The following is a 144,179-nucleotide window of genomic DNA, read 5'->3' on the forward strand; positions in this document are numbered from 1 at the left end:
CTAGGTGGAGAAAAAAGAAAAAGAGAAATTTTTTTGCATGAAGTAGTGGGAGAAAAAACTTAACTAGGGAATCAGATAAAAATATTTATTTTGGTTTTGGACCCTTTACTGAAACTATTAAATGAATTATTCTGGTTCTGCTTCTCAGTCCTAAATCCCACATGTTAGCAGCTTATTATTATGCTGATTGTGCATATGAGCTTTATGATCATCAAAGAAGACACATCCAATCTTAACCTAAAGAAAGAAGTTCCCACTTGAGTTGCGGCAGACACGGCCAATTGTTCTACAACGTCCATTCTTCCCATCATGGCAGAATGTTTAGCTGAACACATAGCTGCCCAACTTGACTGTACTTCTTAGTCTCCCTTGTAGGCTGCGTGAGCCATGTGACTAAATCATGGCTAATGAGATATGAATAGTGATACATGAAACATCTGGGTTATGCCCTTAAAATGAAGGATACTTCCCTTCTTTCACTTTTCTGCTGGCTGCCACATGGATGTGGTGAACCAACACTGACTACAATAACAAATGTGATCCAGAACTGAAGAGCAACAAGAAAAAAAAAAAAAATCAATTTGGAAATGTGCAATGAACTTGAATAGACATTTCCCTAAAAAGATACACAGATGGCCAATATGCACATTAAAAAATGCCAAACATCACAATCAGGGAAATGCAAATCAAAACTACAATGAAACTGGGCATAAAGAAGACCAGCATGGTGGGGCACGCCTGTAATCAGAAGCCCAGGAGGCTGGGGCAGGAGGATTGCAAGTTCAAAGCCAGCCTCAGCAACTTAGCAAGGCCCTCAGCAACTCAGGGAGATTCCCTTCTCTAAATAAAGTACAAAAAAGGACTAGGATGTGGTTCAGTGGTAAAGTACCCCTGGGTTCAATCCCTGGTACCAAAAACAAAAGTCTTTTAAACTATAATGAGATACTACTTTGTACCCATTAGGTTGACTACTATCAAAAAATAAGTGTTGTAAGGATATGGAGAAATTAGAACCCTTGTACACTGTGAGTAGGAATGTAAAATAGTATAGCCACTATGGATAAATAGTATGGCTGTTGTGGGGCACAACTTCAAAGAACAGACTGATCACCACTGAGAAGTCTAAATTTGGGAGTCTTTATTAGCAAGCCAGCTGACTGTCTCACACAACACCCAAAATGGCTAGTGGGAGGACCACCCCAAGTGTAGGGTTGCAGGGGTTTTTATACCATAAGTAAAGCATATCGGTACATTAATCTTAAGTGGTTGTTGCTATGATTCAAAACTACAAACTAACGAGATCTAAAATCATGAACAGAAGGGAATTGGGTCAAAACAACTTAGTCGGGTACAAGTTAAAGAATGGTTACTAACATCTAGACAATCATTCTCTGATGGTACATTGTCCAAGAAAAATAGGAACTAAAAATAAAACAAGTTTACATTATATAAGTATTGCCAGTTTGTGTTGCCAAACATGCTATGCTAAGCAACTGTTAGTGGGTAGAGAGGTGGGGTGTTCCATTGGGAGAAGCATTTCCTACATGACTTGAAGTCTCAGGGTAAAATGGAGTCTGTTTGGCCATTGCCCATATAGGCTGGCCCATAATATGGTAGTTCCTCGAAAAGTTAAGAAATACCATGTGATCCAGCAGTTCCATTTCTGGGCATATACCCAAAAGAATTGAAAGTTAGTTCTCAGAGATAATAGTATGTCCAGGTTCATAGCAGCATTATTCACGATAGCTAAAAAATGGAAGCAACCCAGGTGTCCATCAATGGATGAATGATAAACAAAATATGGTATATGCATACAATGGAATATTATGCAACACAAAAAGGAAGGAAATTCTGCAATATGCTACAACATACCTTAAAGGACATCATGCTGAGTGAAATAAGTCCCCAAAACACAGTGTATGATTCCACTTACAGGAGGTACTTTAGAGGAGTTGAATTCATAGAGGCAGTAGAATGGTGGTTTCCAGGCACTGGGTGAAGGTGAAATGGGGCGTATTGTGAATTAGCCTAAAGTTTCAGTCTTAAAAGGTAAAAAGTTACAGAGCTGTATGGTGGTGATAATTGGACAACATTATGAATGATTTAGTACCACTGAACTCTATACTTAAAAATGGTTAAGATGGAGTCAAGTGCAATGGCGTATGCCTGCAATCTCAGTTACTTGGCAGGGGCCAAGGGGCTGAGGCAGGAGGATTGCAGGGTTGAGGCCAGCCTCAACAACTTAGACCCTGTCTCAAAATTAAAAAGGGTTGATGATTTGCTCGGTGGCAAAGCACCCCTGGGTTCCATCCCTGGTGCGGGGGGTGGGGGGGAGGTAAATAGGTAAATTTTGTGTATTTTGTAACAATTTAAAAGAAACATTTTAATGTGATTATCTGGTTACAAGGATTCAGGGTCCCTAACACTGCAGCACTGTACTTTGTGCATGACAGACAAATAATTGCCTTGTTTAAGCTACTGGTTTTTGAATTATTATAACAGAAATGGTATGCCAAACCTTCAGTATTATTTCTAGACGGTCTCTCCTCCGATCTATGCATAGCGGGATCTATTAAAGAGAAAAGCATTCTGCTAGGATTCCATAAGGGCCTAATCACAAAACCTAGACTACATCAGTATTTCAACTGTTTCTTGTTTTCATTATCACTCTCCTAAGGAGACCTTTTTTCCATAATCAAGCCCCTCTCCATGATATTTATATCTACCATAGATGTGGAGTGTGTGACATTTAAAAAGTTAAGTTTTTTTTCAATTCCCAAGAAATAATTTCATCCCCACTGGGGTGGGTATCACCATTGAGAATGCATGCTCTTATATAAATGAGTTGATCAAGGTAGTCACAGTGAGAGAACTTTATTTTCTGATATTTTGACTGGAAATTCAAAGAGATCACCATCAAAAGATTGGATTAAAAAATTAATAGGAAGCCAAATTTGTGACTTCCATCTATGGAGTTCAGTAATTTGAAAATAGTATAGTCTTTACAAGTTGTTGGTCTAGTTTAAGTCCTAGCATCTTTCAGACCTGCCTGGAGAGGAGCAATCCAATTTGGGAATTCTTCTAATGCATAGGGAGTTCACCACAATCCATGGGTAGACTCAGGAAGGGAGAGCACTTGGTAGGTGTTAGTGAAATTCATCCCAGCACTAGATTAGCCATGACTTAAGGCGGGATAAAATGTCTGAATTTGAGAGTGTTAGAAGCACATGCATTTCTGGCTGAAAAGTTCTACTTTCCTACAGAAAATCCAAAAATCCCAAGCTTCACAATACGCCGTAGCATCTGTTACTAGGAAAATCTACTTCTGGGACTTGTAGACACCTGTATATACACCTGTTAAGGGAATAATATTAGAGCAGTCCAAAGAAAGAAACTGGAAGGACCTGCTGAGGCCACGATTCTTGGACTTGAACAGCTAACATTTAGGAATCATCAAATTTGGCTAAAACCTTATGTGATAAAGCATCTTCATCTGCTTTAGTTGAATAGCTTAACTATTCATGTCCTCGTTCAAAAATATAAGTTATTCTAGCCACGAAAATGAAAAAAAGTGTAGGTGGTAACCATGGAAATGAAAAAAGTACAGGAAAGTAGAGGTAAGAAGAATAGCAGGTGTTAAGGAAGAAAATGAAACAAAACTGTTGGTGTTTTAAATACTTTGCTAACTTGAACTTTGCTTAATAGAATTTGTAAGTAATTGTGCACCTATGCCAGTCCACCTATGAATTTCACTATTTTAAACCACTTTAAATTTAATGAATGCAAAGTTGATCAAAGGAAGAGAAAAATATTATTCCAAAATGCCCTTTCTGAAGATTCTCACAAAGGAAGGAGCTATATGTGGACAAATATTATAAAGGAGAGAAGGAATCCAGCATAACATCAGTTCCTGTGTGACTGGAATGATCTGTTAGCACTGAGAAAGCTGATCCCTAGGACTTGGCCTGGGTTCCTTGAGAACCAAGTGTCCAAACAAGGCTCAAAAAAAATGCCATCAATACAACCTACCTCCGTGGTCTCTGCCATGAGTCATATACAAGGAGTGTACGAAACAATCCAATGGGAAGCAGGCCGAAAACATTGGGATTTCCATGTGTAGTGACTTCAATTAAATGTGTATGAGTACAGAGAGAGAGAAAGGAGACAAAAACTATTGGATACAAGTTCGGAGACAACTATTTTTTCATCAAGATACTTGAAAAGTCAAACTGTGGACAAGAGGAGAAGTCTGAATTATATTAAAGTACTACTGGAAAAAAACATACTTAATGGACAAAATGGTCTTTAACTAAATACCTATTCCTATAACAGAACACTCAGTATTGTAAAACACTTCTATATTTTACACAATTCTAGTAAAAATTTCCATGAATTCTTTTTTGGAACCTGGAAAATTATGAAGTTTATCTGAGTAAATAAGTATGCAAAATTGCTGAGCTATTTGCTCTGCTAAAAAGAGGTATGATAACCTCTTTTATAAAAAGAGGTATAAAGGATATCCATTGCTTTCCCAAATATCAAAAAGCATTCTGTCAAGAAACAGTAATTAAAAACATGTGAGACTATTGTAAGACTAGTTACTTGTTTTAGTCACTTAAGCATAATAGTTTATAAGTAGGTCATTCACATATAGGAACTTAGCATATGGTACAAATAATTCAAATCAGTAGACTAAGGATGCAGAAATAATTAACTGTCCAATTAGAAAAAATATTATGTCAAATCTATCTCACTACTAATTCTATCTTTTTAAAATACTAGAATAAATTTTAAAATACTGGAAGTTTAAAATTTAGTTTTGAGATGAGGAAGGTTTTTGTAAGCATGATGGGAAAACCTGGAACTATATATTTGGTAAATTAAACAATAATAAAATGGAAGATCCATGCATTGTCAAATACACCATAAGAGATACACAATAATAAGAAAAAAAAACCTGCAATGAATATGACAAAATGTTAACATATATCCATAATCCATAAATAATCCTTTGCATCAAGACTAAATAGATGAATTAGACAACAAACACAAAAAGACAAATCATAGAAAAAGAAACATAAACAGCCAATAAAATGCCTGATATCGTTGCCTTCAGCTCACCAATGAATATGTACAGATTAATGATATACCATCATCTAAGACTGGCAAAGATTAAAGATATCCATTGTTGGCAAAGGCATACAAAAATGAGCACTGTAATACACATTATTGGCAATAAAAAGAAGTATAGAATTTTTAACCTTTTTGGAGTGTAGTTTGCCAATTTTTAACACAATTTAGAATATGAGCTCTAGCAATTCTATTTCTAGAAACATTTCCTAAAGAATTACATATGCATAAGAATGTTCTTACAGCATTGCTTATAAAAGCATAAAATCAGAAACAATGCAAATGTCCCATTAAGAAATTAAATTATAACACATCCATACATGTGATTATTATTGTATTGGCTAACTACTATTATATAACAAAATTACCCTCAAAATTCAGAGGTGTAAAACAACAGTAAACATTTATTATCCTGTTTCTGTTGTAGATATTTGAGAGTAACATAGGCAGTTCTGATGGGATCTCCTATGTCAGCCAAAGGCTAACCTGGAGTTGGCTGATTTACTCCCAAAATGGCTCACTCACTCCATGGCTGGCCAAGTTGTTGGCTAACAGCCAGTTGCTGCCCACATGGCTTTCTTCACAGGATACTGGAGTGTGCTCAAAAGACAGTGATTGGCATCCTCTCTAAGTGAGTAATCCAAGAGAGACTAAGGCTTAAACTGGAATGTCTTTTATGACCTAGCTTCAGAAGTCCCAAACTATCATTTCCACAACTATCATTTCCTGGTCACAAAGAACCACCATGATTCAGTGAGACAGGACCACCCAAGGGTATGAATATCAGGCAGCAAGGATCAATTATGTTAACATCTAAAGTTGCCAGGTAAAGTGAGTGCAAGAATCACTTATATAAAGTCATGGGCAAAAAGATTTATTTATAAGAAAGATGAAGACAGATGAATGGAGCCCAATTGTGACAGTCCTTGTAAGTTGTTACAGAGCTTAATAATTAAGCTAATGAGCCAACAAGGGATATATATTTTTGTATGACCTTTCATTAGATGGAGGGTGGACTGAAGAACAAGGACAAGGAACAGGAATGAAGGTTAAGGAAATCAGAATTGTACTGAAATGATCCAGGTAACAAATGGTAGACTTAGGGGGCAGCAACAGAAATGAAGTAAAGTGGGTAAGTTCTCAGATATTTAGGAGATAGACAACACAGGATTCAGTGTTTGATTGGACATACAGATTACACAACAGGGAGGAATCAAGACTGGTTTCTAGGTTTTGTACATAAGCAGTTAGGGAAATAAGGCATATCGAAGAAAAAACAGGCTTTGGGGGAATTTAAAAAGTTTACTGTTTGAACATGTTTGAGGTGTTCACACATACAGAAATGTCCAATAGGCAGTGGACATATGGGACCTGAATATCAGAAGATATATCCAGACATAAAATCTTGTTTTTTTTTTATCAGAATATCAGTAGATATTGGAGCCACGATCCACCCCAAAATCAATGATTTTTAAGAGGATAAGAATCAACAGAGACTGAAAAGGAATACCAGAAAGGTGGATGAAGGAACACCTGACAGTATGTTGTTAGAGATGGCAAGAATGATTAGGAGTGTTCATTCTTCTAAGTCAAGTAACTTAAAACTGATCGTCATACACCAGAAAAGAAGCCAACAGTAGAGCTCTTACCTGTGGTCCCAAGGCAAGATTCTTCTATGGGAGGGATGTGATGAACAGTGTTAATGTCTTCTCACAGTGTGATGTACAATCACCTGGTGATCATATTAAAATACAGCTTCTGATTTAGCACCTCTTGGGTAGGGCCTGAGACCTTGAATTCCTAAGGTCCCAGGAGATGGTCATGGTGCTAATCCAGACCATATTTTGAGTAGCAAGGTTCTGGTGTCGTTCTCAAATTTTAGTGAAGTAAAAATCATCTGGAGAACCTAAAATCAGACTAGTGGGTGACAATTCTTACTGAGGTATGGAGGACCTGATAATGTGCATTTCTTACAAGTTCCCAGGTGATGGTGCTAGTGATGCAGCAGGTCCCCATACCACACTTTGAAATTACAAAACTCAACTATTTCTCACCCCAGTAGAAAAAAATCCAGGGGTTCCGTCTGGATTTCCAAACAGTGCAAACAAGCAGTATATTTGTGTACCACTGCAGTGGGTCATATTCATTACCAGAACTTAAGCCTTTCATGATTCCTCCCTAAATCCTTGCTCTTAGGGCCAGAAGTGGGAAAAGACCTATATTCATTATGCATTAGCCCAGAGTCACTGTATCAGAATTAAGACATTCTTTATTAATTATTCATTCTCAAGGCTAACTCTCAGCAAGGGGAGGGGGTCCTACTTCTTAAGTCTTAAAGCTTTATCTTGCTTAGTAAAGTCATTTCATAATATTAAAATAAGCAATACATCCTTGCTGTTTCACAAGTCAATTTTCCCCCAGAGTGAAACAATTTAAGATTAAAAAAAAAAATTCCGATTAAAGAGGAGTCAATACACACATGCATTTAACACAAAAATGTGTTTTATATAAGGCATCTTAATATTAAAGATTATAAATATACAACACCAACAACCATTAGGAAATATGACAAATACCATCTGAAAAAAAGTTGGCATCGTTTTTATTAAAGCAACGCAGCAGATATCTCAACCATTCGCGGGGTGTGCTTGTTATTAACAGCAATGGACACGAAAAAGGAGAAAAATATCCAGCAGGCAGGGGTTACTAGAAAAGGATTCCTGAATGAAGTAATTTCGTATAGGAATTAGACGGATGAGCCGTCTTTTCACAGGTGATGATCCCAGATGGCTATTCGTCATCAAAATTCAATAAACGTGCATTTGAGTATTTGCTAAAGAAAAGGTTTTTAGCTACGGGTTTTTGCAATGTAATTACGAAAGACACCTAGGTATAAGCACAGTAGGTCCCCTCAGAAAAAGGTTTACAACCCAGTTTGGAGAAGGAATAACATACCAGATTCGACACTGGACCATATTCTGGAGATTAAAAAAAACTGACAAAACAGTGCCCAGGGCACCAACACTAAGGGAGAATCTTCGGAGATGCAAAAGCATTTTGCGGGTACTCTCGCTGGCGGTCAGTAAATGACATACAAGCACAGATCAGCAGAGACAGTAGGGATGGGGAGTGTCATGACCCGGGAAGGGGCGCGGCAGTCCTTGCAACCTGGGAAGCCAGGACTTCTCCAAGTGACCGGACTGCTCAATTCGTCGTACCTTCCCCTACGCACCCTTCGCATGCAGCAGCACATGGGCACAGGAGGGAACAGGTAGGAAGAAAAAGGGGTTTTTTGGTTGTTTTATTTTGTTTTAAATAGCCCACCGAGGGCAGACCCGGCCCTCGGTGGCTCCCAGGCCCGTCGGACCTGGAGGCGACCCTTCCTCAGAGCAGCCGAGTCCCTCTTCCCCCGAACCGCACCTCTCTCTCCACCCCGGGGTGACCGACGTCTGCATTGGTGAAACTAATTTCTACCAATCGCTGACCGCGGCGCCAGTCCAGCAGCTCTGCTGGCTGACTGTCCCCCGAGCTGCCAACAGGCTGGGCAGGACCAGCGAGCGGAAGTGCGCCGCTTCCTTCCGGCCGGCGCCGCACGAGACGGGGAGTGGCGGCGCGGGAGGGGGTGGGGCCTCCCGTTAACAGGCAGCTTCTGGGACCTATGGGTGCAGCCGTAGCAGACCGGCCTCCCCGGCGCGCCCCTTTCCCGGGTCTGCCGACGCCCCCCGGCCCCCCATTCCACCGTGTTGCACAAAGCTCCGCTGCTGCCCAGTCCTCCCTGACCCTGCCGCGCGCTGCGGTCTGTCGTGAGGCCCCGCCCCCGCGGCCCTCGGCGCCGCCTAGCCTGGCCCGCTTCCTTGCCCACCGGAGCCGCGCGTGAGGACCGCTGAGACCGCAGGTCTGTGGCTGCGTGTCGGGCCGCGAGGGGACGCGCGGGCGCCAGGCTTTCGCGGCGGGCCCCAGAGGTCCCGCGGGGTGGGCGGGCGCGGGCCCGCTGCTCCTGCCTGGTGGCGTCTCCCGGATCCCGCGGCGACGGCCGAAAGGCTCTCGGGCAGCCCCGCCCCGTCGCGACGCGCAGTCCGGGAGGCGCGGCCGTGGCACTCTGGGCGTCCGGAGGGGACAGAGCACGCGAATGTCCGGCGGAAATGCAGGGTCGGGGCTGAAAGTCCGGAGTGAGCAACTTTGCGGAGCTACCTCTCTGCAGTTGGCCACGAGGGCGGAGGGAGGGTGTGGGTTTTGGGCTCGAACCTCCGCGACCACTCGCCGTCCTGGGTGAGCTGGAGCAAAGCGCCTGAACTTTAGCTGCCGGGCTCTGCCCGGTTATCTATCAGATGGGGATGCCAGGTGCTGTTCGGGTGTGATGCGCAGGTAAGCGGAGCACAGTGCCCTGCCGCGCCCAGAGGATGCGCACTGCTGTACTAGTCATTCTCACTAATAAAGAATTGCTTGCAGGTTCTTTTGCATACGTTTAAGATGGCATTCCTTTTCGTTTGCTGGAGGAACTTTTGTTTCATAGTTCGTGAAACTACAGCAGTCTAGACACATAACTAACACTTTTAGTATTTGTAGAATTTCTGACTGAACATATTAGAATATATACACTGATGTCTTTAAAACTCCTCTCCTCCTTAGAGAGGGCATGGCCCTAGGATTGGGCCATTTGGGGGAATATGCCCATCTCCGGCTGTACCACTTTGCTACACTCCTCTCTCGCTGCTCCAGCTTCTTCTTTCCGGTGCTTGAAGGCATAGAACTTAAGTCTGTTTTCCTTCTCAGGGTTTTTTTTAATGAATGAATGAATGAATGAATGAATGAATGAATGAATGAATTGTATCCTATTGGTTGGTTTTGTTCCACAGAGTAAGCTGTTTGCCTTTAGGAATTAATAAACTGTTGAAACAATCATGTCAGGCTACTGATCATATTAATAAGTAATTAGCAAACGCTACTCATTGTTCAGAGAAGTGAAGCAAGATGTTCTGGGGGACTAGAACCAGCTTACTCACTGCCACCACACCCCCGCCTCCTACTTGCAGCTTCCAAACTAGGCTGCTGCTCCCTGCCTTTACTCCCACTGTTGCTCCCCGGGATAGCAGTTGCCCTGATTGGCACACCCCCGCCGTCATCACCACTGAGGCATAAAGCTTCCAGCATGAATTGTTGTAAAGAACACAGGTGTTAAAATTCAGAAACAGAAAAAAAAAATGTTTCAGTTCTTTAAAATCTGGCTGACAACAAGTTTACTATTAAATCTCTCCCACGTGGTCAGTTCTGTGGGAGATACAAAAGATCTATTGCCTATGGAACTGAAGAATGTAACTGAAACTGTGTGTGATTATGCAACAAATTGTATGCCAAGTGCTGTGGCTCTGGGAAGGAAAAGATCAGCACAGGCTGAAGTATCCAAGAGGGCTTCCTGGAAGGTAATGGGCAACCATGTAGCTCACCTGTATTCCTAAATTCTGGCAGTACCTGGAGAACAAGCACTTCATAGAGTTGAGTTAAATCTTTCATATTATATCTTGAATGTAGATTTGAAGACTGATTGAGATTTGGATGAGAAAATGGCAGGGCCTGCTAAACAAGGGACAGCAGCCCAGGTTGTCACTTAAGCACACATGAGCAAGGGGTATGTCGGGAAGAGGGGACTGGCATATGGATGGGCAATTTATTTCTGTTATTTGTAGAAGTGGTTGGAAGAACAATGCACGTAAGTCTTTGACACCATGATGTACATCCGGCAAAGAAAAGAGGTAAAAACCACAGAAGTTTCTGAAGATTTTCCAGCCCAAAAAGAAAATGTGAAGTTGGAAAATAAATTGTCTTCTGGTAGGTGATTTACATTAAAGCAGTGTTTTGAATTGTTTTTATTTCTGCATATTAAAATATCACTCTAATAGGGTAAAATTTTTGTGAGACGTAACCACTGAGTAACCTTGTTCCAGCCTCCGAATATTCTGATTGCTATTAGATTATATTGGTTTTACAGTTATAATTAGATGAAAGAGCTTTAATTAGAACCCTTCATCTATTGTGTATTCATTAATTTGTTGGTTATGTGGATCTGATCCTTTGATACTCTAGAGTAAAACTTTACCCATCCAGATTTTAGTGTATTCCTATTTTTCTTGTTTGTGAATGTTGTTTACCATAAGCAGCCTACCTTGAATGAGTTTCTCGTTTAATTAAAGCATTGAAAGATGAATGAAAAAATTTGTATTTCTTTATTCACAGTTGAATTCCTGAAATTTGCCATTTTTGGAGAGGGGAACAGGAAAGTGATCAGAACTTGATAAATTGTTCACATAATACTGAAGACTCACTAAGCAACACATCAGACGGCATTAATTGCCGATTTTTTATCTTCTGAGTTGCTTTCCTAAGTACAGTCAGAATTTTAAAAGTAAGCATGAAAAATTCCAAGCCTATCAGCCATTTTGAATATCTGACAATTTATATTCTTTGCAGCCGTGTCAGTTCTTACCAGACAGCCAGTACGTATTTGAGGAAGCAGTTTGAAAAAAGAAAAGAAATGTGTGTTGGGAGGTCTTGTGACTCAGCTCAGCTGTTTCTATCTACTGCATTTTAGACAATACAGAGTAGTTTCTGAAGACCTTATGCAATGCAAATTCAAATTTGTTTGTTTTACATTTAAACACAACTTTGGGGATTGTTTTTTTACCAAAGCAATATTTATTCATGTCAGGAGAAAAAAACCTGAAAACTAAAGAAAAGTGTGAAAAAAGGAAAAAACACTCCCCCCCAAACTCACCCATCCCATGATTACCCTGGATGACACTATCTTGCTGTCTAAATGTTGTTCTTGCACATGTATACCCATAAGCAATCATATATATGTACTTTTACAGAATTCAGGTCTACCTACTCTTTCGAAAGTGGCTGTTTTTCTCTTACTATGTTATGAACATGTAAGTCAAGCAATATATTTTTTAAACAAATTAATTTGTTTATTTATTTATTTATGGTACTGGGGATTTAACCCAGAAGTGTTTTACCACTGAGCCCTTTTTATTTTTATATTTTGAGACAGGGTCTCACTTAAGTTACTGAGGCTGGCCTCAAACTTGCGATCCCCCGTCTCAGCCACCCAAGTCACTAGTATTATAAGCATATTTTTAAAATGTCATTGGTGTATAATATTCCGTTGTGAAGCTATAGTATAATCTATTTAACTACTTCCTTGTTGGTGAGTACTTGGATGATTTTTCTAACCTTATTCTAATACAAATAGAATTTTGGTAAATATCCTTGTGGTCAAATGTTTGTTTTACACTTTAGTTATTTTCTTGGGGTAATTGCCTAGACTTGGAATTCCTGGTCAAATGGTATGCTTACTTGGTGGCTTTTATTCCTGTTGCCATGTTGCATTCCAGAAAGGTACTAGTTTTTCTACCAGCAGTGTTTGGAGATGTCAATTGTTTAACATATATCCTTTCCAAACTAATATTAATATTTGTAAGCTACCACACTGACCAAGACTTTTTTTTTTTTTTTTTTTTTTTTTTTTAATTTGGTAGCAGGAATTGAACCCAGGGGCATAAGTTGCTGAGAATGGATGAGGGCCTCCATTCAGTCACTGAACCACATTCCCAATACTCTTTAGTTTTTTGGTTTTTTGTTTTTAAATTTTTTATTTTGAGACAGGGTCTCACTGAGTGGCTTTGAATGTGCACTTCTTCTGCCTCAGCCTCCCAAGCCACTGGGATCAGAGGCATGCACTGCTGTGTCTGGCTTGGCCAAGAGTTTTAAAAAGTATAGTTCATTGTTTTGATTTGCATTTCTCTAACACTAATAAATTTGAATGAATTTGAACATCTTTTCTTCAGTCTGTTACATTTATTGGCCATTTTTTTTCTTTTGTGCATCATCTGTTTCCCACTGAAATAGTCATCATTTTTTATTATCCTGAGAACATCTAGTATTAAGGACATTTAAACTATCTCCTTTAAGTTAGAAGGTTATTTTTCCTGTGAGGTTTTTTTTTTTTTTAATTGTAAGTAATCAAGTTTTTTGGAAGGTTTTACTGAATAATCTACAAATTATAAGTAGATCATCTAGATTATTTACATCCTAGGCTTGTAACCCATTTATTCCTCCCTTTAGCCGACTTCATATATGAACTCTAACTATTCACCTATGCCAGGCATAGTTCCTAGGCGTTAAAGATGAATAAGACAATGTACTTGGCTATGAGGAACTCTTTTTCTAGTTGGCAAAATGAACAACTGTTACATATACAGTGGGATAAAAATTAGAATGGAAATAAGCCAGGCACAGTGGTGCATGCCTGTGGCCCCAGCTACTTGGGAGGCTGAGGCAAGAGGATCATTCAGGCCAGGAATTTGAGACCAGCCTGGGCAACACAGTGAGACTCCATATTAAAAAAAAAAGAAAAGAAAAAAGAGAGATAATGAAAATAAGTCTGTGGCATCACAGAAAGGAACCCTTAACTGTCTTCTGGGGCAGGGGAGGCTTCACATCAATAACAGGCAGCTGGAATTTAACTTACTTTATAGTCTAAAATACAACTTTGAAATGCTGAATTCCTTATACTCATTCATCTATTTGATTTTTCTGAAAGGTTGTGCCAACAGAAGATTTTGGAAGATTCTGTCATTTACAATTGGTGGAACTATTGCCCTTTGCATAGGACTTCTTACATCTGTCTACCTTGCCACCTTACATGAGAATGATTTATGGTTTTCTAATATTAAGGTATGAGTTTTTTTTGTTGTTGTTTTTTTTTTTTTTTTTTTTTTTTGTTATATGTCTTAACCATCAGAGTCTACAGTAATTAGCCATGTGGATGAATGACCTAAGACAGTATAGTTAATGTGTGTGTGTGTGTGTGTGTGTGTGTGTGTGTATTATTTATTTATTTACTTATTTTAGTTTTGGATGAATCTTTATTTATTTATTTTTATGCAGTACCAAGGATTGAACCCAGTGTCTCACATGCTAGGTGAGCGCTCTATCACTGAGCCACAACCCTAGCCCCAAGACAGTATAGTTTTGACATAAAAGATCTAATCTCTTAGACGGTTTAACTCTAGAGTAAAAAGGCTTGTGTTTGTTATTTTGAAATAACATATCAGAATTTTTATAATCAAATGAATTTTCTCTTTCATTAACTTACTCTAGTTATGCTGCAATTACTATAAACTACTAGTATTTTCAAACAATGGATTGTGAAACTGGTATAGTCGATCGTAAGTAACATTGTTCTTGAATACTAGAGAATACTATCATATATGGTATGGTTGAAAATTGTTTTGTGAACTTTTTATTTTGATCTTATGTATGTATGCATGTATGTATGTTCAAACTGAGTCACAGTAGAAAATGAATCTTATTTTTCCTGTTGGTTGCAAAAGGAAAAAACAAAGTGTACCCTTTTTTCTTTCTTTCTTGTCACTGAGGATTGAATTCAGGGGCACTCTACCACTGAACTACATCCCGAGCCCTTTATTTATTTTTTTTATTTTGAGACAGTGTTCTGATAAATTACTTAGGGCCTAAGTTGCTGAGGGGCTGGCCTCAAACTTAGGATCTTCTGCCTCAGCATATCGAGTTGCTGGGATTATAGGCATACACCACCATGCCTGGCTAAAAGCTACTGTTCTAAACCGTAGAGTTTTAATCTGGCCACATAGATGGACCTCAGTATGTTTAAACTTCTCTGTTATTATATGTAAATTTGAGAGGGCAGGCGAACCATACTTTTAATCAGATTTTTATAAGGGCCTGTGACTCCATAAACATTGTTTCTTTTAAACAGTGCTTTACTCTGTCTCTCTCGCTTTTCCAGAACCTCTCTTGGCATTGTTTTCAGAACAAGCATATAACTTTATGCAAGGAAGCTTATACATTGCCAGTGTTTTTGACCCAGCTATACCTAGTTTTTGGTTCAGTATATCATGATACTAGTGAGTACTGTTTCTACTCACTAGTTGCTTGCAGAGGTAAATATTCACCTTCAAAGTTGAAGATTTGTCATTCACGAGGATGTTCAGAAGCATGAATGCAGGTATAATGTCATTTCCCGAAGAGTTCCTAAAATGCTTTGAGCTTTGATCCTATTATGGGAATGAGTCCCCAAAGGAGACTACTTGGAATGACACGTATAATATGAATAACTTCCAGCACATTTGTTTTAAAAACTGGTGGATTACTTTATGGATAGGACATATATCTATGTACATATTTTTATGCAAATTATCATGATAGCAAAGACTAATAATTCATATCCTTCAGTAACATGTGGTTGGGTTTTCTTGCCAAGAGAAATTTTACTCATTCATATTTTTATAGTGGAGCACTTTTAAACATATTTCCTACAATTAAGGAACGCAGTGCTTATTTATTAACATAGGTATTTTGAATAAAGGCTGAAATATCCCTCTGTGAGCATATAGCCACAATTAAATGTTAGCAGCAGTATAGAAAGGAGACATGTTGAAAGAGATCATACAACTTAATTATAAACTGTAAGTCTAACTCTTTAACTTGAAGCTTATTAGTGGCCTTGTTAGCATCCTTAAAAAAGCTTATTGTATTATTAAGAAACCTGAGCATCCTTGATTTTTCTCTTTACTTTCACTGCGTTAAGGAAATCATTTTATTTTTACACAGTATTTACTGAGTGCCTGTTCTGAGAACATTGAATTAAACTCTATGGGGAGCATGGAAGGAATGAAGAAATCTGAATTTGCCAGCAAATTTTCCAATATAATGAATGAATTCAGTAAATATATATTATGCACTTACAGTGTGCCCACAGACTCTTTGCTTATGGTAACAGTACCACTGAATAAGATAAGACCTTGCCCCCAAGGGACTTGCACTTTTGAGGATACAGGCAAGTATCCAAACAGTTATAAGATATCCCAAATCAATCATAAGATGGATGGGACAGAGAGCACTATGGGAACACAGAGGAGTGAGCAGCCTGATTGGACCATGGGAGGTCAGGGAAGGTTTTCTAGATGAAGTGATGATTGAGGAGACCTGAAGCATGAATTAGCAAGGCAAACTAAGGAGGAGAGGTGATTGTCATAGAAGAGAGCCATTTACAGGAAATCCAAGGGGCAAGAAAGCCTGGCGTCAAGTTTGGCCATAGTGCAGCACGACTGTGTCGATGGGGACAGACCAGGAGTGGTAACAGGCCAGATCCTGAAGACCTATGCTTTGTGTCCCAAAAAGCTCTGTGAATACAGTAGTGAGCCCTGTTTTTAGTGATGTTGTCATTTTGGTGTTTTAAAACGATGGCTCAGGCTACAGTATGCAGAGTAGATTTGGAGGGCAAAACAAAAGTCAGAGGAAGCTGCTGAGATATTCAAGTTCTGCAGATTCAGTAAGATCTGAATATCCAATTAAGGTATTCAGTAAACGATCATCTTCTGTGTGCCAGATATTCTTTTAGGCCCTGGAATATATGGAACTTAATTCTGATGAGGAAGAAAAAAAATCAAAAATAAGCTGTAGTGGAAATCAAACAGGATGATGAGATAGTCACTAGAAAGCTACTTGGAAGTGGGGAGTGAAGCAGGCTACTTTGAGGACACGTCACGTAAAACAAGGCCTAAGTGATGAGGAGCAGCTAGGTGGAGACCCGTGAGAATAGTCAGAGCAGAGGAAACAGCATGCAGGAAGGCTTACAGTAGGAATAAATTCGACAAATCTAGAATCAGACAGAAGGCACCTGTGGCCAGAATTTCATGAGCAATGAGAAGAACGGCACAGGAAGGGGAAGATCTGTCACGTTGGGCGTCACAGGCTGGAGGGAACTGGAGAGAAGTGAACAGAGCCAAGATTTATGAGTAAGACTCGGAAGGATGTGTGATTCGTTGCTTGCGGGGGAAGGGATCAAGAGGGAAGAATGGCCAGTGACGGCCTGCTTTGTACCATGAGTACATGGTAAATGGATGCACATGCCATTCTCTGTGACCGTGAACACTGGGAGGAGCTGTTCTGGAGAGCGCAGTGACTTCTGACTCCAGCCACCCAGAGTTAGGACAGGCTTCACAGAGTCCACAGAACTGCCCCCACTTCAGATGCAGTTGGAGGTTTGGAGGTTCCTGGGGACCCTCCGTTCTGAATAGCTGACATCCTGTAATCCACAAGAACAACTCTGGAGAACTTGGGAAAGTGTCATACTTGAGATTAGTGTCATTATAGCAAAAGGATGCAAACTGGAACAACCCAAAGGAAGAGATGCAAATCAAAGCTTCCATTGTCCTTTTCCTGTGGAGTCAGGCTGCATTACCCTCTTGGCACATCACCGCGTGACATTATTGTAGGCTATTGCCAAATAGGGAAGCCCACCTGAGCATTAAGTGTCCAGCTTCCAGTGGGGTTTCATTATGTAAGCCAGATTGATTGAATCATTGACAAAAGGTTGATCTCAATCTCCATTCCCCACCTCCACAGGTTGGGCTGACACCGTGTGACTCAGAGTCCTCCTGACCCTCTATTCACTGGCCAGGCCATCCTCTGCCCTGGGTCACCTATTAGCACAACTGTCAGATGTGGTCTACAGAATGCATCTCAAATAACAGAGACACTCTTATACCTCAGATTCCACGTATTTAAAGGCCGCTTCCTAGGAACTGAGGACAAAGAATAGTCCAATGCTTTATTCCTAGAGTTTAGAGGCTACCTCCCGGGACCCAGGGACAAAGACCAGCCAAATTCTTTACTATACGGAGGCCAAGGCAGAGGTTGATGAGTTCGGGTTTGCTTATGCAGGGAGGCACTTTCACAGCAATCCAAGTAAAGACAGGGAGTAAGGGAAGCCGGGTTTATGGCTATGAAGGCAGGAGGCCCATCTGTGTTGGGAATGGACATTTTCATATTACCAGCTTGTAGATGTGTGGGCGAGATTGTTGCAGAAATGTGTAGCATGAGAAAAGAAAGAGAACCAAGGCCAGCTTCTGTCTGTGCCTCAGATGCCATCTGGGAATCCATGAAACTGGCATATCCTCTAACAGGTTTCTCCCCACCCACCACCCTGTCCCCTGAAAGCTGAGCTACAATTGAGCTCAGAGTCTTAGTGAGTCTTTTCCCTTTATTCAAGTGGTACCTCATACCACGAACCCCCGCCGACCCCCGCATCATAAGAGGCGTCCTCTGATGTGGTTACCATTTCTCAAGCTTGATACCTCTACATAAACATCCAGGTTATTTTTCTGTGTCCACAATCTATTCAGCATTGTTCAGTTGAACTCCCTGGAATAAAGGCAATGTTTTATTTCTGCACTGTCTCTTATAGTAGGCATAAGCCACATATGGCTGCTGAACATTCAAAATGTAACTAGTGCAACTTGGGAACTTTTTATTTAACTTTTATTTCAACTTTAATTTTAAAATGTAATCTTATTTTAACATTAATTTTCTGTCTGTAAGTAATAAAAATCATAACCATTACTGATCAGCGACCTTACGTACTTAGTCAAAGGAAAAGCTCATGTTCCAAGCATATGGATCTTCATAAATTAACTCAAAATTTGCACCATGTTCATACTGGGGAATTAGAAAGTCTTTGAAAAGGGTGAATCTGTTATCCCTTCGTATTTGTGGTTTGTAACTTACTCTTATCAAAATTACTAGTCTCTTGTTAATGAAAATGTGGTTTTATTTTGAATACCTTGAATCAGTAATTATTGTAATTATTCAGAGGGTAAAAAAAATGGCTTATAAAATAGACAAGTCATACATTGAGTTTTTGATGCTTTCAATGTTCCTTGCAATTTTAATGTTTAAAAAAATGGAAACCCTGAAGCAGACACTTAAGAAAATATACAGGTTTAAATGGTTATAGAAAATGTGTATGTGGTATCCTTTCTCAGCTTATTTTTTAAATTAAAAAACTATTTTCCTCCTATCTTAACCATTGTGTTTTATTTCCCTTGCTGGGAAATTGAAGGTATTAGAGTTTTTTTAAAATATCCTTTATTGAATGTCTGCTGTGTGCTTGGCACTGCTTCAGGTACAATTGTACATGTTTTACTTAATCTGGCTATCTCCAGAGCCCAAACACTTTAGTTCTAAATTGTCCTTTAAATGCATCCTGCTTTTTCACTACCCTTTATAATAAACAAAACAAACTAAAAGGGCAAGGCGCATGTTCTTCCTCGCCATTGCTGCCCTTAATGCCTGGCACATTATCAGTGCTAAGTAAATAACGGTCTGTTTGGAGTAGAGTTGACCTCTGGGGTTGTGAGGAGGAGGGAAGGCAGAGAGAGGGAGTCTGCTGGCTGCTGTGAAAGATCCGGCTTGGCGCTGGAGCAGGAGGGTGCAGCTTGTGAAGCGTGCCTCCAGGGAGAGGATGTCCTCCGTGCTGCAAGTAGGAAGCCAGGCTGCGCATTCCAGTGATTCCTGTGTAGTAGATGCTATAGTACAAGATCGATATGGTCTTCTTTTTTATTAATAACATGTATTCTATTTTGTTGTTGTTGGTGGTGGTGGTAGTGTACAAACTGTGCTGTGGCAGTGACACAGATTTTAAAACAGAAAACACTGCTTAATACTCAGTGCTCTTATCAAGAATGTTTTCAGGGCTGGGGATAGAGCACAGTGTGGAGCACTTGACTAGCAACACAGGGTCCTGGGTTTGATTCCTAGCACTGCAAAAAAATAAAAAGTTTTCATTTTTTCCTTCCATTCTTCATCCTATTTGTGTGTGTGTGTGTGTGTGTGTGTGTGTGTGTGTGTGTGTATTTTTTACTTATTTATGACCCTAATATTGTTTTATAATTTGATTTTTCTAATGTTATATATTTTCCCATGAATCATTCCATAACTTTATAAAGCTTTCACAGTTATTTTGTAAATTATTATGGTTATATAATTTCATATTTTTGAAGTTTTTATACCTTTGTTATTTCACTTTGTCCATGCTCCCCAATTTGGGGGAGTTCGAGTGTTTCTAACTGTGGTGTTAAAGTCCTGAAATTGCCTATTTAACATCTCACTTTAAAGTGGCAGTGTAAATATGCTCCTTTATTGGAGTTACCTCAGAGCAATTAAAGAAAATGAAGGTGGTCAGATTCCATCTTTTTCTATTTTTTTTTAATGTTAGAGATTGAACCTAGGGCCTCGCACATGCAAAGCAATGCAGTCTCTACCATTGAGAGGTACTCCCAGTCCAGAGCCCATCTTTGATGAAACTAAGAAAGGCCTGTAATCTGGAAGGCAGCCAAATCCAGTAAAACTCAAAGACGTGTAAAAGATCCTAAAAGAGGACTCTCCAGGCTGCAGACTTCAGCTGAAGCTGGCAAAACAGTCTTCCTAAGTTCCTGTTGTATCCCAAAGGGTAAAAACCAACCATCCCTTGATTAGGACATGGGAATGGGTGGGAGGAGCAATGGCAGAAGCTTCTTCTTGTGTACAGAAGAAGCAAGCCAGGCAGACTGAAGAGTCATCATGGAGACAGGCCATAGTGATGGGAAGTGGATCTTAAAAGAATCGGAATAGAGAGATACAACTTGGAATCGGAACAACCCTAAAGCTGTTAATCTCTGTTGACTAAATTAAGAAAAAGACCAAATACTGTCTTGTAAACTATCTGATATCCTAAGGAAATTTCTCACTGACCTGAGTTACATCTCTCACTCTCCTCTACATGAACTTGCCCATACAGGTAGTTGGGGTGGTAAGAACTTGCCGTGCTCAGAAAAGACAAATAATTGGGAAGGAATTAGCACAAGGTCTGTAGAGTGATGCTGTAAGTAAAGAGGGAAGGAAAAACCAAGAACAAGTGGTCGATGAAGAAGAGTCATCAGAAAAATCTTACAGCAGAGACATGAAAATTATGACCTAATATGTCACCGTAGAGAATAAAGTGTTCGCCACTGCGGAAGATGAATTCTAAGCAGAGCACAGGAAGGTATCTACTTTCTAGATGGAGTTATAGAAAGATAACAAAAGGAAATGGAGCATGCTGGCAGAACTTAGACAAGAAATGAAATTAAAAAGTCTATGGTGTCACGTGCCTGTAATCCCAGCAACTCCAGAGGCTGAGGCACGAGGATCCCAAGTTCAAAGCCAGCCTCAGCAATTTAGTGAGGCCCCAAGCAACTTAGCAAGACCTTGTCTCAAAAAAGGGCTAGGGATGTGGCTTAGTGGTTAAGTACCCCTGGGTTCAATCACCAGTACAAAAAAAGTCTAACCTCAATAGATATCATGGATATCATGGATATTGAGTGCAGCTCACCCAAGACCAGAATCTGCAGAAAGCACAGAAAGAGAAGTGTTGTGCAGAACTGATGAGAGTAAATAAAAAGAAGTGAAATTAATAAAGTTAAAAGTATTAGAGACAAAGTGACAGCCAAGGAAGACAAAGAACAGCAAACATATATAATTTGTGTCCCAAAATCAGAGAAACAAAACAATGAAACAGGAAAAAAAAAAAAACAAAAAAAACCACACACACATATACTACAAAGAAATTATTCAAGGAAACTTCCCCAAAATAAAAGAAAATTTGAAACTACAAAGTAAAAGAGTAAAGTAGGTCCTAGAAAAATATTGACTTAGAAAAATCATTAGCATAATTTAGCTATGAAATTGCAAGACTTAAAGAAACTTCTGGACATTACCAACATAAAGGTCTAGTTACCTTTAAGGGGAGAAACGGGCTTCCAAATTTTCCATGGTAACATTTAATGCTCAAAGGTCATTGAGTGCTGCCTACAAAATACTTAAAATGATTGCTACATTTTAACTTAGTCATTCCATCATGTGTAAAGGCAGTGTACAAACTCTTTTGATCCTTTATATATTTATATATATACACATATATACATACATACATACATACACACACACACACATACATATAAATGTATTTAAGAATACTTGAAGAAATTGGAAGAAGAAAATCCAGCTGAGAGATACTGTAAAACTAGAGCAGAAAAACTATCAGTGGGGCTTAATTTTTATTTGGTTATTTAATTAATTAATTTATTTATTCATTCATTTATTTTTGTGGTACTGGGGATTGAACCCAGGGGTGCTTGGCCACTGAGCTAAGTCCCCAGCCTTTTTCTTTTTTTTTTTTTTTTTTTTTTTTTTGAGATTAGATCTTGCTAAGTTGCCCAGACTTACGTAAAACTCATGATCCTCCTGCCTCAGCTGTAATTATAGGTGTGCCAAGCTCAAATTTATTTACTGTGGGACTGAGATTAGGTAAAAATGATAAAATGAAACTGGGATAATCTTTAATCTTTAACACTGTTTATATTTGATATAAACAGTTTTTATAATATGTTAATGTGTAATAATATTGTAACTGTGTAATGTAATAATGATAGAGCAATACAAATTAAAAAAGGGATGGAAAAAGAAAGTAAAGGATTATGGAGAAATCCTGATGTCTCTCTCATAATTAGAGGTCAAAAAATTCTATTTAAAACTGAAATAGAGATATAGTATATATGAAAGAAAACTCCAAGAAAAAAATTATCAAGGTCTGGGGTTGTAGCTTAGTGGTACAGCTCTTGCCTAGCGTGTGTGAGGCACTGGGTTCTATTCTCAGCGCTGCATATAAGTAAAATAAAGGTCCATAGACAACAACAAATTTTTTTAATTCTTAAAAAAATAATGTATAACTGGGCAGGGGATGAGTATAGACATCGTAAGATTGTCATGACTCATTATGGAAAGTCAGTTGTACTAGGCATGGAGATAATTAAGTTACAGTTATGAAGTAACCCCTAGAGCAAAAAGGTAAGCTTCCCAAATTAAAAGAAACACACATGCAGAGAATACCAAGCAGACACAGATCATATAGTGAAAGATTAGTTCCAAAAAGCATGACACAAAATATGCTGACACAAATGTACCCAAACATTTTTAGACAACTGAATACAAATGGCCTTTACCTACCTAATAAAATAAAAAGGCTGGTTTCTGTCTTGGAATAATGTCACAGACTTGGTGTTCTTTTTTGTTAATTTATTCATTCATTTAAATAAAAGTTGCCTCTAAAACAAAATAAAATCCTCACTAGAAATTTAAAAGTAGTTCTTAAATAACTCTTGGATCAAGAAGAAATTAAAAATGAATTTTTCAAAATTATAAATGAAATCTAGAAAAGGACGAAAACTACATTTTAGGATTATGGAACAGATAGAGCAATACTCAGTAAATATGTAGCTTTAAATATATTATAGAGTAAGAATGAATAAGCATAAATGAATTAACTATTCCTCTGAAATTGGAAAGTGAAGAAAATCTAGTAACAGAAGGAGGGATAAAGGTATGAGACAAAATTACTAAGTTGGAAAATAGGAAAACATGTCAAAAACGGTTGTTGGGTGAAAACTAAAACATTATTTACCCTCAGACACAGACAAAGGTGGGAGGGCAGTAAGGAAGTTGAAATACCAAAATAAAAAATAATTACAGAGATTATGAGATAACAGTAACTAAGAATAACTACAGACACCGTGAAGTGGGAAAGAGCCACAAGAGACTATTTTGTTTGATTCTCTGCAAATTAGAGGTCTTGAATGAAGTGGATGATTTTCTCTAGTAATATAAATTACCTAGAGTGACCCCAGAGAATATAATTTCTGTAGATGTAATAGGGAAAACTTGATAAAGATCTCCCATCCCCTACCCCTAAAAATACCAGATTCCACTGATTTTGTGCAGGAATTTTATCAAACTCATAAAGAATTAAAATGCTCTAGTACTGTTTGAACCATTCTAGGACACAGAAGAGGAAGAAAATTTCAGAAACATTTTTATAAAGTAGGCAGAACGCTGACACCTAAACTCTAGTCAGTTCTCCTTATAGCAGTTATCTTCTGTAGAGTGGCTGAGGACATGGAATTAGTGAATACTGAACCTTTTCTAGAGGAGATCATGTGCTTGCCTGTGCTTATACACATATATACATATATGCATATATACACACACATCACATGTAGATGGTAGTCTTAAGTGCTGGAAACCCATCCTGATAGATTCTTCTTGTTTTACAAAAGGGAAGTTGAGGCTCAGAACCATTAAGTGACTGGTCTGAGTCTGCCCTGCTAATTTTGCTAGGGTTGGAATTCAGATCCCCTCTAGCTGGCCCCAAAGCTGGAGCTTCTCATACCAGGCTGCCCTGACCTCTTCTGTCTTCATGGTCTTGTCATCCCGTATGAGAGCTGAAGAAAAGAAGCTAACCACAACCGGGAACCCTGAACACTGGACAACTTGAATTTTTCACAATTTCTCCGGCACTACAAATGAGTGATTGAAGACTAGTTTTTCATGTCTGTCCACAAGATGACTGCTAAAAACACTACAAGTATTGCAGAAAACACTACAAGTATTGATTTTTCGGGAGTGTGGGGTACTGGGGATTGAATTCAGGGACACTCGACCACTGAGCCATATCCCCAGCCCTATTTCGTATTTTATTTAGAGAGAGAATCTCACTGAGTTGCTTAGTGCCTTGCCTTTGCCAAGGCTGGCTTTGAACTCAGGATCCTCCTGCCTCAGCCTCCAAGCCACTGGGACTACAGGCATGTGCCACCATGCCCAGTCCAAATATTGATTTTGTTGACTTTATCATTACAAATAAATTTTAGTGAGTAGGCACAATTGCAAATAAGGAGTCAATGAATAATGAAAGTAGGTAGTATACAATCCAAATAATATTTAAAGAATGAAACTCAGAGGCAAGTCCTGCATATATATATATTAAAGAAAAAAATCCTACTGCTAAAAAAGTGAATTCAGTAGCTCATTAGATGTATGATACCCCATGAACAAGTCATTTTGATGCCAAGATTGCAAAAGACGTCGTTGGGAAACCTGTGCACATATTCATTTGCCATATCAGTACTGCAAAAGACACAAAGTATTTGGAAAAAAAAGTAGTATTTCCTTAGAGCATGTGTAACTTGAAAAAGGAAGAGATCAGTTGAGCCCACCACTTCAGTAAAATAAAAGAGAAAAGCCATGCAGTCATCTCGGATGACAGTGGAAAAGCTTTTGGCAAAATTCAATATCCCTCCTGTGGATGAAAACACTCAGCCTGCTAGGAATACAAGGGAACTTCAACCTCGTAAAGGGTATCTGTCCCTCAAGCCAACAAAGTCAGTCGTGAAAGACGGAGAGCTTTCCCTCTAAGATGGGGCACAAAAAAAGGATGTCCACTCTCTCCATCTGTATCATTCCTAGGGGTTCCAAAGGCACTTAGCAAGAAAGAAGTAAAGCTGTAGATGTTGAGGTCTTGTATATAAAACCCACTAAAAACTTACTAAAACTAATAAATTAATTCAGAAAGACTGCAGGACACAAGATCAATAATACAGAAATTGTGTTTCTATATAGTAATCATGAGCAAACCAAAAATGAAATTAAGAGAACGATTCTGTCTGCAATAGCAATGAGAAGGATAAAAGGAATAAATTTAACATGAGCACGGAACTTATACTACGTTTGTGAATCAGAAGACAGTTAAAAGGGTAGCATTCCTTGAGTTGATCTATAAGTTGATCTACAAGATCTACAAGTCATAGACCTAAATGTCTAAAACTATAAAACATTTAAGAAGAAAATATAAATAAATCTTCATGACCTTGAAGTAGGACAAGATTTCTTAGAAACAATACCAAAAGACTGAAAGAAATTGTTTCATCAAAATTATGTTTCTCTACACCACCAAGAAAATAAAAAGGCAACAGACTTAGAATGAGAGGAAGTTTTTTACAATTTTTGTATCTGCTAAGAGACTTTTACCGAGAATATGTAAAGAGCTGTTACAACTCAATAATAAGCAGCCCAGTTTTTAGAATGGGTACAGGATTTGAATAGACATTTCTCCAAAACACTGTATGGATGACCAGTAAGCACAGAAAAAGATGCTCCACATCATCAGCTCTCCAGGAAATGCCCATCAAAATTCCAATGTGGGAATACTGCTGGACAATCAGGCAGCTCCCATGGAGGCAGCTAGTGGGAGGCGTGGCCGTGCCCTGCACTGCCCTGACTAGCAAACAATACAGGGTGGGTGGCTAAAGGTGACCCCAGGAAACCAAGGGGCAAGATGTCTGCTTACACCTTCTTTGTGCAGACTTGCAGAGAAGAACATAAGAGAAATCCAGAAGTCCCTGTCACTTTTGCAGAATTTTCCAAGAAGTGTTCTGAGAGGTGGAAGACAATGTCTGGGAAAGAGAAATCTAAATTTGATGAAATGGCAAAGGCGGATAAAGTACATTGTGATCAGGAAATGAAGGATTATGGACCAGCTAAGGGAGGCAAGAAGAAAAAGGACCCTAATGCCCCCCAAAGATCACCACCTGTATTTTTCCTGTTCTGTTCAGAATTCTGCCCCAAGGGTTGGGGCTGCAGCTCAGTGGTAGAGTGCTTGCCTAGCACGAGTGAGGTACTGGGTTTGATCTTCAGCACCACATAAAAATAAAATGAAATAATGGTATTGTGAAAAGAAAATTCTTAAAAAAAAAAAAAAGAATTCCACCCCAAGATCAAGTCCATACATCCTGGTATCTCCATTGGAGGTACCAGTGTGGCAAAAAAGCTGGATGTGATGTGGAATAACTTAAGTGACAGCAAAAGCAGCCATACATCACCAGGCCACAAAGCTGAAGGAGAAATACGAGAAGGATGTTGCTGACTGTAAGTCTAAAGGAAAGGTTGAAGGTACAAAGGGTCCTGCTAAAGTTGCCCAGAAAAAGGTAGAGGAGGAAGACAAGAGGAAGAGGAGGACGGCAAATAAAAAACCTTTCCATGTCTCCTTGTGGATACCTTAGAGTAGGGGAGCACCCTGATTGAGATGTGTCTGTCTCATTAGGGTCCATTATAGAATTTGATCACGACAGAGTTGCTCTAGAAACAGGAAGTGGTTCGCATGAAGTGGGCCTGGGTGTCCAGAGCACCTCGGAACTGTATCAGAGTTGTACATATTTTGTACATATTTCCAAACATTTTTAAAATGAAAAATCACTCTCATGTCCTCCTCCCTCTGTGCACCTTGCTATTGGTGCATTTGAAGATGTTCCTGGCATTTCTTTTTTAATTTCTAAGGTGGTGTTAACTATATGGTTATTGGCTAGAATCCTTAATTATCAACCATACTTATCTATACTCTGTAAAAAGAGCAAAACAATGGAGACACGCTCTTTTTAAAATTTGTTCTAATTAGTTATACATGACAGTAGAATGCATTTTGATACATCATACCTAAATGGAGTATAACTTCTCATTCTTCTGGTTGTACATGAGGTAGAGTTACACAGGTCATGCACATGGGGTAATATTGTCCGATCCACTCTAGAATCGTTCCTACACCCATACCCGCTCCCCTCCCTTCACTCCCCTCTGTCTAATCCAAAGTACCTCTGTTCTTCCCTAGCCCACCCACCTTATTGTGAATTACCATCCACATATCAAAGAAAACATTCAGGGATTGGCTTATTTCACTTAGCCTGATATTCTCCAGTTCCATCCATTTACCAGCAAATGTCATAATTTCATTCTTTTTTAAGGCTGAGTAATATTCTATTGTGTATATGTGCCACCTTTATCAATTCATCAGTTGAAGGGCACTCACTCTTTAATTTTTTAATTTGTCATAATTAGTTCTACATGACAGAATGCATTTATACATTTTAATAAATCATACATAAATGGAGTGTAATTTCTCATTTTTCTGTTTGTACATATTGTAGGATCACAACGGTCATGCAGTCATATATTTACATGTGGTAATAATGTCTTTTTCACTCTACTATCCTTCTTACCCCCATACTGCTTCCCCTCCCTTTACTCCCTTCTTCCTAATCTAAAATAACTCTATTCTTTCCTAGCACACCGCCCCCGCCATTGTGAATTAGCATCTACATATCAGAGAAGACATTCAGCCTTTGGTTTTTTGAGTTTGGCTTATTTCGCTTAGCATGATATTCTCCTAACTCCATCTATTTACCCACAATTTCAATAATTTCATTCTTTAAGGCTGAGTAATATTCCATCACACACACACACACACACACACACATATTTATACCACATTTTCTTTATTCATTCATCTGTTGATGGACACCTAGGTTGGTTCTATTGTTTAACTATGATGTGGCTGCCTCCCAGTAGTATGCCGATTTTAAGTTCTTTGGGTATAAACCAAGGAGTGGGATTACTGAGTCAAATGGCTGTCCCATTCCAGGGTTTCTGAGGAATCTCCATACTGCTTTCCAGAGTGTTGCACCAACTGGCAGTCCCACTAGCAATATGATGTGCCTTTTTCCCCACATCCTCACCAACATTTGTTGTTGCTTGTATTCTTTATAATTGCCATTCTACTGAAGTGAGATGGAATCTCAGTGTAGTTTTGATTTACAGTACTCTAATTGCTAGGGAATGTTGAACCTTTTTTCATATATTTGTTGATTGATTGTATTTCTTCTGTGAAGTGTCTGTTCAGTTCCTTAGTCCCTTTATTCCCTTTATTGATTGGATTATTTGTATTTTGGGTGTTTGTTTTTTTTCATTGTTGTTTGTTCGTTTGTTTGTTTTGGCCAGTGCTGGGAATTGAACCCAGGACCTTGTGCTCGTGAGGTGAGCACTCTACCAACTGAGCTATATCCCCAGCCCTGGTGATAAGTTTTCTGAGTTCTTAATATATCCTAGAGATTAATGCTTTTATCTGAGGTGCATGTTTTAAAGATTTTCTCCCAGTCTCTAGACTCTCTCTTCACATTATTGATTGTTTCTTTTGCTAAGAAGTTTTTTTTAGGTTGAATCCATCCCACTTATTGATTCTTGATTTAACTTCTTGCACTTTAGGGTTCTTGTTAAGGAAGTCAGATCCTAGACTGACATGGTGGAGATCTGGGCCTGCTTTTTCTTCTAGTGTGCAGGGTCTCTGTTCTAGTGCCTAAGTCTTTGATCCACTTTGAGTTCCAGAAGGGCACTCACTCTTAATGTTCCTTGCTTGGCATTAAGGCTGTGGAGGAAGATGCCTTTTGTAGGGATCATAGCTCAGGGCGTGCACTGTGAGGCTGGACCTGTTGACACTGAGGCGAGCATCCATTTAGCTTCAGGTTGTCTCGTTTTTGTATGTAGTGATATAGCATTCTGCTGCCTTTCTTGTGGGAAAAGGGGGTCAGCTGGCGTGGGAAGTGTCCGATTTTTTTTTTTTTTAAGTACAGTAGATTTTAAACTTTGTTTTCAAACAAACTGTAGAACTGTCTTCATTGTCAGCAAAGAGCCACTGCATCAATGAACGTTCTAGATCCTTCTGTACTTAAATGCAATGTGCTGCCGTATGGGTTTTTTTTTTGTGTGTGTTTATAATGCTGAAATGTTTTTGAAGTTAAATAAACAGTATTATGTTTTTAAAACTGTTCCTCCCTGTAAGTCTAGTAACTTCTGTTTTACTCACATGGCCAGCTTAGGACTGAGATGAAGGAGGGGGCTCCTTGATTTTGTTGCATCTGAAGATCATTAAGATGAAGTGTGAACCAGTGAAGGTGTCGATGTAGGCAAGGCTCAGCAGCCTCCAGTCGTTCAGGAAGGCAGGCAGGCCAGCTAACTGTCCAGAGTTTACTCTTACCTTCACATGCACATAGGGTAATATGTCCAATTCATTCTACAGTCCTTCCTCCCCTCTGGCCCCCTCCCCTCCCTTCACTCCCCTCTATATAATCTAAAGCACCTCTATTCTTTTCTAGCCCCCACCTTATTGTGAGTTAGCATCCATATATCAGAGAAAACATTCGGCCTTTGGTTCTTTGGGATTGGCTTATTTCACTTACCATGAAGTCCATTTACCAGCAAATGTCATAATTTCATTCTTCTTTAAGACCAAGTAATATGCCATTGTGTATATATACCACATTTTCTTAATCCATTCATCTGTGGAAGGGCATCTAGGTTGGTTCCATAGTTTAGCTGTTGTGAATTGAGCTGCTATAAAAGTTGATGTGGCTGCCTCCCTGTTGATTTTAAGTCCTTTGGGTATAAACAAAGGAGTGGGATTACTGAGTCAAAGGGTGGTTCTATTCCAAGTGTTCTGAGGAATCTCTATACTGCTCTCCATAATGGTTGCACCAGTTGGCAGTCCCACCAGCAATGTAAGAGTGAGCCTTTTTCTCCACATCCTGGCCAACATTTATTTTTGCTTGTATTGTTTATAATTGCCATTCCGACTGGAGTGAGATGGAATCTCAGTGTAGTTTTGATTTGCATTTCTCTAATTGCTAGGGATGTTGAACCTTTTTTCATGTATTTGTTGATTGATTGTGTTTCTTCTGTGGAGTGTCTTTTCAGTTCCTTAGCCCATTTATTGATTAGGTTATTTGGTTTTTGTTGTTGTTGTTGTTGTTGTTATATTTTTTGAGTTCTTTATATATCCTAGAGATTAGTCCTCTATCTGAGATGCATGTGGTAAAGATTTTCTCCTATTCTGTAGGTTCTCTCTTCACGTTATTGGAATCAACCATTTCTAAGTACTAAATGTATCATGAAAAGTAGAGTGTCTTACCCATGATATGAGCTTATTCACCAGAAATGTAGATTCTTATTCAGTGTTTTTAAACTGGAAGCTTGTTTTGTGTTTCAGTGGTTATATTAGTAAATGGTGTTAACATTTTTCTCAGGTCAGGAAGGGGGTGGTTGCTACAATGGCAAATGGTGATAACTAAATATCCCTGGATGGCTGATGTGTACTTGGTTGAGTAACAAAAGGTACCATGTTGGGCGTGAGTGTCAGTTCTGCCTGGCGTTAACATTGGATATAGAAATTTGAGGTTATGGGGCGTGTGGGTGTGTGTGTATGTGTGATATTTCGGGAGAAAGCAGCATTTTCTTAAAAGTTCACTGTTTGGAACTTGCATATCTAAGGAGCTGTCCTCTCTACCCCGTCAGGTCCGAGATGGGTGCCAGTCATGGTCACAGTCTGATCTCCATTCATAGCCATTCCCTCTCCATTGAAACCGCTTGTCCTACATACGTTTCTTGAATTCTTCCACTGATTTAAGAACCCATGGTCATTAGGTTGGCCCTGAGGCACCTGCTCCAGGATTGTCCTTCCTGCTTTAGCCAGGCCCTTGTCACTCGGCAATCATTCTAAACTAAAACTGCTGCCGCTGCCAGGGCACAGCGTACGGGCCGACCTCATCAGATATGGAAGGGAAGCTCAGCCTGTAGTCCCAAGGGAGCCGTTTCTAACTGTGGAAAGGGGTAACTGTTTAGGTAAATGATGTTTGATGAAGCAGTTTTGGTTGTAGAGACTTCAGTTGAGGCCACTTGTCCCATTAGCTGCTTATTACAAGACCCCTGTTCTTACGGTTTACACTCCACCACAGGATACGCAGTGGACTGATGCTCTGCAGCTTCTCTGAGATGCTTTAAGTGGCATGATGTTACCACCAAAGGCTTAGGCTTAGCTCTATCTGGACCAGTGCTCTTGCAATGCCAACCTGTTACCTTTTTTTAAGTTAAAAGGACAGTACCTGTTTCCTCTAAGCACCTCTTTTCCAACCTCCTTACTGTTCTTGAGTGACAGTTGATCTTTTGGAAAGAACAGGCTTGTAATGTAGCAGCTATTGTCTGTCTCTCCCTTGTGTCTGTTCTTGTTACAAACATACTTGGGAATGTTGGATGCATTCATTTTCTTAATCAGTGTTCCCAAAAAGTTAAAAAAAAAAAATCACAATGTGACACTATTTCACATCCGCTAATAGGGCTCTAAGTTAAGGTAATAACAAGTGTTGACAAAGATGTGGAAAAATCTGAGCCGTTCTACATTACTGGTAGGAATTTTAAACAATGCAACCACTTTGAAAAATAGTCTAGTTGTTCCTCAAATACTTAACATAGAGTTACCATATTATCATTCTTGTTGCTGTCATTGAGGTGGGCTCTCATTATGTTCGTCTGTCTGGCCTCAGACTCTTGGGCTTAAGAGATCCTCCTGGTTCAGCCAACCCAGTAGGAGCCAGGACCAGAAGTGTGCACCACCATGCTTGGTTTACCATATAAACTTAGATAGTGTACTCATAAATATATGCCCGGGAGAAATAAAAGCACATCCACACAGAAACTTGAACACGGTGTTCATAGCAGCATTTTTTTTTTTTTTGTAATAGCCAAAATGTAGGAATATCCATCAGCTGATCAATGAATAAATTGTGTTTTGTCAATACGATGGCATATTATTTGACAGTTTTGAAAGTCATTACCAATACAGGCTACAACATAGCAGAACCTGGAGATTATTATGCCTAATGAAAGAAGCCAGGCAGAAAGAACCACATATTGTATGATTCCATTGCATGAAATGTCCGAAAGAGGCCAATCTAAAGTGACAGAAAGGAGTTTAGAGGTTGCCTCGGGCTGGAGGGTGTGAGGATTTGCAGACTGACAAATCAGTGATGTGTGGTTTCTTTGGGGGGTAATGAAAATGGTCTAAAATTGACTATAGGGATATAAGCCCAACTCTTGCGAATATAGTAAAAGCCACTGAATCATATACTTCAAATTGGTGAATTATGTGGTATATGAATTTAAGCTATTTAAAAAGAATAGAGGCATTAAAAAAAAAATACACATACATCTATCTTAGCCCAAATGCTAAGACCTCACTCAGTAAGAAAACTGATGTTTGGTAGAACTTTCTGTAATGATGGGAAGTTCTTTACCCATGGCATGCTGTTTAGTATGCTAACCATTAGCTAATGTGTTCAGGCACTGAGGAACTGGCTTTTAAATTTCTGTTAGATTTAAGTAAGGACATGAGGCTAAGGCTAATGAATTGGACTTTACAAGACTAGAAGGAAATCCCCAAGCCAGAGCTCTCCATTGTTACTAGTGTTTCTAACATTGCTTAGGAGATACCAGCTGCACAACATCAGAAGAAGCAGAAAGTATAAAAATTGGAAAGCAAAAACGTAAAAGATATGATTTGCAGATGATGTGATCAAATAACTGGAAAACCCAAGAGAATAATCGGGAAAAAATACTATTATAAGCAAAAAGTAAAATCAGCCATTTGCAGGATACAAAATTAAGTATGTGGAAACCAAAATATTTTAATTTAAAATTTGTTGACTCAAAAAATTAATAGAGAAGGAAGAACTGGAATGGGCTTGTTTGGTGCTGCCTGGCCACCCTCTTCCACTTCCTCTAGCCCCTGACCCCCAGCTCTCCTGGACTGCTGTTGTAACCTCTTCTTCCCTCAGATGATGACGCTCTCTCCTGTTTCACTGAGAAGCAGAAGCATAACAAAGTCATGCTTCCACACCACAGCTGCCTGATTCCTGCCCATATGTGCTGACTTTTCTTCTTGTCACTTTTCTCCTGCCTCTTGCTGAAGCACGTTGCTCTTGGAATCGAGTTTCTCTTTCTCTCTTTTCTCCCATCCTGGAAGAAAACGCGTATTGTGACCCCACTTTCCCTTTCTGATACTGACCCATTTTTTTCATTCAACTCAGCACCAAAATTTTCCAAAAAGTTGGTCAACCAATAGTTGGTTCCTGTTTCTTTCTTCTGAATGTCTCTTTCTTGAAACTGCTGCATTCAGATTTTAAGCTTAAGTGTTCTTGTGGAATCACCAGTGACCTTCAGGATGCTAAATTTTGTGGTCATTTCTCAGGCCTCATTTTACTTGGCCTGTTAGCATTTTTCCTGGGCTTCCAGGATACATTCTCCTGGGTTTACTCCTGTCTCTCCATCTGGTTCTTCAGCTCTTTTTGAGCCTCCTGACCTCTTTTCACCATGGCAGAGAACCCCAGGACTTTCCTGCCCTTCCTCATTTCTGAAAACAGCTTCCCGTTAGCCTTAAGTACCATCTTCATACTGGGGACTCCCCATGTAGACCCTGCTCAGACTTCCTCTGCACTCCAGGCCTTTGTATCAGCCACCTCTTTGGCCACCTTCATTTAGATGTCCGGTAGGCATCTTAGGACCAAAGAGTTCCAAAATCAGGCACCTAGCCTTCTCTGCCCTCAGCTGTTTCTCTATAGGTCTCCATATCTATAAAATGCGCCTTCACCCTTCAGCAGCTCAGGCCAGAAATGTTGAAGAACCAGAACTCTCTACAGATCCTCCCACTCTACTTTTACAGATTTTAGATTCCAGTCATCTTTCAGGACTTCAGCCTATTTCTTCACCTGGATTATAACAGCAGTTTCCTTACTGGTTTGTTTTGTGGTGTTGGTTTGTTTGTTTGTTTGTTGCTGTGAGTCTAAATAGTCCATTCCGCACAGCAGTCAGTGTGAACCTGTTAAAATCATTTTGTGTCTCAGTTCAAACCTCTTCACATTCAAATTTGTCCTGTCTTAAACTGAACTACTGATTACTCACACATGCCCTACACCCTTTCTAGCTCTCAGGTACAAGCCCAAAGTCCTGACACCTACCAAGACCAGGTGATCTGGCCCCACATGACCTCTCTCCTGCCCCTGCCACCCTAGATCTCATTAACTGCCTTTTCTGTCCCCTCTTCAGGCCACCTGCCCTCCTTGCTATCCGGGGTCTTTGGGCTGATCTGCCTGACTGGCAGGCTCTTCCCTCGGGTATCCACATGGCCCCCCGCCCAGCCTCTTCACCTCTTGGGGTTTCCATTGTGTCCCACCTATGAAGTCATAGCACCTCCCTGTCTGGCCCTCTCACCTCCATTCTCTGCTTGACTCTGCTTTCCCCGTAGCACTCGACTCCTGGTATAATTTGGATTTTGCTTGATTATTTGCTCTCTTCTCCTTCTACTCTAGAGTATAAATTTGATGAAGGCAGAGATTTTTTACTTTTTTATTCCCTGCTGACTCTCTCAGCAAAAAAAAAAAAAGTTCATCACTTGGTGATCAGAGGTACTTATTGAGGGCTGGGACTTTGGCTGAGTGGTAGAGCACTTGCCTATCTTGTGCAAGGCCCTGGCTTCGATCCCCAGCACCACAAAAAATAAAAATTTAAAAATAAGGTATTTATCAGATGAATGAATGAGGAAGATAGATTGGGGAAAGATGCATAAAATCCAGTGAAGAAGCTGGTTTAATAGTTGAGGCAAAAGGAAGTTAGTTCTTTAATTTTGATACCTATTTCCTTGATCGGTCATTTTCCTTTGTTTACAATGCATTGTTCTTTCTTCTTGAGACATAAACTCCTTGGGGTCGGGGACTCAATTCTTCGGCCTTTTTGTTTCCCTAGCCAGTGAATGTTCAAGTAAGTGCTGAGGAGGGGCAGTTCTCATTGGCTGCAAGCACTTGGGTCACCTGTGCTTTCTCTCCTTGTGCTAACATTTTGCAGTTACTCTGTTCCACACTGCAGATGGCATGTCTTCCCATTGAGTACTCCAGCACAGCCAGAAGTCTCTGGAGCAGACAGGGTTAATCCACACAGTAGGAACTACGGTAGCACCAGGACTCCGATTGCTTCAGCGCAGGCCCAGTGCAAGGACCCTCACATCCGCCGCAGCCTAACCTACGCGCACACGCCGCATGGCAGCCCTCATGTGTCAGGGCTCTGATCGACTCTGGGGCAAGAATCATTCCATTCTAACAGATGGACATGAATTTAACCAGACAGTAAACCATGTATGTGCCATAAATATGTTTGCTGAGGGCATGATTCCCAGTGCAGAACTTTAAGAACAGCTGTCTTATCATGCACCACTGTTTCTTGGTGAGATGATTTGTTAACCTAATTCTGAAACGAATCACATTCAGGAAGTTAATCGTTCATTGCCCCCCTGCCCAACTACCAGCAGCCTAATTATTTGGGAGGGGGTGCAGTTTTTATAAACAAAAGTTATGAAATTAGTTTTAGAACTCTTTTTTAAATTAATTTGATGTGTTTCCAAATTTAATGTTGTCTAAAAGGTCTTGTTAACCTTTCCTGCATTGCCAGCAACTTGACTTAATGCCTGAGAGGGATGCAAATCATTCATTGTGAACAGCCATTTTTTTTCCCCCTCGATGCTGTTTCCTTTTAGTACTGATACTAAATTATTATATAAACCACTAGAGTGGTTTTTGCTGTACTGTCCTTTAAAAACGCAGTTCTTTTGTCTTTCTACTTCTTTTTCTCATTATCTTCAGAGATGTTTTCATTCTCTCCCCAAACATCCCTTTCCCTGTGGAACCTATGCAAATTAAAATGTGGAATATTTGTTCATTTTGCATTCTGTAGAGGGTAACTTCTATTGACGTACATTTTCATTGGCATGATCCACCAGGCAAAGTATAAATTGCTGTAAAACTGGAAAAGTGTTTGAGTAAAGCAGATGTTCTCTTAGCATGAAGCAGATGTAAAACTTGCAAGTGTCTGTCTAATAAAGTATAGCATTTGGTTCTATACAGCTGGTGCCAAGATTACCAATTAATCATGTTTGAATGCATTTTTACTAATTAGATCCCCCTCTGTTTTTCACTGTTCTGGGTATATTAAAGAGCAGGGTGGGGCACACAAGCTTTCTACTTTTAGAACTGCGAGCAGTGCCCTCCCTCCATTTTTATAAAGCTGGTTTTTTAATTTCAGAACTTATATTGGAAATGAAGCCCATAGATGTGGATGACTAATTTTCCCTCCAGTTGTCATTGTAGGTTTGATGTTAGGATATTCCATCAAAAGGAGCATTTAGTACTTCCCTTTAAGGCAGCTGGAGAAAGGAAGAGGCCTGTAATTAACATTGTTGGGGTATTTTTCCCCCTTTATTTGCGTGGACAAAAGCAATTATGTGGTCAGTTGACATCAATTCACGGCCTGTATGGTTATTTGACCCAATTAGAGTTCAAACAATCCTGAAATGAGCCTTACCAATTTGGGGTTTTTTGTTATCAAAAGCAATGGAACGATTTTTCTCGAAGATTGAAGATGACTGGGTTAACATCACTCCTGGGTTACCTTTGCTGCTGTGAACAACAGCCCAAATCAGTAGCAACTATGAAAACTAAAAAAGCTGTATTGTCCTATATGGACCTTTCTATAAAGAAGTATGCTAATAAAATTAAATTTCAGAACCCCGTGGATCCTTTTTTCAATGTTTAATTTCCCCAAGCTAAATTGGTACAGATCCTAGGGCATGGTTTTTAGAACACTGGGGTAAATAAATGAATCTGGTGTGACATAGATTGTAACTTTCTGTTTATGTACATTTTTATGTGTATATTAGATGCACTATCTAAGAGTATTAATAGGATTATTCCAGAAAGTCTTCCTCATACTCACTGCCCTGTCTCCCCATATTTTAGTAAAATTTAATTTTGTGTAAAATAAATTGAAACATAAACTTAAATAGAACGAATTACAAGTATCTCCACTTTTAGAAATGGTTTAGTGTGGAAAACTTTAAATATCCACAGAAGATAAAATAGTGTAACAAGTCCCAAGGTATCCATCCCCCCAATTTCAACAATCATCAGCCTTCTATGGTTCAGGTTTGTCAAGATTCTTAGGACGATATTCTTGAGTCTGCATTTGCCGAGTTGTTCTTCTCTTTAAAGTTGTAGTTGTGTAACCTGTTTCTTCAGTGACAATACACATTTAAACAAAACTAGGTCACATAAACCCAGTACATCTAACTTTATTTCAGGAAGTGGAGCGAGAAATCTCATTCAGAACAGAATGTGGACTGTATTACTCCTACTACAAGCAAATGCTGCAGGCGCCAACCCTCATGCAAGGTAATTACAATTAACAGTTTCATTCGGAGTCTACTGCATCTTCACAGAATTTTAGTCAAAGCATATTTTGCACTAAAGCATCTTCAATGCTTTAGAGAACTTGTATAGTTTCATACTCTGTACTTGTGTATTTTTTCCTTGTTAACTTCTAATTGTTTCATGAGAATGTTTTACTCCGGAAGAGCTTATATAATATCTTATGTAACTCTCCTGGCCTTGCCTTCTATCTCTGTTCCATCCCCAAAGTCATCTCTCTGTCGTTTTTAAGTTTTGTTGATTTTTTTTTGGTGATGATTTTGGAAGACGTCTTTGTAGGAGAAAGGAGTGTGATCTAGAAATGGAAACAGTGGGTATTTTGGTCCTGAAAACTAAGTTGTCCCTTTTGTTCCCAATGTGCCCATTCATTTCTTTATTTTGCAGTTGCCATCTTCCTACATTCTCACTTTACCTAATTGGTTTAAAGTTCACTCTCTGCTCTTCTTCCATCTAGTGGAAACCCCCCAAAGAACCTCTTCTACTTACTATATCCTTAATATCCATAGCCTGGATACACATAGAGAATTGCCCTTTTCTGGGCTTTGGATTCAGCTGTAATATTTTTGGTGAGGATTCTTCATGGGTGATGTTTTCTACTTCTAATGTATCACAATAGGAAGCATGAAGTTTTGTTTTGTTTTGTTTTGTTTTTGTGCCATAAACACAATTTTTAAATCATTTGGTTTCTATGTTGGTAACCAGATTCACTCATAATAAAGCTAATTACCCACAACCTTTCTCTTAGTGCTTTGAGCAACCATTGATGATTACTACCTATCTATTGTGCAAAATACAATGACTAAAGAATAATGACATCCTAATTCTCTCCTCATGTATTTATTAGTTGGAACTCTCTTCTGTAGAAAACCTTTTTTTCTCATCACTTGTTCGGTTACCCTGAGGTTCAGTTCATATGAGAAAGACAGGTGAGGTATTGATTTGACCCCATATGGTCAATCCTCGTTATCACAAATTCCATATTTCCAAAATCATCTCACTAAAATTTATTTGTGATCCCAAAATCAGTATTTATGGCACTTTCACAGTCCTTCATGGTCATGTCCAGAGCATCAAAAAAATCTTAGTTACCCACATGGATGTTCTCAACAGAGACGAAAACAGGGCCAATGTTCTGCCTCTGGTTTCAGCTCTCAGACTATGGTGTCCTTCTCACAGTCTGTGTAGGGTCATGGTTTTTTACATTTTTATGCTGTTTGTTGATGATTTTGCAGTTTCATGTAGCCCCCAAGCAGAGTACGAAAGCGCTATCAAGTGTTCCTAAGTGCAAGAAGGCTGAGACGTGCCCAAAGAGAAAGCACGTGGGTTTGATAAGAAAATGTGTGTGAGATAAGCGTTGTGCAGGCATGAGTCACAGTGCTCTTGACTGTGAGTTAAAACTAAATATATTTAAGAAAGGGTCTTCAAACAGAAACACACATAAAACAAGGTTATACATACCAGTTGGTAGAAATATATAATCATAAACTTGCAAAAACCCAACCCTTTATGTCCCGTTAGTTCAGTATACAGTATTTCACTTCTTATTGTAACTTTATAGAACATAACTACCATGAATAATGATAATAAACTGTATTTACCAGTTTTCAGAATTATGAGTTGCTTCTCTAGCATCCTCTAAAGCAATGGTTTTGATTTAGGAGGGGTCAGTTTTACCCCTAGGAAGACATCTGGAATATCTGAAAACATTTTTAGTTGTCAAACTGGAGGGAATGTGCTACTAAAATCTAGTGAGCAAGAAGGTGGGGTGCAGCCAAACTTCCTACAGTGCACCCAGCAGCCCCCACAACAAAGAACCATCTGGTCCAAAATGTCACTGGTGCTGAAATTGAGAAAGTGTTCTCTTAAGTATCAACTATTTGGTTGACTTGTTTCAATTAATTTGTCATTCATTAAGTTTATTTTTTTAGAAAATTTCAAACATAGAGAAAGGTAGAGATAATGCTGTAATGAATTTCTGTATATCCTTCATTCAACTAAAATAGTAGTTACCAACTCAGGTCCAATCTTGTTTTCTCTATATCCAGGCCTTCAACCTAGGTCGTTTTGGAATAAATATCCAAAACATCCCTTCATCTATAAATATATCAGTCTGTTTCAATAGTCAGTATTCCTTTTGTCTTAACAGACTTTTAATATATTTGGAAATGCAAATAATGTCTCTGTTGCAATCATTTAGCTGTTTCCTTAAATCTATTAGTACCTTTTCATCTTTTTTCCTGTAATTTTTTGTTAAAAATGCATATTAATTTGTTGGATAGTTCCCTGCTTTCTGAATTTTTCTGGAGCCCCATGGTGTCATTTAATATTTCTTCACTGAATTTCCTGTTAATTGTTAGATTGAGGCTTGCTCAGATGTTGTTCTACTATTTGGTAAGAGTACTTCCTGGATGGTGTTCTGTACTTCACATTGGAGGGTACCCAGTGTCTGTCTGTGGGCGAAAAATAATCCATCCATTACTAAATTCTTAGTTAGGTTTCCCTTTAATTGTTTCAGTGTGATTGATGATTATTACCTACATCCATTAATTATATATTCATTTCACATAAAACGGTGATATTGTGGGCTGGGGCTATAGTTCAGTGGCAGAGCGATTATCTTGAACATGCGAGGCATTGGGTTCAATCCTCTGTATCATATAAAAATAAACAGTCATGCTGTCCATCTACAACTTAAATTTACAATTTAAATATATTTTTTTAAAAATGGTGATATGCCAATTCCATCATTCTTTCTATCATTGCTGGACAGAATTCATCTCTAAAGAAAAACATTTTCTCAGTAACTATTTGGTGAGTCAGTTTAGTTCTTAAAGATGGAATAAATATTAGTCCTTTCCCTTTGTCATTTTTTAGAATGAGTCACCTTTCTTCTCTCTCCTTTTTTTTATTTTTTTTTTGGTACTGGGGATTAAACCCAAAGGCTCTTTACCACTGAGCCACATCCCCAGTCCTATTTATTTATATATGTATGTATGTGTGTTTTGAGTCAGGGTCTCACTAAGTTGCTGAGGCTGTCCTTGAACTTGTGATCCTCCTACCTCAGCCTCCTGAGTTGTGGGGATTGCAGGCATGTGCCACTGCACCCAGTTTAGAATAAATTACCTTTCTAGCATCCAGTTAAGATTTTGCTTTTTTGGGAGGGGGCAGGCACTGGGGTTGTGACTCAGTGGCAGAGTACTTGCCGAGTAAGGCACTGGATTTGATCCTCAGTACCACATTAAAATAAATGAAGTAAAGGCATTGTGTCCATATTCAACTAAAAAAATATTTTTTAAAAAAGATTTTGCTTTTTAAGTGTCATCAGAAACTTATGGATTTTTAATATATTTGATGTGTTTTGATGCTCAACTACCTTCTTATATTCAGATTTCTCAGTCTGGATGCAGTTTGGAGTGCCCTTCAGGTTGCCTGCTGTCTTTTTGTTATGACCACCATGGTCTCTGACAACTCCCTTGCTTTTTGTGGGGGCATGACAAAATATCCGAGGCCCATTTTGTATATTTTCTACCCCTGACCTAGAATCAGCTCTTTTGCCAAGGAGCTCTAGTTCCTTTTAAAGACTATAATTTTTGTGTTGGAAGCATTTATTGCTACTAGGTTGGTCTTTGTGTCCAGGCCTTTGTAGTGAGCAGAGCTAGGAAGTATGTTTTTTTTTTCTAAGAGAAAATATGAATATAACTATTTTCAGAGCCAAGTTGTGATAACAAATTTGTATTTTTTAATTTCATATTTGTATCTCTTCTTAAATTGAAATTTTTGATTCCTTATATTAATGTTATCCCTTCTATGCTATATGCAGATATACAAGCACACACACACACACACACACACACACACACACACACACATACACATATATATATATATGTTGATTTTTCAAAGTAATAATAATATTGCTACTAACAGTATGATTACCTGGAAACAGTTCAAGCTGTCTTTGTAGTTTCTTTTCACCTTAGGATATAAACTACCTAGGGATGTGTGATGATATTCCTTTGTTTTTCAAATCACTTGAAAGACTTCTCTCTGCAGGACCAAGCCACTAGCTCAGATTTTTTGTTTTATCTTGCTTTTGATTTTTCAAGAATTGTGTGGCAAAATTTTTTATTTAATATTTTTAACTTATAAAATGTTTACATGGGTTCAAAATGCTAAGTGAAGCCTTCAGGGGAGTCTCCTTCATCCCTGGACCCCCTCCCACCCTGTTTCCTTCCTTTTTCGTTGTGGTGGTGCTGGGACGGCTTTGTGCACGCAAGGGCACTTTACCACTGAGCTCACCGTTGCTGAGACTCTCTTTGAACTTGTGATCCTCCTGCCTCAGCCTCCCTAAACCTCTGGGATTACAGGTGTGTGCCACCCCACCTGGCTGGGGTTGGTTTCTAGTGAGGCCTCTCTTCCTGGGTTTTAGAGGCCCCTTCCACTCTTTGTCCTCACATAGCCCTTCCTCTTGGCTAGCAGAGGAAAAGGGTGTGTGAGTTTGAAAACAAGGGAGCATAAGCTCTTGTGTCTTCCTGTAAGGACACCAGCCTTTCAGACTAAGTCCCCCCCTTCTGACCTCACTTAACTTTGATTACTTCTTATTGGCCCTGTCTTCAAATACGGCTACACTGGGGTTAGGGGCTCAACATATAAATTTAGTGGGAGCATGGTTCCATCCCAACACCTCCTACCGATGGGCATGTGGGTCATTTCTGATCTTTTACCATTATAGATAGTTCTGCATGAATGACCTTGTGCCCATGTCACTTTGTATTTTTGCCAGTCAGTCTTTGGAACTGATTGCTAGCTATGGGCTTCCTGGATCAAAGGACAAATGCGCATCACTTTGTTGCATGTTGCAAAATTCTTCATAGAGGTGATACCATTTTGCATTGCACTGCAGTGTGGGAGAGTCGACTTCTTTGAAATCTCACCAACACAGTAGATTGTCGAAGGTCTTGATTTTTGCCAGGCTGATAGGTGAGAAATGGTATCTCAGTGCAGTTTTAATTTGCACCTCTTTTAAGAGCAGCAAGGCTGAGCATCTTTTCCTGAGCTAAAAGGACAGTATGCATCTTTTCTTCTGGAGTCATCCACTCATACCTTGTGTTAATTAGTCAGCTTGGTTTCAGTATCAAATGACCTCAGTGTAACAATGGATTTCTATAACAACTGATTTGTTTCTTGCTCCCATTGTGTTTGCTGAGAGGCAGCAGCAGCTCTGCTTTCCCCTACATACCCTCTCATTCCAGCCTCTCTTTGGAACATGCCAGGGTCTTGGTAGAAAGAAAGAGTAAGAGTTGGTGGAAACCCGTCCCCTCTTAAACCTCTGCTCAGACACGACATGTGTCACATGCACTGACGTGACGTTGTACTGAGCAAGTCAAAGGGCCCAGCCATCCTGGGCGGTGCTGCACGTCACACGCAAGACAGTGTGGGGCATATGAAATCCTCTTGCCTGAACTCCTACAGAAAAACATGTGTCTGCTTTTTTCATTGCGGTCCCAAAAGTTTGTTTTTGTCACAAAAGTTTTAATGTACTGTGTTTGCATAAATGTTTAAACTTTGTCTGTCTGACATATGTGAAGCTCCTGAAAGGTAGCACTGTTTTCTTGCTTACTGTTACAGCCCCAATGCCTACCACATTCTCTGGTACATGCTAAAGAATATATAATAACTTCAAATGAAGCAATAATTATAACTTTTTTCTCTGAATTTTCCAATATCATTCTTAGGTTTTCGTGGCTTAATTTATGATAATAAAACTGAATCTATGAGGACAATTAACCTCCTTCAACGAATGAATATTTACCAAGAGGTTTTTCTCAGTATTTTATATAGAGTTCTACCCATACAGGTATGTCATATCCTGTGACATGGAATTGTTAATATCAGATGAAAGTCGAAATCTGCCATTTTGAATTGAAAATTTCACCCTGTGTTCTCTGATCTTCAACTGGTTTGGTAGAAAATCAAATACCCTAATTTTTTTTTCCATGTATACTGTGAATTTTACTTTTTGTTTATATGTTATAAGATATTGCTGTTTGTTTACATTATATAAGATTGTTACATATAGGTATTTCCTGGTTTATGGTGTATATATAAGATTCTTACATATAGGTATTTCCTGATTTATAGTGTAGTACATGTGTGCAGTCTAGAAGCTGGTAATTATTTTCATTTGGAAACGCGTAATCACTCCTATTTTATCTTTGAAATTAAATAAAATTGTAAGATTAGCACATCATAATGACTACTTCTCATGTGAACTAGGCAAAACTGGACAAAGTTAGGTGTAAAACTGTCTAAAGTATGGAGGCAGAACTCTCAGGGCCAGCCAGCCTTCCTCTCCTGCTTGTGGGAGGAAAGACCAGTGTTCGCACCCACTGGGAAGGTGGTGTGGACCGGCTGCTGGAAATTAATGGCAAGCTTCTGAATACTGAATTTCTACTGTCACATTTTTTAAAGGTCAGTAAGATGGGTTGTGGCTTCTCTAACAAATTTTTTTTTATTTTCTTTTATAGAAATACTTAGAGCCAGTTTATTTTTATATTTACACCTTATTTGGGCTCCAAGCAGTCTATGTCACAGCCCTTTACGTAACCAGCTGGCTCCTTAGTGGTACCTGGCTATCAGGACTGCTGGCAGCTTTCTGGTATGTCACAAATAGGTGAGTTGGAATCGTATGTCTCTCTTCCTTTCCAGAGTGAAACTAGAAAATGAAGTTACTTTATTTCCAGTACAAAGAAATTTCTTCTGCCATATTTGGTTGTGATCATTTTCTCCTTGGTTCACCTAGTGGTTTACTAGTTTTTTCTTAGTTGGTAAGGTAGGAAGTCTTATTTATCTGTATTTCCAGCTGAGAAACAGAACACTGAATTGTAGATCAAGAAAAATATCTAATAATCCCAGTTCCATTACCTGTTTGCTATGTGATCAGTATTTCTCCAGCCACATATCTCATCTCTTAAAGAGTTGTAATAGTATCTTTACCATCAGTCCTAATAGATTGTGTGCCGTTCTGAACTTAGAAAGCATGAAGCACTGTACAAAAGTATTAGAGCCATATGAGATAGAACTTTTTAAAAAATCAAGATATATTGAAGACATATTAAATCGAGATATATTGAAAAGATACATTGCCTGACCTACATGAATATTCAGTAGGGGAATTAAAATTCAAGCATGAGTTCTTACACAGATTTGTTTTGTAATCCTGAGTAAATTATTTTTTTATAGCCCTATTAAGTGCTTACTATGCCAGCTGCTTTAAAAAACACTTTACATGTATTCTTTTACAACCCTATAGGGTAGGTACTATTATTATGTCCATTTTAGTTTTTAATTCATTCATTCATTTATTTATTTTTGTGCCCGGGCTTGAACTCAGAGGCACTTAACCACTGAGCCACATCCTCAGCCTTTTTCTTTTTTCTTTTTTTTTTTTTTAAGACAGGGTCTCAATAAAGTTGCTGAGGCTAGCTTTGAACTCACAGTCCTCTTGCCTCAAGCCTCCCAAGTTGCTGAGATTACAAACATGTATCACCACGCCCAGTTATTATGACCATTTTGGAGATGAGGAAATTGAGACTGAGAAGGTTGTTTTATACATGCGCACACACACACTGAATGCCTAGTATGTGCAGACGTGATTCCTGGTATTGAGTGTACAAAATGAACACTTACCTGTACTTGCCCTCTGGAAGTTCCCATTCTAGAGAGGCAAGAAGTTTTTAAAAACTATTGCCACTGATAAACCAGATGCAGATGTGGCCTTAACACCTGTAATCCCAGTGTCTCGGGAGCTTGAGGCAAGAAGGTCACATATTCCAAACCAGCCTTGACAACTTAGTGCAAGTCTGTCTCAATAAACCAAGAAGGACTAGGGATGTAGCTCACTGGCAGAATGCACCTGATACTCCAAATGAAACAAAACAAAAATCATTGCCAGCCACAAATTGAAGACTCACATGTGAAGCACTAAAGAAATACAGAGAGGCAGAATACAATGTCATCTGTTGACAATAATGAAGGTAGAGAATAAAGTAAGGAGTGGCTAGGCATGCTGCAAGTGAGGCATGATACTTTCATGGGCTCAGTAGACTAGCATGGACTTGAATCCCAGTCTCACCACTTAACTGCATACCTGTGGATGATTGCTTAAATTTTCTCAGCCTAGTTTTATGTTATGGGGATGCTGATGATAAGTACAGATTTTACTATCGAGAGTCAATTACCAGAGTCTAAGTATGGTTGTACTTACATCTTTCACTTTTGATCTTTGGGGAACTTACCATAAAAACTTACCATTTTGGCACTTGTGTTCTCTTTGTGCAGAATAGATACCACCAGAGTTGAGTTTACCATCCCACTGAGGGAGAACTGGGCCTTGCCCTTCTTTGCAATTCAGATAGCAGCGATTACATATTTCCTGAGACCAAACTTGCAGTCTCTTTCTGAAGTAAGTTCCTATGAAACTTTATATATTTTTAATTTCCCAATTTTATATAAGAAGCTTTGAAGATTGTGAGGTGCATAGTGTCCCAATCCATGTGAATAGTTCTCATTCCATGACCAAGTTTTTAGCTCAAGTTAAATTTTCTTTTTCTGAGCTTTTTCCTACTTTGCAAAGAAAATGTTTTCATTTTCTATGTTAAAAATGTACTCTACATAATCTACCCTTAAATAGTTGCAGCAAGCCCACACACACTTTCTGTGAAACTGTCAGAATTTTTAAGCCATTTGCTCTTGAGATGTGATTTGGTGCATTATCGCCTCCATAATAGTGTGGAATACACATACCGTATGTGAATATTTATATGCAGAGTGTCACTTTAGGATATTTAGAGCTTAAATAACAAATGCAAGGGTTTTCAGAGCAACAGTTTATGGTTTTTCTATTTGGTTTATAGAAGATATTGGCTGCTCTTGAGAAAACTTGTCTGCAGGGTTTTTTATTACTAGAGACATGTAAATTATACAAAGGTTTTCTTTTTACAGAGGCTGACACTTCTTGCCATTTTCATATCAACTTTTCTCTTTAGTCTGACATGGCAATTTAATCAATTTATGATGCTGATGCAAGCAGTAGTGCTGTTCATACTGGACTCCTTAGACATGCTGCCAGCTGTGAAGGTAATCTTTGCTTTCGTACCCTGTGTGTGATTTTCATTGTTTAGTGCTTTATACCACAGGACCAGATGAAAATATGCAAGTACTTAATGACAAAGTTGAAGCTCCTTTTTACATCTAATGCAAATATGCCAGGGTCAATTGAAGCTAAGTAATTTATGCAGCCCAGTTTGACAATCTTAACTTTTATTCTGCTTATTTTGTGTTAAAAACTAGATCTATTTGGTACTTAAATGCCTAGGTCAATTTTCATCTAGAGATATGGCTTTAATTTTAGAATAGAAGATAGCTCTCTTAAAATTTCTTAGTATGTATCACCTTTTTTTTATAGGATCCTAATGGGCATATAAGGATTTTTATGTAGTACTAAAATTTTCATAGTAGGATTTGATCAACAGGGGATGCGAATCCTCACTGACTAGCCAAATGACACATGTGGAATAAGGAAAACCATATCTGTCTTCCAATGTGTGCTTCTTGAACATTTAATTGTGGGGTTTGTTTGTTTGTTTAACCCAGAGGTGTTTAACCACTGAGCCACACCCCCAGCCATTTTTTTTTTTTTTTTTTTTTTTTGAGACAGGGTCTCACTGAGTTGCTTAGGGCTTCTCTAAATCGTGAAGGCTAGCTCTGAACTTGCAATCCTCCTGCCTCAGCCTCCCAAATCACTGGGATTTAGGTACGCAGCACAGCACCCAGCATGTGTAGAAATGTTTTAATGTGCTTTGTACATTTTTAAAATTGCTCATAGCTAGTCACTTAAGTATTTTCCAAGTATAATAAAATATTATCTGCAGATCTAAGGAAGCAGTGTGCCCCATTGTGATGTGTTCCCTGTCAAAAGAGATGCAGTAATCTTTGGAAAGTGCCAGGGTCTAAATTAAGAAGCATTAAAGTCAGCCCACAAACATGTTTTGTTGATAACGTAGGCATTACTGAAAATGCCAGCAAACCCAGAACATTATTGGCCCATTCCATGATGCGTGCATCATCCCACTTGGGAATAAAGATATGGACAGCTAGATCAACTAGAAACATGAAAGACGTCCGTCGGTAGCCATGGCGAATGCTGCAAGTCTGGAGGGAAAGTCCTTTTGAGGCAGGAAAGGTTTCACAGAAGTGAGAGGCAAGAACTGGGCCACAAATGAGAGACTTTGGGTGGAGAGCAAGTAGGGGATAGGAAGGAAACATGCAGTGGGGAGAGCAAGACGATTGGGCAGGAGTGTGCGTGTCCTCTGCAGGTCGGGAGCAGTGAGCACCCACTCACGCCAGCATAAACAAACTGCCGCCATTTTCCTGTAGTGTAGTTCTGCAGTCAGTGTCAGACGCCTGAAGCTCTCTTCATCCTCTCACCGACCCTTCTGCCCAGGAAGTTTGTCCACGTTATGTAATCAACCGTGTTCATTTTAATTGTAATCATAGAAAGCTGAAAATGACTTCCGTCCATATCAACGGGCATAATTAAATGAATTTTTGGCATATTTATGTACTAGAGTACTTATATATATATATATGTATATAATCATTAGGTTTCCTTCTTTTTTTTTTAAGTAAAACATGTATAGCGGGGCTGGAGTTGTGACTCAGTGGTAGAGCGCTTGCCTAGCATGTGTGAGGCCCTGGGTTCGATTCTCAGCACCACATATATGAATAAATTAAATAAAGATCTATCAACATCTAAAAAAAAATTTTAAAAACCATATATAGGGAAAGTTATAAAGGTTTTAGAAAAAACAAACACTGAAATGTTAACAGTCATTTCAGTGGTATATCTTCTATATATTCTTTTTACTCTTTAGACCTAGTGGAAATTTTTTCCATAGGGGAATGTATTTCTTTTAAAATTAGGAAATAGAACAAAAGGTACAGTTTTAGCTACACACACAAAATTTAAAAATAATACAGCTAACTTATTTTATATTCACTTCTGAACTTTGTTTAACTTTTATATTTGAAACTGTGTTGGTAATAGAAGTAGTTCTAAGTATCCAATTTTAAGAAGGAACAGTTATTATCATGAAAAGATTCTGATTATAGAACCAAGTTGCTCCTATCTGAGAATAAACTTTAAAACTTTGCAAGTGTTTTAACTTCTCAGAACCATAATTTCTTCCTAAATTACAATCACTTATCTCTAATCATGTCAAATGGGAAGAAGTCAGAGTAATTGGAATAGAAAAAGCCAAGACAAATCCAGAGCTCAGTGTGGGGGTGGGGGGAAGGCAGTAACTTAGCATGTCAGCTTCTCTTCACAAATGATGGGAAATCTCTTACCACCAGGAGCTCAAGTCCTCAGCCAGGAATGCAGACAAAGCTTTTAAAATTAAAAACAGAACAGCAAATGGTATTAGTAAGTACGTATTTTTGCTTCATTAAAGCCTAAAAAATGGGAATTAATAAAGTGTAATTAACCCGTTGTGAAGACAAGACATATTAATGATAAAGCCTAACGGGCAGTTTTAAGTTTTGCATACGATTCCAGACAAGATGAAGTAGAGAGTTTTCTTCCTATTCCTCCCTCAAGTATAGTTAAAAACCCTGGACAGTATACTTGAAACAAAGGTAAGAAGTGGAGAGAAGTGGAGAGAAGAAAGCAGAATGCCTAGACACCTCAAGACCAGAGGGAAGCCATAGCACTGAGCTCCCTGGGTTTCTTCTTGCCTCATGTATATCCCAGACCGGGTGCTGGCGAAGTCGGCAACCTGAAGATCCAGCAGGCTCAAACAGAAAAGCCTTCTCTCTCTGGAAAAAGCCTTCCCCAGAAAGGGAAGCTTGGCAAGATAGGCACCTTTCCGACATTACCCGGCCTGTTCTAGTCAGATATCACGCACAAAGCTCAGCCCCATTCCCGTCTCAGAGGTTCATACAAGAACCCAGACTTCTGCCCTCCCCAGCGGCAACAAAGGATGCCTCGCTGCCCTTCAGGGTTACGTCAGCATTGTAGTGGGGAGCCAGAAGGGTCCCCATCTCCCAGAGACATCTGTGAAGGCCACGTGGAGAACCTCAACTTCAGCCCCTTCCCAGCAGTACTGCAGTATCCCTTCCCTTCCTTGCCAGGCTGGCGTCAGAGGAGAGCACCAGGGAAGCTGGAACTTCTGCCATTATTCTGAGGTAATGAGCCCCCACCACCACCACCACCCATCCCGCATCCTCTGTGCAGGCCCAGCGAGGAGCAGTAATGAAGCACCTTCTCCCTACCAGACAGGATGGTGTCAGCAGAAGCCTCACCTTCTCCAAGCTGCAGTGAGGCTCCCTCGCCCCTGCAGATGTGATACAAAGGCTGGTGGAGGTCAGGGGGGTGCCCTGACTTCATCCCATCGTCACCCCACACGTCTTCCCCCCGCACAGCGCTGGCTTAGTGCTATGGATTGAGGTTTATATTGAAATCCTAACACCCGAAGTGACGGTTTTTAGATGTAGAGATTTCGGGGGAGAATTAGTTTCACTATGAAATCAGCCCAAGGGACTTATTTGCCCCTCCCACCCTATGAAGACCGAGCAAGAAGATGCCATCAGTGAACCAGGAAATGGATCCTCACTGGGCACAGATGCTGCCAAGGCCTTGATCTTAGACTTTCCAGCCTCTAGAACTGTTAGAAACAAAATTTTTTTGTTTATGTACTGCCTGAACCGGTTTATGACATTGTGTTGTAGCAGCGCAAGTGGACTCAGACACATGGAGTCAGAGGAGGCTTGCCAAAGATTTAAATAAAATCCACAGTCTCATGGTGTAACAGGATGCAGTTGAAAATCATCCATTTTACTAAAAAAATAGAGAAAAACACTGTTCAAAGAGACAATTAACAGATGTCAGTACCAAGACACAGAAGTTGAAATTATCTGACAAGGAATTTAAAGCAGCCATCATAACAGACCTTCATTGAGCAATTACAAACACACTTAAAAAAATAGAGGATATAAAAATGAAACAAATGGATTTTAGAAAAGAAAAATTCCAGTAACCAAAATTAAAAACTCGACGTATGGGCTCAACAGTCAAAGGAAAGATTCAGTGAACTTGAGCATAGAACAATTTGGAAATTGCATACTCTGAACTAGAGAAGACAGAATAGAAAAAAAAAAATCAAATGTATCAGAATCTGTGAAGGAAAGGAGAAAAAGTATTAGGTTGAAAAATGTATTTTTTAAAAAATACTCTTTGAATAAATGGCTGGAAATTCCTCAAATTTGGCAAAAGATGCAGTGAACCTATAGAATCAAGAAGCTGAGTTAATGTCAAATGGATAAATTCAAAAAAATCCACATTAAGACAAATGAATAAACTCAAAAAAATCCACATTAAGACATATTATAATCAACCTTCTGAAGACTTAAGACAAAGAAGAAATCTTGAAAACTGAGGTTGCGGGGGTGGGGGGAAGGAACTGTCAATACAGAATCCTGTAGACAGGAAAAAAAAATCCTTCGGAAATGAAGAAATCAAAACATTCTCAAAAACAGAAAACTCATATAATTTATTGCCATTAGACTTACCCAAAGGAATGACTAAAGGAATTCTTGAAACAGAAATCATAAAAGAAGGAATTTTAGAACATTAGGAAGAAAGAAAAGGCAATGCAGAGAAAAGATATGCGAAAATAATAAACTCTTGAGTTTCTAAAAGTACATTTCATCACTAAGGCAAAAATTATAACATTGTTTTATGTCATTCTCAATGTATGTAGAGGAAATGTTTTAAGCAATATATTATAAATGGGAAGATTAAAGGATTTAAATGGAGATGTCTGTTTTACTCAAACTGCTAAAATGTTCATATATGTAGACTGCAATAAGTTGTGAATGTAATAAAACAACCCCTAAATTGTTTATACAAATAAATATGCTTTTAAAATACCATGAGTATAACGAGCATGGTGGGGCACACCTGTAAACAGCCACTTGGGAGGCTGAGAGAGGAGGATCACAAGTTTGAGGCCAGCCTGAGTAATTCAGTGAGACCCTTCTCAAAATATAATAAAAAGGTCTGGGATGCAGCTCAGTGGTAGATCACTTGCTTGGCATGCATGAGGTCCTGGGTTCAATCCCTAGTTCTACCAGGGGTGGGTGGAGAGCTGTGAATAAATAAGATAAAATTCTAAGTATGTTCAAGTAATACCCAAGAAGGTAAGAGAAAGGAAAGAAAAACAGCAAACAAAAAACAGTGAATAAAATGGCAGATTTAAGACCTAAAAGAGCAATGATTACCTTCAAGGTAAGTGATTTAATTATCTTCTGTATTTCAGTAGTGTTCATCGTGATATTTCCTTTTCATCATGAATTTTAGTAGTTTGAGTTTTCTCTCTTTCTCTTCATTAACGTAGCTAAGGGTTTATCAATTTATTTTTTCAAAGACCCAACTTTTTGTTTTGTTTCAATTTCATTAATTTCAGCACTGATTTTAATTATTTCCTGTCTTCTGCTTTTGGCATTCATTTGTTCTTCTTTTTCTAGGGCTTTGAGATGTAATGTTAGGTCATTTATTGGTTGACTTTTTATTGCTTTAATATATGAACTCAGTGCAATGAGATTTTTTTTTCTCCTCTCAGCACTGCCTTCATATTATCCCAGAGTCTTTGATATGTTGTATCAGTGATCTTATTTACCTCTAAGTATTTTTTATTTCCTCCCTGATTTCTTCTGCTATACATTTGTCATTAAATAGCATGTTATTTAGTTTCCAGGTGTTGGGTAGCTTCTATTTTTTATCATTGATTTCTAGTTTTATTCTGTTATGATCTAATAGAATGCAGAGTAGTATTTCTTTTTTTTTTCTTTTTGTATTTGCTGAGTTGCCTTGTGGCATAACATATGGTCTATTTTAGAGAAGGATCCGTGGACTGCTGAGAAGAAAGTGTATTCACTTGTTGATGGATGAAATACTCTATATGTGTCTGTTAAGTCTAAATCATTGATTACATTATTTAATTCCGTGGTTTCTTTGTTTAGTTATTGTTTGAAAGATCTATCCAATGGTGAGAGAGGTGTGTTAAAGTCACCCAATAATATTGTGTTGTGGTCTATTTGATTCTTGAAATTGAGAAGGATATGTTTGATGTACATAAATACTCCATTGTTTAGGGCATAAATATTTATGATTGTTATGTCTTGTTGGTGTATGATTCCCTTAAGCAGTATGAAATGTCCTTCTTTATCTCTTCTGACTTTGGCTTGAAGTCCACTTTATCTAATATGAGGATGGAAACCGATGCTTTTTTACACAGTCCATGTGAGTGAAAGGTTTTTTCCCAACCTTTCACCTTCTGTCTGTGATTTTCTTTTCCTATGAGGTAAGTTTTTTGAAGACAGCATATTGTTGGGTCTTTTTTTAAATCCAATCTTCCAGTCTATGTCTTTTGATTGATGAGTTTAGGCCATTAATATTCAGGGTTATTGTTGAAATATAATTTGTATTCCTTGTCATTTTGATTTATTTTTGATTTTTAACTTAGTTTCTCCTTTGATTGACTTTTCCTTTAATGTGGTTCCTCCTTTTGCTGGTTTTTATTGTTTTTTTGGTGTTTTTTGTTGTCTTGTTTTTTTCATTTCCTCTTCATGGAACTTTTTTAAAATATTTTTTTTAGTTGTCAATGGACTTTTATTTTTTATTTATTTTTATGTGGTGCTGAGAATTGAACCCAGTGTCTCACACGTGCCAGGCAAGCACTCTACCACTGAACTACAACCGCAGCCCCTTCATGGAGAATTTTGCTGAGAATGTTCTGTAGTGCAGGTTTTCTAGTTGTGAATTCTTTTAACTTTGGTTTATTTCATCTTCAACTCTGAAGCTTAGTTTTACTGGATATAAAATTCTTGGTTGGCATCCATTTTCTTTAAGAGCTTGATATATATTATTCCAGGACCTCCTGGCACTGAGGGTTTGAGTTGAGAAATCAGCTGAGATCTGAATTGGTTTCCCCCTGTACATAATTTGATATTTTTCTCTCACAGTCTTTAAAATTCTATCATTATTCTGTATGTTAGTCATTCTCATTATAATGTACCTTGGTGTGGGTCTGCTGTAATTTTGTACATTTGTAAGCCTCTCGTATTTGATTTTTCCATCTAACTCTTTATATTTGGGAAATTTTCTGATATTATGTCATTGAAAAGACTGTGCATTCCTTTGATTTGTATCTCTGAGTCTTAAGTACACTAATTGAAGGAGGTAACGGAGGAGATTAGAAAAGTGTGACCTACCTGTTGTCTACAAGAAGACTCCCTTCAAACATAACAAGATAGGTAGGTTCAGAGTGAAAAGATAGAAAAAGATATGTTATGCAAACATTAATCAAAAGAAATAAGTGTTGCTATATTAGAGTAGATATCAGAGCAAAGAAGGTTACTGGGGACAGAGCAAAGTATTATATAATTACAAGAGTCCCAGAAGGTATAGCATTTTTAAATGTATATGCACCAAAGAATAGAACTGACGAAAAAAGCAAAAGCGATGGAACTAAAAGCAGAAATAGACAAATCCACAATTGGAGTTGAGAACTTCAATACCTCTCTCTCAACAATTAATAGATCTAAGAACTCAACAGCACCATCAAACAAATAATAAAAATTTATAGAATTCTCCACCCAAGAACAATAGAACACCTGTTCTTTTCAAGCATCCACAGAATACTTACCAGCATTGGATGTATATCCTGGGCCATAAAACAACAAAAATTAAAGAATTGGAGTCATAGAGAATATATTATCTGACCATAATGAATACAAATTAGAAATCAGTATAGAAAAACAACAGGAACATGTTTCAATACTTGGAAACTAAACAGCACCTTTCTAAATAATCTGTGGATCAAAGCATAATCCTTCAGTATATCAGAACTTGTGAGACATGTGTCAAGCAATGCTAACAGGGAAATGTATAGCACTAGATGCTTACCTTGGAAGGGAGTTTCCTTCAGATATCAGTAATCTGAGTCTGGCCTTAAAGATTAAAATAGAAGAGCAAAATAAGCCCATGCAAGCAGAAGTTAGAAAATAATAAAGAGCAGAAAACAATAAGGTTGAAAACATAAGAATGTAGAATCAATGGAATAAAAAGAGCTAGTTCTTGAAAAGATGAGTAAAATAACAAACCCCCAGCAGTACTCCATAACTGCCATGGAACATTAAAAAAAAATCTTTTAATCTTAACAGATTTCGATACCAGAGTTGTGAGTCTCCTTGGTGCTACTTGTGTTCTAGCCAGTACACCATAGCAGTTCAGACCATAAACTCTAGAGCCAAGCTGCCTAGGCTTAAATAAGTCATTTGCAAGACATGTGTGAGTCATTTAGAACAGGGTCTGCCATTTTTATGAATTTTAAACAAATGTTAACTGTCATTATTATGAATAATGATGCATGATCCATTGAAGAAAATCCCAGTTATTCTACACAGAAAGAATATATTATGGCTGCCTGTCTCTATATTGTCACTATACTAATAGAACCTGGAAAGGAACATCAGATATATCACAGATAATCTAGCAGTAATATTACTGCTCAGTTTTACATTTCCAGCTAATCAGCAATGTTTCTCTTGAACCTATACTATCATTATATTTGCAAAATTATGAGATCTTGTAATTAGAGAAACTGAATTTTTTTCTTGGTATAAAGAGATCTTCCAGCATCAGAAAACATTCTCCAAATAAAAACAGTCCAAAAACATTTTTAAGTATTTAAAAATGAGTTGGAATTCATAAACAATTCCTACAAACCAATAAACAAATGAAAAAAAATTAATAATGAGAAAAGCGAACAAAGGACACAAACACTTCCTAGAAGACACAGCATTAAAGAGAATAAAATACTTAGAAATAAATTTAACAAAGAAATACAGACTTGTACTCTGAAAACTACATTATTGAAAATTTCAAAGACCTAAATAAATTGAAAAGATGTCCCATGTTCATGGATTGAAAGGCTTACTATTAGGATACTAGTACTCCCATCAGCATGATCCTTCTCAGAATCCAAGTGGCCTTCCCAAATCTCAGATGGACTTTTAACAGAAATTGACAAACTGATCCTAAAATTCATATGGAAATTCAAGGGACCCAGAATAGCCAAAGCAATCATGTAAAAGTAAAACAAAAGATTCATACTTGCTGATTTCAGACTTACTGCAAAACTACAGTAATCGAGACAGTATAATGCTGGCAGAGTAGGCCTAAAATTAGTGAGAGACCAGAAATAAACCCTCACCAGATATAATCAATTGGTTTTCATCAGGATGCCAAGATAATCAAATGGAGAAAGAATAGTTACTTCAACAAATGTTGCTGGGATAACTGAATATCCTCATGCATTAGAATAAAGTTGGACCCCTTCCTCTCGTTATACATATTTACTCAAACTGGATCATAGACCTAAGCAGAGGAGCTACAACTATAAAAGTTTTAAAAGAAAACACAGGAACAACTCTTCGTAACATTGAAACAGTACAAGTCTTATATCCAACACCAAATGCACAAGTGAATTTTAAAAATAGATTAGACTGTGGGCTGGGGAGATAGCTCAGCTGGTAGAGTGCTTGTCTCGCAAGCACAAGGCCCTGAGTTCGATCCCCAGTACCGAAAAAAAAAATAGATTAGATTTTATCAAAATTAAAGATTTGTGCTTCAAAGTGTGCCTAGAAAGTGAAGATAGCCCATAGATTGGTAGGGAATATTTTTAAATGTTTTTATTAGTGCATAATAGTTAACACATAATAGTGGGGTTCATTCTGACAATCATGCATGCATGGAATATAATTTGCTCCAATCCAGTCCTCAGTGCTTCCTCTTTTCCACCCCACCTCCCTCCCTCTGTTCTCCTTCCTCTACTCTACTGGTCTTCCTTCTCTCTTTCTCTTTATTTATTTATTTATTTTTTAAATTGATGCTTTATAGACACATAAAGGCAGACTTCACTGTAGTACATTCATATGTGTGTTGTGTTTATATAGCATAATTTTGTCAGTTTCGTTCTGCAGTTCCTCCCTTTTCTTATCCCTGGGAGATAATATTTATGAATTATTTATCTGATAAAAGATTTCTAAAATATATAAAGAACTCTTACATCTCTTTCAACAATAAAATATGGGCAAAGGATATGAGCAGATATTTCTTCAAATAAGATATATGTGTCCAGTAAACACATGAAAAGATGTTTCACATTATTAGCTTACCAGGGAAATGCAAATCAGAGCCACAGGATACCACTTTATACCACTTTTAGACAACTAAAAATAAAAATTAAAAAAAAAAAAAACAGATAATGACAAGTGTCAATGAGGATATGGAGAAATTGGAATTCTCATACATTGTTGGGAAGAATGTGAAAGGATATAGTCACTTTAGAAAACGGCATTTCCTCAGAATTTAAACACAGAGCTACCTACCATGTATATCCAATCCCAGGTACAGACCCAAGGAAATTAAAAGGTAGATTCATTCGATAATCTGTGTGTGAACGGTGGTGCTGGCAATTGAACCCAGGACCTTGTGCATGCAAGGCAAGCACCCTATCAACTGAGCTATATCCCCAGCCCCTGTGAATATTCATAGCAGTGTGGTTCTTAGCCAAACAATAGGAATTTAGCCTATTAACCAGAGAGTGGATAAACAAAATTAGTATATCTATACAACACTAATGTTCAACCATAAAAAATTGAAGTAGTGATACAATGCTGCAACATGAATAAAACTTGAAAGCATTTTGCTGAGTGAAAAAGCCAGTTACAAATGACTACATATTGCATTATTTCATTTATATTAAATGTCCAGGATATGCAAATCTGTGGAGGCAATACATTTTGGCTGCCAGGGCTGGGAGGTTAATGGAGGTGATAGCTAACAGGTGTGGGGTTTCTTAAAATTAGACTGTGGTAGTAGTTGCACAACTACTGCGAATATACCAGAAATCATGAACGTGATAAATGGGTGAGTTCGATGGTGTACAAATCATATCTTAATAAAGCTTTTCCTTCTTTAACTAGTATCCCGATAAAAGGTATCTATTCATTCATCTCTTTAATATTTTTAAGTGAGCCAGGCTCAGTGGTGCATGCCTGTATTCCTTGTGGCTTGGAAGCCTGAGGCAGGGGATCATGAGTTCCAAGCCAGCCCCTCAGCAATTTAGTGAGGCCCTAAGCAAGTCAGTGAAACCCTGCCTTTAAATAAAATATGGGGGATAAAAGGGCCAGGAATGTGGATCAATGGTTAAGTGCCCCTGGGCTCAATCCCTGGTACCAAAAAAAAAAAAAATTATACACACACACACACACACATATATATAGAGAGAGTAACCTCATTCTAGAGGATACTTTTTTGGGGCACTGGGAAGTAGCAGCAAATTAAATAAGCAGTCAAATATAATGATCTGAGGAATTTTTGAAAAGGATGTTGTGGAAATGCCCAAATGATCCAGAGGCAGACAGATTATGGCATGTGACAGAATACTGTCCAACCATTTGCAGTTTAAGTTTTCACAGAATGGTCACTAACATGAGAAAATTACAGTGTATAATGTGAAGTCTATAAAATGCTATATATGATATATATGCCCACTGTGAAATCAGTATTTCCATAGATAACAGTGTGAGGTTTTTAGTCTTGAGCCCACCTTTCTAGTGATTATTGTTTTTTTAAATGTATTTCTGAGTTTTCTAGTCTATGTAGGAGATTTATTTTTTATTTTTGAAATATTTTCTTAATAATTTATTCTAGTACTAGGGATTGACCCCTGGGGCACTTCATCACTGAGCTATATCCTCCAGCCTCAACCTCCCAAACCTCTGAGATTCTACCCAGCAGATACATTACCTTTATAATCCTAAAAGCTGTCAGCATCCATTGCCCTGAGTTACCATTAACACCAAGCAAGAGCCCCGGCCTCACTTTCTCATGCTTGCTGTAGGTTTGTTTCCTTTGAGATCCAAAGAGCCTGACCATTGGGCTGGGGTTGTGTCTCAGTGGTAGAATGCTCGTCTCACAGGTGTGAGGCACTGGGTTTGATCCTCAGCACCACATAAAAATGAATAAATAAAATAAAGGTATTTCCTGCAGTGTTGGCCTGTCCACCGGGTTTTACTCCATCAGTTACCTTCAGTGCTTGCTACAGTCCAGGCATTGTGATTCAGTACCTCCCTTTGTGCTACTCAGACCCTAAACGTTTCCATCTTGTTACACAGCTGGTCCGTGCTAGTCTGACTACACAGTACAGGCGCTGTGGACTCCAGGGCTCACACTTTTTACAAACCAATGAGGTTAAAGAGCAGAAAGCTTTGCTGCCAGGGACATGTACAGGCCATCAGGAGATTAGGCACACACACACAGGTAGGGAAAAATGAACCCCTGTATGATCCGGACCTAAAGTACGTAGGGAAGAGAACTAGGGAATAATGGAATGTGATACAGTGCTGATTGTTGACTGTAGACAGTAACTGTAAAAGAACTTAAAACTGAAGATTACAGGGGGGGCATAGTGGCACACACCTGCAATCACATCAGTTTGGGAGGCTGAGGCAGGAGGGTCTCAGTTCAAAGCCAGCCTCAACAACTCAGTGAGGCCCTGAACAACTCAGCGAGACCCTGTCCCAGAGTAAAATATCAAAAAGGGCTGGGGATGTGGCTCAGTGGTTAAGCACCCTGGGTTCAATCCTCAGTTTAAACAAACAAAAAACAAGATGACCAGCTGTCCTTGCTGAGTCCCAGAATACCATTATCTGCTTCTGCTTCATGTTGTCCCTGCATATTTCCCTTTTCACTAATGATACAGAATTTAAAACATTCTGCTATTAAAAGGTAAATAAGCAGTTGGTATGTATACAATTTAGTTCCCTTGTTTAGATTGTGTTCTCGAAGCAAGGTGTGTTTTCTGGTTTTTTGGTAACCTGAGAGGTATCCAGCGAGCGAAATGTTGCAGGGTGGTGGTCTCTTGATAAAATCTTTGCACCATCTCATCTTTGTGGCAGGCGACATGGCTGTATGGCATACAAATAACGGGCTTACTCCTGGTCTGCGTTCTTCAGTTTTTTAATTCCATGATTCTTGGATCATTGCTTATCAGTTTTAACCTTTCAGTATTAATTGCAAGAAAACTTCAGGTAAGATTTTTTTTTTAACTTAAACTTTTAAAAAATTGTGTTGTTCCCTGGACCTTATTTTCCTACAGTATTCAAAGGAAAATGTATGACCCAATTCCAAGAAAAAAAGCAAAAGTGATATTATTTGTTTTATTTTTTTTTTAAGTGTATGTTACAGCATGTCTGTTTCAGTCTTTCTGAGGTCACCTGCCATCCCTTCCTTTTTGGCAATTAGTATTGCTTAGAGAATTGAAACCTTAATTCAGTGATAGCCACAGATGCTTATTGAACACCATTGGCTTAATACTGAAATTTTTAAAAAGTTTTGAATTGTGTGTGTGTGTACGTACACACCAACTTAAGAGTAAGAAGGATCTGCTGCTTGTGTGAGTGGTGATTCATCACACTAGTTGAAGTTGATGGACACTTTATAACACTACTCTTCTCCATCCTTCCAAACCCTAATATTGATTTTTTTTTCTTTTTTTTCCTAGTATTGATTTTTAAGTGAATTAAAATTAAATCTGTTTTGAGAATTTTAAGAATTCAAATAAATACCTTTAGACGTATGGACATTTTCTAAATTACTGTAAAATCATATTTGAAAACATTGGCCTGGGACTGGCAGTGTAGCTCACTGGTAGAGAGCTTGCTTAGCATATGTGATGCTCTCAGTTTGATCCCTAGCACCCCAAATAATGAAAGAAAGAAAACGTTGACCTGATATTTGACTTTATATAATTAAATTTCTTAAATTTACATGAGATTTAAATATTTAAATTGACTTGTTTTTTTCCTTAAAAGTTTAACAAAGCCCGATTTCTTCCTCATTCTATATTAAGAAACCATTTTACTTTCTGCTTTGGGAAGAAAAATCTCTTTTGAATGAGAATTGCTATGACTGAATCATAAGATTTTTTTAAACAGTGGTTCTCAGACAGTGGGTATAACTCAGTGGTAGAGTGCTTGCTTACTATGCGCAGGTCCCTGAATTCAGTCCCCAGTTCGGGTGGCGGGGAGGGAGTGGTTCTTGCTGGATGTGTTTGTACATACCTGTAATGCCAGCAGCTCAGGAGGCTGAGGCAAGAGGATCAAAAGTTCAAGGCCCGTCTAGGAATCTTAGCAAAACCCTGTCTCAAAATAAAGAAAGGAAAAGGGGTTGGGCATGTAGCTCAGTCATAGAGTGCCCTTGGGCTCGATCCCCAGTACCACAAACAAACAGTAGTTCTCCTTCATCCTTTTAACCTTTCTTATAAATAAACATCACTCATATTTGAACTCCATATTCTTATGTTTGATAATATAGATTTATTAAGGTTATATGAAAATTACTACACATCAGTGAATACAATTTACTTTTTATTTAATCGAGTTATTACTGTGTGATATATTAACTAATAAATAAAAGATATAAAGGTTTGTTCGGTCAGTATATCCCAAGTATTTTCCAGTGGCATACCTCAATACTCTGGTTGCAAAGATTTTTTAAAAGAAAGAAAAAAAGAGTAAGACACATTTCCTCATCTTTTGAAGCTCACTCACTCTTGCTTTCTCTCCTGCCCTTCCTCCCTCCCTCCCTTTCTTCTCTCTCTCTCTCTCTCTCTCTCTCTCCCCTTCTCTACCCCTCTCTCCTCTTTTCCTCTTCTCTCTTCTCTCTTCTCTCTCTCTCTCTCTCTCTCTCTCTCTCTCTCTCTCTCTCTCTCTCTCTCTCTCTCTCTCTCTCTCTCTCGTGGTATTGTGTGAACCCAAGAGTGCTCTATACTGAGCTACATCCCCAGCCCCTTTAAAATTATCTGTTTGTTTGTTTTTCGCATTGAACCCAAGGGTGCTTTGCCACTGAGCTACATCCCGAGCCCTTTTTATTTTTTTATTTCGAGACAGGGTCTCACTAAGTTGCTGAGGCTGGCCTTGAACTTGGATCTTCCTGCCTCAGTCTCTCACGCCATTGGGATTACAAGCATGTACCATGTTGCCTGGCTTTGAAGTTCATTATTAAGGGACTATTATATTACTGAAAAATTAGAAATATTAAGAAAATTGTAACCTCATGAAATAGGTTATATTTCCCACATATGTTTTCCCTATATGTTGCATGAACCAATGTTTTAAATCCTTAAGTAATCTCATGTTGTGTTTGTGACATTGTATTAAAACGTATAAATTAAAACACAACTCTTTTAATTTCTAGAAAAACCTGAAAACTGGAAGCTTCTTTAATAGGATTGGGAAACTGTTGTTACATTTATTTGTAGTTTTCTGTTTGACACTTCTTCTCAACAGCATTATTAAGGTAGGTTAAGAAATGAAATATATAATGTATTTTAAATTTACTTATGGCATTGGAAATAATTTTTAAGTTTTTAATTTCAAAGAAATAAATTTGTCAGTTCTTGCATTTATAAAAGCATTAACTCCCTGAAGAGTTACCAGTTTTATTTTAAACAGGCTGTTTTAACTTTTCCTACTAACAAGGATGATTTTGTTGGTTCTAATCATTCATTTCTGTTCAGTTTTTCTTTGACATGTTCTACCTTGAACTCCCAATTATTAAATTTTTAAGATCCAACCTTTAAAAAAATTAAATATTTCTCTAAATTTAGATTTCTACAGTTACTAAAAAAAATCAACATTATTTTTATTCGATTCAGTTAATTAATACACTTGCTTTATTATCTAATTTCTGCTGGAAAGAAGAGCTCATTTTTGATAGGTTTTCCAACACTTAACTAGCTTAAAATTAATGACCCTCTATAGCAGAATAAGTCATTTTAGTAATTTAGGCATCTATTTGTTATATGCCCAGAAGCTTGGCTATAGTTTCTTTAAGTGCCTTAGGGGGCTACTTCATTCAACATGCTTTTTAATGTTTTTACTGGCTTTTTGTTTTTCCTTTTCTTTTTGAGAGCAGGCTTTGCTTCAGGGTGTAGCACTTGGACTTTGATGCTTCCTTTGTATGCTCAAGCAAAGCTGATATGATTTTATTAGATGATTTTGCCTCTTCTAGAAGGCTGGTCTCAGGATAGGAGACATCTGCAAAACAGGCTTCTTTTCCTCCAGGAAAGAATAGCTCTTGTTGTTTCTGCCCACTTTCAAAGAAAAAAGTCCCTTCACTCAGGCAGCCTCAATAAATGTCTCATTGCAGGTCCTCACTGTGTTCTTCAGTTCCATACAGCTCAGTACAGTCAGCCCTCTGCGTCTGTGGGCTCCACAGCTGCAGGTTCTACATCCATAGGTTCTGCATTCCAACTGCAGATGAAAAATATTTAGGGAAAACATTGGGTCTGTATTGTACACGTGTAGATGTTTTTCTTGTCAATATTTCCTAAACAGTATAGTTTAACAACTATTGACGTAGCCTTTACATTATATTAGTTGTTAGAGAGAATTCAGAGATGATCTAAAGTGCACAAGACAATGTACATGGAACATAGGCAAATGCTACACCATTCTCGAAAGACTTTAGCATCCGAGGACTTTGCTGTCCGAGGGGTTCCAGCATTTCTGTAAGATTGGATGACAGATACCGAGTTCATTCACTTACCCACTTTAGACATTCATTGATGTGCTCTTGAATTAAACCAATAGAGAGCTGCATGCCTCTATCTCTGTTTTATGATACTCCCCCCAAATAGTATCTCTTGCATAGCGTTTGATGTTTTGCCAGCTACCTCCAGGGAGAGGAATTAGAAAGTCATCTGTGAAACTCCTTGCTGTTTTTACTGTACCTTGGGAAAAAAATTCCCTTGAGTCAGTTCTAGCACTGTTAGCATCTCTCCTCAGCAGCTGGTTAATTTTAATCTTACAACCCCATGAGTATCATACATGCTTTTATCTTCCCCTTTGCATTTACTGCTAAAATCCATAAGACCAGATTTGTGGCTCATGTCTAGTTAAGGCTAGTATATTTTATGTACTAACCTTAATTTTGGCTTCAACTTTTTTTCTGTCCTCATCTTTCTTTTGTGTTTATTTCTTCGTCATGTGTATCTATTTTTGAAAGCTGTGAATTAAAAATAAAATGTGAATTGAAATTATAATCACTAGGTAATGGGGCTGGAGAGAACTCAACTGGTAGAGTGCTTGCCTCGCAAGTACAGGCCCTGAGTTCGATCCCCAGTACCCAAAAAAAATAAATAAGTAAAAATAATCACTAGGTGATGAACACGACATCTGTCTCTTCACTTTTTTTTTTTTGGTACCAGGAATTGAAACCAGGGTGCTTAACCACTGAGCTACGTCACCACTTGTTTTTTGTATTTTATTTAGAGACAGGGTCTCACTGAGTTGCTAAGTGCTTCGCTAAGTTACAGAGGCTGCCTTTGAACTTGCAATCCTCCTGCCTCATCCTCCCGAGCTGCTGGGATTACAGGAGTGTACCATCACGCCTGGCTTTTCACGTCTTGAGAGTTACTGTTCTTTTAAATCGTCTTTGAGTGAATCAATCTTAGGTCAGTGGTATCTGCTGACCAAAACCTTAAAGCCAAATGAACTGTAGATCTATTTGAGGTTTTAGGCTATCACATTGTTGGTATCTGATGTAAAAATTAAAATTACTGTGCTTCAGCCTTCTCCCTCTCCCTAGAACTGAAAAGTCATCTTTCATCTATTTTGCAAATTGAACTTATAGATAAGATGTTTGAATAAAGGATTAACCTTAAAGAGGAAGTATAGGCAGAGAAGGAAGTTTGAAAATCCTTGCTTTAGAATCAGTGTGGAGAAATACTGTGCATGTTTACAAATTCCATACACACTCCTATGAAACTGGACACTGGATATACACATTTATTGGGAAATTTATCAGGAAACCTTGCCTGCCTAAGACACTAATAGCAATTTTTGTTTTCTCTTTCCTCAATAGAAAATTCTTAACCTGAAGTCAGATGAACACATATTTAAATTTCTAAAGGCAAAATTTGGGTTTGGAGCAACAAGGTATGATTGAATTGAAATCTGTTTGCTATTTTATCTTAAAGCAGCAGGGAATTTACAACTTAAGTCACCATTATGCCTTCAAATATTAATCATAGACTCATTTCAAGGAGAAGTATAATGCAGTTCCCTCACTTTGTATTGAATTTAACACTTTTCCTTCCCTTTGTTCCCCAGGGATTTTGATGCAAATCTGTATCTGTGTGAAGAAGCTTTTGGCCTCCTGCCCTTTAATACATTTGAAAGGCTTTCAGATACTCTGCTGCTTTATGCTTACATATTTGTTCTGTCCATCACAGTGATTGCAGCCTTAGTCGTTGCCTTTCAGAATCTCAGGTACGGAGTGTTTCAGAGACCTACCTATGATTTAGTGAACTTGTTCTGGGTGTTACAGAAAAACTGCGTAAGTTGGAAAATCAAAATATCAGACACAGAACAAAATAGTATAGTTATCTTAAATGGGGAACATATTTAGAGTGGACTCCACTCTCAGAGGTGAAGAGACACCAGACTAGTGGACATTGCAAGCGGGTGCGAGTGTAAGGCTCAGCTCCCACACTTGAGCGCGTTGTGACCTTGAGGCAGTTATATGATCTCTTAGGATTGCCATTTTCTTATCTGTAGAATGAGAATACGAAGAGTACTTACTCTACACAACTTTTTGAGGAATGAACAAGTTAAAACAACATAAAGTACTTAAAAATAGTGTCTCACACTAGAGTATGTTGTAGGTGTGAGCTGTCATTAGCTAGTATTATTATTGGTGATTCATGAGTCTCTTTTTCCATTATTGGTTTTCTGTGTTTTCACTTTTTTTTCCTACCTCCTTCTCATGAAATGTCAAAAGTTAATTATTATTCATTTGTTTTCTTGCCTCTTATTTCAGGGCTCATAAAGTCATCTATTTTAGGACTTTAAATTTTAGAGGATAAGGCTTTATTTAAACATCTTAAGCTTAAGTTCGATATGCAAAATAGATAAAAGATGACTTTTTTGGTTTCATGGAGAGGGAGAAGGCTGAAATACAGTGATTATAATTTTTTTATGTCAGAAACCAACAATATGATGACCTGGAAGCTAGTTGGTATATGGTTATAAAGTATATGATTATAGATAAGTTTTAAGAAATATTTGCTAGTTTTTAAAATCTTAGCATGTCCACCATTCTATTGAAAGAGAAAGGGAGTCATAAAGGCATCTTAAAAACTTGTAGAATTCCTATCTATCAGGTCTATGAGGTTTTTGCATTTATTATCCATGTTGAAATTGAAAGAAAATTAAGCGTAAGAAGTTGAAGCTACTGTCATTTGTGAAAACTTAATGAAGCTCCTGAGAAATTCCTTTTTCTGTGTAGTTACCTGGCCAATTAAGGTGCTGGTGAGCTGTGATTCACAGCCACAAGAGAGCTGTCGCTGAAGTGAGTCCAGATCAGTTGAGGTATTTTATGATTATTAAGAATGAAGCAACATTGAACCATGAAAATATTTCATTGACTATAAACTATTTTAGTATCTTTCAGAAGTGTTCTTTTTTTATGCCTAGACCAAGATAAAATTTAGCCCTGTGAAAATAGATGGAAATTATTTTAGACAGTATAATTTAATACTATTCCAGACACACCAAGTGTTGACAGGACTCTAGACCATATCCAAAGCAGAAAGTTCAGTTGGGCCACGGTAGCTTTGTGAGCATGTCTGCCCTGCCCAGTGTGTACCCAGCAGCCATCTCTGAGGCTGAGTTAGTATATGATTATAGATAAAGAGTTTAAAGCACCCTTTACTTATCAGGTAGGGATTTTAGGACTTTATTAGAGGGAAATTGCTACACTAAGAAATGGTAGTATCTTAATATGAATTAACTTTTAAGTATTTGAAGGATATTTTTACAATCAAGTAGTTTTGCTTTTTTATTACTAAGACAATACTGTGATGTTCATATAACACATCTGCAGTGGTGGGAAGAACTGAAAGGGACACCATGTTCTATGTTCATGGGATTCATGAGAATGTTACAAATCCTCTCATGTCAAAAGAAGTTACCAACATATATTCTCCTGAAGTAACCTTTAAGTATTGCTTTGTTTGGGTTATCATTTTAAGTAAAGACTATTACCAATGGTAAAAGTTGCCATGGAGTATCATTTTAATATTCCTATGACTCTATGGTGGTAACAAGAGGATTTTTAAGAAATAGGAGTCTCCAGTTACCTAGAGAAGCAATATACATATCCACTTTCGTTGAATTTATATGAAGGATCAGTAGGGCCTTTATAAAAGCATTGATTTTATTTGAAATGGGAAGCTCTTACTGTTGTGTTATTTTCCCCTCTGAAACAAATTGTGCAGCATCTGAATGCACTCCCCAGTCTTAACCTGGCTAGAGTGGAGACAGCCAGATAACATGTGCTTCCCAGTGTGGTCCTCAAGTAGATCTTACCCTGGCAAGTGTTCTCGGGGAGGAAAAATGGTGAATTTAACTCTGATAAACCTCTAGATCTAATTCCAAGTTTACAAGAAACATGGGAATAGAGGAATGTAGTGAATACCACCATAAGGAGATCCAGAAGATGGGCAGATGTACAGTACAGAGGCTACATTTTCTTCAACAAATAAGTGTCTGAGAGTCCTTTTATAGATCAAAAAATATTTGAAGAAATACATCAAGAAATGCACCATACAAGTTTTAGATTCTGATCCAAAGAAAATTTCATGAAAAAAATTGCTGCAACCAGAGAAAATAGAACACACACTGTGTGTCAGATGATGTTATAGAACTAGTGTTCATTCTATTGGGGTTATAATCTAAATATAACTATTTGATAAAACTCATCTGTTGAACATATATAATGAAGTGTTGATAGGTGAAAAATCGGATCACTGAATCACAAAGAATTGAATTCCAAGTTATAGATACATTTTGACTTTTTCTTCCTTATAAAAATGTGCAAAATGTCAGGGATAACATAAAACATCTTTAAAGATCTCCTCCAGTCTCAGTGATTCCAAAAGAACTTATTTTTTGCTGTTCTCTAATTTGAAGAATTGAAACCCTTTAAGTTTTTACCTAAATTAAAATATGTGAAACTTTAGTTATTCTAACTACTTGTGCATTTATATTGTGACACTTTGGGCCTCAAAGTAAAATTTGATCAACACTAATTCACTTCGTCTTAGGGGAAATCATAGATATAACTAAATTAAAAGTATGGATCTAGCTTTAAATTTGCCTGTTTGCTGTTTTATTCAGTGATGCTACAAATCAGCAATCCCTGGGTAAAATGGGAAAGTGCACAGTTGACCTGAAACCGGAAACTGCTTACAACTTAATACACACCATTCTGTTTGGATTCTTGGCATTGAGTACAATGAGGTATTTTTTTCTTATCCTATCTATTTGATTTGTTTTTTATTTCATCTGTTCTTTTGCAGAGGATGGGGGTGTTATTGGGAATTTAACCCAGGAGTTTACCCCACTGAGTCACATCCCTAGCCTTTTTTATTTTGTATTTTGAGATGGGAGTCTCACTGTGTCGCTTAGGGCCTCATTAAGTTATTGAGGCTGGCCTCAAACTTGCGATCCTCCCGCCTCAGCCTCCCAACATGCTGGAATTATAGGCATGCACCACTGTGCCTGGCTCCATCCATTCTTTACTTAATGGTACTTAGCAATATAATTTGGAAATTAATAGTCACCTTCACTAATGATTATGATTCTCATAATGTACACCTCACTACAAAAATATTATTTGTAATCAGGTTTTTTTTTTTTTTAACTCGGAAACATTCCTGTATGTTTTTTCTTATGTGATAATTCCCAGAGGCAGTGGAACTAATAGCTAACCCTGTGGCAAATGATTTCTGAACAGCTTTAAGTGAGATTTTACTATCATCGTCTATGCACCCTTGTGGCTGTCTCAGACCCCAGGTGCATACCTACTAGGAACTGCCGACCTTCACTGTTTCTGTCCTTACAGGATGAAGTATCTCTGGACATCACACATGTGTGTGTTTGCATCATTTGGCTTATGCAGTCCTGAGATTTGGGAGTTGCTTCTGAAGTTGGTCCATCTTTATAACCCAAAGAGGGTCAGTGTTTGCCATTTAATTTTTAATGATTTTAGTATTTCTTTCATACCTATTCTCGTTTTCTTTCAGTTGTTGCCCCTATGTCACTCAGATAAAATGGATACTAAAATTTGAAGCTAAAAATAATGGATAGTGTAAGATGTTATAAGGAATTATTTTTTAAATAACTTGTTAATTTTATTTTTTTTAAATCATTAACTTTCCCCCAAAACTATAAGGAAAATATATTCACCATACAGAATTTGAAAATTTTAAAAAATGTACACAAAAGGGAGAATTAAAATTCACCAGTAGTCCTCTTATCTAGAATTATAACTTATTATTATAAGGTCTTTTCCTCAAAATAATTATTAATAAATGTATTATAATATTTATTAATAGCCCGGAAATGCAGTTTTGAATTGTTCTGCCCTCTCAATTCACTAGGTGGCAATATGGTTGAAGTTACAAATATCTTTAAGAATGATTAGAACCTTTACATTAATTCAGTTTTGCATACTGAAGACTCATGCTCCATTAAATTATGTTTTTGTTATTTCAAAAAAAAATCATATACTTACAAAGCAAAACCATAAGGCAAAAGTGTTCAAAATACTTGTAATCTAAATAGTGTCTTTCTTATATAGATATGTATAATGCGATATTCAGTACCAATATTAATACTGCTGTATCTGTGCTACAAGGTAAGACTGATTTTCCTCATTCTTGCCATTAATTTATTTAGAAGAAAAATTGCTTTGACTCCCTGTGTTTTGTGTTATTTTCAAATAAAGTGGTCTTTGGAGTTTATAAATAACCTCCTTAGCTTCTTATTGCAGTTGGCGTTGATAAGAAAACTGATGTGTTTCCCAGATAGTTCTTAATAAGTGAAAACATCATAGCAGAAGCTATTCGCATTGGCATCCCCATCTTGATTTTTGACTGTGACTGATGCAAATTCTGAAAATAAGATGTTTTCAGACCTATTTTGAAATGAATGAAATAAAAAATTATTTTCTCCTCTTAGCTGATTTATAAAGCATAGACAATTTTAAAATATTCATTTATTTTAAAATATTTTATTGAGTTCTAATCTTCATAAGAGAACTGAAGACTTATAAATAAGTACAGTGTGAGATTAGGCTTTTTTAAAAATGCATTTTCTGTTTTCAGTATGCATTTTCTGTTTTCAGTAGGAAGTTCTGTTTTCAGTAGGAATGCATTTTCTGTTTTCAGCTGTTTATGCTCAGCTAACTAATTTCTGAAACATGAACAGTTCTGAGAATCCAGTCAGAGGCGATGATCCTTGATCAGGTTGACTACTATGGATTCTTTTGTCACATCCTTCAGCTTTTACAGGCCTTGAATTATCACTTGGGCAAGTAGCACGGGTTATTTTATCCAGCTGAACTCTTGCCTTCTCTTTAAAGAAAAAAAATACGTATTTTTGAAGATTAGATTGTTTTTGAATTTTTGTTTTAAATTAGAACAATGGCTTTCACACTCTGCTGCCATGAAGGCCCTGATTTGGGAGGGTGGTTAAATGTAGAGACGGGGTCCTCCCCAGAGAGGATCAGCTGTAGCAGCAGCTCAGCTTTTGATTGCTTGATTGCTTCTATTTTCATGTCAGATATTGTGAACCAAAGGTTTTAGGCAAAAAAGAAAAAAAAAAAAAATATATATATATATATATACACACACACATATATATATATATTTGATAATCACTGTATTATGAGTATTTTTTTAATTATGTTCTGTCATTTTCCTGTCTATCAGAACATTTACTGTTATAGACAGCCCTGTGCCACCTGCTAGATGTTGCAAAACATAGAAATAGATTTCTGCCTTCTTCCCTCGGGGAATTTTATTGCTCTGATGTAAATAAGTGAAAGTTCTTTAAAATATCTGGAAAGCAACAGCTATGTGTTAACCAGTGTATGTTTAGTGAGGAGTCAGGTAATGTAATGTAACACATTGACCTTGAAAGTAAATCTCCCTTCTCCCAGAAAAGCTAGAGCTCCTCGTCATTCTCATCTCACCTCTGGAGACGTACGTGAATTGTGACGTCTTGTTCATCTGCTGGAGGCACAAAGGCTGAGTTCTTCTGTGACTCACCTACATACTGATATTTCATAGATTTTTTTTTTTTTTAAAAAGCAATTTGAGGACTTTGGTCTCTTGTTCTGATAAAATTGGGGAAGGACATGGTAGAAGAAAGAGATCGTGCTGTAGAGCCTTGCTTTTAAAGCACAGTTCTCAGACAAGCAGCATCAACAGCATCTGGGAACTCTGGAAATATGATGCTTGGGTCACATTCCCAGACCTACTGAGTCAGAAGCTCTGGGAGGAGAGTCCAGAAATTGATGTTCTGGCCCTGCTGTGGTACCTTCAGGGTTCTCAGCAGGGCACTGCTGACTTTCTGGCAGGGTAATTCTGTCCTAGGGGCTGTACTGAGCCTGATAAGGTTATGTAGCAGCTTCCACGTCTGCTGCCCAGTGGATGCCAGTAGCACACCCTCTCCACTCCCTCACCCCCCAATAATGTCTCCATACCTTGCCAAGCTTCCCTGGGAGGTGGGAATGAGTGGAATCTCTCTCCGCCCTCCTCTTGAGAACCCTTGCTAATGAAGAATCAGGGAGGGCACTAGGAAAGCCACCCTTCCCAGGAAATCCATGTACTTCTCCCTGAGTTAAGTGGTTTGGTATTGTGCAGCACCTTCCAGAAGCCTGTTGGCCAAGTCTCTGGGTATAGGCCCTCAGGAGAAACCCTACCACATCCAGTTTTTACTTCATAAAATAGTTGAGATATTTCATCTTCTCAAAATTTACTATATACAGAATCACAGAGAAAAATGTGTTATGCATATTAGGAGTTACCCCGAAGCAATCTATTTTCATCTATTCCAACTACTACAGTTCATGTCTGCCAAAGCCTGAGTTGAGTGTTACCTAACAATTATGATGAGGATTTCACTTTTTGTTCATGTTTGTTAATATTTCTTGCTCCCTCTTTAGGATGATCTTAGTAAAAGAGAAAATCATGTGCTAGTCTCTACTCTCAAGGCTGGAGTTGATAGAAGTTACTATGATTTTGATTGCTACTTCAATTGGTGAAATCCCAGATAAACTATTGCCATTTATCTATAGACAGACTTTAAATGTTTAAAACAGCATTCAATTTCAGATTTAAGTTTTCCATAAGACTCTTACAAGTTTTAACATTTTTAGCATTGATAACAGCAACTTTAAAACTAGAAAAATATCTAATGGCCATTGAATTCTCCTAGAGCATTTCATTTAAAAGTTTAGTGTTCTGTTGATTTTCAGATTAATAGGGAAAATAGTTATATATTATAAAGGGATTGTTTGATCAGTAATTTTTACTACTTGCCTTCAAAAAACTAGCATCAGAAGTACCTGGTTTTCCATCCCTAGCAGTTTTCATGATTGACTCACCCAGGAGACAAAATGTGAATGAACAGTAAAAACAAATGGCCAAAGATGAGATGACAGGATAACAAAGTGACAGGGCTAAAACCCGACCCAAGACCAGTCAGGTGCTGCTCTGTTTCTACTCGGTGGATCTTAAAATTATTACATTTTCAGTATCAGCGAAGCATAAATAATTGTCATTGGTCTTCTCTGCCAATACGTGAATTGAATTCTGCAGTTAACTGTAGGATGTGCATAGATGATCAAGTCTTTTTAGTCAACCATCATTTGATAAAGCAATTCAGATTTAATTAATTGATTAAATAAAGACTGGCGTTCTGTTAGATAAGTAATGGATTTAGAGTGTAATTTTTATATCATGTTTACATGACTTGAAGTAACTCAGGTTGACCAACGGGCACTAGTGGCATAAATAAGGGTAGTCAAATGTTTCAGATTTTCCTTTAAATATTCTTATCCATTGTTCCAGTGATTCTGTTTATGTATGTCAAACCATTTGGCCAGATTTCTAGCACTAAAAGCACAATCACAGTATTATGCAATGATAAGAGGTTCTAGATTGGGGGCAGCTTCAAAACTGTGGCTCTGCCACTTGTGACCTGGTCAAGTCAGATACCTCTCTGAGCCCGTTGCCAGACTTGTAGCGATAAAGAACTCCAGTGGTGATGCTTCCTGCCACACCATCTGTCCCAGGGGTTATTGTGAGGACACATGAGATTCTGTACTAAAATACATGTTTACAGCTGCAGCGTGGCGCTATCGCCTGTGGACATGTTCTCTTAAGCAGAGATTGCATGATATTAGTTAATTGCATTTTCTAGTACACTGTGAACTTTTCCGTGGTTGGTATTCTTGTCATATCAAAGTACTATTTCACTAGATATTAGCACCACCTACAATCACATTTCTCCTAGGGTAAAATGAAAGCTCATTTTTTAAATTTGACAGCACCTCTGGTCCTAATTGACCTCATTTCAGGGTAATTTTGGAAACTTTTCTCAGACCTCAGCACACTGGTGCTTGGGGGTCGACCGCAGAGATGACTGTGTTCCGGCCTCCAGGCCTACTTAGTTCACAAGCCATATGCAGTTTCTCTTTTTTTCCATTCAATCTTAGTGAGAGTTGTGGGTATGGGGGTGGATTTTTGTTTTTGTTTTGTTTTGTTTTTAATTTCAGTTCTGGCCAGGAATGATGGATGAGCTCTCCGAGTTGAGAGAATTCTATGACCCAGATACAGTGGAGCTGATGAACTGGATTAAGTAAGAGGAGTTTTTTAACCTTTAAAATTTCAACTTTTTTAGAGTCACTGTTCATCTCATTTACTTTGGGGGAAGGGGTGGAGGTTTGTTTGTTTTTTTAAATCTAATTGTTAGGAAACATTCATTTTTATTAATTTTTTTCTTTAAACTCTCTTTCTGGAAATAACTCTTTCCATTCGAGAAATAGTCTCTCCAACAGGATCAGAAAACAAATTTCTTTCAAACAGTGACAGAAATGGGAATACAGTTTTCACTTACATTAAAACTTAAGAGTTTTCTGCTCTGCCAATTTTGCCTTTCTTATTTTCTCTTTAATACCATTCAAATTTTCTGTTAATGGTGATACTTGAAAGTATTATTTCCTTGTTAATTATTTTAAAATTATAGTATAAACTACCATTACTTCGAGTCATAATAGCTCATTGCAGATTTCATTTTAACTGATCCACTTCCTAGGGAGAATTTAAAATGCAAAACTGGAGCTCTTTTTCTCTCTTGAAGATCAAAATACTTTAACATTATATTGCTTCTTATTTTCACTGTGCTTGGTTGCTTTTGCCTCAGCCTTGAGCCTCACAGTGAAATCCATGTGTTCCAAAGCTCTGTTCATGAAACCTGACTCCCACACCACAAGCCAAAATAAACTTTTCTACCCAGACCTGCCTTTCTGTGCACTGTAATACTGTATCTCTCTACTTTATAACCAAAAAGCAGCAGTATGATTACTCACGGGTAAATAGACATTACAAATCTTGTGTGACATATTCTGAAGGCATTGGCCTGTTGTCTCCATCACTTTGAATTTTAGTAGCCGTATTGGCACTTGCTCATGACTAATGTTTACTAACCAGTACAGTTTAGTGCTGCTTGTATATTAAGAGATGGTAAATGTTTGATAGCTTAGGTCTCTTGAGTGCAATACATGGATTTTATAGAGATTTATGTCTAAAATATATATGTGGCTTTGGTCCCAGTGTAGGACTGGTTTTGTCTAGATGCAATGAGTGCAATTTTTCATGTATTTCTAGTACTGAGAGTGGTAAGCAGTGCTTGGTCTTTATTTATTTATTTAATTTTAAATCATGGCAGACAATTATAGAGTAAATAATTCCTTCAGTATTTATTGTACGGGAAAGAAAGGTTATTCCATATAAAGGAAAGCTAATTACTTTTGTATTAACTGTAGTCAACTGGAAATTTACGACACATGCATCTGAAGGTGAGACTGATATTTTATATTTTTTAAGATCATACCTTCGGAATTAATGCCAAGGCACCTACTTTCTGTTATCATCCTGAAGATGATGGAGCTTCCAGATCTGCCTGGGTTAGCATTATAAGCATCCCTACTTGTATTTCCCAATTCAGAAATTATAAAATTATGGAATCATTAAAAATGTATTCTAGCGGAGACAGTTTGTCTTTGGCAGTCTCAAACTGTACGTACTTATTTGTTGTACCTTTATTTTTATGCTTTTTCTCAAAGAAAATTACTTAAACTAACATTTCTGGCTCTGAAAACTTGTGGGTGTGAAGTTATTCAGGTGTGAGGACAATGTATTATTCCTCCCTCTTGGGAACATGGTCTTGGCACCTGAGATTCCCCCTGGGTAGGGAGTGCCCTTGTAGACAGACTCTTTTGACTGTTTTTTGGTTGGTTGGCGTTTTCTTTCTCAGCGACTAAAAGATTTAGATTGTTCTAAAAAATTGGCTCCATTGTGATCTAATCTTGCCTGTTTTCCCCTAAAATCCTTCAAATCTAAATTATCATTTTTATAAAAATAGCTGCTAGGCATGTTTGTAAAATAAGCTTAAGTGATGATGAATGTATGCCAAAATAGGGTCTATTTAGACACAAAATATGTTTGTTTAACTCAACATTCAAATCAGCTCTGCTCCGTAAACGTAGGCTTCCTTTCCAAACACAAGGGAATGTATTTAATATTCTTTTAACCTCCCCTGATTTCTTCTATCTTTGAAACATAAAATATGGCCTTCAACTTTCCCTTTACTCTGATTAGTCACACTGTGTCCATGATGTTACTAAATATGAGCTGTGGGGGGCATAATGGCACACACCTGTAATCCCAGTGGCTCGGAAGGCTGAGGCAGGAGGATCACTAGTCAAAGCCAGCCTCAGCAACTTAGCAAGACCCTAAGCAACTTAACAAGACCCTGTCTCAAAATAAAATATTAAAAAGGGCTGGGGATGTGGTTCAGTAGTTAAACGCCCCTAGATTCAATCTGTGGTACCAAAAAAAAAAAAAAAAAAATGTCTGACCTGCACTGGTGGAAGGGCAGAGACCTGGATACACAGAGCGGGTCTGAAAGCAGTGCTAGACCCCCGGGGGGACCCAGACCTGTCAGCAAGGGGTGCCTCGGTTCTCACCGTCCTATCTTCTCTGCCCCGAGCCAAAGTGGGCACACTCAGATGTCTGTCCTCGTCAGTGAAGTCGTGACAGCATCACTTGGGGCAGGAGAATGGCCAGCATTACTGGAGGGCTCAGGATCACCCTGCCTCAAGTGACCTTTGCATTTTGGCACAGGGGTACTCTTTTTTTTTTTTTTTTTAATTAAAATATTTTTTATTTTTACAGACACATTTTGATTCATTGTACACAAATGGGTACAACTTTCATTCCTCTGATTGTGCACGATGTAGATTCTCTTGGGAAGTGTCTCCCAGGCTCTGCACCTGCCAGCCACACACCATGTCAGGCTTCTCTGTCGTGCTCCAAGGCCGCTGAGCTTTGGTGCAAGGCGTGGACTCCCCAAGTGTCTCCCGGGGGCCTCTCTGCTGCAAAAATAAATTGAAAGATGCTTTCGCCTCAGCTGCCACCAGTTTTCTTTTCCTTTTGAGGTTATAACCTTTTAGAGGTAAAGAGAGAAACTCAAGGGAAAACAAATGGTGTTACTTCAGGACCACACTTATGAGAGGGGCCACACAGAGGGGACTGGATTCCTGTGAAAGGATTGAAGGCCTGTAGTGTTTCTCATATGAAGTTGTACAGTTATTCAGTTATTAACACAATCCAGCAGATATTTATTGAGTACCAACAGTGTACATACAGGACATTGTGTTGAAAGTATACATGCTGGACAGCCATCCATTCGAACTGCCTCTTCGCTGCAGGAAGCAGTAAACTTCCTATATCTCTGTCCTTTTCTTCCACTCTCCACTCCGTTTTATGATTTCCAGAGGCTTAACAGGTTTAGTGGGAAAATGTTTTTAGAGTCCCAGCTTTTGTCAGAGAAAATGTTGTTTTATGCTTTCCTGTCTTTAGTTCTCTAAAGGAGTGGAGATTTAAGTTTAAGACCAAAAATATTTGTGAATTAAATTTCTCTGTTCTACAAGAACACTGAAAATTTTTAAATTTTTTCATTGATGCCTAGTAATTATACAAAATAGTGGGTTTCACTATGGTGTTTTAATTAGTTATTTCAATCCATGAGGATGTTTGGAGGAAGTGGGCCTCCAGGTGTAGTAATTCACCTTCCCTGGGGTCACCTGACTGGCTTACACTAGGATGCTTCATACTGTGTTTCCAAGCAAATGGAAATGCAGATGTTCATATTTGCCCCCCTTCCTGATAATGTTTCTGGGAACATAAGTCAAAAACCTGGGTCTCTTTGCCTTCTCCAGTATCTCTCAGCAAAAACCAGGTACTCTGCAGGCTTCAGCAGGGCCAAATGCATTAACAGCCTGGTCTGCCATATTCCTCTTGTCCTGAAAGTCTCAGTTTTGGTTCCTGAAAGCTCTCTTTGATGTACTGAATTAATATAGAGATATCTGAATATTTTGCAGCATGTCATTCTGACTACTTGACTTTAGGAGATTTTCACTAGAAATGCTCTGTTTCCACAGTGAACCTGTGTGTGCAGTGTTTTCTCAATGGGACTGAAAAAAAATGTACAGATTTAATCAAAGTATTTAATCAAAGTAGAAAGAATTACTGTGTATTTTGAAGATGACGTAGGCACAGTCCAGACTTTAAGTGCCTATAAACCTCCTTGATGTTCAACAAATTATTTTTGGTATTTGCATAATTCTATAAATTTTTGAAGTGTAGATAAAGCAGACATTCACATGTGATATTATAATGCTCAGTTTACCCATTAGTTCAACAGTAATTAACTTGCTGAAGCTTAGAGTTTCAAAAATAAATGAGATTATTTGTTCAAAATGCCATCAGGTCTTCCTAGAATGACATTTAAATTATATAATGTAAATCCATTTGACCTGTGAGTCCTTGTCGTTATTTAGTGACATTTCTTACAGAATAAATTGTTTGCAGGTTGGGCAGCCTGCTATGGAGCTTGGCAGAGAGCTATAAAAACAAATTATCCTTTCATTTTATACATCATTTGTTCAAACATTTGTAAAAATTGCTTTGTTTTTCTATAATAGAGAAATGTCATTCAATGGTTAAAAGCACATTAGCTATTTTAGAAACAGACCACAGACTGTATCAGGTGCAAGTGTCTGTAAAGGAAGAATGCCTGACTTCAGATCTGTCATTGTGCATATTTTAAGCTAAGGACAAAGAATCCCTTTTCCCTTTGCCTGTGGATTTCATCACAAAGACATAAAGTGCCGTGAATATAGGCTATTTTAAAGTTTAGGAAACGTGATTATTTTTTATCTTTTTCACTGTGCTTGTTGCTTTGACTTTTGCAGTTGCTTTGCCAGTAAAGTTAAATATTTAAAGTAGCAGTGAAATAACCCAGTTTTACCATGGGCCCCACACATAAAACAGATCAAACAGTACCATGAATTAGCGTCATCTCTGCTATCCTCGGACGCCGATAGTTTTCAAACAAGCACTATTTCTAATTCATTTTCTAGGCACTAGAGTATTTCATTTTTACTATTTTAAAGTAAAACCAAGGGCTGCAGTAAGAGAGTATGTTAACAATCCAGAGATTGTTGCACTAACCGCTGAAACAGATTGCATTTCTTTTAGACTTTTATACTTTTTGCTATTAAGACCAGACGTTAAGACATGCTACAGTCTAATGTGCTGTTTTCCGTTGTTTTCTCAGTTGCTCTAAGCAGTCACGGCAGCTCCTTTTTCTGCCCGCTGATGGTCTGCTGCTGTGTTGGGGGCTGCGCCTGCTGGGGACTTAGAGGAGGGGACTGCTCAGGTGCAGGGTGGGCATACTGAGATCATGTAAAGTCTGATGTGTTCAGTCCCCAGCAGAGCCATAAGCCCACAATAAGCATTAGTAAATATGCGGTAGACTAATTTTTGATGTACTTGGAAACATTTGCCTGTTGTGAGAGCTGCTTCTGGCTCTCTTAACCAGTAAAGCTTTTCAAAGACAAGTTGCAAGCCAAGCACATAGTGGGTCCTCAGTAATATTTTTTGAATGAATAGAGAACAAGCAAGCAGTTCAGGACTTCTGACATTTAAACCTTTGTGAACTCTGTTCTTCATCAGGAGTTAGGATTCTAGTTCAGGAAGCGGGCTGAAACCTTGGTCGTTAACTGTGAATACATAAGAGGGTCTGTCATCTCTCTGTGTAATTAGGAAGAGCACACTATGAACAGCTCTGTGCATCTTCTTGGTACTGATTCCTGTTACATGTTCAAAATGGTGTTGCCAAGACAGGCTTGATATTTGAATAGATGTTGGAAGTTCAGCTGCTGGATGTGTCTTCTGTATAGAAAGACCAGCTTGGCATCTTGAGGCAGTGAGACTGTAGAAGCCAGGACTGTTTGCCCATTAGCTCTTACCTCTACCTTCTGCTCTGCCAGACATAGAAACCAGGCTCATTTTCTTCTTGCATTCTTAATCTGTCCAGTTCAAGGACAGCCACTTTGGGGCATTAATATGTGATGTTGACTGAATGATTTATTGCAGCAGAATGGCTTATGCCAGTTGAGTTTACAAAAGGAAAGAAGATTGGCTTGGAAAAATGAAGGCATTTTTTAAAATTCATATTTGTGCATATTTATCCTCTTTAGCAATTATGATATACTACAAACGAGAGTGACATTGTATGTAAGGCCCAGAATAAGTATTTAGTGAGTATTGAGTTAAATGGAATTTCTCTGAGACCTTTCACAAGGAGCACGGTGTGCCTTCTTGTGTTTTCATTTAGACCATCTGATTACTCTGACCATGTGGGACAAATGTCAGAGATTCCCTGTAAATGATAGTGACGGGGGACAGAGCAGAGATATGTTCATTCTTGTATTCCTGGGTCTCGTTGTCAGAATGATGACAACCTATCGAGTACAGCCAAGCTCACACACCACTTTTTTCTGTTGGAATCCACATTCTAGACTCTGGCATGGGTGAGGGAAGATGCAGATTATGTGTCGTGCCTGTGTGCTCATTGTAATTCCATCCACTTCTTTTCCTCACTTAAGAAGGCTTATTGGAATGCGAGTGCAAGAGAGAGTGTCGTGGTTAGAGAGAAAATCTTGAATTTTTCAAAAAGTAAATTATTTGTAAATGTCATCATTTGACTCATAGGATTTCTTGCTCATAGACGTCCAAAGGCTTTTGTTGGATGGCATTCATGCAGTAGTCTTAGCATTAATTTGGAATAAATAGAACATCCTGGAGGGATATGTGAATATGATGAGGCGTCTCTTAGAAACCTCAGCAACAGAGCAAGATACATGCCTTGCTCTTCAAAACCTTGAGAGCAGTCTCCTATCGCTTTTTCTGCAGAGGTTGCTGAGTTTGAATGGCTTCAGATAGACTCCTCAAAACAATCTCTTATCACGTTGGCTCAGTTCAGCAGACATAGACTCCTCTTTGTTAACACAAGAAAGATAAATGTATCTCACATCATTCCTCGTGGGCCTCTTTGGGGAATTCTGCACTGGAGAGAATCCCTAGGAGAGCTGTTGTTTCTCACAGTGAAATAACCACACCATCTCATTTGCTTGTAGGTTTCCAGAAAGTGGAAAGAAATTAAATTGTCTGTACTAAGGTTCTTTTTTCCTGGGTTGCAGGAAAAGAAAAATGCTTTCACTGTGTTCTGGAAGTCTTTCCTTATCCTCCATCATTGACCCTCAACCCCACTACCCTATGGGAGGCAAAGAATTATAACTTGGTGGTAACTGGGGAGCAAGATTGTGATATAATATTAGGGTCTCCTAAATGCACATAGTTTTTTGTAATCAGAACTAAAGAAAAGGAACATTTCCACTTCAGGAATAGGGTACATCCCCATATTGAGTGGTAAAATATTTGCTATTTCAGAATCTTCTTTCCATGTTGTCTTTTTATTATTTTTTTTTCTTAAAAGTAATTCATAATAATATCTGAGATCTTCTGACTTTATAGTTTGTTTATTTTAGGCAGCCCATTAGTTACATTTAATATAAAAAGAAGTGGCAGTTTTCTGAGTTCTTTTTGTTAGAATCTGCCCCTCTGGAACAGGAGCTGTAGAGAATTATGGATTTTAGCCCAGAAACCTTAGACTCAGGAGCTAGCTGCCTGCCTCCTGAGACAATTCACATAAAGGTAAACCCATCAAATCAGAAAGTCAGAAGCTTCTGACCATTGTTCTAGTGAACAGTTAAGAACGAATATGAAAGTTAATGTAAGATCCATGGTGTGCAAATCAGAACCCAGACCATGCCCAATCTTAACACTTCCTAGCAGAACTAGGTAATTCTGAGGGAGTGGTACTGTCTTCTTCGGTGTCTTCAAGGAAATTTTAGTAGTGGAGTTAATTCAGACTCTTAATATTTTAGTTCTAACACTCCAAGGAAGGCTGTGTTTGCTGGAAGCATGCAGTTGCTGGCCGGAGTCAAGCTGTGCACGGGCAGGACCTTAACCAACCATCCGCACTACGAGGACAACAGCCTGAGAGAGCGAACCAAAGTGGTAAGGCCCGTCTCGGCCTTTGCCCACCACTTGTGGACAGTCAAGGCCCAGGCTTCCCGTGTTGGTAAAGGAGGACGTAATGCAGCACACCTCCAGTTTGCAGCCAGGACATAAGGACCTAGAGCTTGCTCTCCTGTTCTGGACTTTGGCCTGCCCCCATCTGCTAAAGGCTGTTCAGGGTGCTGGGCATGGGGTTGCACACCTGTAATCCCAGCAACTTGAAAGGCTGAGGCTGGAGGATGGCAAGCTTAAGACCAACAGCAGTAATTTAGCAAAACCGTGTCCCAAAATAAAACACAAAAAGGGCTGGGGATGTGGCTTAGTGGTTAAGTGCCCCTGGGTCAGTCTCCAGGATGGATGGATGGATAGATAAGATAGGTAGATGGATAGATAGATAGATAGATAGATAGATAGATAGATAGATAGAGAGATAGATAGATAGATAGATAGATAGATAGATGATAGATAGATAGATGATAGATAGATGATAGATAGATAGATAGATGATAGATAGATAGATAGATAGATGATAGGTAGATGATAGATAGATGATAGATAGATAGATAGATGATAGATAGATGATAGATAGATAGATAGATGATAGGTAGATGATAGATGATAGATAGATAGATGATAGATAGATAGATAGATAGATGATAGATAGATAGATGATAGATAGATGGATAGATGATAGATAGATAGATGATAGATAGATGGATGATAGATGATAGATAGATAGAAGATAGATAGATAGATAGATAGATAGATAGATAGATAGATAGATAGATAGATGATAGATAGATCGATAGATAGAGACAGTCCGTTCAGGCTACATGCTCCTTTTAGAGGAATAACTTTGAAGATAAGTGGCCTGGGATGTGCAGAAGAGTGTCAAGGACAGAGCACTCAGAACTTTTAACTGGGGAGGGAAGGAAAGGAGTGGAGACCTACTGGTCACGGTTTCATGGACCATTTTAAGGGCTGTTTTCTAATGTGTGGTATTTTTGTTGTTGCTGTTTTTTAAATAAATAATGTTAACTACATAGTTCAAAGTTCAGAACATATGAAGGGGATTATAGTGAAGAGTTTCCCCATCCCTGTATTCTGGCTACCAGTTCCTTTCCCCAGAGGGAAGCAAATAACGTGGCCAGTTTCTTGTGTATCCTCCCTAAGGTATTTCACCCCTTACAAACAATCATATATATATTCTATATGCATAATATATATCATGTGTGTGTATATGTATATGTGAATATATATGGATATATTTAAAACAAGGGAGCTGTTAATTTGCTGATATAGAATGATCTCCAAAATATATTGTCAGGAAAGCAAGATGCTTTTTGTTCCTTCTTTGTTTAAAAAGGAGAAAAGAATACATTCAAATGCATGTGTGCATGTGTACATGAATGCATATTTGAAGAATATGAATATATGCAATATATATATAATTCCCCTTTTTTTTTCCTAATAAAAGAGCTATAGCACACTTGCTTTTTTCTTTGTTTGTTTGTTTGTTTGTTTGTTTGTGGCACTGGGGGTTGAACCCAGAGGCACTTGACTACTGAGCTACTTTTCCAGCCTGCCCACTTTTTTCCCCCTTACTTTGTGACAGGTCCCACTAATTTGCTGAGGCTGACCTCAACTTGGAATCTTCCTACCTCAGCCTCCAAAGTTGCTAGGAAGACAGGCATGCACCACTGCACCCAGCTCGCCTTACATTTTCAACACTATATTTTGGAGCTCCTTCTACATCAGCATATTAACAGATTCCTTGTTTTTGTTAAAGCTGCCTAATACTTTATGTGGATATAGCAAATTTTATTTAACTATTTTGGCCATTTTCCTTTCTTTTTGCAGTCTAATTCAATGCTCCAAATAATCAGCTTGGATATGCATATTTGCATCTGTACTTCAGATTCTTAGATGTGCAGTCACTAAGCCAAAGGGTATAGGCATTTGTAATTTAAATATATAGGTATTATCAAGTCACCCCCTGGACAGGTTATATCAACTCACATTCCAGTTAACAATGTAGCAATGCAAAGTGTACCTCTTACACTTTGTCCTCACTAGCAAGCTTTTAAACTTTTTAATGTTTCATATTTGTCACTTCTCAATGTTACTAGTTGAAAAAGTCTTATTTTTAGGTGAAATGTGAGATGTGACCAGCTTAAAAGCAAATTATTTTTTACTAAATCCCCTGTTTTTAGGGGAATTATCTGAACTTAAGACTCCTGCTAAAATGGTAATTTTTCAGTTGGCCCTAGTGTTCCAGATAGCTCCCTGTTCAGAAGAAGAGTGGAATTTTCATTCAGGAGGTGACCTGGGCTGTGTAGGCTGGAGAGCTGTAGAAAGACCTGTCCTTTTGTGTACTGCCCCTGCAAAGAGATGCCACATGTTGTGCCCTAATAACTGGTGGCATCCTGAAGGTCTTGGGGCTTGTCCTCAGTCTTGACCTTCACATGCATAGAACATCTTCATCTGGACTGGACTGAGGGGTGGCCAACCTCACAATTTTCCCAGGAGCAGCAGCTCACCTCCCTGCCATTCCACCCGCCCATGTGAACTTACTAATCAGGCCCTCGCACCCAGTCTTAGAAGTCAGAACTCCTAACTGGAAATTGGGAGGTAACAAAGGAAGCAGTGCCGCTCCCAAGACCCCACACACTTACACTCTACCCCACACACCTCTTCCCAGTGCCAGGTACCAGAACGTAGGACCCTCAGAATGTGTGCATTCACTTGGGGCCCATGGCACTGGGAGTGAAGGATGAGGGGTGGAGACGGGTGTCAGCGTCTCCTAGTCAAGGAGAAGCAGCACAGCAGCAATAGCAACAGTGGCTTCCATAGCCCAGGACCAGGAACCCCTTCAGGGGTCCTTTTCCCCACCTGCTGTGGTCAGAGCTGGCTCTCCTCCTTAACCGCACATGTGCCCCTGGTTGTACCGTCACCTCTAATGGCTGTTCTCAACTGCAGGCCCCCTTTGTTGTCTTATTTCCTCAGCTATCTTCTTTACCTTGATGAACTATTCTTAGACTTGGCATCTACAATGAATGTATTCATAATTTGAAATAATACATTCCAAATTCAAGTGTATTTGGTGTCTGAATCTCCGTGTATTCAGCATGACTCACTCTCCCTCTTCCCAAGGGTAGATAATTACAGTATTCTTTTAGACATTCCCACACACACACATTCCAGCCCTGCAGATAAGTGATAGTAACTTGGGCAGCAGGTGGGGTCCTGTGTGTTTAGCAGCTCACCCCCTTACAGGGGTTACATCATATTCCTCAATTAACTCTCCAGCAGTTGAGATGTATTTTGCCATATTCCGTGTTTATCTCATTTTGAAGGTTTATCAGATATACGCGAAGAGGTCCCCAGAGGAAGTGCACACCCTTCTAAGGTCCTTCGGCACCGACTACATAATCCTGGAAGACAGCATCTGCTATGAGCGCAGGCACCACCGGGGCTGCCGGCTGCGGGACCTGCTCGACGTCGCCAATGGACACGTGAGCATGTCACCTCCTCACATGCAGGGAATCTCTCCGGGGGCGGGATTCCAATTTTAATCCTAAGTAATGTAATTCTTTTCACACCTTATATTTATATGAACTAGAATCCACTTATATATCCACAAGAATGATATTACGAATCGGGTATTCACTTTCCCTTGCCTTCTACAGAATTCTCTGCCCTGACGTTTTTGTGACTGCCACAAGGTCTGGGCGAGGAGAGAGGGAAGCTCTGGGGTCCCCAATTCTGCATTTAACAGTAACCCTGCCTTTGGCTGGTTTGCATGATGAAGCTCTGTATAAAAAAATTTTAACAATTTTTCTGCTGAAAACAAAACTTCAAACTTTAAAACACTGCTCCAAAGCATCCTGCCAGTTCCTCCATGAGTGAGTAGCAGTGGGCCATCCCATCTTCCAGTGTGGTGGTCCATTCTTACTGTTCTTTCTGCTCGCTCTGGGGAATGTCCTCTTTTTTCAGACATAAATTGCAAAAAGACAAATTGTGTTCTTTTAGTGTTAGCATCTCTGGGCTCCGTGTGCCAGCAGCCCTTGGTTCTTAGTGTTAGCAGCTATCCCAGCCACTCTCAGTGGCTGGAGCTAACAGCTTCTCACAGCTCTCTGCAGTCAGAGCTAACAGCTCCCAGCAGCTCTTCTCAACTCTCTGGCTGCCAGGTGTTCTCAGGGCTGGCAGCCCCTGGTATTACCAGCTCTCAATGCAACCAGTTCAACCTGCTGTACTGAAGATAGAAATCATGGATAAGCAAAATAAAACTAAGCAAAACTTTATTGTGGCTTATGCTGTAGCATAAGAGGGGCAGTGAGGGACAGGAATTTTAGACTGGCCCAGTGAGGCTGAATGGAGTAACCGCTTATATAGATAAAAGAGACATGCCCAGGCACACAGTCTCTTACCCACTAACTGCAGGCTTTCTGTGCCATCATGCCAGTCTGCAAAAGCTGATCTGTCCTGGCTGTCATGAATGTTATCACTCAGAGACCAGAGTGATGACATCTGAAGTGGCTGCATGGTAGACAGAGACAGTCAGCAGCAACAGGGCACGAGTCTTTTGGGAACCAAAGCAACATCTTCTGGAGCCATCAGTGGCATCTGGAGTGACTATAACTCTAATGATAACAAGTCAGCTTGACTGTTAAAGGTGAGGCCACTTGATTCACAGTTCTCACAGTTTCCACAGAAGCAATGAGGCTGAAGTCATAGCTGCTATTATCTCCAGTGGCACTTAAGGACCCGTGGTAGTGTTGATCATAGCCCAGCTCTGAGCCGTGTGGATGACAGCAGGAGCCCTCAGTCTCTACCCAGTCTAGCTCACCTTCTAGGTTTCTCCAGAGTGGGCAGTCAGGGGAGTTTTCAGCAAAATGTTAGGAACGTTGGAGGATATAGGAGTGGTTAGGAGCATGGCAGCAGGGTGTGGCCTCAGCAACCACAGACACCCCCTGCTTTCTTCTCTGAACCTTCCTGGCAGGCAGGTGACTGGCACTGGCACTGGCACTTGGTGCTGCAGTTGATGCAGTCCCAGCCCCAATCTTTACCCTGCCTCCTCTCCCCTTGTACCACCAAGCAGAGCAGCCAGGCATGGGAAAGGGTTGCAGGGCTGGGACCTCAGAGACCTTCTGCCACCAACCCAGCCAGTGTTGGCTGTTAAAAAATAAAAGAAAAATAAAAACAAAGACAGTTCCCTTTGAGGGAGGGTCAGGCCCTCCTGTTCTCTCTCAGTCTGCCCACTGCACATAGTCACAGAGATGACTTTCTGTGCCTAGCTGCACTCCAGAAAAGCAGCAAGCTGTCTCTCTTCTGCACCCAGGAAAACATACTTGGGTCTATGCAGGATTTTCTCCCTTTGGAGTATGGTATCTGCCATAACTGTTGGTATATATTAGTAACCAAAGGTGTACATACTAAAGACATGCATTTAAATTTTGCTTTGTGTGTAACGTATTCTCAGTAGTTCATCTGATAAGTTAGAGAATTTTGAGTATAGTAAAAATCTGTATTTCATTTTTGTGAGAGAGGCCATATAGTACATTTCTAAGAACAAGGAGATCCAAGCTGTAGTTCTGACTTTGCCATTATTGGTGACAATTATGGGATACATCTCTTCTTCTCTGCCTTAGTTTATACTTCTGAAGAGGGAAAAGTTTGAACTAAGTAGCCATTGACAGTGAAATAATATTGTTTCACTAACATATCATTCTTAAGGAAATGTAGTAGCTATTCTTGCTTCTGTTGTCCCCCCACCCCATACTAGGAATTGAACCCAGAGACCTTCACATGCAGGCAAGTTCCCTACCACTGAGCCATATCCTCACTCCTTTTTTTTTTTTTTTTTTCTTAATAATTATTTTATTTTGAGAGGAGGTCTTACTAAATTGCCCAGGCTGACCTTGAACTTGAAATCCTTCTGCCTCAGCCTCCCAAGTGCCTTGGATTACAGGTGTGTGCCACTGCCCCTAACTGGTGATTCTTCCCTCCTCCCAAATGCTATTTGGGTTGGTTTGGGTTTCAGATGATGGATGGCCCTGGAGAGAACGATCCTGATTTGAAGCCTGCGGACCACCCTCGATTCTGTGAAGAGATAAAGAGGAATCTGCCCCCCTACGTGGCACACTTCACTCGAGTGTTTCAGAACAAAGCTTTCCACGTCTACAAGCTGTCCAGGAACAAGTAGTGGCACTCTCTGCCCAGTCTCTATTTTTGACACGCTGAAACTCCCTCATGAGGAACCGTGGTAGCTGACGTTCCTGTGTGGGTGGGTAACCTGTCCCTGGAAACTGTGCCTGAGGATGTCCTTCAGATGTTTACACAGTGTTACCATCTTTGGAAGCATCTCGACAAGCTTAAGTCTTTGTGCTTTGTTTCGTCTCTTATCTTTCCCATTAATGATCGTTAGCCTAAATGGGTTCCACATGCCTGACCTGGGATTTTGTTGTTGGGGAGAATGGTGTGTGTTCTGCAGATGGCCTGTACAACCGTGTACCGTGCCAGAAAGTGGAACCCGTTGGGATTTGAAATGCTTTGATTTTCAGTGAACATAAGACAGTTCTGGTTGAGTGTAATTGAGAGGATGCATAATTAAATTATTTAATATTATTTCACCAGTGAAGCCCAATCAGTGACTTTTTAAAAAATTCTTTATTGTGATGTTTCACCTTAAAATTTTATAATGTTTTACAACGGTTATGCTTTTAACCTGAACAGCAACAACAAAAAATCATGTTAAGTCTTTTTATGTATCTGAAACATTTTGTGTACTCTCTTTGAAATGTTATATGTTCAGTAGTATGTATGATACAATGAGAGAGAGAGAGAGAGAGATTGTGTGTGTGTATGTGTGCATGAATGCTAGGCACAGAAGTATTATGAGTTCTAGATTGTAAGTCCTGAAAGGGGCAGAAGTGGATGTAGTCAAGTAGAATTTGTTTAGTAAACAGCAAGACTGTTTACTCTTATTTTAAACCCTATTGATACTCTTCAATCTCCTGCAAGTAAAATAGTTTTGCTTCATTTCTTACCCATTTCAATTTACTGGGTTTGCAAAATTTTGTAAACTTTTTGTGTTTTTAGCCTTTGGTATTTTTTACAGCCTAGAATCTTGCAAAGCCTGAATATTTTTTCAGTGTTGTATCTTGACTAGTTCACTAATACAGCATTTTTGGCAGATGGCATTTTCATATCAAGTTTTACTTGGGGTCTCCAATCTTATCATGTGGGCTCTGGTAATGTTATTGTTTTCCTCTCCAAAAGGTAACCAAGTGCCTCTAAGTCATGCTTATTTGTAAACAACAAAGGGGATTATATGTACCTGCTCAAAATTTTTTGATAATTGCTTTTATACTTCATTTCTAATGATAGGGACGTGTAAAAGTTGCTGATAAAAGCATATTGTCCATTTAATTAAATCAAGGTGGCTAATGAAATTAACTTTCTCTCCTGTTCTTGCCAGTTGGAAATGATTTAAATGTTTCTCCTTGTGGTTGTATTGAAGTAAATTGCCGTAGGCGTCAAGATGGACAGCATCGCATGTTCAAATGATTTTATATTCAGTTACTACTTATTAAGCAGCATTCAAAAGAAATTTACACTGTCTTTTTGGACACAAGGATACCCAACTGTTATTAAATTGTGCAACTGAAACTCCTGAATTATATCTTTCCTACATCCCTTAATAAGGTTGGAGACCACTGCAGTTTAGGATAATACAATAATAAAACATTTTAATCAGTACTAAAACTCTAATTAAGCCAGTAATGATGCATGCCTGTTGTAGCTGACAGCACGGGTCAGTACATCCTCTGGCGAGTGCCTTACTCTAATTGAAACCAAGCACATGTAAGGTACAATATGTGGTGATTTCATTAAAAAAAAAAAAAAAAAAAAAAAAAAAACTCTGTTACTTTTTCATGTATATTTAAATCTGTTTTAAATGTTCCTATTTGTATTAGTCTAAGCATTTGCATATTTGGAGTCTCAGCATATAAAACATGTTCTTAAATGTGTGTGCTTGTCATCCCCACATTGATGGCATAATGATTTTTTTTGGTATTGCCATTGTGGCCAAACACTGAATGTTCAGTCTTTATTGAAAATATAAAGTGCCAAAAAGTCTTGCAAGACAGAATCCATGCATACACTCTTTCCAAGACACTGTGACCATGTACAATAGTACCACGGTAGATACTTTTTAGCACTTGCCAGGGTTCTTTCTTGTTTGTGACCTTCTCATTGGAACACACAGTAGAAAGAGCATCCGATTCCGCCTCTGGCTGCCTACAAGCCAAAGCAAGAGACCTGTGGCCTAGACCCCCTGCCGCACAGGCCTTGATAGCTGTTTAATATTTGGTAACAACCTCAAACAATGGCTCTGTTTTTGTGGATAGAAAAAACACTCTGAGTTCCCGAAGAGAAACTCTCAGTACAGTAGAAGTGCTCTTAATTTACTCTGCTTATTACTCCACAGAGCCCTGGGGTCTGTCCCTCTCGAGGTGCCTGCTCCAACAGCACCACAGGCGGGTGGCCACTCGCTAGCACTTCTGTACTCCTGCTCCCCCTGCCTTCTGTTCCGTCCCCACTCCATGTGAGTTCCTCTGAGTATAAGTACACAACTCAGGCAGCTGTACGTAAGCATAGGAAATATGGATATGAAAAGAGTTATTTCTGTAAAAATTAAATAGGCCATTTTGATTTGAAAATGATTGAATTGCTAATCAAAATCACTTTTAAATTTAATGTGGTTGGCAAAATTATGAAATATTGAGGGAAACATCAAAATCAAGAGAATTTCTGTACTTACATTGCTTCATAGATTTATCTACTACTCATTCTGCCTTTTTAAAGTCTGAACCAATAGGAAGGCAAATGTCCCCAAATCGTGTTATTGGTATGACTTGTACAAGAAGTGAGCAATAGTCATTGAACCTTCATGCAAAAGAAAGTCCTTAGCATCAAAAGATCAGCAAATGAAGGGGGGGTGAGGGGATACAGCTCAGCAGAAGAGCACTTGCCTTGCATATGCTAGGGCTGGGTTCCTTCCCCAGCACCACAGAGGGGAAAAAAAAAAAAGAGCAAATGAAGGTACATTTGTACATTGTAGGTAATGCTTCCCTGCTTGAACCTAGGTACTTCATTAAATGACCAGCTATAGGTACAGGTCACAATGACTAATAGAGATTCTACTCTAGTCGAAAGACCCTGGGATCACTTTCATTACAGGCATTTACAGAATAGGGCTTCATTTCGATGTATTGGCCAGGAAGGTAGCAAGGGTATATCTAGGCCACTCATCTCTTAAAGGTGATTTGCCTGGCCTGTGTGAATTTACCTCAGTAAGTTGGTGTGTGTGTGTGTGTGTGTGTGTGTGTGTGTGTGTGTGTGTGTGTGTGTGTGTGTGATGAGTGCTGCCAGGGCGAGGGCATGTGTAAATATTTCATCAGATCTGCATCTTTATTTCACAGTTAACTAGAAAGGTTTGTTCTGATTCTATATTAACTTTGACTAAGATGTTAAAAATTTTAGATCACCTTTGGTCCAAATCTACTGAATTATCACAGAAATATTTAATTTTAAAAAGTTAATTCAGACCTTGGAGTTAATAGGATGATGTTAAAATGCTCTCAGATCATGGATCTTGGTTAACATGCTCCCGAATGTTCCATATATGACAGCTTTTGACCTAGAAGAGAAAGCTTGTCTGTTCGTGGAAGAAAAGTCTTTCTAAGATGGCTTACTTTCTTGTGACAACTGATTTTCTGTTTTTTACATCCAATGGGTAAAATCTTTCAAAGAGCTTTTATAAGTTGTACTGCATCATATGGAGATTATATACTAAATAAAGCTCTTTTAGATTATACAAGATGAATGTGTTTCATTTATTTGAAGGCCAAAATTCAAGGAACCTATTTATTGAAAGTGTAATAACTGTGCTAAGTAGAGTAAATCACTAATAACTCTTAATGTTGAAGGAGTTTGTTCACATAGATTTTAGTTTGATAGCTGCTTATTTGTTCCATTCGAATAGTTCAGATTTCTGAAGAGAAAGCTTCTTATTCATTTTCTCATCACTGGGACCTGAGAAGAACCAGTTAGAGGAGGAAGAGGTTTATTTGGGGCTCATAGTTTCAAAGGTCTCAGTCCATGAGGGGCTGACTCCATCGCTCTTGGCCTGAGGTGAGGCAGAACATCATGGTGGATGGGTGGCAGAGAAAAGCTGCTAAGTTCAAGACAGCTGGGAAACAGAGTAAGGATAAGAAAGGGACCAGGACAGATGTAGTCCCCAAGGTCATGCCCCCAGTAACCTTCTTCCTCCAGCCATGCCCTACCTTCCTATGGTTACTACCCATTATTTCATTTAAAACTATTAATCCATTCAGTGTGTTAATCCACTGATGGGATACAGCTCTTGCGATCTGATCATTTCACCTCTGAACGTTCTACGTCATTGCCTGACACATGAGCTTTTGGGAGTGCGTTCAATATTCAAACCATAACATGTGCTATCAGTAGAATTTATCCTGGAAGATATAAATGATTTCTGTTTTCACCTTAAGAGTAGTTTCTTCTTCATTGTTATCAGCCTTTAGTAATTCAAGAAACTGGGTAATAGTACCTATTTTTTGGTAAAAGTGAATAAGGACAAATATGCTTGACTGTCAAAATTCCAGGCAGAAATTGTCAGAAAAACAAATAGAAGAAACTGGCAGTGAGATCTCAAATATTCTGTGTGGATAAGTGAGTCCTTATGAAGTACAAATTACAGACTGCATGTAAGTGAGAGGGGACGGGGGTGAACTCAATGCATGGTGATGTGGCATGAGACACCGGGCCCTTGGCAGACAAAATACTGTTTCTCTGCCCCTCCTTTCAGAAAAGTTACCTGATAATGCATTTCATGAACTTTTTCAGTTAATTTAATGTTTAGAAGTTTACTACATAGGCTTGTTCTCAAAATGCACATACTATAAATACATCACAGTGTGAAATCAGTTTTGTGGATTGCAATCACAGTTGAAGGAATGAAAGGAGAGAGGAAGAGAGGCAGATCTACATGATAAATGAAGGTATTGTTTCGTGTAGTATTTTTTTTCAATTATACAGTTATTCAGTAGGTATTAGTATACTGGGATGTGATAGAGAGTGTACTTCTTACTGTGAGTTATATTCAGGAGTTTAAAAGCCATTCCTTACAGCAGAGGGGATCCAAACTCCAGTTCTTTATAAAAGACAAATGAAATAAACACCTGGTAAACCTGATTTTAAAAAGGGGGGGGGGGGGGCAAAAATGTACAATATTAGAACTGTGAAAGAAGATATAATCCCAGAAACCAGAATGATAAAAATAAATTATATTAGAAAACTACATGAAATTTTGTGACAAAAAAAAAATAAAAACTTTCAGGAAATAGATGATTTCCTAACAAAATAGAAGTTAAGCAGATAAGAATCATATCTCAAAAACAGTCCAAAGGACATTTAATAAGGGTACACAGTCAAAATCTAACTTTTAAAGAAGGGGTGACAACACTGGATGCAGTTGCGCACACCTGTAATCCCAGCAACTCAAGAGGCTGAGGCAGGAGGAACTCAGGTTCCAAGCCAGCCTCAGCAATTTAGTGAGGCCCTAAGCAGTTTAGTGAGCACTTGATTTAGTCAGCTGTTAGCTGCTGTAGCCAAAAGACCTGACAAGAACAGTTAAAGGAGGAAAAGTTTATTTGAGGGCTTACAAGTTTCAGAGGGCTCAGTCCACCGATAGCCAACCCCTTTGCTCTGGGCCTGAGGTGAGGCAGAACGTCACAGTGGAAGGAGGAAAACAGCTCAGGACATAGCACTAGGAAGCAGAGAGAGAGAGCTCCACTCACCGTGGACAAAATAGGAACCCCAAGAGCATGCCCCAAGCCTCCCACCTCCTCCAGCCACACCTACCTACCTAATTAGCACCCTGTTAATGTCTATTTGTGGATTAATGTATTGATTAGGTTAAGGCTCTCATAATCCGATCATTTCCCTTCTAGATTTTCTTGCATTGTCTCACACATGCTCTTTTGGGGGACACCTCATCTATAAACCCTAACGGACCCTGCCTCAAAACACAAAAAGGGCTGGAGATATAACCCAGTGTTAAAGTGCATCTGGGTTCAATCTCCAGTACCAGAAAAAAGACAAAAACAAAAAAAAGGTGGGGGCAGGGGGATGACTCAGTTTACTTAACTAGTCTCAGCCATAGACTAATAAGGAAAGCTTTCAAATTCGTTTTGGGAAGGTAGTTCAATTTTAACATCAAAACTCAACACAGCTGGACACCATGGCACATGCCTGTAATCCCAGCGGCTCGGGAGACCGAGGCATGAGAATTTCAAGTTCACAGCCAGCCTCAGCAAAAACAAGGTGCTAAGCAACTCAGTGAGACCCTGTCTCTAAGTAAAATACAAAATAGGGCTCAGGGTGTGGCTATGGTTGAGTCCCCAGTACCAAAAGAAAAAAAAAAAATACACTCAGTGTATTAGTTTTCTATTGCTGTGTAACAAATTACCAAAACTTTGGCAGCTTTAAAGATCACGCACATGATCTTAAAGTATCTTGGGCCAGGGATCTCAGCACAGCAGCGCTATGTCCTCTTCTGGGTCTCACAAAGTTGCAATGAAGTGTCAAATGGAGCTACTTTCTGAAACATCTGGAACTTGGTACAAGTTGGTAGCAGAATTAATTTACTTAGGCTTGTGGGACTGAGGCCGTTAGCCCCTTGAGGCCATCCCTGTCCATACGCAGAGGCTGTTCCTCTCCAAGGACAACAGGAACATTTCCAGGAATGGTCCAGTTCCTCTTCTAAAGGGCTTTCACTTGATTAAGTCAGACCTACCCAGTATAATCTTCCTTTTTATTAACTCAGAATTAACTGATTTGGGACCTGAATTAACACCTGAAAAATCCCTTCATCTTTGCCATGCAGCATAGCCTAGTTGTGGGAGGGACACCGATCATAGTCACAGGTCCCACCTACACTCAAGGGGAGGGTATTATACAAGGAATGTCTATGAGGGGTGGGAATCTTGGGAACCATCCTAGAATCCTTCCTAAAATGAAGCTTAAAAGGAATAGGGTAGTTTAAAAGAACAAAGTCTGGGTACAACAGTACTTGGCAACACCCAACGAAGTTATAAAGTTTTAGAGAAGAGAAACAGATAGGTCCCAATTGCACCCTGTTGTCTTTTCCAAAGTGTGGCACAGGAAAATGGAGCCCAAGCACAGTATGGCAGGCTTACTTAGAGGAAACAGATTGGTGTTCATGTTTGCTGAGGCCACTGGGATTTGGCAAGGGTTGGAGGGGCAGGACATTGGAAAGAAGTGAATTGCGACAAAGAAAACTGGAGAATTTCCCACTGGATCTATGACCAATTCCTAACCTGCTCAGATATGGTTTAGCAGAGAAGATCTGATAAGTGGCAGATTCCACAGGTTATGTAATGCTCAGGAGACATTGGAATTGGGGCCCATCCAGGGCTGAGAGACTTTGGGGAATCTCCCATTCATTGAAGACCCTAGAAAGGCTCATCCTGAGAGAGGAGACTATTATCCAAATTGCCTTCCAGAAGCAAATGTAAATCTGTTAATGTGTTAAGTCACTTTCCCTCACTGACGAAATACTTGAGATAGGAAAGATTTATTTTGGCTCATGGTTTCAGAGATTTCGGCCCATGGTTGCTTTGCACTGTTGCTTTGAGCCTATGATGGAACAGAACATGAGAGGAGCACATGGTAGAGGTTGCCTGTTCATATCATGACAGCCAGGAAGCAGAGAGGAAGAGAAAGGGCCCAAATCCCCTCCAAGGATACACCCCCAGTGACCTAACTTCCTCCCAACTAGGCCCTGTCTCTTAAAGGTTCCACCAGTACCCAACTGTGACACAGGCTGGGAACCAAGTCTTTAACACATGGACCTTTGGGGGACATTTCAAATCCAAACTATAGTGGCTATGAAGAATGATAACCTCATCTGTGGCCTCAAATTATCTCAAAATTTTATATGCGCTCTATAGCACTCAATCAAAAATAACTAGGAATAATTTTTTAAAAAACAAGATGAAACAAAATTGAAATGGAAACACCCACAAATTAGATATTAGAATGTTAGAGCAGATGTTCATATAACTACGCTTATATTCAGGAAAATAAATAAGATGAAGAATTTAGGTAAAGAACTGAAAACTATAAAAAAGAACAGAATGGAAATACCACAATCCAAAAGTGTGATAAATTACATACTGATTTTTGGATTAAAGAGTACATTAGACATAGCCAAAGAGAGAATTAATAAACTGGACAGTAGTTTAAAAGAAAATTCCTAAACTAAAAGATGAAAAAGGAAAGAGCATGAAATGTATTTTAGAACATGTCCCTTTATCCTGTAAGTGTAAATGAAGCCCCACAAGGGAAGTGTGGGTCTGTATGACTTTGGGCAAGCCACTTGTTCTTATCTATTTTGTGCTACTATAACACAACAAGATACCAGGTAATTTATAATGAATAGAAATTTATTTCCTTACAGTTCAAGATCAAGTTACCTCCAGCATCTGCTGAGGGTCTTCTTGCTGCATCATAACATCACAGAAGGGGTCAAATGGCAGAAGGGCAAATAGAGGGCAAGAAGAGACAAAAGGAGATCAGACTTGTCCTTTTATAAGGAACCCATTTCCACGACAATGGCATTACTGCATTCATGAGATCAAAACTTCATGACCTAATCACCTCTTAAAGATCCCTCCTCTTAGCACTATCACATTGGGGATTAAGATTCCAACATGCTTTTTGAGGGACATATTCAAACCATAGTACTACTTTTATTCCTAGCTTCAGTTCTTCTTTTGCAATTGAGGGTGAAATAATCTGCCTACATGGTTGTTGGGTATATTAAATGATGTTATTTAAAGCTCTAGGCCCAATACCTAGCACATGTTAAGTACAATCAATGGAAGCTGCAGGATATTATTATCATCATCAAAACTGGAATGTGAAAAAGTATGAAGAACAAAGTTACATGTGAACCAGACAGATAGTAAAAAGCCATCATAATTTCATGTTAACTATTCTCATTGTAGAAAATATCTTAACAACAAAAACCACCACCTGAGGACTTAGAAGATTAACAGAACATTAATAAGACAACCAACTTTGTCTTGTAGTATATATTTGCATTGCAAGAAAGATATGTTTGTGCCTGTGTGTGTGTAAGAGACAGTAGCCATGGACAAAGACAGACTGATGGGTTGATTTTAGAAGAGCTATTATCATTGTTGAAGAAAAATGTCAAACCTCTGCCAAGATACACATATTCATAAAGGAGAAGTGGCAGATTGTATATGAATCTGCTAAAGAGGGAAAAGAGTGAAGGAACATGATTTCAGGACTAGCACAGTAATTAGAACGGCAGTGTGCTAATTAAGGCTCATAAATTTAATGAAACTATTAGCATTTTTTCTTGCAAGAAAAGGTGGATGTTTTTTTCCCCAGGAAATGACACCTGTGAACAATTATCTCTCTTATTATTGCTATTAAGATTATTTACATAAGTTGTGCTCATTTAGCACTCACTGCTGTTAATGATTTTTTCCAACACCTGATCTCACCCTAGATTCACTCTCAGTGTCTAGGAAAGTACTTTGGGAATTACTGATAATTAATTGTGTAGCACAAATAGACACAACCATTGTGAGGAAAACTACTGTTATTTTGCCATCTTTGTGAGCAGTGCTTTTGTTTAATAGAGAAAATGCTTCAGAATCTTTTGTCTGTAAGAACCTAGGTAGTGAAACAGCCTTCCCCATGCCAACTCAGTGATTCATCAGTGACCACTTACTGATTCCCTACTCCATGCCTGGGGAAACCTGGGAATATGATATAAGGATAGGTGTATGATACAAACATAAATTTAAATGATCCTAGTATTGCACTAAATAAATAAGATTGTGATGAACCTCTAAGTGTACCCATTAAGAAGTTTCATACTGTGAATTATAGAAACACCTAATCCAAATTGGCTTAAACCATCAAGGGAATTTTTAAGCACTCTTCATTGTTTTTCAGGTCTTAGATAAGGTTCGACCTAATGTCCCTGGAATCTATGTTAATTGAGACCTATAGTCACTGGGAGCACACTCATGTGTGAGAGAGACAAGTTCCATGTTCTCACTGAGTTTGCGTTTTAGGGGAGGATACAGACACAAGAAAAGAACAAGAAAATGCCAAGTGTTTAAAGGGAATTAAAGAAATGCTGTCGTAGAGTGTGATTGGGTGGCTACTTGGTTTTAAGTGCTCAGAAAAACTTCTCTGAGGAAATGATATTTAGGTTAGTATTTGAATGACAAGAAGAAGCCCACTAAGCTAAGGCTGGAGGGAAAAGTTTCCAGGTAGTTGAACCAGTAGTTACAAAGCCCCTGAGGCAGGAAGGAACATGGTGCAAGTGTCAGGGATAAGGCACATGGGAAAGGAGACAGCAAGGGAAGCATGCAGAAGTCAGACCACCACACCACAGGAAAGAGGCTGAACTGTGTTCCAATTTTGATAGAGAACACTGGAGGATTTCTCAAACAGGGTAGTGACATTATCTAATTTACATTTCAAAAAAAGCATCTATGGATGCTGTGTTAATTTTCTAATGCCATATTAAATGGCAAACTACACAGGCTCAAAAGGTCATGCATGCCTTGTTTCATAGTGTTGTAGTCAGAGTGTGGGCACAGCATGGCTTGGAGGTTTCCTCCATGAAGAACCACACAAGTATGACTTCCAACCTCCCTTCTGGAGGCTCCAGGGATGAGCCCTCTTCTGGGTTCATTCGGGGTGAAGAACCAAGGGTCTTACTTCTTTGCTGGTTCTCAGCTGGGGGCCACACTTAGCTTCTGGAGGCCTCTCTCTGCTCCTCTCCTGCCCCCTGCATCTCAGGACCAACAACAGGAAGTCTTCACCCTGACACGCCTCTCCTGCCTCCTCTCTGCTGCTTCCTTCTGACTTCAACTAGGAGAGGATTCTCACTTTTAATGGCTCACATGATTAAATTGCACTCACCAGGTAACAGAGGAGACTCCTCCCCCTGTCTCAAGGTTGGTAACTTTCATCACATCTGCAAAGACCCTTTGGCCAAGTAGCATGACATATTGATGGTTCTAGAGATCAGGAAGAGGGCACCTGTTGGGAAAGAAGATGTTCATCAGCCTACCACAGATGCTGGATGTAAATTAGACTTGGGTAGGCAGCAGAAAAGATTGGAAGCAGGGAGACTAGTCATAAGGATATTTCTATAATCCAAATAAGAAGTTATGGTGTTTGGGATCACTGGTGGTATAGAAAAGGAAGAGAAGTTGATAGAACTTGCTGGCAAATCAGACCTTAAAAATAAGTGAAAGGTGGATTAAACCTGGGTTTTGTCTTGGGATCTGGACACATGATGATGCTACCTTTTCTTGAGATGGAGAAGATTGGAATCACAGTCACAATTGTGTTTGACAGATATTTCTGGTCCTCCCTTTTTCATGGCTCCCTCATGGCTAGATGGGGTTTTGTGACTAGTTTGGAGCAATGACATGGGTTAGAACATTTAACTATCAGTGGAAAATCTTCCAGAACTCTCTTTCCTAGGCAGTGCTGCTCTAACAACCTGGGTCCTAGAATAAGGATAATGTGGAGTGGAGGTTCCTGCCAGCTTACATCCAGTATGTACCATAGGAAATAAACCTGGGTTGATTTACATCCCTGAGATTTGGGGGTTGGTTGTTACTGCAGCACAATCTCACCTATCCTGACCTGATTTACCAGAGGAGGAGCAGGCCTTTCACAGGAGCCTGATGAATTGGCCATGTTAGTTCAGGATGCTCAACCATTGGTGTGCCCAGAACCTAAGCCTCTCAGCCCACCTCACTTTTATACTGACTATTAACTTTTTAACTCCATTCTCAGATCTGTTTCTATTTCTAGAATAGATGTCAGATACCATCAAGGTCTACATGCTCCTTGGTCCAAGTTCAGAGGGGAGAGAGTAGACTGCTAGATAGCTCAAAGTTCCAACAATGAGACTTTTTGGTCTGTTTCATGTGGTCATCTTAGAACCCATCCAGGACTAGAGAAAGGGCTATGATGATGACTTTGACCTGAGTCAGTCACTATCTCTGGGGTTGAATATGGGACTATAAATTACACAGCCAGGAAAATCAGAGTACTATTGAGGGAGAAGAAATAGATGCTAGGAATGCTTGTTTGCTATAAGAAAAAGACCATTTTCAAATTCCTATTTTGAGTCTGTCATCGTCCTTGCTACTTTTGTATTGCCTTATCAGTATTCCCATCCTTCATGGGACCCTTTATGAATGCTGATAATTTCAGCTAGCATTGATGAGAATGTCTTGCATGCTCTGTTCACCCTCAGATTTATTTTCACATTTTCCCATAAAATGTATTAGTCTGTTTTCTGTTGCTGTAACAGGGTACCAGAGATTTTATAAGGAAAAGAGGTTTGTTTAGCTCACAGCCTTGGAGACTGAAAGTTCAAGATTGTGTGGTCCCATTCCCATTCTATTTATCTCTGGCAAGGTTTTTTTGGCTATATCCCAAACTTGGCAGAAAACATCATAGCAGGAACACATGCAAGGGGGAGAGAGCAGTCACCTGGTGAGATAGGAAGCCAGAAAGATTCAGGGCCAGCTTGCTTTTTGTTTTGTTTTGGTTTGGTTTGTTTTGTTTTGTTTTGGTTTGGTTTGGTTTGGTTTGGTTTGGTTTGGTTTGATCTAGTTTGGTTTGGTTTGGCTGTGCTGGTGAATGAACCTAGAGTTTGAGCTGTTTAGAGCAACCTGATCTTATAGGAACTAGCCAGGATCCTGAAGAAACTATATTAGTTCCTTTAAAGGGAAGTACCCCCCAACTACTGGCCATTTGTCTTCTTTGAAGAAATATGTATTTAGGTCCTTCACCCATTTTTAATTGGGTTATTGGTTTTTGAGAATCAGTGTCTTAATAAAATTGTATTTGTTCTTGAAAACCCTTTCCAAAGAGTTCCATTTCCATGTTGGCTGCATGAGGAATTCTATGGACCTGTTCCCCAGTGAAACAAGCATAACCAGAAAGAGTGTTTCTAAAAATCCATCATTTAAAGTTCATGGAAATTGTCTTAAGGGCATACAGAAAATGAAGAAACATTTATTCAAGAAAATCAATTAAAACCTGGTTAAAAGAAAAACAATAAGAGTCCGGGGCATATGAACCAGTCTTTTTTCACCCTGGCCCCTCCCAGCTTAACAGGAGAGAACCCACTTTAAGGTCAGGCAAGAACACAGGCTCCCTCTCCTCCAGCCAAATAGATGGCTATGGTATCTTTCCAGGCCACCAGTATTCTTCTCCCCCAACCCTAGTTACAGGTTAAAGAGGCTAAATTCCAGGCAAGTGTGGTCAAGAGGTTTGGGACTCCATTCTTCCACCCAGGAACACACATAGACATGGCACACTGAGAAAACTTAGCCCTAATTACCCTCACTCTGAGCCATTCATGGGACTGGCATTCAATGCTAGGAAAGACAAGACAGGAGGACCAGGGGCTACCACCTTCACCCAGTGTCCTCCTAAAGCACTGGTGTCACTCAAAAGTGAGATCCAGACCTGGAGTATGGCTCTGAGATTTCCCCCAGGATGAAAGGCAAATCCTAAAAACAGAAATCTCTGAAGCTCTCCCCAAAGGAGCTGACTTTATTTTAAACAGTGTGAAGAAGTCCAAACCCAAGAGCCCTCTCAAATGCAACAAAGATTTTTTTTTAAGCTAAAGAAAGACGGTAGCTTCATGAGAACCCCATGCTAAACTACAAAACAGCTGGTTTACCAGAAAGAACCAGGGAAACAGATTTCTAAGAAGAGCCTTTCTGGGATCAAATTAACCTTAAACACTGGCCTCAAGACTACCACTAACAGAATCAGACTTGGGAGCAATTTGGATCCCAGGCCATTGCTGAAATAAAGACAGAAATCAATTATCAATCAGTGAAGACTTCAGATGGGTATGATCATGGGGGGATGAAAAAAACATGCTGAAATCACTGTCATGATAGGGTTGCCATGCACACACCCCATGCTGTATGTAACCTGGCAGGGACTCCACTCAAACCATCCAGCCCACCACCAAACAAATAAAAGAGCAAATTACAGCAAGTCCTGGAAGGACAGATAGAATCTACATTATCTAAAATGTCCAATTTTGGGGCTGCAGATACAGTTCAGTTAGTAGAGTGCTTGCCTCACAAGCACAAGGTCCTGGGTTCAATTCCCAGAACCACAAAAATAAATAAATAAATAAATAAAATTTTTAATTTTCAACCCAAAAAATCTAAGACTCCATGCAAAGAAACATGGAAATATGAACTGTAGGCAGGAAAGACACAGGCAATAGAACAGCCTGCAAGACATCCACCATGTCAGATTTGACAAAGATTTCAAAGCAGCCTTTTAAAATATGTTCAAAGAAGTAAAGAAACCCATACTTTAAAAAGTATGATGACAATGTCTCATTTAATAAAAGATCAGTGGAGAGGCAGAAATTATTTTAAAGAGGCAAATGAAAATTCTGGAGTTGAAAAATATGAAAACTGAAATTAAAAAAAAGTAATAGAGTGGCTCAACAATAGATAACTGGAAGAAGAATCAACAAACCTGAAGATAGATCAATAGAGATCTTTCAACCAGAAGAATAGAGAGAGAGATAAAATGAAGGAACATGAAGAGGCTACATTACTTTGGAACATAATCAGGTATGTAAGCATGGAGCCTGGCATAGTGGTGCACACCTGTAATCTGGTGACTTGGGAGCTGAGGCAGGAGGATATCAAGTTTGAGGCCAGCTTCAGCAACTTAGTGAGACCCTAAGTGACGTAGCAGGACCCTGTATCAAAATAAAAAATAAGGACTGGGGTTGTGGCTCAGTGGTAGAGCACTTGCCAGGCATGTGTGAGGCCCTGGGTTTGATCCTCAGCACCACATATAAATTAATTAATTAAAGGTCCATTGACAACTAAGATTTTTTTAAAAAATAAAATAAAACTTAAGAAATAAAAAATAAGAAGGGCTAGGGATACAGCAAATCACCTCTGGGTTCAATCCCCAGTACCCAAAACAAAAAACAAAACAAAACAAAACAAAACCCCAACATATGTATAAATGGAGATTCAGAAGGAGAGAGGGAAAATATATATATTATATACACACATACATATATACATATACACACACACAAAACTTCCCATATTTAATGAAAAATATTAATTTGCACATATAACATGCTTAACAAATTTCAAGTAGGAGAAACACAGTCTACATATAGACACATAACTGTGAAAATGCTGACGAATGAAAACAAAGAGAAAAATACTGAAAACTGTAAGAAAAATAATATTCAACATATAAGATGGGAAACCCACTAAGATTAACAGCTGACCTCTCATCGGAAACAATGGTGGCCAGAGACAGTGGGGTAACATATTCAAAGTGCTTAAAGACTGCCAACCAAGAATTCTATAGCCAGCAAAACTACTCTTAAAAACATGAAGAAGAAAGTAAGATGCACCCAGAGAAATAAAAATGGAGAAAAATCATTGCTCTTAGAACTGTCCTATTTAAAAAGTACTAAAAGGAATCTAGGCTAAAATGAAAAGACACTAGACAATAACTCAAATCTGCATGAGGAAATAAGGACCACTAGAAAATGTAACACCACCAGTAAATATATAGTATAAATGTATTTTTTGCTTATGGCTCTTTTTTCCTCCTATCTGATTTAAAAGACAGCTGCATAAAGCAATAATTTTACTTCTGGACATTTTATTCTTCATAATACTATTGTAAATGGAATTTGTCTTAATTTCATTTCCAGAATATTTGCTGCTAGTGTATAAAAGTACTAATGAATTTTTTAATTGATCTTATCTCCTACGACCTTGATGAGCTCTTATTCATTCTAATAGCTTTTTTTAGTAGAATTTTTAGGATTTCATACATAGACGATTATTCCATTTGCAAATGGATATGGTTTTACTTCTTCATTTCCAATCTGGATGCCTTACAGTTCTTTTTCTTCACTAATTTCCCTAGCTGGAACCTCTAATAAAATGTTAGAGTTGGAAAAAAATAGGCATCTTAGCGGGTGTATTAGTCAGACTATAACAAAATCCTGAGGTAATCAACTTACCTCAAAGGGATTGACTCACAATTTTGGAAGTTTCAGTTCATGATTGGTTAGTCCTGTCACTTTGGGGCCTTTTGGGGTAAGGCCATGTATTATGACAGGGCACACCTCTCACCTCGAGGCTGAGATGCAAAAAGGGGAAAGAGGAAGAGGAAGGGCCTGGGGTCCCACCATGAACTTCAAAAGCATGTCTCCCAGTGACCTCTCACTTGGCTCTGCCTCTTAAAGGTTCCACCATCTCCCAGTAGCAACACCAGATGGGGACCAAGTCTTTATCATATGGACTTTGAGGGACATTTATCCAAACCATAGTGGCGGGGGGCATTCAGTCTTTCAACATTAAGTATGATATTAACTGTGGTTTTTTTCCATAAATTCCTTTTATCGACTTAAGGAGTTTTATTCCTAGTTTTTTGAGGATTTTTTAAATGAAAGATCATTGCCTAAAGGCCAATCTGAAGAATACGTTGGGTGAGGTGCATGAGTACCTAGATTCCATTGGTGAATTCTATTTCCTGGATGGCCAGAATAATTTCTGTCAGAGGCAAGAAGAGTAGTCTCTGAATGCATCACTATGAGAAAATATATGATACTATGTATGTTTGCCTCCACTGAAGTATGTTGCTTATCCCCTTGCCTTCAAACCACGCCCCCTGCCCTCCACAATCGAATCTGGACTATCATAGAAGAGAGAGAGAGAGGAGAGAGAGAGAGAGAGAGAGAGAGAGAGAGAGAGAGAGAGAGAGAGAGAGAGAGAGAGAGAGATTCCTAAAGAAGAACTAGCAACAAATATTTCCTTCTTTTTTCTTTTGCAGTACTAGGGATTGAACCCAAGGGTGCTCTACCACTGAGCTACTCTCCAGCCCTTTTCTTTTTCATTTCAAGACAGAGTCTTGACTAGTTGCTAAGGCTGGCCTCGAACTTGCTGTCTTCCTGACTCAGCCTCCTGAGTCGCTGGGATTACAGGGGTGCTCCTCTATGCCTGGCTTCTGTATTTTTATGCTTGCGCTGAAGTGGGTGATCATAAACTTCAGAAAAGTTAATTACATGTCACCAGGGAATTGCAAATTAAAACAGCAAACCAATATCCTATGTGCCTATTAGAGTGGCAAAAATCCAAAACCTTGGGGACATCACATGCTGGCAAGGATTCGGGCCAACAGAAATCTCCATTCATCCCTGGTGGGAACACAAAATGGTACAGCCACTTTGGAAGACAGTTTGGCAGTTTCTTCTTAAATATGCTCTTACCATTTGATCCAGCAGCTCCACTTCTTAGTCTTTCATTCATAGGAGTTGAAAATTTAAGTCCAGGCTAAAATGCACACACTGATGTTTATAGAAGACGTAGTCGAAAGTACCAAACTTGGAAGCAACCATGAAATCCTTGGGTAGAAATGAATGAATAATCTGTGGTACATCTAGGCAATGAAATATTATTTGTCACTGAAAAATGAGCCATCCAACTATGAAAAGACATGGAAGGATCTCAGATACATATTCCTAAGCGGAAGAAGGCAATCCAAAACGCTACTGCTATGGTATGGTTTGGAATAGTTTGAGAGTTCATATGTTAAAATTTAATCCCTATTGTGAGATATTAAGAGGGTAGAAACTGAATTCAACTGTGGTCTTTACAGGTGGGGCCTTTGGGAGGTGCATAGGATCAGGCAAGTTCATCTACATGGTACCTACCCCGGGGGATCCACCCCATGGGACCCACTCACATCCTCCCTGTCTCTTGGCACATCATACCTGGGCCACCTCAGGACTCCATCAGCTAGAAAGCCATCACCCTGCAGGCCCCCAACGCTGGACCAGAACTGTGAGTCAAAATAAACCTCTTTTCTTTACAGAATTTGCCCAGTCATAGGTGTTGGCACTATTAGCAAGAGAAAATGGACTCGGGCACCTACATAAAGGATGATTCTTTCCCTATATGACATTTCGGAAAGGGCAAATAGAGATGGTAACCAAGATCAGTGGCTGTGAAGCATCAAAGGAGAAGGAAGACTCAATAAGTAGAGCACAGAGGATTTTAGGGTAGTAAAAATACTAGGTTACTAGGATACGTAGCATTATACATGTGTCTGAGCCCACGGTGTGTGCGGCACCAAGAGCGAAACCTAATGCAATGACAGACTTTGAGTGATAACAACATGTCAATGTAGTTTCATCATTTGCAATAAATGTACCTCTCTGGCAGAGGATGTTATAATGGGGTAAACTCCGCATCAGGGGGTGGATGAGAGATCTTTATACTTTCTTCTTTATTTCTCTGTGAATCTAAAACTGCTGTAAAAAAAATCTGTGTTTCAAAGGTCAATTAAATCAGTCATTAACAGACTGACCTCAAAACTCACAAAGCAAATAAAATGCAGAGTATTTGAGCCTAGCAGGTACAAGCAACATAGTAAAGCAGCAAGAATCACTATTTTCCATGGTCGACTTTAGGTTTTTCTTGATTGACAACCATTAAAGGGACTAGCTGCTGAGATTTCAACATAAATCACTACCTTATTAGTATTTCTGTGATATTTTAGGTTAATGCAAAACCTCAGTGCACAAGATTTTAAGAATTCAAATGCAAAACAATTAGCAAGTCATCTGTAAATCTAAGCTGCTTTCTGTCTGACTCCCCAAAAATGTAATGGCACTTATCACATTAAGATATTTCAAATTAATTTTCCCTTCACATATATAATGCACTCCATTAAACCTCAGTTATAATGCACATTATTTTCTAATATTTTTTAATATCCTTCCAAGAGATTAGGAGGATGGAAGCACAGAAGCAAAGGATTCTGCCTGAGCATCATCTCTTGCCAGGAGCAGGACCTTGGGCACATTATCTGTGTCTCAGTTTCCTGAACTGTAAATAGATTAAATCAATAGTCTTATCCCATAGGGTTTTTGAAAGGATTAAATGAGTTAATAATTTAAAGTTCTTAGAACAGTGCCGGGCACAGAGTAAGCACCTAATAAATATTTATTGCTATTATTAACACAATTTTGACACATCCTAAAAGGGAGTTTGGCTCTTGTAATTATTCTTTTTACCCTCTGTTATAAAATGTTTACCCATGGTGTGACTAAACTGTGTATTAATAGAAAGTTCCCCGCCCCTCCTCTTTCTGGTCTATGACTGTATGAAAATACTCTGTGCCATCAGCAAAAAAGCCAAGTTAACTTCACAGAGCATTAGCTCTCCTGAACTTTGGAAGCACAGTCCCAGGAAGAGCATTTACCCACGCCCTCCCCACAGCATGAAGCCTCCTCCCTCCCCTTTCCACAGGACTCCCTCCTTTCAACTCTCTATTCAAACATTACCTTTTAAGAGAGACCTGCCCTTGTCACCCTAATTCTGTTTCATACTATCTATCAACCTCTACAATTCTATCTTTGCTTGTTCTTTTGTTTTTTTCCACTAGAGTGTAAGTTTCCAAAGGGCAAGGACTTTATCTTGTTCACTGCTCCATCTTCTGCTTCCAGAACCCACTGTAATTAGACTCTCCTGGCCTCCACAAGTTAAAAAAAAAGCCCCTGTGTTAGCTTCTCAACACTGTAAGGAATTCCCACGGAACCACGCTGGACATGGGAAATCACATAAGGGAATTTATTAAGCAGAGTGTCTCCCTGCAGGGTAAGAGAGAAAATGAGAGGAAAAGAGAAAGCAAAGAGAAAGGGTGCTCGCTAGAGAGAGTGGAAAGCAAGGAGGAGGAAAAGCAAGTGTGTAGGAGAGAAAAGCAAGAAGGGAAAGAAGGCGGTTGAATTCCGCTGGGCTAACAGGGGACCAATAACGGAGAAGGATACTTGCAAGCTGACTGATGAACCAATAGCTAGCTAGGATGTTCACAGATTGACATGTGGTTGGGAGGCGGGGAAAATGACTGCAAGGGAATGGAGGGGGGCAGGAGCAGCTTTATACATTACAAACACCATCACAAATTCCTGAGGAAAACAACTTAGAGGAGGAAAGATTTATTTTGGCTCATGGTTTCAGTCCTGTGGTTGGCTGGCTCCAAGGCACATCATGGTAGAAGGGAATGGAGAAGAAAAACTGATCAGTTCATGGCAGCCAGGAAGGGCAGAGAGACAGAAGGAGAAAGGGTTTGGCATAAGAAGTACCCTTCCAGGGCACTCCCTCAAGGACCTACTTCCTCCAACTAGGTCCACCTCCTTAAAATTCTCACCACCTCCCATAATGTCGTCAGATTATTAATCCATCAGTGGATTAATCCACTGATGATGTTAGCATCCTCATGATCCAGTCATTTCCCAAAAGCCCACCTGGGAACATTGCTGCATTGGAATCAAGCTTTCAACCCATGAGTCTTTTGGGGACACCTCACATTGCAAACAAAAACAGTCCCCTTATTCCTTGGATTAGAGGATTCTCTCAGTGACTGACTTGTCTTGTGGGCTTATCCAAGGGGTAGCTCACAACATGGCCGCTGGATTACAGGGTAGTCTTATGCAGACAAAGAGGGTGTGTTCATTTCCAGCTTGGTGGCTTAAAGTAACAGAACTTTATTCTCCCAGTCCAGGGCCAAGAAGTCTGAAATCAAATCTCCCTCTGAAGATTAGATTTAAGGCAAAATTCTTCCTTAGCTCTTCCAGCTTCTGGTGGCTCCATTGGTTCCTGGCTTATGACTATATCACTTCAATCTCTTCCTCCATCTTCTCATGACCTTCCCCTTAGGCATCTCAAATATCCCTCTGCTTGAAAATCCCAGAATCATCCAGGATATTCTTAAAGATTCTTAATTTAATTCTGTCCATAGAGACCCTTTTTCTAATGAACATCGCATTCACAGGTTCTGGGTGGACATATCTTTTGGGAGTTCAACCCACTACTGTATCTGGCTCAATGACTGCACCTTCTTCCATCAGGTTGTTCAAGACTGAAAAGTTCTACCTATGTTCATGCTGTCTTTTCACTTGTTCTCAGGATCCAAAGCATCCACAAGTTGTTTTACTACTCGACATACTAGCATCTGTTCACTCTGCCTCTCAACTACAGCTCAGTATGAGTTATCATTGCCTCCCGCCTCGAGAGCGCTAGAGCGACCTTCTGTCCACAGCTTCTCCGTGTCCCACACCACGCCCACAGGGTGCAATGGGGTCGTTGAAAATGCAGATCTCATCCCACTGCCAGCCTCATTCCCCACCTGCTCGCTGCTCTCAGAAATGGTCTAATAACAATAAAGAGTCTATATGAACAATTAAAATGTTATCAGAGGATAAATTTTAAACTGTGAAGCCTTTAAGATGGTGGTATATAACAGATGAAGAAAAATGTTGTAAAATAACTAAGAAGAGTCCCTACAAAAAAATAGGCAACTTTCAATGGAGTTTTACTCCGCCATAAGGAAGAATGCTATCATGGCATTTTCTGGTAAAATGGGCGGAATTGAAGAACATCATGCTAAGTGAAATCAGCCAGTCTCAGAAAATCCAGGGCCAAATGTTTTCTCTCCTATGTGGAAGCTGGAGCAGAATAAGGGAAAGAAGAAGGGGAGGATCAGATGTCAAAAAGATATAGGGAAGATCAGTAAAACAGAAGAAGAGATTGAGAGGGAGGGAGGAGGGATGGGAAAGGGGAGGAAATGCAGACTGATTTTTTTTTAAATCACACTATGTGCATATATAAATATACCACAAGGAATTTCACCTTTATGTGTAAGTAGAAAGAACCAACCAAAAATAGATAAATAGATGAGCAAAAGGAAGGTCAGTAGAGGAGAGGAAGGAATGGGGGGAGGGAGGAAGGGAGGAACCAGGGAGGAACATGAATTGAAATCAGATTCCATGCATGTGTGACTTTTGTCAGAATGAACCCAACCAAGGACTATGTATAACTTTAACACTCTCATTAAAAAAAAAAAAAGACAGAAACATTGGTGACTTTGAATTTGACCTGTTCTACATCCAAAAATGTTATACGATGACCTTCCTAGGCCCCTTCTCTAGTCTAAGAAAACAAAGTTGCTGGGAACTGAGGCTAGACAAGCATCTGCCTCCCATCACCACTCTGGGCGTCGCGAGTGTGGAGAAGGCTGGATCCCCTGTGAGTGTTTCTGCCAGCAGCATTATAAACCTGTCTGTCATCCGCCTATACCCAGCTCATCTTTTCTTATAACTCTGCTGCTCTAACACCTGAACGTGAGCTGTCCAAATGGCTTCAGAATGAAGTGCTTCCAAGTTGCCAACTTTTATATTCCTGTCACTTCAAAGCAGTCTCCTCCAATTTATGTTCTAATAATAGCTAAGTGGAGACCTTATAAGTTCAATGGAAGCAAATCTCTAGCATAAAAAAAAACGTGGCATTCACCAATCAATCATGAACTGCCTTCTGGGTACCCGTGATGTATCCAGCACGGAGCTAATTCTACTCTGGCCTTTAGCAAGGCTTTTGGCCCCCACACAGGGAGATAGAATGCAAGGTGATTTTATACCAGTAAAATGTTCCCTTCACAATTTCTGTTCTTCGGGGTAGGCTCAATCTGTTGCCATAACAAATAGCTCTGAAATATTCAAATAATGAAGGGTTATTTCCTACTCTTATTATCTAGCTAGCAGGTTAGCAGGGACTTTCCAGCATGCTTTCTCCCTTCTAGACAAAATGAAGGAGCAGCCACAGTCAGGGATGTGCTTGGTCACTATGGCCAAGGGAGAGATGGCTTTTGAGGGTCTCACTCCAATAGCTAAATGCTCTAGCCTGGAAGTGATACATGCCTCATTTTTTTACAACTTGTTGACCAGAATAGTCATATGGCTCCACCCAACCACAAGGGGCCAGACAGAGTACCCCAAAGTGTGCCTGGACATAGGGAGCAGCACTAAACATGACCATCTGCCCTCTGACCTTTACATATTTGAACCACCATTCTTCCCAACAAGCAAAGTAAACTCTCTCCCTCCTCTAAGGGAAATAATCTCCAAAATTCCACCCAATTAGGGCATCATGCTTCAAGTCCGGGACTTCTCTCTGAGTTGTAGAATCTCCATAGAAGGTCAAAGAAGGTCTTCTCTACATCCAGAGACATAGGAACAAAAGGTCAGGTTATCCCAAGTTTTTGCCCCACTCCCAAGATATGGAATAATTGTAGGCTAATGCCATCAACACATCCTTCAGAAAGAGGAAAAATGGAGCTAAAAGACAAAATCACAACAATTCTAGTTTTGCAGACCTTAATTGCCTTTATCTGTGATCCTAGAACCAGGCAGTAGGGTGGACCAAAGATGATTCAGAAGGCTCCCACCCACACCAGCACCAACACTACCACGTGGGCCGGTTATATTCATAGCCAGAGAAAAGGAAAAGACCTGAGGAACATGCAAATGATACAGAGACAGCCCCAGTGCTTAGAGCTCAGATCTGTCTTAGCTGAACATGATCAAAACAGCTGGCTACTTGTGATTAGCTGAGACTCAGCTACTTGCTTCCAGAATAGGTTCTAGTTTATTTACACATCAAGTTAGGTTACAGTTCATTATGGACAGAGAAACCTTTGGGCCAAACTTAAAATATGTGTTGAGACAGCTTCAGACCAAACTTAATGGAAAGCCCTTAGACACTAACTCTATTTCTCTTTCTCTGGTGTATTCATTGCATTTAGCATGTACATAATAGGGTCAGTGATCAGCCTCAGCCTGGTACCTATGTTAATTGATTTAATTCTCACTCTACAAACCTATAAGAAATATACTATTACAAACCCTGTTTTTGGATGAGAAATTTTTAACAATTCATTTGTGCATGATCCCCTTGCTAGTACATATGTGCTGGAATCAGGACTCTGACCCAAGAAGCGCAGCGTTTGCTCCAGAGTTTGCTCCTAACCATTACACCTCCCAGCCTTTGCAGGATGTCTGCACCTTTAGAGATTCATTTACAACTCTAAATTCCACTTGCAGTTTTAAAATGGAAAGATAATCTATTATGAGAAGTCCATGTTTGTCTTGCAAGGAACAGACTTGTGACTGGAATGGCCAGGGCCTACGTCTGTGGTGCTGTGGTGTTCATGTTCAAGATCCCCTGTGCTGTGGTCATTTTCACCAGAGTGAGTCAGAGAGACATAAAGACCTTTTTTGTTGGAGTCCAATGAGACGATGGCTTTCAGAAAGTTCCCTAATAGAAAGCACTTCTGCGCTGCTTATTGCCAGCAAAGGGAAACACTTGTGAGCATTTTCACACGGGTATGCGTGCAAATGGAGATGATACTTGTGGATCTAAAGCAGGAAATATTTTGAAAACTGCCTCGTAGGTAGCCCCTAAGTGAAGCCTGTGCCCAGGTTCCCCTCTGTTGCCCAGAGGAGAGGATTCTGCCAGCATGCAGAGAGAGGCAGAGGGGGAGTCAATGAATGCAAGTCTCAGTTCCGGTTCTCCCTAGGGAGCCCCACGTGGTGGTAGACACTTTCCTTATAAAGTTTGTTCAGGTTGGAATCCTGTGCCTTGCAATTAAAATGGTAGTTATGTCATCATTAATTCAAGCAATCTCTATAGAGGCCTTCAAATTTTTCTAATTTTTGCTACTGCAAACATACCTGATAAAACTTTTTTGTTCTTTGAGCCTGACTGGGTATGACAATAGAGGGTGATCCTTAAAGTAGATTGCTTTCTACACTTACAAAGTGTTAATGCTTTTAGCATTCCCCCTAAAAACTGGAACAAGGCAGGGATGCCCTCTTTCACCACTTCTATTCAATATCGTCCTTGAAACTCTAGCCAGAGCAATTAGACAAACCAAAGAAATTAAAGGGATACAAATCGGAAAAGAACTCAAACTATCCTTCTTCGCTGATGACATGATTATATATTTAGAGGAACCTGGAAATTCCACCAGAAAACTTAGAACTCATAAGTGAATTCAGTAAAGTAGCAGGTTACAAGATCAATGCCCATAAATCCAACGCATTTTTATACATAAGTGATGAATCTTCAGAAAGAGAAATTAGGAAAACTACCCCATTCACAATAGCATTGAAAAAAATAAAGTACTTGGGAATCAATCTCACAAAAGAGGTGAAAGACCTCTACAATGAGAACTACAGAACACTAAAGAAAGAAATTAAAGAACACCTTAGAAGATGGAAAGATCTCCCATGTTCTTGGATAGGCAGAATTAATATTGTCAAAATGGCCATACTACCTAAAGTGCTATACAGATTCAATGCAATTTCAATTAAAATCCCAATGATGTACCTTACACAAATAGAGCAAGCAATTATGAAATTCATCTGGAAGAATAAGAAACCCAGAATAGCTAAAACAATCCTCAGTAGAAAGAGCGAAGCAGGGGGTATCGCAATACCAGATCTTCAACTATACTACAAAGCAATAGTAACAAAAACAGCATGGTATTGATACCAAAATAGACAGGTAGATCAATGGTACAGAATAGAGGACATGGACACAAACCCAAATAAATACAATTTTCTCATACTAGACAAAGGGGCCAAAAATATGCAATGGAGAAACAATAGCCTCTTCAACAAATGGTGCTGGGAAAACTGGAAAACCATATGCAACAGAATGAAATTAAACCCCTATCTCTCACCCTGCACAAAACTCAATTCAAAATGGATCAAGGACCTCGGAATCAGACCAGAGACCCTGCATCTTATAGAGGAAAAAGTAGGTCCAAATCTTCAACTTGTTGGCTTAGGATCAGACTTCCTTAACAGGACTCCCATAACACAAGAAATAAAAGCAAGAATCAATAACTGGGATAGATTCAAACTAAAAAGCTTTCTCTCAGCAAAGGAAACTATCAGTAATGTGAAGAGAGAGCCTACAGAGTGGGAGAATATCTTTGCCACTCATACTTCAGATAGAGCGCTAATTTCCAGAATCTATAAAGAACTCAAAAAACTCTACACCAAGAATACAAATAATCCAATCAACAAATGGCCCAAGGAAATGAACAGACACTTCACAGAAGAAGATGTACAAGCAATCAACAGATATATGAAAAAATGTTCAACATCTCTAGTAATAAGAGAAATGCAAATCAAAACTACACTAAGATTCCATCTCACCCCAATTAGAATGGCGATTATCAAGAACACAAGCAACAATAGGTGTTGGCGAGGATGTGGGGAAAAAGGTACACTCATACATTGCTGGTGTGGTTGCAAATTAGTGCAGCCACTCTGGAAAGCAGTATGGAGATTCCTCAGAAAGCTTGGAATGGAACCACCATTTGACCCAGCTATCCCATTCCTTGGCCTATACCCAAAGGACTTAAAATCAGCATACTACAGAGATACAGCCACATCAGTGTTCATTGCTGCTCAATTCACCATAGCCAGATTGTGGAACCAACCTAGATGCCCTTCAGTGGATGAATGGATAAAGAAACTGTGTTGGAGAATATCATGCTAAGTGAGATAAGCCAATCTCAAAAAACTAAAGGACGAATGATCTCACTGATAAGTGGATGAGGACATATAATGGGGGGTGGGAGGGGTTAGCATTAGGGTTAGAGTTAGGTTTAGGGTTAGGGATAAGGAGGGTGGTAAGAATGGAGGAAGGAAGGACTGTATAGAGGTAAAAGAAGGGTGGGAGGGGTGGGGGGAAGGAAAACAAAATAACAGAATGAATCAAACAACATTGCCCTATGTAAATTTATGATTACATAAATGGTATGCCTTGACTCCATGTACAAATAGAGAAACAACATGTATCCCATTTGTTTACAATAAAAAAAAATGTTAAGGAAAAAGAGAAATAAAAAGTATTAATGCTTTTAAATATAGATCAATACTTATAAAAATGCCAGGCACAGTGGTGCACACCTGTAATCCCAGCTACTCAGGAGGCCAAGACAAGAGGATCACAAGTTTGAGGCCAACTTCAGCAACTTAGCAAGATCCTGTCTCAAAAAAGGACTGGGGGGTGTACCTCAGTGTTAGAGCACCCCTGGGTTCAATCCCCAGTACCGAAGGAAGGAAGGAAGGAAGGAAGGAAGGAAGGAATCATGGTTAGCAATATTATCACCATAGATATACATCCTGGGCAAAAAGCACTGTATGAGTCAGAGGATCACTTTATATGATAAAGATTACAGTCCACAACACAAATAAACATCATATACTTTTACACACCCAATAGTGTAGCTTTGAACTATATGAAGAAAAACTGTAGGGAAGAGAGGAATGCATAGCAGTGAATGGAGAAAATATAACTTCTCCCAAAAACCAGTCAGGCAAAGTACATTAATAAAGAAGAAGATAGAGAATTTGGTTATGTCATATATGTGCACATATACACATACATATATAGATATGTTTTATATATTTTAATCATATAATTTTAAATTATATATAAATTGTTATATATATAAATTATTATAAATAATATAAATATATATAAATTATTATTACATTATAAATAAATTAAAATTAAAATTAATTATTAATAATAAATTGATTTAATCTAAATTAAAATTAAAATATACAATTTTGAATTATATATAAATTATTATAAATAATATAAATATATATATAAATTATTATTACATTTTTTATATATATATAAATAAATTATGGCCCCAGTCTAGAAGGAATGTCTTGAAGTTTGCACTTATCTTAAGTTAGGGCTGGGATGAAAAAGTCAAAGTATCTTTGTTAACTTTAAAAATAAAATTTTAAATAATTTCCATTTAAACAGAACTTTAAATAATAGAGTGATTCCCTATATAAAATAATGAAGAAATCAATATGCTTTCCCATTCTTCACCTCTTCTTACTTCTGCTGGCACTAGCTGGGAATTTTGTGATCTATTATATTTCCATAATAAGCTAATATAAAAATATTGTAAGTGCTCTGATAAGTGCATGATGACATATAATGGGGGGGGTGGCAGGGGGAAGAAAAGAATGAAGGAACTTTGGATGTGTAGAGGAAAATGAGGTGGGAGGGGGTGTGGGACCGAAAGATAGAATGAAACAGTATTACCCTATGTGTATGTATGATTACATGAATGGTGTGAATCTACATTGTGTACAACCATAGTAATGAAAAGTTGTACCCCATTTGTGTACAATGAATCAAAATGCAGTCTGTAAAAAATAAAAAAGATTTTAATAAAAAAATAAATTGATTTTAAAAAATTATAAGTCAATTCTGGTTTGATGGTCATAATTTCCAGCCATTTAGACCTAACAGTTTTGTTTATTTATATTCAAGGTTGACCACAAACTTCATTCTACATACTCATGGCTTCTGTACTTAGATTCTTCTTCTACTATACATTCCACCAACCAGAGCATACATTTCAAGAAGCATTTATAAGTTCCTGGCTTGCCGGGTTTGCCCCACCATAATCTATACATAATTGTCCCCACAACCGTTGGCATCTTGAGTTTTGGAGGAAAGTCAGAAGCCAACCTGAAATTTCCCATGCAAAGTTGACCTTCTACCCTGGTGCTTTAGAGGGTTTGTATGGTCCCGATGGCCTCGTTCTCCTTTGAGAATCCTTTTAGTGCACAATTTCCAGTCGTCCTTCTGTTTTATCTGTAAATCTGGTTTTGCTGCATTTGTCCTGTTCTCCAGGTGAAACCCGCTGTGCGTGTGTCACTGCTGTCTGCTCCCAGTCCGTCCCAACCACACTCCCTGCCCTCAGTCCCCTGCACTCAGGTGCTTTCTCCTTGGACCTCATCTCTATGACTGCGAGCAGACTTGATTTGCAAGTACTTGCGAGGTGGTTTTCCCTTCAACTCATTCTCCAAGAGCCACTTCCCCCCTTTCTGTTATTTGATGCTCTTGCCTTTGACCTCCTAGGTCTCTTGTTTGAACTCTTGCTCTTCCTCTTTAATTTCTTTGAGGATCTAGAGATGCTTTATCCAAATGTTTCTTCAATTGTGAAATTCAGTTATTGGTCAAGTACATTTTTTTTTTATACCAGGTGCTTAACCATTGAGTGACATCCCCAGCCCTTTTTATTTCTTATTTTGAGACAGGGTCTTGTGAAGTTGCTTAGGACCTCACTAGGTTTCTGAGGCTGGCCTCGAACTTGCAATCCTCCCAAGTTGCTGGGATTACAGGTGTGTGCCACCACACCCAGCACATATTCTTAATCCATACTCCTGAGTCCACTGTTTTGTAATGCCTCATTAATTTTGTAAGATCTCTGCCTAACCCCCACATTGCTTCCTGTCTGTCATCACTGAACTGGGTTGGCTCTACCTGAGCCCACCTGAGAGTTGCATAATGCCATCCCCCTCTCTTTCCTGATAACCTAAACACTGTTTTAGTTCTTCCTTTAGAAAGAGAGATGAAGAACTAAATGTTAATTATTTAAGAGTAATATCTGTTCACTCCTTCTGCTGCTGGGAAATGGGTGAGAGGGAGTCAACTGAAATCATTGGCTCCCTTGATTTGGGAATATTGCCTGCAAATCTTTTCCACTGTTTTCCCTGATATGTCAGGCATTTCTCTTTGGAATGAGCAAGGTGACATGGCAGGAGTCCCTAGAGGCTAACAGCTCTGGACTGGTGATCTATGAAGTTCCTACAGACTCTCTCAATACTTAATGGCTTAGTGCAATTGTTATTCCCTCTTAACAGCTCTGTGGGTTCCCTGGGACTCTGTGAGTGGTCCTTGCTCAACACTGTCACATTTGGATGGCATCTGCAACTGGGGTCATCTTCTCCACTCACGTGTCTGGCACCTGAGACAGGATGTCTACAACAGCTAGAGGCTGGTAGGGCAACTTTTTTTCCAAGTAGCCTTCCCACACTGCCGGTTAGGGCTCTCTCATTGTATGATAACCAGCGACCTGCTAGGCAAGAGTTCGAAAATGTGCAGATTGGCCTTTAGACAGAGCCACCGAAGAGCTCTTGTTTTTGGTGTGCCAGTGACCTGAATAGGGATGACAGAGTTCAGAGGAATGCAGTAGCTGACTTCAGGGACAAAACCACTCTCCTGTGTTAGGACTGCAAAGGCAGGTGAGGCACTCTGAGCGTGGGGTTAATAGTACCATCTGTGCTTCTCAAACTTTAAAATGCATGGGTGGTTTTCGATAAACCAACAGGTCATGTAACTACCGTCACCATTGCAGTGTCACACAGAACAATTTCTCTGTCCTTAAAAATTCCCCTGTGCTCCAGCTACTATACAAACCCCCACTCAAGCCTCTGGCAATCATTAATCTACTTACCATTCCTGTAGCTTTGCCCTTTCCAGAATGTTATGTAAGTGGAGGACCCAGAACAGAGCCTGTTCAGACTTGCCTCTTCCCTTCACAGGATTTGACCCTACCTCCCGTCATAGTGACACAAGAGCTTTGCTTTTCCTCTGCATAAAGCCCGTAAGCTGACAGAGCTGGGGATCCCAGCTACCAGGTGAACTTAGGATGAATTACGTGTGACACAGTTTGTATGCATTATATCTCCATAAGTTCTTTGACAATGTCGTATTTTTTTTTCCTAAAGTATTTGGGCAGGGGGAGAAGTACTCCAAATCATTGCCACTAAAGAGAATCGAATGTCTTTTTTCTAGAACAGAATATTTAAGTGTCTTTCTGAAGAGATGCCACCCAGTCCTCTTGTTTGAGGACTAGCTATTATTTATCTTGAAAATACTTATGTGTCTGTCCAACTATATTAAAAAGTGAGTTGGGGTTGCAGCAAGTTATACTATTGTCTCTACTTACACATATTTTCAAATGTCTGTAATAAAAAGTCTCTTAAACCCTACAGTGTGATACTATTTTCCACACCCAATTGATGGGCCACAATTAAGAAGTCTGGCACATGTTCATGAGCATGTGAACCATCAGGAATTGCCCACAGTTAGCTGGAGTGCAAATTGCCCTCTGGAAATACACACATATTCTATGACTCATAAATTCTCTACTTTGTATACCTATAGGAAATCTTGCACTTGTGTCCCAAGAGTCACATGGAAGATTATTCATAAGAAACGTGACTTATAATGACAAAATTCTTTAAAAGGAATAACTTAAATAAACATTATATAAGGCAGTTTTCTGCCACTCTTATCAAAAACCTAAGAAATTGACTTATGAAGAGAGGTTTATTTTCGGGCTGGGATGTAGCTAAGTGGCAAAATGTTTGCCTCGCATTTGCAAAGCCCTGGATTCAGAAAAAAAAAAAAAAAATAGAGAGAGAGAGAGAAAGAAAGAGAGAGGTTTATTTTTGCTCATGGTTTAGAGGTTCCTGTTTATTGGGCAGATCCATTGTTTTAGTCCTCTGGTAGGGGTGCCATGTGGCAATGTGGGTAGCACACCATGGAGCAAACTGCTCACCTCATATCCAGGAAGCAACAGAGCAAGAAGAAGGGGCCAGAGTCCCACTGTCCCCTTGACGGGCACACCCCTAATAACCAAAGGACCCCCATCTCCTCAAGGTCCCACCAGCTCCCAATAACACCACCCTGGGGACCAAGCCTTTAACACATGTGCCTTTGGGGGACATGAAACATCCAAATCACGGTATCCTTTAACACGACAATGACTACATGGTGCCACAGTCACTGAACGGACTTCTCACAACCACAATGAAAATGGACGAACCAAAGCTACACGCAACGATACAGATGAATCTCAGATAGACAGCATCAAACGATAAAGTCACAAAAACACAAATGTGATTATGTTAGATGCCCTTCAGTTGATGAATGGATAAAGAAACTGTGGCATATATATAAAATGGAATATTACTCCGCCATGAAGAATGATAAAATTATGGCATTTGCAGGCAAATGGATGAAATTGGAGGATATCATGCTAAGTGAGATAAGCCAATCTCAAAAAACTAAAGGACAAATGATCTCACTGATAAGCGGATGAGGACATATAAGGGGGTGTAGGAGGGGTTAGTGTTAGGGTTAGGGTTAGGTTTAGGGTTAGGGATAAGGAGGGTGGTAAGAATGGAGGAAGGAAGGACTGTATAGAGGGAAAAGAGGGGTGGGAGGGGTGAGGGGGAAGGGGAAAAAATAACAGAATGAATCAAACAACATTGCCCTATGTAAATTTATGATTTTTAATTAAAATTTAAAAAAAACTATAGTACAATATTATTACCTATATCTATCCTACTTGCCACAGAACAATACAACTTCTTCATCTTCTCTACCTATAATTTAATATTTTATAATCAACTTAAAAAAACAATACAGGAGAGTAAATAACATACTGTTTAGTGATACATATATATTATATATAATTATGTATGATAATATCAATATAATATTATATAAATATATCATATATAACATCATATAATATATAGTTTACATATTAACATTACATATTCTATATATGTGTGTATGTTATATAATATTACATAATATATATACATGTATATGATATTATATATATACATATAGTTTCTTTTGAAGCCTGTGTTTTTAAACTAGGGAAAGAAAGCCTTTGGGTTAGTGCTTGCCCTGGAATGAAGATAGGAGATGGACAGAAGGACACCCAGGAACAGGCAACAGAAGAGGTAATAACTAAAGAGAGCTTCTCAGCTGACCCCCAACACAGAATGGCTACACTAAGGATTTTCAACCTCCCCATGCTATGAAAATGTTACACATTCAGTAGAAACTGTACTTTGGATTTGGGTCTTCTCCTGGACAAGCCGTATGCAGCACCACACGTTGCAGTAACAAGCCAGGGTTCCCGGTCAGCCCAGCGATCAGGAGGGGAAATAGCCCCAACCCTACTGCATCCTAGTATTGCTGAGCTATGATGCTCCGTAGCTTAGCTATACTAAGTTCACTTTCAGCTTGCCATATTTTCAGCTTCTGATGGGTTTGTTGGAATATAACCCCACTGTGAACTGAGAAGCATCTGTACCTGGTAGTTATTATGCATATCATATGTGTATGATATGTATACATATGTGACAATGAAACCAAAAAATTCTAATAAGAAAATTGCTAAACAAATGATGTTCGTGCATGTAATAGATGGTCATTTTAACAACTAGAATCTTGTTCTCCAAGACAACCACAAAATCTTCAAAAACGTATCATTCAATGGAAAAAAATTTCAGAAGCACACAGAGAAAACTAGATTAAGATGGGGTATCCAGCCTACTCTGACTGCAAATGCCTAAATATGACAGATGCACATACTCACACATATCTGTGTCTGTATTCCTATATCTATAAACAGTGCTTAGAAAGGAAGGGGTGCCTTCAGTGAGCCAGCAGTCATGAAGAACCTCTGAAACTCAGAAGGCAGATTAGGCCTGAATTGGGGAACACACCAGCCTAACATGCCCAGGAATGAATGTCTATGGAATGTGGGAGCAGCTAAGATCCTGGAGCCAGAGGGGGTGCTCTGTGCTCCAGTGGGTGGCTCTGGGGTGACCCATGTGCTGGCCAGCACTGCAACAGTAACCCCCCTCAGGTCCCCTAGTCAACTCCCCAGGCCATGCCAAGCAGTGAGCGGGAGCAAAGAGGGAGCTAGGATGGGCTGCATGAAAAAGAAAAATCCTGAAAATGAACCATCCATGCTGCTGAGGAGGAGCAGAGAGCAAGCTGCATGGTAGATGGAAATTTATGCAGAGGCCTGAGAGATCCAGGAGCTTCAACAGCAGTTCCATGGAAGACCCAGGAGAAGAAGATCTAAGAGAGAGGAAAGGTGGGCGAGAAGCCAGAGCTGAACAGAGACCTGAGTCTACAAGCCAAAGAGTTCACGGAACATCAAGCAGGAAGAATGAAAAGGAGGAGAGAGAGAGATCCTTAGAAGCTTCCAGAGAATTCTTTCCTACAAGTACCAAGAACAAGAAGACTTCTCATTGACAACCATGAATAGAAGAGCACAGAGAAAATCTTCCAAGGTTTTGAAGGGAATTATCTTGCACTTGGAGTGCTATTCCTAGCCCAGTTACCTTTCAAAACTTAAGGTCAAGGGCTGGTGGGTGAGCACTTGCCTAGCATGTAAGTCCCTGGGTTCAATCTTCAGCACTAAAAAAAAGGAAGGAAGGAGGAAAGGGAAGGAAGGGAGGGAGGGAGGGAGGGAGGGAGGGAGAGAAGGGAAGGAAAGGAGACTAAAGGTCACATGAGAAACACAGACTTTGAGGAGTCAGCAAATACGTCCCACAGGTGAAGAAAAGGTAGTGATGCGTGTATTAGCGAGTCACAAGAAGTAGATGATATTCCTGACAACCTTAACAAGGATGTGGGAGGAAGTAAAAGTTCATAAGGGTCTTTCCCTGCAGGAGGGAGCAACGTGGATACAGGTAACTCTAACTCTTAGTAGAATGTGATCATTCTGTTGGAACATTGATTTGACTCTATGGACATGGATCACAAGGAAACCCAGGTGCTCACGTTCACGGAACACACCCCTCTCCCCAGTGAGGGGACGTTTGTACCATCTGCAAAGCTTTGAGGTAGCCGTACAGCGGTCTGTTGAAGGGACACTTGTGCCTTCCACACTGCTGAAAACTGAAGTGTTAGGGAGATGTTTGAAAATTAAACCAAAGCCGTCGGCATCCCTGTGCCTAGGGAGGCAGGTTCCACTGCATTGAGAGTGATTCACGGCCAGCAGTGTTTTGCATGCTCTGCATTTTCTGAGCGAGGGTCATGCTGTAAATCTCTGATGGAGCAGGAATCAAATCCCAGCTCAGTCCTGCTTCAGCCACTCCCAGGAATGCATATAGAATACTTGAGCCACTTAACAGAACCTTCCACAAGGCTCTTCCTGAAAAGCTAATCACCCAGGGTCATCCTACCCTTATTAAGTCATGATTTTAAAGCATGTGGCAAGCCAGGCACCGTGGTGCACTCCTGTAATCCCAGCGGCTCGGGAGGCTGAGGCAGGAGGATCATAAGTTCAAAGCCAGCCTCGGCCAAAGCAAGGCACTAAGCAACTCAGTGAGACCCTGTCTCTAAATAAAATACAAAATAGGACTGGGGATGTGACTAGGTGCTCAAGTGCCCCTGAGTTTAATCCCTGGTTCCCCTCCCCGCAAAAAAGAGTGGCAAACTTTTTAAATAAAACAAAGTTTATGGCAATAAAACCTGTTAACTTTAGAATTATTGGATCTGATACATCATAATACCTTACCTTAGCCCCAAAACTACACAGGAAGCCAGGTATGGCGGTGCACTCCTGTAATCCCAGTGACTCAGGAGGCTGAGGCAAGAGAATCATAAGTTCGAGGCCAGCCTCAGCAACTTAGCAAGACCCTGTCTCAAAATTAGGAAATAAAAATGACTGGGGATGTAGCTCAGTGTTCAATGTCCCTGGATTCAATCCCTGGTACACCAAAAAAGAAAAAAGAAAAAAAAAAAAAAACTAGAAAAAAGAATGCAATGGATAATTTTGATGGTTATCGTATTACCTTTGAATTCTCAGTTTATAAAATGATTCATAGCTTCAGAACCAAACAGGTGAAACAGTGCTTTTAAGATGACAAGCTGATCTGGCAAGACTTCCTAAAATTGAGACAGTCCTTTCTTTCTGGCCAATATTCCAACATGGTACTTTAAATAAAAAAGAAGGTTTTGTTTGTAAGATTTTTAGCAGGGGAAGAGGGAGTCAGAGAATTCTCTTAAGTTTTCTATAAGATGGAGAGAAATTGGCTCTATCAGGTTTTAGCTGAACAATTAGCATAGATTCAGTTTCTCACTTGTCATAAGAGTGAAAAAGATAAGTGAATCAGGCCTGTGACCATTCCATCCCCAAATACAATTTCTTCATTATAAGGAACAAAACAGAAAAGAAGTTAAAGAACTTCCTTAATAAAAGCACTGAACTGCCACAAGTCTAATGGACTATTAGAGCCTAGATGAAGATGGAAAATTACCTAATAAAAATTGCAATTTGCATAGATTTGCCCCATAATTACAAAACTTATTAAGCTCCATTTTCCTGATGCCATAATGGGGTTCACCTTTCATTTAATGCGATTTGTGATCACTGACTACTGCAAGCAGCAAACGCTGGTAAAATCGAATCCATAATTACATTTTTGGTTCATACGTGAAAGACTGAAATATTCATTAGATGTTATATATACTATTTGTTAAAATAAAGGAGGATGAAAAATCTGGAAGACAGTTTTCCTCGATCCTTCAACTTCCTTTTCCAGGGTTTTTGGTCCATTGATTCTGTACAAAGTAAGGTTACAAAAGGTGATAAAACGGGCTGAGGAGACACTCACTTTGAATCTATGTTCATTCAGTCTAGTTCAATACAGCAAATGTTGATTAAAATCTTCCCAGATGTGAGGTTCTGTCTGAATTAGGCAGACAGCATAACAACCAAACATCTGTTTCATGCCGAACCTTTGGTAGCAACTGTATTTTGGTTTTGGGTAGGTTGAGACAGGTAAGACCCCCCCACCCCATGAATGTACCCAGAGTCCACATTCATTTTCAATGTGGCTTTGTGGCCCCCTCTCACAAGTGACAGAGTCTTTTTCGTTACCACCTGAATCTAAGTTGGCCTTGTGGTTGACTTTAGCTGATAAAATGTAGTGGACAGGAGGTCAGGCGATAAAGACTTAGGACTTCCTCCTCTACCTCTTGGAATATTACTGCTGAGATGTGAGAAAGACTAGGCCACACTCCTGAGTGATGAGAGACCAAGTATTGGGAGAGGCCCAGTAACAGCCAGCTCTAGGGCCATCTTGGAGCCTCCAGCTGCCAGATGACTGCAGTTGACACAGAGGGAAAACCTGAATAAAACCTCTACTTCCACTTGCTTTCAGTTAACTGTAAAAATCTAATTCGGAAGCTACATGTCATTATGTCTATGCTGAGATATATATTAGTCTCCTACTAGTTTCATAATAGATGTGGGTCTCCCACCTCCACAGTTGGCTGTCTGACAAATAAACATGCTCTTTTTGCAAACCTTGCCATTTCCATGATTGACATGCTGAGAGGCAGGCAAAGTCAGCCTGCTTTGATATAGCACGCTCATGTGAGTAACCCCAAGTTAGGACAACAGAAGAGTCCCCCGACTGAGCTTAGCCAGCCTGCGGAATTGTGAGAAATAATACATCAGCCTTGTTTTTAAGCACCATATTTGGGAACCCCAGGTACCTGACTCCAAAATCCCCAGTTTTCCAGGAGAGAACATCTATGGTACCAGAAACCACAACAGTGAGTGTGACTGTCCAGAATAATCCCCGAAAACACAAATGTGCCTTTTTTTTTTCTTTCATTGCTTTCACAATTATTGCTGCTTACCTGTACTAATCCTATTCTCTCCTCCAGTCACAATAGCATCTAGGATTGTAAAAGACTTCTAGGATGAAACAGCATACAGGCAATGCACTCGGTACTGACTCCAGTGTGTTCCTTGCACCAGTGAAACCTTGCAGAGTGATCCAGAAGAGCTTCCACACGTGCATACTTCCAACCTGCTTGTAATCACATAGTGGACTCTCAAATACGCAAGTGGATGGATAGTATGGTTAATTTATAATGAACTAAAATCCACTAATATTTGTCCAGTTTTGTTCAGCTTCAGTTAGGAGGACAGAAAGGGAAGCTTGAATGAGAGCTTGTGTGCTTCTAACTGGTCCCCTGATCCCATGAGGACCCTGTCCTTTCATGAGGTCCTTGTGCCTGGCCGCTCCTTACTTCCTTCCCACAGGACTTGATTAAGTCTCTCTAGACTCTGAGCATCAAAACTCTGTTGGAGGCCGCTGCCCTGTAGGGCCCGCAGTGGTGGCTGGCCTCGCCCTATGGCGCCGAGAAGCCCAGCTGCAAGTGCTTTCTATTGGCTGACTGATCTCCTCCGCGTCCGTGCTTAGCTCGTGATCAGTACATGTCCTCATTACCCACCATTAAGTCTCCACGAGCCAAACGCCTGACCCATTAAGGTGATTGGCTGTTATATCCCATAAAGCTGTGTATTTTGCGTGGTGGAGGGAGCAAGCAAGGCAGAGCAAGCAAGGCAAGGAGGGCAGGCAGCAGCTGAGGGACGAGAAAAGAGGAGAGGCGGCCGTGGCACGACGAGAGAGGAAGAAGAGAGAAGTGACAGCTGCACGAGAGAAAAGGAGAGAGAAAACTGCAGGACAAGAGAAGAAGGAGAGAGAGAGCTGCACGACAAGAGAAGAAAAAGAAGACGGCGGCGGAGGAGGAGGAGGAAGAACCAGGCACTCGGCTCAGAAGCTGTCCCATAAAAATAAAGACCTTAAAACTTCATTTGAGAGCCGAGTCTTCATTGTACTCGCTGGACGAGACAAACTCCTTTCCTATTGGGTTAAATGGTGGATCTAGTTTAAGTGTCAGAAAAGGTATCCAAAGCTTGAAAATAAATACAAACTTGAAAATAGATTAAAGACCTGCTGAATGCTCTTTCAGGGCAGTACTGCTCTTGCATCCTTGATTGACTTCCTATCCACGGGGGCTATTTTACCATTCTGCAGAGGCAGAGGTTATGTTAGAAATTTGTTTAGATATGCAAATAATACCAATGCACGAGAGAACCCCAAATGTGTTTTGAGGTACGGTAGGAAAAAAATCGGTTTACTGTTTAAACCAGCAAACCTACCCTAATATTTCTTTATGAAGTTGTCTAAAATATCCAATCCCTCAAATGCACTTTGAACCAATTTTAATATCTTCCTTGTCTCCACATTAATGAATGAGTCAAAGAAAGTCTTTGGTGCTTGTTCTTTTTATTGTTGAGTCAGGTTATTTAATCTTTTGTAAATTATAACCTAACATAAGGTCACAAAAGGGTCTCAGGAAACCCAAGGACTGGAGGAACCACTCATGCTCCTGAAACAACTTGTCTCCAGGGGTCGCCTGGGGGCCATATGCTCTCTCCTCCTTCTCTCTCTCTCCTTCCCTCTATGTCAGTCCCCATGCTTGCTCCTGCTCTTTCCACACCCTTAGAGAACATGGTTTCATCCTACAATTATCAGGTCACATATTCTCTATTTAGAGGAACACCCAGAATGACCAGGGTAGTAGATTTTTTTTTTTAATACTGGGATTGAACTCAGTGAACCTAGGGGTGCTTACCCACTGAGCAACATCCTCAGCCCGTTTTTGTTTTTGTTGTTGTTGTTGTTTTTTTTTTTTTTTTTTTTTTTTTTTTTTTTTTTTTTTTTTTTTTTTGAGACAGGGTCTTGATAAGTTGCTCAGGGTCAAGGCTGGCTTTGAACTTGCAGTCCTCCTGCCTTGGCCTCCCCAGCTGTTGGGATTACAGGAACAAGCCACCATGACTGGCAGTAGTAGCAGAATCTGTTTCTAGAGAGTCTGTGACAATTCCAGTTTGATTTCAGCATCTATCCGCCCCTTGACTACTGGACGATAAGGACAAAAATGTGAAGTTTTTGCATTTATGTGACCAAAAACACCATTGGAACTCCCCCAGAGACTTGCAATAGCAAACCCTAGAGTCTGGCTACTTCTTGATACCCTGATACCCTAAAAGAGCTGAGCCAGGGGAGAGGGTGGAAGATGAGAACAGCCCTGATGTAATGGTAAGTCACCTAGTCACCTATCTCTAAAGTAACACATCCTTTACCATACACCAATGTTTTCTCTTTTTCTTATTTAGCATTACTGAAATTTAAGTCATTTTGATTTTTTCTTTTTCTTTTTTTTTTCAGTACTGGGGATTGAACCCAGGGGCACTTGACCACTGAACAACATCCCCAGTCCTTTTTATATTTTATTTTGAGACAGGGTTTCCTTAAGTTGCTTAGAGCCTCTCTAAGTTGCTGAGACTAGCTTTGAACTCACTATCTTCCTGCCTCAGTCTCCCAAATTGCTGGGATTCATTTTGAAATTTTTTAAGGGAATTATTCCTTGGATTAAACTCTATTCTACTTCTTTAATGTGTTGTTCTTTAATTTTGTCTCCATTCATTGAATTGGGATGAGGAAGGGATTATTTGGCTTTATTTTAGGGGGTTTTCTAGCTTTGTGGTGAGGGACCAGTTATTGAACCCGGGGATGCTTAATCACTGAGCCACGTCCCCAATCTTACATTTTATTTAGAGAAAGGGTCTCACTAAGTTGCTTAGGGCCTGGATAAGTTGCTGAGGCTGGTTTTGGATTTGAGATCCTCCTGCCTCAGCCTCCTGAGCCACTGGAATTACAGGTGTGGGCCACCAGGCCAATGGTTTTCTTACTTTTATTTTATTTTTAAAATATTTTTAGTTGTAGAAAGACACAATACCTTTATTTTGTTTATTTAGGTTTGTTTTGTTTTTAATGTAGTACTGGATTTAACCCAGTGCCTCATGCGTGCTAGGCAAGGGCTCTACAACTGAGCCACAACCCCAACCCGGTTTTCCTACTTTTTAACAAATATTAAGTTTACGTAATAATGAGAATACTTTGTTATTGGCGCACCAGCAGGGATCCCCGAGGGGTCCTAGGTCCAGGTTCTTGGCATCCCGAACAAAGAATTGAGCAAGACTTGAGAGGTTGGAAAGCAAAACAAAGGGTAAAAGTTGACTCTGGGAGAGCAGAGAGGGCTGAGCTGAGAGGCTCCGTCTGCACAATGGGGCGCGTCTTTATTGGGTTGTGTTCTCTCCTGGGTTGATGGGCACCTTGATTGGCAGCTGAATTTGATAAAAATTTCTTTTCTACTGCCTATACCTAAGTTTCTTTTCCCACAGGAAAAGTGCATGGAAGGGGAGCTAACGGCAGTGCTCTGCTAGGTTAACCAGCAATAGGCTAACTTTAGTCAGGTCCTCAGGCTACAGCGCATGCTCAGGATCAGGGACTTTCCCTTCAGGGTCTTGACTTCCCCTCCTGGCCTCTAGCTTTCTCCCTTCAACATTAAGATGGCCGGTTTGCCCTCACAGGAAGATGTTGGGTGGTCTGTGGGGCCCTAGCCCTTCCCCAGGCCCTGTCCCCTACCTAGCAACTTCAGTGTCATACTCGGAGCAAGGATCTGGCTCCATCTCTCCTAAGGTTTGGTGCTCTCTGTTCTCTACCACCTAACTTTTAAGGAGCCTACAATTGCTATTTGGGTTTCCTCCGTGACAGGACTACTTAAAAGGTTTGTTTGACTTCCAGGTTTTGAATTCTTAAAATTAAACTTTCATAATTGGTTTCTAGTTGTATTGCACTGCTGTCAAAAAATGTGCATGGGGCTGGGGATATATAGCTCAGTTGGCAGAGTGCTTGCCTTGCAAGCACAAGGCCCTGGGTTCAATCCCCAGCATCTCAAAAAGACAAAAACAACAACAACAACAACAACAAAAAATTATGCCTGGTGGCGCATCCTGCTGTGTGATTGGAGATTTTCTTCTTGTGACCTGTTTCATAGGTTCTGAAATAAAGTTGACTATGCTTAACGCACAAAGTCCCGTAGATCCCGTGTTTTCATTTTGTTTTTCGTCCTTGACCTGGTAAAAAGACTGAGAAGGGTGTATTCAAGTGCCTCTTTGATTTTCCTTATGACCACTTAATCTTGAAGTTCAGCTAGTTTTGTCTTATGTATTTCAACTTCAGAAATTTGCTTCATCTATGTTAGTGATATGAACTCCTTTGTTGTCTATCATAACTACTGTACTGTTAATATTTTTTTTTATTTTTTACAGACTACATTTTGATTTATTGTACACAAATGGGGTACATCATTTTGTTTTCATGGTTGTGCACAATGTAGATTCTTACCATTAGTGTAATCATACATGTATGTAGGGAATGATGTCTGTCTCATTCCACCATTTTTCATACCCCCCCCATTTCCCTCTACATAATCTAAAATTCCTCCATTCTTCTCTCACCCCCCCCACCCCCATTATATATCATCATCCACTTATCAGGGAAAACCTTTGGGTTTTTTTTGATTGGCTTATATTCACTCCTCGGTTTATACCCAAAGGACTTAAAATTCCCATACTATAGTAATGCAGCCACATCAATGTTTATAGCAGCTCAATTCACAATAGCTAAACTATGGAACCAACCTAGATGCCCCTCAACAGATGAATGGATAAAGAAACTGTGGTATATGGACTGCTAATACTTTGACCCCAATTCATGTCACATATTAACAGAACACCAGTTTTTTTTTTTTTAATTTTTATCTGCCTGAAATTCATTCATTCATTTGCTAGCATCCACCATGTGCCAGGCACTGTGCCTGTTGATGGGCCAAAATGGTGAGTAGAATCAATAAGCTCCCTGCTTTCCCAGAGATTCTAGTGGAGAAAGACCATGATCAAATTTATCAGCAATGTTAGACTCCGGCTATCATGCACCTGCACTCACACGTACACATACTCACATCCACACATGCTCTTGCACACTTAAGACACACACACTCATTCTTACACACACACACAGGCACCTAAGCATCTAGTCTCACATGCACACTCACCTACCTTCTTAACACTAACTTGTCTTTCGCTTGTAAAAGAGCTCCTTGGGAGGAATTATTAGGAAATGAATTTGGGGTTGAAAGTCATGGTCATTTTAAGTTGACATTCTGGATGGGAACACTTTGTCATGTGTCACAAATATGTATTCAGTTTTGTTGTTTAACTTTACTGATGGAGTGGTGTGTGTATGTTTCAAAATTGGGGATCCCTTCCTTTTTTCTTCTATTGCTTCTAGATTTCTTTTCTTTCTCACAAATTATGAAAACATGCTCCCACATTTTCTTTTGATACCTTAGCAATTCCTTTAACTCTCAGATTTTTAATCCATTCAGACTTTGGTGAATAGCAGGAAAAGCAGAGATGTAATTTCTCCCCAAGTGGATAGATAAGTCAGTTGTCCTGGTAACCTTTATGGTCTAATCAATGAACCAATTCACTAAAAGCAAAGCTATTATGAGAGAAAGGGATAGAGAAGGGAGATGCTGGGCAGAGGGTTAGAAAACAAAAACAAGTCCGTCTTCCAATTTTCTTTCCAAATCTTAGAGCCCATATTCTAAGAAGAAACTGTAAGTACATGAAGAACCATATCCAGACAAGAGAGAGCTTGCTTTATTTAAGAAAGACAGATCTTGTTTCATAGAAGACATGAAACTGCTGGTCTGAGTCCAAGATACTCAGTCATGAGCACAGCACCTAATCAGAAAAAATCTCCCAGGAGCAAAGGGAGCCAATATAGCCTGTGTGCTGTGAACACTTCCATGGTGACTGGTGACCAGCTTAATACAAAGCCAAGTCCTTTGTTTTGATAAAACTCAAATGCTTACCTTGTAGAGAGAGGTTGTCATGGTAACTCTTTCAGAGACACAGTCTTCACCAGAGACCAGTTGTTTAAACTCTGGAGAGCAATCTTTTCTTCTGTGACGACAATTAAAACCCAACAGGGAAGCTGAACTTGGCTGCACCCCAGTGAATCTCAGGGAGACCTTCGCTGCTTTTCAAAGCACTTCAAGAATCCTAAAACAAGGACTTAAAGACATATGACATATGAATTGCTGCTTAGAGCAACTGTTTTACTATGTGGATATGAAATAGTAATAGATAAATATGACAAAATGAATAGTCTGATAATTATAACAATATTATAATAAGGCTTCTTTTGTAAAATATGGAGATATTCAATACTAAGTTTAAATATATAAACCTAATAAAAATACACCCTCCTCATCTGCAGCTTCTAAAGCTTTGCCTTCTGATGTCTTAAGCCCATTTTGGAACCACAGGTACCTGGAGCCCGATAGAGTTAGACCAACAACCCCTGCTTGAGTGTTCAAATGGTTAAAGGGACAGCAGATTTCAGGAAAGACTAGAGATGAGGACTGGACCGTGGGAACCCAAGGAGGTTGGTGAGGCATTAGGGGCCAGTGACACTGGAAAGCCTGGGCCTGATGGGGTGAGAGAAGGAAGCCTTCTTTCTGGAATACTGTGAAAAGGAGGGTTGTGGGAGAGGGTTCCCTCAAAAGGACGGGTGGCCTCACATAGAAGGGCAGCCTCCAGACACTTCACAGAGGAAGACAGGCAATCAACAAATACATGAAAAAGCGTTCGTCACCTCTAGTAATTAGAGAAATGCAAATCACAACCACCCTAAGATTAGAATGGCGATCATCAAGAATACAAGGAACAATAGGTGTTGACCAGGATGTGGGGAAAAGGCACACTCATACATTGCTGGTGGACTTTCAAACTGGTGCAGCCACTCTGGAAAGCAGTGTGGAGATTTCTCAGAATACTTGGAATGGACCCGACATCTGACCCAGTTATCGCACTCTTCAGTTTATAAGCAAAGGACTTATAATCAGCATACTACAGTGACACAGCCACATCAATGTTTATAGCTGCTGGATTCATTATAGCTAGATTGTGGAACCAACCTACATGGCCTTCAATAGATGAATGGATAAAGAAACCATGGTATATATACACAATGGAATATTACTCAGCCATACAGAAGAATAAAATTATGGCATTTGCAGGTAAATGGATGGAGTTGGAGAATATCATGCTAAGTAAAATAAGCCAATCCCCAAAAATCAAAAGCTAAATGTTTTCTCTGATAAGTGGATGATGACACATAACAGGGGGGTGAAGGGGGGGTGGGTAAGAAAAGAATGGAAGAACTTTGGATTGTATAGAGGGAAATGGGGCAGAAGTGGGTGGGGGAAGGAAAGATAGTAGACCGAGACCGACATCATTACCCTATGCACATGAATGATTACACAAATGGTGTGATTCTACATTGTGTACAACCATAGAAATGAAAAGTTGTACCCCATTTGCATACAAAGAATCAAAATGCAGTCTGTAAAATTTTTAAAAATAAATAAATAAATAATAAAAGAAGGGCAGCTGCCAGGTGCAGAACGCAGGTTCTGGAGTTTAAATCCTGCCGAACAAAGTTGCATGCTTTGGTTTCCTCATCTATAAAATGTGGATACTGATATTACCAATGTCGTAGGGCTCCAGATTAAAACTCGATAGTCATAAAAACACTTAGAATACTGTTTGGCGATTCAAATAATAGGACTTCAAACATGAGCACCTTAGTAAAAACAGGTAAGGAAATGAACCATGCAAATTATGTTGGTAAGTTAATTTTGACACTAGAACTTCTAACCCAGCCCACCTGTCATTCAAGTGTTTTCAAATATGTAAAGATTTAGAAAATTTACCACCACACCTTCATTGTGAGCATGGATGCCCTCAGTCAATAACCAGATACTCCAGTGGACAAAATTTGCATGATTGGAAACTTCTTTTATAGGTAACATGAATGCTGTTTTGATTCTACTTCTGAATTAGCTTTTAGGCCGATTATGGAAACTAACAAAGGGGAAAAAATGTAAATGTTGTTACCTTGAACATACAAAAAAGTGAAAGGTGCCTGTAATAGAAGTTGGGAATTTAGGTAGGAGGAGAGGAAAGGCAAGTTAGAAGATCCATTTCTTCATTCCCCCTGGTGACAAGCTTAGAAATACTACTCAAATTTGATGAAACCAGACACAGATATTTAAGTGAGCTATTTAGTGTTAACAAAGGTAACCACCCCTGCCAACAACAATAAGCAAATAGGAAGAAGGTGGGGAGAGAGTGAGGAGTCAGTCCTTAGCTCCTATGGAGCAGAACTACAGGCATGGTAATTACAGCTATGGACACAGACACTAGAAAAACCAAATGAAAAATGCCATAAAGTGACTGAGTGTAGAAGATCAAGAGGCAGCCGTGATTAGCAATTCTCTAAGTTTTTCCCATATTTTTATTGGTGCATGATAATTATACATAATGGTGGGATTCAGTGTTATATATTCATATGTGCACATGATAGAACAATATAATTTGACCAATATCATTTCCCCAGTGTTTCCCCCTTCTCCTTCCCGTGGTCCCTTTCCTCTGCTGATCTCCCTTCCATTCCATCATGAGATCACCCCCACTTTCCCACCTTTCTTTTCCATTTTCCTCTCTAACTTCCTTCCACCTATGAGAGAAAACATACAACCTTTGACTTTTTGAGTTGGCTTAGTTCACTTAACATAACGTTCTCGAGTTCCATCCATTTTCCTGCAAATGACATAATTTCATTCTTCTTCATGGCTGAATAAAACTCCATTGTGTATTTACCTATCCATTCATCCATTGATGGACCTCTAGCTGGTTCCATAGTTTGGCTATTGTGAATGGTGCTGCTTAAACTTGGAAATGCTTGTTTAAGACTTTAACCATGGACATACATTGATAAGAAAATTATAATTTTTCACTGATGATAATTTCATGACACTTGCTGAACTCAAAGTACACTCAGGATATGGGACCGAATGAGCATCTCTATGAGAACCAGCTGGTCAGATGGAACAGTGCATCCAGAGCACTTAATAAATGTTTAAGTGGACAGATGGGAACGAAAGCATAGGCACTGAAAATAGAAAACTTTTCCCGAGGAGTGAGAAAAGAGGTCTGCTGATAAAGGCCATAATAAAAATCTACGTGACTTTTTTCTATGGTCTGAATGTTGTTCAGACCTTTCAAATTCATATGATGAAATCCTAACCCACAAAAGGATGATATTAGTGTGTCCTTTGGAAGGTGATTAGATCACAAAGGTGGGACCTTCAGGATGGGAATCAGGGTCCTTATAAAGAGAAAGCAGAGCCAGATGTGGTGAGTCACGCCAGTGACTCGAGAGGCTAAGACAGGAGGATTGCAAATTCAAGGCCAGCCTTAGCAACTTAGAACTCTCAGCAACTTAACCAGACCCCATCTCAAAAAATAAAAATAAAAATAAAAAGGACTAGAGATGTAACTCAGTGGTAGAGTGCCCCTGGGTTCAGTCCCCAGTGCCAAAATAAAAAATAAAAATAAGGGGCTGGGGTGTGGCTCAGTGGTAGAGCACTTGCCTAGCATGTGTGAGGCACTGGGTTTGGTTCTCAGCCCCACATATAAACAAATAAATGTTCATCAACAACTAATAAATCTAAAAAAAAAATAAAAATAAATGTGAAAATAAAGAGAAAGCAGAGAGCTAGGCAGCCTTTTCTACCATGTGAGGGCACAGCTAGAAAGTACCATCTATGAGGAAACAACAGACACTGGATCTGCCTGCACCTTGATCTTGGATTTCCCAGCCTCCAGAACTGCAGGGGTAAGGGTACACCTGTTATTTATGGTAGCTAGTTTATGGGATTTTGTTGTAGCAGCCTGAACAGACTGAGATGACTTTGAACCAAAAGTCAAGGGTTTCCTGGTAGGAACGAGTACCAATATTCCAAATATTCAAATGCTCCTCTGAAATCCATTCTTGCTAAAAAAGAACCTGAGGGTTTCCATTAGTTCTTGTCTAAACTCATTTCTAACTCCCTCAGGCTCATCTTTTGGGATTTTCCTATTATTTTTCTCCTGCATTTATTTGTTGATTTGCATAGTGTGGCTGCAACAGACCTACCCAGTATCATAAATATGCAAAAGGCAGCCAGAGTCCTAAGTCAATAGAATTTCAGAAACAAAACATGTTCACAAAGTATGACTTAGACCCAAGTGAAACAGGCATTGCCGACCTGGCAATATTCCGTATAAATTGCTTCGGCTGACTGTAGACACTCAATTAGGCACTTAATTATCCTGAAGCCTTATTGATGCCCTATTAGAAGCGGCCCCACCCCTTAGAATCAAACAGAGACAGGTCAGCTCCCTGGAGGAGCCCGGAGGCAGGCCGGGTACAGCAAGGGGAGGCAGCATCAATCAACAGCCCCCAGGTCTCCTCCCCTCCTGTTGTCCCGGTCACACCACTCATTGCACAAGCATTTCCCCCTGAGATCCTCTGAAATCTGAATTTTAAATGTGGATTTTTCTCTTCAGGACTCCAAACAGACGATTGCTCTGCATGGCCCCGCTGTAAGGATGTCAACCCTTGGCAACAGCCGACCCCTCTCAGACCGTCACGGGTCATCATGCCAGCCTCTTTGATAAGCTGCTTGGAGTCGGGCTCTGACTGATGGAGTCTGTTCATGGTCCATCCCCCCCTCCCCCATTAATAGCTCACCTCTGCAGGCAGCAGCTCCCGGTCCCTGGCCCTGGTATCGCATTGTACGGTTATTATACTCAAGATTCGATTTTCATACCGTTGGATAGACAAGCTAATTTGGATTCTTAAACATTAAAATCTTATGAAGTTCTCCAGTGACTTTAGGTCCAATTTCTTCATTTGGGTGAAAAGATGTAGCTGTCAGCTTTGTACCAAGAACTGAGTCCTTGGTAGATAGATAGGCGAGTGACTCTCATCAGAAGCTTCAATACAGCATGTTATTTTTTTTTTTCAAATTCTTTTTTTAAATTTTTGATTCATTGCACACAAATTGGGTACAACTTTCATTTCCCTGGTTGTAATCCATATTTTTATTGGGGCATTTTAGTTGTACACAATGGTGAGAATCACTGTTACATGTTCATATGTGCACACCATATAACCCTATTGGCACCTTATTTATTATTATTATTTTGGGGGACTAGGGGAGATTGAACTGAGGGGCACTTGACCACTGAGCCACATCCCCAGCCCTTTTTTTGTATTTTATTTAGAGACAGGGTCTCACTGAGTTGCTTAGTGCCCCGTTAAGTTGCTGAGGCTGACTTCAAACCTGCAATCCTCCTGCCTCAGCCTCCTGAGCTGCTGGGTTTACAGGCATGCGCCACCCCACCCAGCTCAGCACCTTATTTTGAAATGTCTGTCAGAGATAGACAAATGAAGTAGTTCTCTCCCACTTATCTGTGCCGGTTATATTCCAAGACCCCCAGTGGATGCCTAAAATTGTGGGGCGTACAGAAGTCTGTAGATTAGCACTGATATTCCAACAGTGGGTCTGACCACCAGGATGGCTACCAAATGACTAACGGGCACTCTACTTGTATGTTCTCACTTATTTTGGAATCTAAGAAAATCAAACTCATAGAAATAGAAGAACAGTGGTTCCCAGGGAATGAGAAACAGTAGAAACAGGGAGATGTTGGCCAAATGCTACAAATTTTCAGTTATAAAATGAATACATTCTGGAACTCTGTACAGTGTGGTAACTATAGTTAATAATAGCATACTGCACACTTGAAGTTTGCTAAGATAGATCTTAAAGGTTCACACACACACACACACACACACACACACACACACAACTAGGTAAGATGATGGATGTATTGATTAACTTGATTGTGGTGATCATTCACTCTGTGTGTGTGTGTGTGTGTGTGTGTGTGTGTGTGTGTCTGTCTGTGTGTGATCATCACATTGTACACTTAAATTTACACAGTTTAATTTGTCAAATGTATCTCAGTAATGCTGGGATTGGAAAATGTCCATGATCTTTAAGCTGACCATCCTCCCACTTGCTCCACAGTCCTCCCCTTCCCAACCCCCCAAACCCACAACAGAGCAGCAACAGGAACCAAGGATCCATTGGGCTCCTCACAGAGAATCATTTACTCAGTTACTCGCCAGCATCAGAACGTGGCAGAATGGTCCAGGCTTTCCAGATAACCTACACATGCTGCTCAGAGCACACACAGCCCGTCCTGGCTCTCAGAGCTTTCAATAAATGTTGGCTATTGACTAGGAAGGTTAAATATATACATATATATATATATATACGCATATATTATAATATTGATATAAAATATTTATATATTATAATATATTAATATATATTATTTATATATGATATAATATGTTATATATTTATATATTATGATGCTTATATGTAATATTTATATATAAATATATATTTACACATACTATATATCATAGTTAATTATATAGATAATTGCTATATATGATGATTCAATGGGTAGGGACACTGTGGTTCAGTTCTGCCTGGGGAATATTTTCTGTCTGACATCCATCTGTCTGCCTGTCTCTCTCTTTTCCTCACCTTTGTAGAACCCCCATTCTCTGAGCATGGCTTCCTGACTTCCCAGCTCCCATTCATCCTGATTCTCAAAACATCAGCTCATTCAGCCTCTGTCTCCCCCAGCTCTGCTCGAGGACTCCCCCACTTCCTGGTCCTGCTCCCTACCCTGTTTGAACTCTCAAGGGAACCCATCTCCCTAACATCCTTGTCTCTGTCCCACAGTCCACTTATCGGATTCCCAGGTCCTACCCAAAAGCCACACAGCCCAGCAGACTGTTGGCTGCTCAAAGACCGTGGCCACTAGCCAGGATGGGCCTTCAGGCCACACTTCTTCCTCCGCCATCCCGTATGCCAGCAGACAGCAGATGATGACTCTTGGTATCTGTGGTTGGGCAAAACTGTTTCAGGAAAAGATTTTTCTCACACACAATTTTTTTTTAAATTTTCTTCCTTTTCCTTTTCTCTCTGTGTGTATGTGTGTGTGTGTGTGTGTTTTACTTTGCTAGAGATGGAACCCAGGGCCTCATGCATGATGCTAGGCAAGTGCTCCACCACTGAGTAACACTCCCACCCCCTCCAAAATTTTTCTACATGTTCATCTTGAAAATCAAGTAATGGTAGTAGGATAGAAGTTAATGGAATCACAAGGCATCTCAGCCTCGTCAGTAATTATACTTCAGATACCAAAATAGATACAGAGACCAACTTTGTTTCAAACTAGAATTCTGCATGTGGTTCGTGATGTACTCAGCTAACTAAATTTGCTTTACATAAAATTCAACAAATCACCAATCTCAAGGTTAGGAAGCTTGGTTTCTATGGTTTCTATGGTTAACATAAATAACTATAAAGAACTCAGCATTGTGTTTTTGAGTGTACATTGTTCTGACAGCCAAAAGAGAAGAGTATGAATGTATGTATGTATTTACTTACTTACTTTTGGTACCAAGAATTGAACCCAGGTGGTTCTACCACTGAGCTACATCCCCAGCCCTTTTTATTTTTTTATTTTGAGGCAGGGTGTCTGTAAGTTGCCCAGGCTGGCTTAAACTTGGGACCCTCCTGCCTCAGCCTCTTGAGTTTCTGAGATTACAGTGTGAGCCAATGAACTGGGTTTAGAGAAGCTTCTTAATGAATTTTTCAAAAATACTCTAGAAAAACAAAAGAGAAGGAAGTTGAATTCCTTTGAACCAATTACCATTTTGAAATTGTAAAACTGACTTTGTGGAGGGTCAGAAGTAAAGGAGTGGACTGGGGTTGTGGCTCAGTGGTAGAGCGCTTGCCTAGCATGTGTGAGGCACTGGGTTCCATCCTCAGCACATTAAATATAAATAAATAAAATAAAGTTTAAAGAAGTTTTTTTAAAAGTAAAGGAGTGACATTTGGAAATGGTGGATCCTGTGGCTGGACAATACAGGAAGGCAGTGGAGAGAAGGTTAGAGGCAGTTAGGTGAGTCTCAATAGAGGTGACTTCACAACAGAGGTAAGAAGGATCTGAGATGGTGGAACCTTCAGGACTCAGTGACTGGCTGACCCAGGAAATAAAGTTTGAAGGAGAGAATGGAATCTATGTACCCTTCCATCAGCTTGGGGAAGGATAGATAAAGAATTTGTTTTTAGACATGATAGATTTGAGAAAACTGTAGAAGGTCCATAGAAAGAGATGCAGTAGATTTCTGGAGCTTTAGGAAGGAGTTCAGGAGCAAGATAGGGCTACAGACACAGTTTAGGAGCCATTGGCAACACAGGAAAGGCTGGAAAGAAATGAGATTGCCTAGGGCTGTTCAGGGAGAAAATAAAACAGTTACGACAGACAGCTAGTGAGGGGTCTCAACCTAAGCATCCAAACTAGGGACAAGGAAGATGGAATGTGGTCCCCCAAGAGAGAAGCAGCACTCAGAAGAGTAGAGAAGAAGCTAGTACTGAAATAGACACAGAAGCCGGCAGAGTCCCAGACCTCAGGTAAGGTGACAAGATTCCACTGCATTTGGCAATTCAGAGTCAACCACAACCCAGAAGTCAAACTTAATTCCTCTTTATCCTTCACATTCCATATTGAACCCATCAACAACTCCTTTTGGTCTTACATCCAAATGCAACTCAAATTCATCTCCTTCTCCTGGTACAACTCTTGGGTGTCCTGATCCCAGAACACTGTTATTTTCAACCTGGACTTGGTTCTCTATCAGAACCTCTCTAGTCACTATCAAATAGGAAATTGAATTGAACTCTGTGGATTTCTAATCTTTTGATTTTTTTTCATCTCAATGAACCTAAGGAGGAAATTATGACGACCTTCATAAATGCTGAAAAGATGTATTCAGGGCAACCCCCATAGGGTCCCCTCTTGTCCCTATAAGAGTTCTGTTTCTGTTCTTTGCACTTGAATAAATCCTACTCCTTTAAAAAAAAAAAAAAGATGTATTCAACATCATTGTTCATCAACATTGAAATGAGAACTAGCCATATATTTCCAAAATGATTTAAAAAAAAATCTCAATCCAAAAGTCAGCATCAACATAGTAGGAATACACTAGTGACATTCCCATTAAAGTCCTTATTTTATAGTTTTGTCTTGGCACTACTCACCAAAGCAATTGTTCAATAGAAGGAAATTCAAGTATAAAGACTAGAAAGGGAAAGTATACTATCACATTTTATGGATGATACAATCAGAAAATCCAATGATATTAATAAAAATAACTGTAAGAATTCAACAAGTACTTACCAAGTATGTGGGTGAGGCCATCTTAGACTCTCTAAGCCTTGTTGAACCACCAGATAACTACAGCCACTCAAGTGATCCCAGATGAGACCAGCAGAACAACCCAACTAAAATTGCTGAAGCACAGACTCACCAAAGGATTGTTGTTCTAATCTACTAAGTCTTGAGGTAGTTTGTTACACAGAAATAAATAATACACTGAAAAACCTGGTAAGGTGGTATGTTAACTATGCCACTGGACAACATTGTTTATGATAAGAATGATCCTTGATAGGAAGTCCAACGTTTGAACTTCCCAGAATGCAAAAACTTTTGTAATTGGCATGCTGTCTTCTGAATCAACTGCAAGAACCTGGAACGTATGTCCATGGAGTTCTTACAGCAAAGCGTGGCTCTTGTGAGACATGAGGCTTTTAACTCAGGGAATCTCTGATAAAAAGGCATTTTATTCCTTTATACCTGAATTTTGACCTGAGGGACTGAAGAAGAGTCCTCAGATATGAGGTGGAATGTTATCGTGGCTGCTGCAAGGTCTCCCTACTAAAGAGCCATATTTTGCACCACCTGCTCCAAGCCTACATCTTTCTAAGTAGAATAATTCATGTGGTCATTTCCTGAGTGCAAATGTTTACCTGGACCTGAGCATATCTCTTGGTGGATGTTCCACTCCCCCAGGATACACTTCATGCTCAGAAGCAGTGGCAAGGTACATCGCTATGCCATGGATGCTGTTTGTGTCCTTAGATCTCATTCCTTGGCTGCTAACAGTTCCATTTATGTCCACACTAAAACCTGCACGAGTATCTTAGTGGCAGTTTTATTCCTAAGCAACAGAACTTGGAAGCAACAAAGATGTCCTTCAGGGCCGGGGTTGTGGCTCAGTGGTAGAGCACTTGCTTAGCGTGCACGAGGCCCTGGGTTCCATCCTCAGCACCACATAAAAATAAAATAAAGGTATCTGCATCTAAAACAAAAATATTTTTAAAAATGTCCTTCAGTAGGTGAATGGATAAACAGCAATACATCCACACATGGAATATTGTTCAGTGTTGGGAGCTGTGAATGAATTATGGGTTTTTGAATTGCCCAAAACAGAGGCCACACCTCCCTTGGGAATTTCTCTATGCAAAGGCGCCAATCAAAAACTGCCCAGTTGTATGATGACATCCTGTTCAAAGGGAAATTCCTTGCTAAACAAGGAATTTTATTAGTTCATAACCTTGGGTTCAAATGTCTACTGCCCAGAGATAGAGAATTATGGGTACAAGTCGATAAGTTCTAATTGGGCTGCTTTTACCCTCAGCTTCAACTTTGAAGAAACTTTCTCACAAAAAATCCTTCTGATGTTTAAACCTATATAATAAACATGCTGAGCTTGCTCATAGTCAGTCTTCCTCCACCAGAGTCAGGCTGAACAACCAAGTCCCAGCTTTTTCTCTACTTTTGTGTCTGTCTTTTTCCTAATCCCTTCATCAAATGGTCTGTGTAGTCCTAAATAAATGGTTGGACACGACATTCAGCACTAAAAAGAAATCAGCTATCAAACCAAGAGAAGACATCACTAAGTGAAGAAACCAATATGAAAAGGCTACATAGTGTATGATTCCAACTATATAATAATCTAGAAAAGGTAAAACTACGGAGACTGTCAAAGATCAATGATTGCCATGAGTTGGGGGAGGGGGAGGGATGAATAGATGAAGTCTAGAGGATTTTTAGGCAGTGAAAAAGCTCTCTATGATACTATAATGGCAGATACACATCATCATACATTTATCCAAACCCACAGAATGTGCAATACTAAGAATGAACCCTGCGTAAACTCTGGGCTTTGGGTGACTGTGATGTGTTGATAGAGGTTCCTCAGTTTTAACAATTGTACCAAAAACAGCAAAGGCTCTACAGTGTATGGGCAGGAGAGTATCTGGGAAATCCCAACCTCCCTTCCAATTTTAGTACTCTAAAGAGCAAAGTTGTTGTTGTTGTTGTTTTTTTTTTTTTTTTTTTGGGGGGGGGGTTGGAGACAGGAGAAGGGTACCAGGGATTAAACCAGGAGCACTCGACCACTGAGCCAAATTCCCAGACATATTTTGTATTTTATTAGAAATAGGGTCTCACTAAGTTGCTTAGCACCTCGATTTTGCTGAGCCTAACTTTGAACTCATGATCCTCCTGCCTCAGCCTTCTGAGCCACTAGGATTACAGACATGCACCACCGCACCCAGCAAGAGTAAAGTTTTTAAATAAATAATTTTTTAAAAATATGTTATCTTAGTCCATTTTCTGTTCCTGAGACTGAGTAATTTATAGAGATGTTTATTTTGGCTTATGGTTCTGGAAGACTGGAAAGTTCAAGATCAGGTGACTGCATCTAGTGAGGGCCTCCTGCTGCTTCCACACATGGTGGAAAGCAGAAGGGCAAGAGGCAAAATGCAAGGAACGAAGTTGCCTGAAAACAACCTGCTCTAATGGATTCAAACCCACAATAGCAATAATTTACTCATTCAAAAAAGGCACTAACCCATTCATGAGGGGTCGGCCTCGGTGGTCCAAGCACTTCGCGCTAAGCCACCCCTCCTAATGCCCTGTATTAGAGCATTGAGCCTTAGCATGAGTTTTGGTGGAATCAAACCATAGTACATATTTAAATGTCTTCATTTAATAATAAAATAAAATATCTTTATGCTATAGGTTTGATGAAGGAGAATGAGAGTGCTCTTTATATGTTTATATGGAAAGATATCATTAAGTGAAAAGGGTTAAGGGCAGACCATAATAGAGTATGCTATTTTGTGTTGCAAAGCAAGAAAAACAAAATTCTGTGTCTACTTTGTATTTGTTTACGGATGTATAAATAATCCCTGGAAGAGCACACAAGAAACCAGTGACAATAGGATCTAGGGCAGAAACAGCAGATTGGAGTAAGGATGGAAGGGAATTTCTTTTTACACCTTTTTGTAATCATGTGAACACATTTCTGTTCAAACATTAAATATGCACAAAAATTAATTTCATGTTGATTTAAGAAAAGCGAGTTTTATTACAATCATGTTGACACTTGTTTAAAATGTAATTGTGCCGGGCGAGGAGGCACACACCTGTGATTCCAGTGACTCCGGAGGCAGAGACGGGGGTTCGAAAGTTCTAGAACAGCCTCAGGAATGGAGTGAGAGCCTGTTTCAAAATAAAAAACAAAAAGGACAGGGAATGTGGCTCAATGGTAAAGTGCCTCTGCCCTCAATCCCCAGTACCAAAAATAAAAATAAATAAATCGATCCGTCACAGGAAAACGGGGAACTGAAACTCCAAACCTCTGTTCTTGTGTTCCGACAAAAGAAAAATTAAAGTCAGACACCAAAAGCCATGCACGAGAACTTTATTTTTAGGGAAAGTGAGGAGAAAGTAAATTCAAAGCAAAGTGAGGCTCAAGCAGAGAGCGCTCTGGAGAGGGGGAGCAGAGATCGACAAGAGAAGGTGCGGTCTCCAAGTTTGTTACTGTGGGATGTTCACCGGGAGGGCTGGACCAGCTGCCATACCCTCTGCCAATCAGGTGTTCACTCCTCCCACGGTGGGCGGTGGAGTTTTTGACCTGAGTTGTTCCCCTCCAGAACTGTCACGGTGGTCATCCTATTTAGGGCGGTTTCAGCTACAGGTCAGTCCCATGTTAATGTGGGCACTGGGGTCAATAGCTGGTCAGGAGTTACACTAGTGCACCTGTGCTGCTAACGAAATCTTCCTCCCCAGGCAAACGGAGACACCTATAGCTGTAATTCCTGTTTCACATCAACATCAACGGACCCTGTCAAGAGTTAAACCCATTGATCCTTTTCTTTTGATGCATTTTCCCATTAGCTCCTTTGCTTCTGTTTATTTTCTACAAATTAACTACCACTCTTGC

The 144,179-nt window shown here is 39.4% G+C and overlaps 1 protein-coding gene across 4 annotated transcripts; it reads left to right on the forward strand.

Moving 5' to 3' along the window:
- The first annotated feature begins 8,891 nt into the window (after positions 1-8,891).
- On the forward strand, positions 8,892-91,462 carry DPY19L3 (dpy-19 like C-mannosyltransferase 3). Of its 4 annotated transcripts, none has more exons than XM_079119906.1 (19): positions 8,892-9,025; positions 10,815-10,956; positions 13,730-13,863; positions 37,694-37,784; positions 43,556-43,677; positions 44,348-44,493; positions 46,161-46,284; positions 46,824-46,958; positions 59,907-60,038; positions 62,206-62,307; positions 64,876-64,949; positions 65,124-65,282; positions 68,193-68,315; positions 68,920-69,031; positions 69,658-69,714; positions 73,642-73,724; positions 81,442-81,574; positions 84,931-85,089; positions 87,618-91,462. In XM_079119906.1, the coding sequence occupies exons 2-19, from the start codon at positions 10,854-10,856 to the stop codon at positions 87,777-87,779; spliced, it is 2,151 nt and encodes a 716-aa protein (XP_078976032.1). In that variant the 5' UTR covers positions 8,892-9,025; positions 10,815-10,853; the 3' UTR covers positions 87,780-91,462. The 4 variants fall into 4 exon arrangements, with proteins under 4 accessions (XP_078976032.1, XP_078976033.1, XP_078976034.1 ...); XM_079119907.1 differs by lacking the exon at positions 8,892-9,025 and adding an exon at positions 9,161-9,299; XM_079119905.1 differs by lacking the exon at positions 8,892-9,025 and adding an exon at positions 9,165-9,495.
- Positions 91,463-144,179: the final 52,717 nt, after the last annotated feature.

Source organism: Sciurus vulgaris (assembly GCF_902686455.1).
Source record: "Sciurus vulgaris genome assembly, chromosome: 17".
In the NCBI taxonomy this organism is placed as follows: Eukaryota; Metazoa; Chordata; class Mammalia; order Rodentia; family Sciuridae; genus Sciurus; species Sciurus vulgaris.

What these genes read in the sequence shown, in the direction of transcription:
- DPY19L3 (XM_079119906.1), top strand. Translation starts at nt 10,854, where the DNA reads ATGATGTACATCCGGCAAAGAAAAGAGGTAAAAACCACAGAAGTTTCT. An exon ending in TATGGTTTTCTAATATTAAG is followed by an intron (nt 13,864 to 37,693) that starts GTATGAGTTTTT and finishes ACTTTATTTCAG; the next exon opens with GAAGTGGAGCGAGAAATCTC. An exon ending in TGAGAGAGCGAACCAAAGTG is followed by an intron (nt 81,575 to 84,930) that starts GTAAGGCCCGTC and finishes CTCATTTTGAAG; the next exon opens with GTTTATCAGATATACGCGAA.